This window comes from Candoia aspera, chromosome 3 (genome assembly GCF_035149785.1).
Source record: "Candoia aspera isolate rCanAsp1 chromosome 3, rCanAsp1.hap2, whole genome shotgun sequence".
Classification (NCBI taxonomy): domain Eukaryota; kingdom Metazoa; phylum Chordata; class Lepidosauria; order Squamata; family Boidae; genus Candoia; species Candoia aspera.
The window spans coordinates 7,926,919-8,071,097 of record NC_086155.1 but is presented as its reverse complement, the minus strand read 5'-3'; the positions used below and the strand labels follow the sequence as shown (position 1 = coordinate 8,071,097).

At 41.5% G+C, this 144,179-nt stretch overlaps 1 protein-coding gene across 1 annotated transcript; it reads left to right on the top strand.

Annotated features, from left to right (window-relative positions):
* The first annotated feature begins 25,520 nt into the window (after positions 1-25,520).
* On the top strand, positions 25,521-138,945 carry NTSR1 (neurotensin receptor 1). The gene is made up of 4 exons (XM_063296959.1): positions 25,521-26,333; positions 130,493-130,694; positions 134,857-134,947; positions 138,669-138,945. Exons 1-4 carry the CDS (start codon positions 25,638-25,640, stop codon positions 138,916-138,918), a joined length of 1,239 nt encoding a protein of 412 aa, XP_063153029.1. The 5' UTR covers positions 25,521-25,637; the 3' UTR covers positions 138,919-138,945.
* The last annotated feature ends 5,234 nt before the right edge of the window (positions 138,946-144,179 follow it).

Genomic DNA, 144,179 nt, shown 5'->3' with positions numbered 1-144,179 from the left:
CTCCTAGGGCAAAAGCTTCGTGGACACAGGGCTGTTTCTGGGTACAGTTTAAATGCTATTCGTGATCCAGGTTTGGTAGATTGGTTAAAAATCACCTTCTCCTCCTACATAAATTACAGGGAACCTCTTTTGTCTGTGCAGCAAGAAAATGAGAGAAAATCTTAGAGTAGCCAAACCTTTGTTCTGATACCTTGTTCCTAATCAGCCAATTCTTTTCTTCACACATGCTTTGGCTTTTCCATCAATTTGCTAAAACATGATTGATTGATTTACTTATTTATATTTAAATAAATTTATTTGTTTGTATTTAAATTATTTATTTATTTATTTATATTTAAAACACACTTTAGTCAGCGGTACCATTTTCTTTCAGATTTGGCAGGTGGCAGCATCAACCTGGGCTCAGAAGCTTAGCAGGTCAGACTCAGAATGTGGCTGGGAGACCACGAGGAAATTCCAGGGCTGTAGACCAGACCGGAAGTCAAAATAAGTATCTTGAAAGAAGGCAGTGGCAAACCACCATTTGCCTGTTCTGTCTGTCCATCAGCAGGATAATGCTCCAAAAACAGAACTGGACCAGATTTGAAGGGGGACAAAATAAAGGAAGGCTGAGTTCTTTACTTCTGAGTTCTAGGTTTTTTATTGTCTCTTTTGAATGGTGTGTAAATGTTGTTTATCTCTATATGTAGAGACAATACCCTGATCAAGGAACCACCAAGGAGGAAACCATACCCCCACCAACACTGGCAGGGCAAGCTACTCTATATACAGGTAGTCCTCACTTAACAGCCACAATTGGGACTGGAATTTCGGTTGCTAAGCAAAGTGGTCATTAAGCAAATCCGACCCAATTTTATGATTTTTTTGCAGTGGTCATTAAATGAATCACCATGGGCATTAAGTGAATCACACAGTTCCCCATTGGTTCTGCTTGCCAGAAGCCAACTGGAAAGGTCAAAAATGGCGATCATGTGACCGCAGGGACGCTGCAACAGTCATTAGTGTGAGGACCGGTTGTAAGTCAGTTTTTAGCACCATCATAATTCCAAACCATCACTAAACAAATGGTTGTTAAGCAAGGACTACCTGTAAACAGGCAGCAAACCCCATACGCACTCGTGGTGATGATGCTACTAGTTGGGTAATGTTGTATGAGGTCCTCGTTGGAGATTGTGGGTTCTCTCTGCATCAATGAGTCATTTAGATCCCCAAGGAAAACAGACAGATAAGGGGAAGGGTCTTCACGCATTGCTGTGCTGTCTCTCACCAGGCAGTTAAGTTAAATGAGTTTGTTTTTTAAGGGTCAAAGGAATTTCCTCTCTCACTCTCTCAGTCTCTTTCCCTTTCTCTCTTGAGAAGAGCATTTCCCCCTTTTTCATGATGTAGCTTAAACAGAAGCATGGCTTTTCTACAACATTTCCTAATAAATTGATATTTTAAGGCAAATGTCATAAACGTCTGGTAGCATTCATTTGTAGTTCGGTTAAGCTTATACTCTGCATCTAGGTGAAAAAGCATTTTGCTTTGTCGATGGGATGCTCTGCTATTTAATTACTTGATATTCTTTTAGCACTCTGCAGTTCTTCAGGAACATTTCTTTTAACAAGGGCTCCTGCTGAATTCAGACCTTCAGCGGTCTTCCCTTGGCATTTAACTGATGTGTAAGAAGCCAGAGAGATTGCAGTCTGCTCGAGATGCAGCTGTACAGTGGAAGACTGGACATAGCCTATTTAAAGAACAGCGGACAGCAGCACTCACATTTAAGAGGAAAGCAATGGACATTTTATTTATCAACCTCCCGCTGCCTACATCCATCCCCACCATCTTCCTTCATTTTATTGAAAGTTTTTGTGTGTGTGTTTGTGTCTTGGCTGGCTCAAATTGTCAGCTTGCCTTGAGGCCTGTCATTAGACAGAAGAAATGTTCTCCATTAGATCAAATACATCTAGACGGATTTGCAAAAGGAAAAGAGACACACTGATGACGTGGGCCTGTTTCCGCTGAAGATATTTATCTGTCTATCTGCCTGTCTGTCTGTCTATCTGTCCAGCTTCTCTTGGTTGTATTTTCATCATTCTCTTGACTTCTGTGTACAAATCCATTGTCAACAGTAGCAAAAGCTGGAAGCCTTGTTATTACTCACTCACTGGCAACAGCAAAGAGATTCAACCCTGATCTTAGTGTCCTAGCAAAGGGGTGTGCTGAAAAAAAAAAGTTGAGAATATCTTGGACTGTAAGAAGAGCACATAATTCACTGTTAGATGAAGTAAAACCACACTGCTCCACAAAAGCACTAATAGTGAAGCTAAAGTTTAAATATTTTCAACAAATAATGCAAAGGCAAAACCTCACTCTCAAAATCTCACAACACAAGGAGAGACTCAACCACGGTTTCAACTGGGAACTTACTAGCATCTTAGAGCAAGCCAAATCCAAAAATGCTAGAGAATTCTTGGAAGCTTGGCACTCAGACAAAGCAGCCATCAACAGACACATAGAGATAAAACACATTTACAGACCATTCAAAAGAGACAATACAAAGCTAAGAAGGAAAACCAAAACACATCCTCTTCATCAACCAACACCCAGATAAGCAGGGATTAACACCAGACAAACTATTTATTTATTTATTTATCAAATTTGTCACCGCCCATGTCCTCCGAATGGAGGGACTCTGGGTGGTTTACAGCATAAAACAATAACTCTATAATAAAATTCCAATATAAAATATAAACTAAAGCAATTTTTAAAACTACCAAATATAATAAAATCCCGATGGCTATGGTCTCATTCAGTCACTGTGTAGGAGGGGCACTTCAAGGCACTAGCCAGCCCCAAGTATGACTATTCTCCTCCCTGCCCCAAGCCCAATGGCAGAGCCAGGTCTTCAATTCCCTCCGGAAGGCAGAGGGAATTGAAGTGATGGGGCTAATCTCACCTCCGGGGGCAAGATGTTCCAAAGGGCAGGCGCCACTGCAGAGAGGGCCGGCCTCCTGGACCCCGCCAGATGGAATTCTCTTGCAGACGGGGTCTGCAACATGCCCTCTCTGCATGACCAGGTGGGACCAGCTGATGAAGCGGGGAAGAGGCGGTCCCTCAGGTAACCCGGTCCCATGCCGTGTAGGGCTTTATAGGTGTTAACCAACACCTTGAATTGGACCCGGAAGCAGACTGGTATCCAATGCAGCTCACATAGCAGAGCTGTTATGTGCGCCCTTCTAGGGGTGCCAAAAACAGCCTGCGCAGCCGCATTCTGAGCCAGCTGAAGCTTCCGGATACTCTTCAAGGGTAGCCCCATGTAGAGCGCATTGCAATAGTCTATATGGGAGATAACAATCATGCAGAAAACAATTCTCCAATTAAGGAACCACCAAGGAGAAAACCACACATCCCTCCAACACTGGCAGGGCAAGCTAATGGATATAAACAGGGAGGAAACCCCACACTCACTGACCCTGATGATGTCACCTAGTTGGGTAATGAATTGTCTGCAAGCAACAACCAAGCTCAGGGAGCACCAAGGACTCCACAGTTCAACCCTGAGCTACAGATGTTCTCTTCTATTGAAAGGCAAAGTCTTTGGAGAAGATCTGGATGCTTAGACAAATAACAACAAAAGCCAGCAGAAGATAGGGCAGCCTGATACTGTCACGGACGACACAAGCTTGAGCTTAAAGAATGTCGGAAGGGTTCACGACACCTTGCTCATACCATCACCTCTGAAATGTGTCTTCTCCTGATGGACACTTCCCACCAAAAACACTTCCTCCAATATTGCCTTCCCCTTGAGCAAGGTAAAAGATTAAAAGTTACAGAATGGAATGGCTTCATACAAAGAGGATGCCAGAAAATTGAAATAAGTCAGGAAACCCCAACTGTTTAGACAAAAGATTCCCTTCAAACTTATCAGAGACCTTGTAAGACAAAAGGCCACTCGCTCATAGAATTTAGCCAAGCCCATTCAGGTGAACAGCCGACCAGATCTCCATAACCAAACAACAAAAGATTCCTTCCAAGGTGAACAGTCCAGGCTAGTAGACAAGGCCACAGCCCAGCAGGGAACTCGGACAATCAGAAGGGAGACACAAACAGCAGGGGGCCTGGCCACAGAGCGCCCCCTCTTGGAGCTCCAGTAAACTGCACTTTTCTCAGAAGTTCCTAGAGGGCAGGAAGACTTTTCCATAACAACAGCCAAGTTCTCCTATATAAGGGGCTTGTAGGGGAAATACAAGTGTGGCCACCTCCAACCAGCAGACTCGGTACATGTTCTTGGAAAATATCTCTCTTCAAGAAATCACCTAAGAACTTTCATTCGCCCCTCGGAACGGACCTGGTAAGATTTCCTTCCAACAAGAATGCCAAGAAGCAGTTCATAAGACAGATAATCCTGGTACCATGATCAAGAAGAGCCAGAAATGACTGAAGAACAAAGATGTTGTCATCACTTACCCTAAAAGTCTTGGAAGCCAAACTTTTTTCTCCCTGAAGGTCTAAACCAGCCTTTCTCAACTTTTTTACCCTGGAGGAACCCTTGAAATACTTTTCAGGCCTCGGGGAACCCCTGCACATTCAGGCTCAAATACAAGACAGAAGTTACAAAATTATTATATTTGTTTCATGTGTAGGCCTGTATAGGTGCATTATCAGCGTTCCTAAACTAAAGATAAAGAATGAAACTTACCTCTTTAATGTGAAGTTGCCCGAATTTGAAATATTTTTTTAAATAAATCATGATCTCCCAGGGAACCCCTAGGGGTCCATGGAACCCTGGCTGAAAAACCCTGGGCTAAACTTTCTCATGTTCTGTTTAACACAGCAGAAACTGATTTAAGCAAGTTGGGACATCAGTGGGAAGAAAACACTTGATCAATGATAGTTTATTCTAGGTTCCTTAATTGGGAACACTTCTTCTCATTCTATTTTTTTTTCCTTTCTCTCCTATGTACACACACCAAACATTTTCTCTAGCATTTCTCAGGAAATATGAAAACCCTTTATTCCACAGTGAAAGCAGCTCATTTCTGGAAATTGCAAGATGCCCTCTGCAAGCTAATTTGAGCAAGACTTGTTTCAGAAAACATTTCTAAGAGCCACTACTTTTTGTGGGCTTTTTTTCTTTCTATGCCAAACCATTTATTACAACCCTGATGATGTTACAGATGCTTCTGCCTGTTGTTTATCAGCTGAAGTATTAAAATCATAGGCATCTTTGCCCCCCTTTCGATGGGGGGCCAAGGAGGGTGAGTCATCATGGTGGGAAATAGACGCCTGGAATTAAAATTCCTTTTTCTTCATAGCGATCCTATGATCCTGTTCAGAGCGTGCCCTTACAAAATAGAGATGGATTTAGCTGAATACAAGTCATTTCATAACATCTTTCAAAACATTGTTCAGCAAATGAAATGTTATTGACAATTTCCATGCAAATAAAGAGTTTCTCCCAGGAGATTTTATGATTTACCTGGCAGGTACAGCTGCTGAAAATCAAAAAGTGATAACAATCGATTGTGGGTTTACAGACTTTTTCTCTTGGTGAGCTTTAAAAGTTTGGAGAGGAATTTAAACACGGGGAAGACAAAGCCATACACCGTACATGTTGTTTAAAGAGAATGTGGCCTATTCTCTGCTTTTTAAAAAGCTACGGTTCTGGTTACAGGACCACAGGACATAATTTGGAATTTACTTAGGCATTTGGTTCAGATCTTGTATCCAGGAGAATTGGCCATGTCTTTTTTCCAATAGCCTCCAAGGTGTGAAAGAGAAGACTGTACTGCAGCACAGAACCCTTCTCCTTGTTTTCCCTACCAATTCTCATTTAATTTGCTGGAGGAAATTTGCTTTCAAAATTTCTTCCAATGGCCAAGAAAATGTAAATGCAATACTCGTGGTAGGAGGCAATCGAGAGGTGTGTAGGAATATCCTGTCTTTCACTGTCTCTCCAGCAGTCTGCAGTCTCAAGTGTTTGGAGAGACTGTGGGAGGCCAGGGAAGGAAGGGACGAGAACACAAGCAAAACAATCAAGAGATAAAAGACGTGTCAATTGGTTAGTTTATTGATTTATTTATTTTTGCCGTTCAATCCTGTCCGATCCTTGGCGACTGCCTGGACTAGTCCCTGCAGTTGTCTTGGCAGGGTTTTTCAGAAGTGGTTTGCCATTGCCTCCTTCCTAGGACTGAAAGACAGTGACTGGCCCAAGGTGCCTCAGCTGGCTTTGTGCCTAAGGGGGGACTAGAACTCATGGTCGCCCGGTTTCTAGCCCTGTGCCTTCAACACTATGCCAAACTGGCTCTCTGGTTGGTAGTTGGTAGTTTATGTCATAAACCACAACTCAGCCCAAGTGAAGAGCAATCTGGGAAGAAGCATTCCAAGTCATTCAAAGAGACTCTACCTTAATTCACTGTAAAAGAGGGTGGGAAATTCCTCTTACAGTTTCCAAAATCCTGAATCCTTGCTCACAGTTGCCTATACCTTAGTCATCTCCTATTTGGATTACTGCAATGCGCTCTACACGGGGCTGCCCTTGAAGACCATCCAGAAGCTTCAACTGGTCCAGAATGCACAGTACGTACAGTTTTGGGTGCCCCACAGTTCACCTGAACAACATCACTCCACTGGCTTCCAGTTGCTTTCTGGGTGCAATTCAAGGTGCTGGTTATCCCTTTAAAGTCTACATGACACAGAGCCTGCTCACTTGCAGGACCACCTCTCCCTGAGGGTATCTGCCCATCCAACTAGGTTAGATAAGGTGGGTGTGCTTCAAGTCTGTTGGAATTATCAGGGGTCAACTCAGCATTGTCTCATAAGCATAAAAGGGGTTTTTTTCTAGTAAGTGCACCTCGTGGGATGTCACATGGGTCACCTGATTTCCACTTCCTCCTCCTTCTTGGGTTTGGGGATTAACAACCTTTTTTTCTTCTTCATCTAACTACTGTGTGAAGACTGAATTCTTTTCTGAATGTAATTAAGCTTAATGTGCAAGTTTTGGTTCACGCTTCTACTCTGCAAGATTGTTGTTAGCTGCTTGGAGTTCTTTTATTAACCTTTAAAAACTCCATCAAAGTCCCCCCGCTTAAACGTTGCCACCTGATGGAACCTCAGAGGCATGCCTTCTCAGTGGCCATCTCAGTCTTTGGAACAGCCTCCCACTAGAGATCCAAGGGACCCCTCCCCTTTTAGCTTTCCGGAGGGCTGTGAAGACCTGGCTCTCCCTGCAAGCACTGGGCTAGGAGTAGGGGTTGAGCTGGGTGGATGTTGGGTCTGGTGCCTGGGAGGAAGGATGCTTTTGATTTCAGCCATGTTTTTATGGATTGTTGTAAGCTGCCTAGAATATCATTATATGAGATAGGCAGCCATATAATTCCTGTAAATAAAATAAACAAATAAATAAATAAATTTAACCCCCCCCCCAACTAGCATTAAAGACACTACTAAAATCTGTGTAGTTCTTGTTTACTTGATCTTGGAGTTTGACACACTTTCTCACTCTTCCATTAAATCCCAAGGGGTCATACTCCCCTGGGGCCTTTTTAGATGTGCTGCAAGGGAATTAGAGAGAGGGGAAAATGTGCTACAGAAAACGACAATATCAACATTAAACAGATCCATCACTTCCAGGGACAAAGTCAGCTCCAAATACCATCTGGGTCTGAAGTGGAAAGCAAGATGGAGAATCAAAATCAGGAGTTACCTGAACTGATGGGTTTTTTTTCATATCAGGAGTTGTTGGTGCCCATAAAAGCATGAACCTTAAAAAACAGGCAGAACTTCAATTGCACCATCACAGTCACATTCTTGACTTTTTTGACTACTGCCCGCAGACCCCCCTGCTAAGCAGGCAGCCAGTCATTGCCCTCAAGCAGGGCCCAGCCCAACTCAGCCCAATTTTTGAAGTTGTGAAGATTTTAAAAGGCAAACTGGGTACCCACCTTCAGTTTTGCAGAGGCTTACATTTATTTCTTATTTATTTACAGCTTCAGCTTCTATGACCACTGACTCACAGACAGTTCTGGGCAGCTTGCAAGGGTTAAAAGAACGGCAGAAGCAGTTGAAACTGAAATAAAAATGGCCATGCCAGGAGAAGAAGCAACAATTATTAGCAACTGGTGGGCTCACTTCACATCCTGACCCAGGAGCTGTGAAAAGAGAGAGGCCTTCAAAGATCTCTGGAAGAACAGTAGAATTGGGACTGTAAAAATCTCAAGGAGCATGCTGTCTCGGAGGGCAGATGTAATGACAGAGAAGGCATGTGTCAGGGCAGCCTTGCTCCAAGAAAGACACGGACTCACTTAGAGGGTCTAAGGATTTCCAGCTTTATTGGAACAGAATGTATGCAATGAAAAAGACGGGAATCCTTATGTGTTACCAGGGTGTCCTGTTTATACTCCGGTGGCGGACCTTGTCCTTCTCCACCCCCCATTGACCCTTGAGCCAGGCCCGGATGGGTGCTTGGGACTGTGATGCATCTGCTGATGGGCGATTCCGGCGATCTCCGGTGTTCTCCTTTGTTTACTCGCCTTCGTCCGGTGCAGGTGCGTCCCCTGGGGTAATGGGAAGGCATTCCCCCGATCTTTCAATGGGTGCCAAGTCTGGTCTGAGGGGCGTTTCTATTATGTTGGTGATTCCTTTATGGATATGGGTGCTTGAGGGATCTGTGAGTGATTAAGGGATTATGATTATCCCTTCCTCTTTCCTAATGTGCATGTTCCCCATTGTGATGCACTTATGCCTTGCAACAGGGAACATGACAGCATGCCTCTAGGATGCTACAAGATGACATTATTTAATAGATGGGACCCAAAGCATCCCAACCCTATCAGTTCTTATCAGATGGGCAGGCACAACTGGAGAAAGGCAGACCCACAAGTATCCAGCACCTATGCCAAGATGGATTTATAGATTATGACCAAACTTAAGCTCTACTTGGAAGCCCACTGGTAACCAGTACCACTCATGTAGCATTCATATCATCCCTTAAGAGCCACATCTGTCATGTTCATCGTTCCAATGGTTTGCATACATCGTAACGTTTCGCATGTCATGTTTCTGATCCGTGTCTATCATCCGCGGGGTGGGAAATTCCAGCCTTGCCAGGCTGTTATCTCTGTGCTGCTCTGAAGGAATGTGTGTTTGGGTTATGACATGTGCTCAAGGTTGCTTTCCCAGGCTGATGTGTGACGTTTACCAACACTTGGGAGGGGGTGGTTGTGATGCTGGGGTGAGGGGCGGGATCGGGTTAGAGGCAAGGGTTTTTAGTTTGTATTTGGCGCACTTTTGCCTATTCTCAGCTTTCTTCGTATATGCATACTATTCTTTCAATAAATCAGTTTTATTCAGAAACCGCTGGTGAGACTGAGTCTGTTGGGATAGGCAATCATTACAACATCCCTCTCAAACTGGCCCCTTCTTTTTTTTGAAAGTGGCTTCAGCATGCTCCATAAAGGCTGATGTAACCCTAGAGCCATTGGAAGTTGTGTGTCCCTGGTCTGCCTCATTGGCTCTTTCAAGACATCCAGGATATGCCTTCATGTTCCTGAGATGTCTGGTAGTCCAGCTATAGCTTTATAGCAGCCTCCAACTTTGCTTTATCTTTGCAACCAGACTAAGAAGTAAATAGGCTGGAGAGATTGTGAAGATTCTTAGAGGTCCAAATTCAGCAACAGCTAAGAGGGGGATGTAAAGCCAAGGCTTTCAGATCACCATTTGCATCATACTAGAGGCCCATGCATTTGGTAACTACCCTCTCCACACAACTCCCCAGCATGTGAAGGACTTATATGCACAACAGAGTTGTCTGCAGGGTATGAAAAAAAAACCTCATGGTGGTCATGATGGTGATCTTCCATTTTTCTTTGTGCAATGCACATAATGACATGTGCAATATACCCATAAACAGGTTCTCCATGTCTGTATGCCCATTCAGACATTGGTGAACATGTGCACCCTTTAATGCTTGTTGTTTATTCGTTCAGTCACTTCCAACTCATGACTTCATGGACCAGCCCACGCCAGAGCTTCCTGTTGGCCGTCGCCACCCCCAGCTCCCCCAAGGACGAGTCCGTCACCTCTAGAATATCATCCATCCACCTTGCCCTTGGTCGGCCCCTCTTCCCTTTGCCCTCCACTCTCCCTAGCATCAGCATCTTCTCCAGGGTGTCCTGTCTTCTCATTATATGACCAAAGTATTTCAGTTTTGCCTTTAATATCATTCCCTCGAGTGAGCAGTCTGGCTTTATTTCCTGGAGGATGGACTGGTTTGATCTTCTTGCAGTCCAAGGCACTCTCAGAATTTTCCTCCAACACCACAGTTCCAAAGCATCGATCTTCCTTCTCTCAGCCTTCCTTCTGGTCCAGCTCTTGCAGCCATATGTTACTACGGGGAACACCATTGCTTTAACTATGCGGACCTTTGTTGTCAGTGTGATGTCTCTGCTCTTAACTATTTTATCGAGATTGGTCATTGCTCTTCTCCCAAGGATTAAGTGTCTTCTGATTTCCTGACTGCAGTCAGCATCTGCAGTAATCTTCGCACCTAGAAATACAAAGTCTTTCACTGCTTCTACATTTTCTCCCTCTATTCGCCAGTTATCAATCAAGCTGTTGCCATAATCTTGGTTTTTTTGAGGTTTAGCTGCAAGCCAGCTTTTGCACTTTCTTCTTTCACCTTCATCATAAGGCTCCTCAGTTCCTCTTCGCTTTCAGCCTTCAAAGTGGTATCATCTGCATATCTGAGATTGTTAATGTTTCTTCCAGCGATTTTAACTCCAGCCTTGGATTCTTCAAGCCCAGCACATCTCACAATGTGTTCTGGATACAAGTTGAATAGGTAGGGTGACAGCTTACTATCAGAATATTCAGAAAAAAGGTACCCTGGTTGCAACATGCTTTCTTCACCTGCTCTTTCACTGGGGAGTGTGCATAGAACCCCACAACTCAGATACATCCTGAATATATTCAGAATTAAACTGTTAAAAAGGTGCATTTTAGAAGGATGGATTAAGATCATTTTTAATACACCAGAAATGTACGTCTCTTAAGAAGATAGCCCTCCAACATCAATCCAGCTAACTTTTTGAAATGGTATTAAAGAGAAGTGAAACACTGGCAGCTGGCCACTAAGTGGTGCTCTAGGCAATCTTCAGTCATATTTGTGATTCCCACAAATAAAACTGAAGTGAAGCAAAACATGACATTTTGAGAGAGGAAAATGAAATAGCATACAATAGGAAATATATTGGCTCTTGTGAATGATAAAATGCACCCCCACATCTGAATGCTTGGTTCAAACCTAGCTCATTCCTGGATCACCCCAAAATGACATCTTTCATTTCAAGCAGCGCAACATGTTGTGCTCATCTTCCTGGTCCACATTTGTACTTTACAAAGTATGTGCCCTTGCTAACCATGGGCTGATCTACAAAGCTAAGCAGGGTTAGCCCTGGTTGGTATTTGGATAGGTGATCATTTGGGAAGTCCAAGGCTGTTGTGTAGACTTGGAGGACCAAAAAAAAAATCCCAGAAGAAGACAATGGCAAACCACTTCTGTATCATCCCAAGAAAACCACGTTAACATGTCCATGAAGTCACATGGAGTTGAGTTTAACCCAAAGGACATTTTGCTTTATTCTTAGCTGGTAGCACTATCTGACTGATCTTCTCTGGGCTCAGAAGCTCATCAGGATTGAGCTTAGTTAGAACTTGGATGGGACACCATCAGGGAATCCCAGCTGTAGGCCAGGCTGGGAGGTTGAAAATTGGATCTATCAATCCACTTCCATATTGTTCCCTAGAAAACTACATGGATATGGACATGACCATGAAATTATGAACAGGATATTTCTCTTTAGCCGATATAGGAAATGTGAAAGGGGTTTTAAACTTTCAGCTTTGCCCTGATAGGAAGAAAAGGTATCTTTCTGTATGAATACATTTGCATTATCATGCAGGTGACAATGGGACACGTTAGGATCCTCAGTCCAGAAGCCACAGTCCCATGCTCATCTCCAAAACTTGGAGTGCAATGTCAGAACCCTCCAACTGCATTTTTCAATAGGACAGAAGAGAATTATTAAATACATCTGCGTCAAACATATGAATTGTATCTACATCAATTGAACTAAAACTGTAATTACAATTGCAAGTATGCAAATGGGAGGCGTTGTGTTGTTTCATTTGGGGAATGCTGTGTACTGTTTTTCTGGACATTCATAATCTTCTTATGTTTTTCATTGTTCATGACTTTTAATGGGTAAGCCGCCCAGATTCATTTGCAGTTAAGCATCCTCTAAATCTAAATAAATTAATTAAAGGAAAACGCATTTTTGTTTTGCCTTCCTATGCCTGAAGCGTTATAGTCAGTATGTTACTCAAGAGTCAAATGTGGCCTTCAGCCTGAAAGCTGGTGATGGAATTCTCCGTACAGCAGCCAAATTTAGGAAGGCTTGGAAATTTACTCACATTTATCTTCTATCAACACTTGAGGGGGGAAAAAAAGAGCAGAGGTTCCTGCCAGGGCAAATGGAACATTTCAAAATCTCCAACCATTTAGGAGCCAGGCAAGAGTTCCTAGATTGGTTTTAATAAAAATTCTTTACAATTAATCAGAGGATACAAACTGCTCAATCTTACAACCTGAATTAATGTTTTCACAGTTAGGGACATGTAAACTTGCCTACCCCTGAACAATCTGTTTTGTTTTTTTTCCCCTTTACTCTTCTCAATAGTCTTTGGTGTTTCAGCAAGAGAAGAACCTCATAGCATGGGAAGATCATAAAAAGGGAAGATCATAAAAAGAGTCATTCTAGATCAGATAAAAGTTCTTCCAGTCCAGGTGTTCAGTTCCCATGGCCAACCAGATGCTAGAGTGAAGCCCAGTATAGGACATCAGTGAATTAGCTCCTCCCACTCATGCTCCCCAACAGGGGTGTGGCAGAACATACTGCCGCTGCCACCAGAGATAATCTGTGCCCATCAAGATTAACAGCTATTGAAAATATTATCCCATTCCCTTTTTAAAACTCAGCCTTCTCAGTGGCGGCCCCAACCTCATGGAACACCATATTTCTGGAAGTGCAGGCGGTAATATGCTTTTCGGAAGCATATTAAATTGGTACTGTCCCAGTGAGGTTTTGGCTTTTAGTTCTGGGGAGGCAACCATCATAGATAACTGTTTGACTATTTTGAATCACCCAGAACCCATATGGATTGGGAATAGCTTATAAAGATTGATTGACTGAGTGATTAATAAGTAAAATTCATCCAACTTGGTAGCTAACTGTTCATCCTCCAGAAGCAAATTCCACATTTAACTATATACCAGTGGATCTCAAAGTGAGATCTGGGGACCCCTGGGGGTCCCCAAGACCCTTTCAGGGGATCTGAGAAGTCAAATAAATAAATATTTTGACATTTAGTTTCTAATACAGTACATATCGATAGATGTAGTCCACATAAACCAAAGCAATTTGGGGTCCTCAATCATTTTTAAGAATGTAAAAGGACGCTGAGACCAAAATGTTTGAGAACCACCCCTATATACTGTTTGAAGAAGTGTGTAGGTCCTTTACTCTGTCCTGAACCTTCCACAGTTAGGACCTGTGCAATGTGTCTCAAGGAAATCACTTTGTGCCACAAAGTTCAAGGTACTCTACCTGGCTCCACCACTTCTAAGTAGCTTGCTGGAAGTGCCAGAAGAGGCTTCTGCACATTTGCAATGGATGCAATGTGCAAATGCTCCATCTGGCTGCTGGAGGTACCATAGGAGGTAATCAGAACAATGCCAAGCAAAGCAATGCAGCTTCTTCAATGTCCTCCTTACAAATGGGGAGTTCATGCTGCTTTGCAAACCAGCAAGTGGGCTTCACCTGAAGCACTGTTGAAGCAAAGCATCCCTTCAGCCCTATAAAACTTTGCATTTGCACAAATTGTTAGACGTATTCTGGAACTATTAAACTACCTACTGAAAGACCTATGAGTAACCACCCCCCCATCCCATTTCTATTAATATTGCACTTGCTGCAAATACGTGTCTGTTTTATGAGGATGTGCGTGATTAAGTGCATAAATCAATGCTGTAAATAACTAAATGCAATACCCTGCAACCTCTTGAATTTTTCAGAGGTCCCTTAATGCACAGACAAGATGGAAACAAGAAGAAATAATGCTTGGCCAAGAATGCAATTACGACATTGGCTGTTTAAGTGGGCAGCCTGATGTTTAGGTGGTGTTCATCAGAAAGTAAGGCAGCTTCCGGAGTTAATTCAAACCCCAAGCTAGTAGATCTATACCAGCTCTGTTAACAGTTCACTTGCACAACTGTAGATCAGTTGAAGGTAACACATGCTTGAGAAATGCATCAAGAGTTTGCTTCTGGCTTATGGGCAGAACTTCGGAGGAAGAATAAGTGTCTGCCAGGAGTTACTTGATACCTTAAGGCTTCAGAATGCCTTAGTATTGCCCTGAAAGGGAGATTAAAAGTAGAGTTGCATTAACAGGGATAAAATGTTCCAGACTGCAGTGCATTTTAACATCCTCAAAGTAAATTTCATTGACGTATGGTACGCTTTTCCCTTAGGTGTCAAGTGAATCTCCATTTAAAATCCTGGTGATGTTAATCAGTCAGATTACTCTTCTTGGTGATATTTTCCTAAGATTCTGAGTCAAGGTAACATTTGATGCTTGCTTGTTTCATAAGCTCCACATGTTCCTGACTCATTTCATAAGCTCCAGATACACATAAGGTAAAAAGTCAAGTGGAGAACACAGGCCACTAACATTAGAAATAAATCTCACTAATTAAGGAGGTAAAAGGTACAGAGGTTAACAATAAGGTAGCTTTCATCAGCCAGAAGACTTCTGGTCTTTCTGGCAAAAATTCAAGAGTCTGGTAGCACCTTTTCCAAGTAACCAATTTTATTAAAAGGCATCCCTGTTCATGCTATCAGTGGCTTTCTGATTATTTATTCATTCATTCATTCATTCATTTGCCACCACAGACTAACACTGTTCTCCTCCTACAAAGTCTATTCTGGTCTTTCTGAATCAAAGATGCTATTTTTATTAGTTACCCTTTTTTTCCCCAGCATCAAAAGAAATCTTCCAGTGAGACCTGAAGATTTGGTGGCAATTCAGTCAAATTACCCCCTTGAACTGAATCTATAATTGAATCACTGAATCAGTACAGTGCATCAAACTGATTTAGTGATTCAATAGATTTTTTTTTCACATGCATGTACATACTTTTTATCAACCTTAAATCAACTTATGGAATTAAATTGACAATGCAAATAGGATTATGTATGATTTGTACTCCTCTAACACTGACATGTGAACGTAGGGAATGTTCAAGTGAAAGAGGAAGAATGAGGAACAATTTGAATCTTGGGATGTCTAAGCTTTTGGGGGGCAGGGTCATTGAGGCAATTATGAACTATCTTTAATAATATAATTCGGATAGTATCTTGCCACTGGGGTGAGCAAATCATCCCAAATCCAGGTTGAATTAGTTTGATTTGGAGAGCTGATTTTAGCTGAATTTGTGATTCAAGTTATCAAATCAAGGCAATTCAAATCATTGATTCAGTTTGATGAATGGTGTGTGTGCCAGCACAAAAGTCTATTGAATCACCAAATCTATTCACAGGCGCTCAGTTTGACTCAACACCGAACTGAAAATTCCATTCAAAGAGGTGATTCAACCGTCTAATTCCCTTTTTCAGCAGAATTTTCTTCACACAGCCTGCTAGCAACATGTATCAGTACTCTGATAAGGTCCAGATTAGACTGAGACAATGCATTATATGATGGGTTGTTCCTGAACATCATTCAAAAGCCTCAGTTTCTTCCAAATAAGGTAGTTTAAGGACTGGCTTGGTCTTGGCTCAGATTTGCACTTTCTGAATAGAACAATATATCATTTGGAGTACAACAAAGAGGAAGTTAGAAACTAAATATTTATTTATAAAGTTTTTAGGAGCTTCAAAACTCCTAAAAAGTGGGGGGGGGAGGTAACTTTAAATAACAAAATAGTGGCAATTTTGGCACTCAGCACAGAGATTCAAATTCTTTCTCACACTGTTAAAATAATTCAATGTATTTTGTGCTTATGGTTAATTTCTGATCAACAATATACTGAGCAGTAACCATACAACCTTGGTACCTCCATTGTCCACTTACTGGTATTATATTGCTGCATTATTTTTTCCTTTTAAATGTTTCTTTTCTTTTGTTCGTTCTCTTTTTCTTTTCCTTCTTCTAAAAAACAATGACTGTCCCGTCTCTTGGCTGTATTAATATCTATGCATTGCTCACTTGGCAGCCATATATATTTATTTTGTATTTATTTTATATTTTAACTGTTTTAATTATAATTGTTTTAACTGTTTTATGGTTTTATTGTTGTAAGCCGCCCAGAGTCACTTGTTGAGATGGGCAGCTATAGAAATCAAATAAAAAAATAAAAAAGAGAAACTGTTGCAACTTCTGCCATCCTATGTGTCAGAGAGGGGGAATTTAGGCCCTGTCAAACACTGCTCGGCCATGACTCTCAACAGCTCAAGCCATTATGACCAATATAAACTTTATGGCTTTACGAGGTAGTCCTGACAAGCACACCCAGCTCTATCTTTATTGTAAGGTTCCATTAACAGAATCTTGCAAGTCTGAAAGTACATATCTCCCCCCCCCCCTTTACAATCCAAGAGACTAGGGAGGGTTTCTTCTGAGGCATTTGCCACATCCACTTTCTTTCTGTGGGCTCAGCTGCCTCTTATCTCACCTTTGTCTAGTCTGAGGCTCTTCCTCCTGTCTCCCAAGGCCATTCCTACATCCCATTACAGGGAGTCATGGCTCACCTATTTCTGAAAAGCCACAAGTTTCAACCCACTTTCTTTATCTTAGTTTTCAGGAATCTAGAGGAATACCTTCTCCTAGATCTGGGTTTCTCATCTGGGGTTCCATGGCACCCTCGGGTTCTGCGAGAGGTCACTCGGGGTTCCCTGGGAGACCACAATTTATTTAAAAAATTATTTCAAATTCAGGCAACTTCACATGAAAGAGGTAAGTTTCGTTCTTTATTTTCAGTTTAAGAACACCATTAATGCATATAGACAGGCCTACGCATGAAACGAATAGAATAATTTTGTAACTTCCGGCCTCTATTTGAGCCTGAAGGTGCAGGGGTTCCCCGAGGCCTGAAAAATATTTCAAGCCTTCCTCCAGGGTCAAAAGGTTGAGAAAGGCTGTCCTAGATGGACCTGCTCTGTTATCAAGGTCATCCTCTGAGGATCTTTGGGTGACCTCACCATCATGGGTGATGGCTAGGGAGGGCATTTTTGCTTATGGCACTCTGATGATGATGATGATGATTTAATTTATGGTCAAAGATCGGAAATTCTGTATTGATAGTATACCCTCCTCAGAAAAAGCACTGTGGAATTCACGATCTCTTTTCAGGGTAGGGACACAGCTAAGAAGGGAAAGAATGAAAAGGCCCCTTCCTGTACTCTACAGAACTTGATGCAGACTTCCCTCATCCTCAATCTCTTTTCCTCTGTCATTCTTTCTCCTAAACCCAAAGATAAACGCATTATTATTACATTCCTTTTAATGTAAACATTAAGCCTCTTGACAGGAGGCTTCATCGCATGCATTAAATGTAATTTATACCTTTCCCCTAACTAATGATTTTAGAAGCATTTACAGGATGGGGATGGTTTAGGACAGAATAAATCTAGCTCATTTTACTGTCCACATTAGTTAAACAATACCCTGTGGTGTCCCTTTTAATTTTTTTTTGAAGTTCCACTTTAAAAAAGTCCAGATCTGTATGTCTTCGTAGTTTTCTTTAATTTATGGAGGTTTGGCATACCGATTTTAATGTACATCTCCCAAGCATAGCTTTTTACTTGGAACTTTCCCTGATAGCGCTTTTTCATTAATCTCCTCAAGGCAGGCGTTTTAAAGAGATTTTCCCTTGCTAGTGTCTGGGGTGTATCTGTGTGAATATCTGTGTGCTGTTTGTTTGCATACACACACAGACACTACCGCTCCCCCACCATACAGTGACCTCTCAATTTTATGAATTCCTAATCAGCAGACTTGGATGCAACAGAGAAAAAATTAGTTTGGATTTCAAGTACAGGTAGTCCTCACTTAATGACCATTCATTTAGTGACAGTTCAGACTTACAACAGTGCTGAAAAAACCGACTTACAACCAGTGCTCAAATTTATGACCGTTGCAGTGTCACCGCGGTCATGTGATCACGATTTGGGTGCTTGGCAACCGGTTCGCATTTATGACTGTTGCAGAATCCTGCAGTCACGTGATCACCATTTTTTACCTTCCCAGCCAGCTTCTGGCAAGCAAAATCAATGGGGAACCACGTGATTCATTTAACAACCACATGGTTCACTTAACAATGTGGTGATTTGCTTAATGACTGCCGCAAAAATGTCATAAAATCCGGTTGGAGTCACTTAATGACCAGTTCACTTAGCAATTGAAATTCCGGTCTCAGTTGCGGTTGTTAAGTGAGGACTACCTGTAATGGACAAAGTTTCAAAACAGTGGTGGTTTCAGAACAGTCCAGTGAACTGATATGATTTACAACATTTGCATCAATTGATGTCATTATGCAAATGACATCAATGACACCTATTTGAATTTAACAGAGATTTGTTTTTAACTGACATCCCGTCTGTTAAAAGAAAACTGCACAGACTTGTCCATGTAATCATGAGGAGTCAGAACTAACCTGAAGACTAACACTATACACCAAGCTCACCAAGGCTAAAGCTAAACAAGCTTATAGCTTGTTGAATAAATGCAACTGCTAATCTTTATCTGACCTGGTTAAACCAGTTGTGAGAATAGTGACCGCCCCCAGCTCTGCATTCCTTATGCTACAGCTCCCCACCCCTCAGTCTACATTCGCAAAATATATGGTCTAGCTTTACATAGAAAGATATGAGCCAATAATTGAACTGTTCCATCACTCCTTTGCATCATGCATTGATTTTACACCCTGTTTGCATAAACCCGCCAGGTCACCAAAACAAAACAAAAAGATTTTGTTTTAGCTGATAAAGGAAATCATCCATTAGTCAGCTCTTCATGTTCACTTTCATTCTTGTCTCTGAAAAATAGCAATGCTAATAAAACCCACTCTCTCCTCCCCGAAATTTCATAGTGCAAAGAATCTCTGCTGCTTCTAGTACCTTTTTCTTTCCAGCTTCTCTCCAAGCCTGGAGCAGAGTCAGAGAAAGGCAAAGGTCTGTGCTGAAAAGGAGCCAAGGGGAAGCCAAGTGTGATTGATTAATTAATTGGTTGTGATGCATCTTCGTTGCCAGTGTTGTTGAGACACATATACAGTACCCCATTATGGTGCCAATCTTCTGCCATTGGCTTCATCTCTGCACAGAATCTTCTGCCAAATCGTCTGACCAGTCATCCAAGTTGACTATTTACACACCTCCCGCTACCGTCTTTGATCTCAAACAGATGTGAAATGTGGCTTTTTATTGCATGCCGAGCATGGCTGCCAAGGGGATACCAGCTGTGGTCTTTTTGGCCATACTCTGATTTGTTCATCATTTCCTATCCCTCTACAACCACTGTAGCTATTTTTTGTTAGACTCTAAAACTGTAGGAAGGGATTTTTCAATTCATTTTGTAATCCCTGTACCGTATCAACTAAATTTAAGGAACCTGTTAAGTGAATAATCAGAAGTAAAATGGGGGGGGGGGTGAGGAGGAGGAGGAGGAGGAATAATTAATCACTCTTGTGATTGCTGCTGAAATGAGGCCATATAAGAAACAAGAAATAGAATTGGCTGTAGAATTCAGTGGGGAGCATTTTGTCTATGGATGGACACATCTGCTGAAAGAAAACAGATCAGAAGTTGCCTGCTGGCAGTGGTGGGGCCAAATCTGTTGGTTAGTAGAGCCATGGCAAAAATTGGCAGGTCCTCAACCTCCCTCTCTTCTCCTCTCCCAGTGGACTGTTGGAAGATAAGCAGATCACTGTAGCCCAAAGTCCAGACTGATCACCAGCAGAGGACCCAATGGCATGAAATTAGGTCAAGACTCACATCATTATCACTCCTGGTCTAGATGTCTCCAAGTAGATTATCTCTGCCTAATTTTGCTATTCTGTCCTAGATTATCTCAGCCTAGCCAGAGTTAGAAAAAAATAGAAAGTAGTAGTATTCAATTTGCAACTCACTTTTAGAACAACATTTCCAAAGAAGTGCACAAGGCAATGCTATTAAAATAAAGTGATGAATAAACATATGCAGATTAAACACAACACTTGGGACTGTAATTATTTTTAAAGTTATTTTTAAATTTAAAAACAGTTACTTGGCTGGAAGAATAAGAAGTCCAGCATTATTGATCACTTAGACTAGATAAGTATCTTTTGAAAAAGCATGCCATTGTTTGGCCTCAATTCTGAAAAAGCATTTTTGGCTGGTTGCTACTGAAGTGCTCTGTAATAGATGGCCATCCAGATTTGTAGGGAGAAGACCATTTTTATTAGAGAAAAAAATAGGTTGTTGGCCCAATTCCCAACATGTTTACTAAACTTGTTACAGAGAATAAGAGAAAGAAATTCTCTAAATGTAACTGTCTCCTGGAGATGGTGCAGGTCATATTGAGGGCTAATCACATTTGACTATGCTAAAAAGAAATTATTATGAATAGGCCCCTTTGCCTATTTATTTAATTGACTCTAAAACTACATGAGGTATTTGCTAAAGGGAACTGTGAACCACATTTTTGGTGGGATCATCAAGCAAATCATCTGAGGGTTTGGTTTTTTTAAAAAAAAACCATCACTGAAATAATATTTAGCTCCAGACAAATATTTTCAGAAACCCCCTTCCCTAAAATATTTGAGTTTCACAGAACTAAATTTGAAGTTAGACCAGGAGTTGCTCCATGGGCAAAATATATAAAAACATTTGCAGGAGAAACTGGAAAAATATCCAAGAAACAGGAATCACACACATGCCATTGTTGCTTACAAGATCTTCACTTCTTTGGATAGACCTTTGCTTAAAGAAGGTAAGATTTCATGTACACGAAGATCTAAAGGGCAAATAAACACATAGAAAATCCATTAAAAGGTAATTGCTTCCATGTTGTTTTCTTAATACAAATGGTTTGCCACTGCCTTCTACTACAATTTTGTTATCGTTACTGTTGCTTGATTGCTTTGGCCTACCACCTTGGGATTTTACATATATCAACCCAAGCTTCTCTTGCGAAATGGGTCTGCCTTTCCAAGGACAAGCTTGGGAGCAACTTCCCAGTTTGCAAATTCCAAAACAGGCTGTAGGGAATCCCACAACCTGCACTGGAAGTGACCAGCACAAGGTGTCCATCCAAGCCAGGAGGTTCCAATATAGGCTGGTGGCTGAGGGAATCCTGTCATTTGTGTTAGAAGTGTATTAGAAGCTCAAAACCCCACTCCCATCCCCTTTGTGGAAACCCAGTGCATCCAGACTAGGCGGCTTCAAGATTTCCTACAGGATTTATGAAGTTGCCCACACAGAGGTGTCCAGCATGAAGCCCACACCAGGAGCCTCCCAAGTTGGAGGGCTGCAGAATAGGCCACAGAGCATCCCACGGTCTGTACAGAGTAAACATTGTGGCAACAATAGAGAAGTGGTTTGCCATTGCCTTCTTCTGAAATATTTTTTTCACTTTCCTTGTCTAGCCTCCAACTGACAGATCCCAGTGGTCTCCCATCCAAGTCCTTGCCAAGCCTGACACTGCTTAGCTTCTGAGCCCATAAACTGGACCAGCTGTTGTCACCTGCCTAGCCATTTTGTTGTTTATTCGTTTAGTCGCTTCTGACTCTTCGTGACTTCATGGACCAGCCCACGCCAGAGCTTCCTGTCGGTCGTCAACGCCCCCAGCTCCCCCAGGGACAAATCCTCACCTCATCCATCCACCTTGCCCTTGGTCGGCCCCTCTTCCTTTTGCCCTCCACTCTCCCTAGCATCAGCATCTTCTCCAGGGTGTCCTGTCTTCTCATTATGTGGCCAAAGTATTTCAGTTTTGCCTTTAATATCATTCCCTCAAGTGAGCAGTCGGGCTTTATTTCCTGGAGGATGGACTGGTTTGATCTTCTTGCAGTCCAAGGCACTCAGCATTTTCCTCCAACACCACAGTTCAAAAGCATCGATCTTCCTTCTCTCAGCCTTCCTTATGGTCCAGCTCTCGCAGCCATATGTTACTATGGGGAACACCATTGCTTTAACTATGCGGACCTTTGTTGTCAGTGTGATGTCTCTGCTCTTAACTATTTTATCGAGATTTGTCATTGCTCTTCTCCCAAGGATTAAGCATCTTCTGATTTCCTGACTGCAGTCAGCATCTGCAGTAATCTTTGCACCTAGAAATACAAAGTCTTTCACTGCCTCCACATTTTCTCCCTCTATTTGCCAGTTATCAATCAAGCTGGTTGCCATAATCTTGGTTTTTTTGAGGTTTAGCTGCAAGCCAGCTTTTGCACTTTCTTCTTTCACCTTCATCATAAGGCTCCTCAGTTCCTCTTCGCTTTCAGCCATCAAAGTGGTATCATCTGCATATCTGAGATTGTTAATGTTTCTTCCAGTGATTTTAACTCCAGCCTTGGATTCCTCAAGCCCAGCATGTCGCATGATGTGTCCTGCGTACAAGTTGAATAGGTAGGGTGAGAGTATACAGCCCTGCCGTACTCCTTTCCCAATCTTAAACCAGTCCGTTGTTCCGTGGTCTGTTCTTACTGTTGCTACTTGGTCGTTATACAGATTCTTCAGGAGGCAGACAAGGTGACTTGGTATCCCCATACCACTAAGAACTTGCCACAATTTGTTATGGTTCACACAGTCCAAGGCTTTAGAATAGTCAATAAAACAGAAATAGATGTTTTTCTGAAACTCCCTGGCTTTTTCCATTATCCAGTGGATATTGGCAATTTGGTCCCTAGTTCCTCTGCCTTTTCTAAACCCAGCTTGTACATCTGGCAATTCTCGCTCCATGAGTTGCTGAAGTCTACCTTGCAGGATCTTGAGCATTACCTTACTGGCATGTGAAATGAGTGCCACTGTTCAATAGTTTGAACATTCTTTAGTGTTTCCCTTTTTTGGTATGGGGATATAAGTTGATTTTTTCCAATCTGATGGCCATTCTTGTGTTTTCCAAATTTGCTGGCATATAGCATGCATTACCTTGACAGCATCATCTTGCAAGATTTTGAACAGTTCAGCTGGGATGCCGTCATCTCCTGCTGCCTTGTTATTAGCAATGCTTCTTAAGGCCCGTTCAACCTCACTCTTCAGGATGTCTGGCTCTAGCTCACTGACCACACCGTCAAAGCTATCCCCGATATTGTTATCCTTCCTATACAGGTCTTCCGTATATTCTTGCCACCTTTTCTTGATCTCTTCTTCTTCTGTTAGGTCCTTGCCATCTTTGCTTTTGATCATACCCATTTTGGCCTGGAATTTACCTCCGATGTTTCTAATTTTCTGGAAGAGGTTTCTTGTCCTTCCTATTCTATTGTCTTCTTCCACTTCTGCGCATTGCTTGTTTAAAAATAATTCCTTATCTCTTCTGGCTAACCTCTGGAATTTTGCATTTAATTGGGCATGTCTCCCCCTATCACTGTCGCCTTTTGCTTTCCTTCTTTCTTGGGCTACTTCTAGTGTCTCAACAGACAGCCATTTTGCCTTCTTGGTTTTCTCTTTCTTTGGGATGTATTTTGTTGCCGCCTCTTGAACAATGTTGCGGACTTCTGTCCATAGTTCTTCTGGGACCCTATCTACTAAGTCCAGTCCCTTAAATCTGTTCTTCACCTCCACTGCATATTCCTTAGGAATATTAGTGAGCTCATATCTAGCTGATCTGTGGGTCTTCCCTAATCTCTTTAGTCTGATCCTAAATTGTGCAAGAGCCTAGCCATGCATATGTTATTTATTCAGTTTCCCTTCTTCAAGGTGATAAACACCCGTAAGTTTAATACAGCTTCTCAGCAGAAATACACCAATATTTTCACAACAGTTTCTCTCGAACTGTGACTGTGCCCCAACCATTTCCTAGCACATCTAAACCAAGGACCTCATGGAGGCTGTATCCCCATTTCCTTCTCCTGCCATCACCCCAGAACTGCTGTCAGGAGGCCTTCAACTGGATTTCCATTCAGGATTCTTGCAATCTGAAGTTTCCAAAGAACATGTGCTTCAGAAGCCCATGGAATCAAGCTTGACAAATATAGAGTTCCTTAATTTGGAATCCTAGATTACATCTCCAAAATCTGTTGCTGTGATTTGAGGAATATAGTGAGTAAAAGCACCCATTTGGGGTGGCTGCTCTTTAGGCAGGGCTGCTGAAATTAGGGGTGCAAATGTGCCCCACACAAGGGTGCCACATGAAGGGGGGCACCACTTGGAAGTATAACAAAATTCAAAAGCCATGCAGCATGGTTATATAGAAAGAGGCCGTCCAAGAAACAGGAGATACAATATTTTGAATATTTTAGAAAAAAGGTTTTTTTTTGTGGGGGTGCTAAGTAGAGTTCTGCACAAGGGTGCCTCATATGCCAGCACCAGCCTGTGTTTAGGTCTCTGTAATGCTGTTGGCTTTTATTATTTGATTTATATTGTGCAGTTATGTTTTCTAGGGAACAATGACTGCTGGGCAGCTTGGAAGTGTGATAAAGAAATAAATAGCAAGTTTATGGCAGGTGCAGCATTTCAACCAAGGACTTGTTGTTTCAAAATTCAGACTCTTCTTTGTGACACTAAACACTGGGATCACCCAGATGGTGAGTCTGTAAAATTAATCCACTGAGTTTCTAAAGGATGTTTCCATCCTCTAAAAGAGATGGGAGGCGCCAGACCTGTTATCTTTCTCTCTTCACATGCATACATGCACAAACATATATAGTACATATGTGACACTTTATGGAACCCATTTATCTAAACAGATGCCCATCCTAGCATATAAAGGAATGAATGTATTTATTTATTTATTATAAAAATTCAGGCTTGAGGACTTTGTGCACTGCTGTTAAGCGATGGGGGACCTAAACGAAAACTATGGACCCTCTTTAGGGAAGGATTATCTCTGTCCAGTTTGGAAACCGGATGGTTCTCTTTTAGGCTCCCTTACTCATCCTATGGAACGAGGAGGAGAGATTATTGACCTGTTAAGCCACATTAGCACAATTCCCATCTGGAGAGTGCCAGCACCTGAAGAATGTGCCACGCACAAAGAGCAAGAAGGGGGGAGTCAAGGGAAAGAAGGAAGCAGCATTTGCTGAGGGAAGATGAGTTCACCCTGACAAGCTGCCGCTTGCTGTTTCCTGGCCCTTGTCTCAGCATTACGGCTGCTTAAAACTGCTCGTCCCCTCCCTTGCACAGACAGGGAGAGGCTGGTCTGCAGGCTCCTCCTCCCCCTCACGTTAAAACGAGTCAAGTTTCCTCTTTGGGTGCATAGTGGGGGTTTTTTGCTTCACTCTGCCTGGTAGGAAAGTGCCAGTTGCATCTCCCACACCGTCTGTCTCCTGCCTGAAAGCAACCTTCCTTCCAGCGTGGGTACCAAAACAGCCACAGCATCTCTACTTGGGTGCAGCACTCAAGAGCCAAGCCATGCATCTCAACACAACTTCTTCCCTGTACCAGCTGGGATATCTTATGGGTGAGTTTCATCTGCTGTCCACCAATTATGTCCTGCCTACAGCTGAGAACCTCTCCAACAGTTCAGGATTGGGGTCCTGGCTGCACAATGAGGAGGATCTCGAGGTGAACACAGACATCTACTCCAGGATCATGGTCACCATCATCTACCTGGTACTCTTCCTGCTGGGGACCATTGGCAACTCCATCACTGCTTACACCCTATTGAGGAAGAAGTCCCTGCAGAATCTCCAAAGCACTGTGCACTATCACCTGGCCAGCTTGGCATTCTCCGATTTGCTCATCTTCCTCCTCTGCATGCCCATCGAACTGTACAACTTCATCTGGGTGCATCACCCCTGGGCTTTTGGCAACAACGTCTGCAAGAGCTATTACTTTCTGAGGGATGCTTGTACCTATGCTACAGCTCTCAATATCGCCAGCCTCAGCATTGAAAGGTACATGGCCATCTGCCACCCTTTCAAAGCCAAGAGCATCATGTCCAGAAGCCGGACCAAAAAATTCATCAGCTGCATCTGGCTCGCCTCCTTCTTGCTAGCCATCCCAATGATCTTAATCATGGGAGAGATCTATAAGGTACCCCAAGATCCCACCTCGCTGATCTGTACCCAGATTGTGGAAGATTCCACACTTAAGATTGCCATCCAGGTGAGTCTCTTTGCCTGCTTTGTTTTATCTTAGTGTGAGTAGCTTGTCTCAATTGCGCCTGGCTCTAGCTACATTTAATGCCTACAACTCAGAGATTAGTTAACAGCTTTAAAAAAGAGAGAGAAGAAAATACGAGCAGACAGTTGTTTTTCTATAAATCCATAAGCTTTTCCTTGTCAGGGCAGATGGCAGCAGATCTCTTAAGCACACACAGTGCCCTATGTTGTTTGACAGTTTGGAATCCATGCGTGCAGCTGTTCCCTAAAGATTTCAGCCAGCTCACTAAACTTTGCAAAACAACCCTCTTCCATTTGTGTAAAGATTGTTTCACACTATGCATTCCTTAGGGGAACATGGGGCATGGGGGAGATGAAAGGTATGGGCTCAGCAAACACGTATTTCTGAATGTGACAGTCATATGGGAACAGGAGCAAAGTGCAAAGTCTGGGTCTGACTGTTGTTCCGTGTGTACATGGTTTGCAAAACCAGCATTGCTGTTTTGTGGTGGAAGAAATGGGATGCAAGCAGGGCTGGACATTAGCTGCTTTGGTGAAATCAGAATTGTGAGCCACACAAAGCCAAACTGTGCAAACAGTGTGTACATTGCACAAAGCAACCAATTTGCATGATTTCTCTTATTTTGCATCACTCATTCGGTGAACTTTTACTTTACCACATCATTTCATCTGCTCCTTAAAAAAGCAGAAATTAGAAGGACAGGGAAACCTGATTTTCTCCAACAACTGAAAGCCTACTAAGAAGGAAAGAAAGAAAGAAAGAAAGAAAGAAAGAAAGAAAGAAAGAAAGAAAGAAAGAAAGAAAGGGAAGAAAATTTTGATTCATAAGAATTGATTGCTGACCCCAGTGCAAAACAATCAGGTCCATGCTTCTACTATTCATAAAACCAAGTCCACAGTGATGGGGTCCAGAAGACTTCAAAACATTTGCTGCTCCAAATTTAGAATCACACACTGCAGTTGCTTTTTGAAAAAAACCAAAGAGGATGAAGGGATTTTCATTTGCTAGTGCAGTATAGAGAAGTGTAAGCATTTTGCTTTATAGCCCTTTTGGCATGCAATTCATGACATTAAGAATTAGAAAGTGTTTCCACCATTTTTGGTGGAATTTTCCATGGAGTAATTTGGGAGATTCCCTCCCCTGAAAATTTGTTTCACTAGTCCACTTTGCTAATTCTTCAGCATATTTACTCATGAAAGAATCCAGCTGAACTTTGGATAAGTCATGCATGGAATTACATTGTTAATCTCCAATTTCCCTTTTCTTCCTTGCATTCACAGATATAGCAATTTCTGGAGGTTGCAAGACCTTCTTGTTTTGCCCTCCTCCCTAGAAAAGCTACTAAATAGGAAGAAAATGCTTCAGTGTGAGTGCAATGGTTTTGAAGTGATGCTGGACATCAGGTATCTATTTATTTATTGTTAAATATTTATAAATCTCCCCAATCCATAAAGGCTCTGGTGGGGTATGTCAGAACCAAAACTAATGCCTTGTAATAGCAGAAAATAAAATAATTAAGAATACTATAATCAGAGAGCCACCCACACATTCCATGAGCTATCTGCTTGCTAAAACAAAGTGGTTTTAAGGATCTGCTGGAGGGTCTAGTGTTAGAGGCAAGTATACTTCTGGGACAGATGTTCTTCAAGGTGGGAGCCTCTGTCGAAAAGGCTACCCTAAGAGAGGACTCTTGGCAAACCTACCCAAGATGGTCAGGCAGAATTATATTTGGCAAGGAAGACCCTGATATATCCTGGCACCATACTGCATAGAGCTTTATAGGTGAGCATTTTGAACCTAGGCTGGAAGGCAACCAGTGGCCAATGCACTGATCTCAAAAATTGTTAATCTACAAAAACGGGTTATCCCAACTAATAATCGGGTTGCTGCCTTTTCAACCAGCTGTAGCTTCTCAGGATTCTGCTAAAGTGCCCCCCCTCCTAGAGCTGGTAGCAAGAGTCCAAATGGGAGGGAATCAGGATATGAGTCACCATTGCAGAAAAGACCATAGGTGGTGATTGGTGCACCAGCCACAGCTTAGCCACTGTTTTCACCTGTTGCTCTAGCAGGAGCTATGAGTTCAGGAGGATTCCCATATCACAGACCAGCTCTTTCAGCAGAAATATGACCCTGGAAGGGCTGGGGTCAATGTTATTGAAAAGCCATGTTTTTTACTGACCCACAGCAACTCTGTTTTGGTATGGTTTAATCTAAGCTAGCCTCCAAACACCAGTTCAAGATCTCCACAGCACTGTTTCAAGATCTCCCCCACATCGCCATCTGTCTAAGCAGGTATTATTGCAGAAAGAACATGCAAACTTTCAGTGTTATAACCAGAGGTTCCAACCCTATTTAAGAGTTAGCAGAAGAGTGCTAGAAATCAAAGCTGTTATGGAAATTACAGGTGAAGAACTTTCATTCCCTTCACATTTGAATGTGATGCTACCTACTTGTGCATTTACAAACTGGACCATAAACAACTTAAAGTTGCAATGATATTCACCAATTAGATACAGATATTACACTCATAGGATGAGAAGCACCCTGAAAAGCAAGCCCTGATGGTCAAGGATCTGGGTTTGTTTAATTTGCAAAACAGAAGATTAAAGGGAGATACTGTAGGATACTGATCTACAAATATCTAGGGCAGTTGCCAGAACAGAGAGACATGCCTCTTGGGTCATATGGATGGCATTGCTTAATAGATGGGACCTGAAGCTTGTTGGATCCCATCTGGGGCAGGAGTGGGCAACCAGTTCCCTTAGAGTTACACCAACTCCTGGACAAGTTTCAACAGCCCTTTGCAAACCATCTATTCAATATTTAGCTTGTTAGGAGAAACAGGAGGGAAAGATGAAGGAGGGCAGTGAACGTCGAAAAGAGAAGAAGGGTCTGGCTTCAGCCCTGCTTATCACTCTGCACTTAGTTTTTATTAACATAATATCTCTGAGGTCTTAAACAGGTCTTTAATCTAGGATAATATTGAAGGTAATCTAGGATAAGATCGAAGGTAAACTAGGATAATATCGAATCCTAGAGTTGGAAGGGGCCATCAAGGCAACCACCTTCTCATTGAACGTATCCAAGCTGAAGCATCTCCAATGAAGTAGAATCATAGATTTGTCCTTGAGGAATGATCTTTGCGGGGGATCCAATAGCTACCTGCACTAAGAATCAGAAAGAAAGCGGAAGGTTAGCATTTACCCTTGACTAGGACAAACAATAGCAGCAGAGTTATTTCAGGAAATGTGTTGTTGACATGTTTCCTGCAGCAAAGTAGCTTTGGTGTGACCTTTCAATGAACCACTGAACCAGGAAGTCCCAGCATCCTTCTTTCAAATTCTCCAATGAGGTCCTCCCCCTACAAACAAATACGACCTCAGGGCATTTGGGGCAACTAAATTCTTTTTGAAAATGGCAGCACAAGTGCAGTCTAAATTAATTATCTGTCCAGTGATTAAGAGCATCAAAGGACTGCTCTTTTGATTCAAAACAGAGCCACCTCCCAAGGCTTGGCAAACGAACATGGCACTTATCGTAAAACAGTTCAGAGCAACAGAGCAACTATGAAATTATCAGATGGAAAATAAAGATAACAATAAGGCAGAGGAGAAAAAAAAAGTGGGGGGGGGAATTTGGCCAGTGAGGAATTTCAGGGGGGACGTTGTGTTGCAAAGGGATTAAATGAACTGAGTCTGGAGAGATACAAAAGGCAAAAGGGCATATGTTGAAGTGAAGTTGTTCCATATTTCTTTCAAATTCCTCGCTCTATAAAAATTAGAAAATGGAAAGTTAAAGTAAAATCTATTCTAACAATACTAGTTTTGTATGTACAGGAAGATCCCTCTCTCCTTCCCTCTCTTCTCATTCTCTTGTCCAGAAGAATTTATTTAGGCACTTCATATTCCATCAATATTCTGAAATAGTAAACCCCATAGATTTAGTGAATGAATCAACTGGCTAACAGGAGTCATGGGAAATGGCCTGAGGAACAGAGAGCGATGTGCTGTTAGAAGCATAAATAAGTTGACATGCTGATGAAGAAAGAACGTTGTAAAAAGGAAAAACAAGAAGAATAGAATGAACAGCTATAGGCCATTATTTATTTATTTATTAATCATGTTTATAAGGCCACCCATCTCACACAAAGCGACTCTGGGCAGCATACCACAATGAGATAAAACAGCAAAAAGATAAAAAGAATTGTTATAAAAAGATAAAAAGTCATTATTAAAATATAAACATTAGCAAAAATTCTAAAATGTAAAAACCCCACAGAGAGAGCAAGAATATAAATCACAGTGGAACCATCTAAGAATGTCTCTGGTTCCCTGGGCCCCCCAGGCCTGATGACATATCCAGGTCTTGAGGGACTTCCAGAACGATAGCAGGGAAGGATCGGGGGGGGGGGAGCCACAGCAGAGAAGGCCCACCTCCTGGGACCCACCAAATGCAAGTCCCTGGCCGATGGAACCCGTAACATGCCTTCCCTGCCAGATCTAACGGGATGGGCTCGTGTTGACTGGGGAGAGGCAGTTCCCCAGATATCCTGGTCCCATGCCATGAAGGCCTTTAAAGTTCAAAACCAGCACCTTGAGTTGGACCCAGAAGCAAGGTGGCAGCCAATGAAGCTCGCAAAGTAGAGGTGTAATATATACTTTTCTAGGAGCAGATATAACTGCCTGTGCCACCACAGATAATAGCTAATATGACCTGTGTCCCTTGTAGAATTGCATACCACAGAACACTCCCTCCCAGAATAGGTTTGTAGCTGGAGGGAATATATCCTCCCAAATAGTGAAATATTGCCACTAAATTTTAGAAAAATCACATTACTTGACAAAGAGTGTATGAGTTCATTTTAAGAACTAACAACTGCAAATGGGTCCAAAAATTTTACAGAGATTATTAAGATTTATATCCAGGGGAAGACGTAAAAGTTTAACCTATTTCATGTTTATGGGATATGAAAGTAGAATTTAAGAGTGGATTGTTTTGTTAAAGCGACAGGAGAGAAGTTGAGTTTAACTAAGACATACTAGCAAAGCTGTGCACCCTCTTCCCCTGTATATCATGCATGTGCTCTTACATCACCGAGTACACTTAAAAATGTAAGAGGGGAATATGACCAAATCAAATACTTGGAAATGCAGGTATCATACCAATATACCCATCAAAAGACCAGGATTGCTCAGATGCAAATATGGATTCACTACTATACGCAGATGGTAGAAAGATGATCAAAAGGAAGATAATAAATTCATATAGAGAAGAAATGAATAATACGTCAGATGGTCTCAATATAGCAAGAAAACTGTAGATGCAAATTTATACATGCACAGATGTACATGTAGTCTTAATGTGCTGATTTATATGTGTAGATTTATATTTAAAAGTAATGTGAGATACATTTCAGCTAGGAAGATTGAGCAAATGACCTGTGTGCTAACCAAAGGGCTCTTGTGGCTATCTCTGTATATTGATTACTTTTGGCTTTGATCAAGGGAATAGGATTAACAAGTGATCCTAACTAGGATTAATAAGTGATTCTAGATAAGCGTTGCAGGCGGAGAGCCGTGTTACCCTACATTGGGAAAAACCAGAGTCTGGTAACAGCTTTTCTGACTAACAGATTTTATTAAAAAGCATAAGCTTTCCCCAACACCTTCTGATGAACTGATTTGATTATGTGCCATCAAGTTGGTGTCATCTCTTAGTGACCATACAGATTTTCTCCAGGATGATCTGATCCTAACCTGGTCTGATGAATAAGATATTGTGATAGATAAGAAACAGTTATTTCTGATTCTTCATCTGGCCTTATATGCCTGGGATAACATTGTCTCCCCTCTCAAATAGCAATTTAAAAATGTGGGGCTTCTCCCTCGCCACCCCTTAGCTTTCCTTTGAGTTGTTCTTTCTATCAGTTGGAGAACATCAAGAGATGTCAAGTTAAACTAGCATCCTACTTTGTTTCTTCCCAACTCAAAATTACATTTCCTTGCTTACCATGTCAGATTCTCTCTCTAAGGCAATAGATCACTGTTTTATACATACATTAAGGGATTGGTTCGAAGAACACACAACCAAACAGGGGAAGAAGTACATTTTGAATGAGTTTCAGTTTTGCAAAATCTAGAATATTCGTCAGAATAGAAAGACTTACTACTGAATATTTCTCTGCTATTTTCCAAACAAAGCTCATCTGGCTGGGGGCGGAGGTTGTTGTTGTTGCTGCTGTTATTTTGTCATCATCATTAACTTTATAAGCCATAAAATGCATGGAAAATATAGCAACAAAGCATATTATGTTTTCAACTTCTGAATGTAATGGTTCCAAATCTGTGTCCTAGAGCATATTCATGTAGATTAAATTATTAAGGCTGTTGTGACCCTAAAATGTCTAATCAAGGTTAGTTGATCCCTGTAGCTATTCAGCCAAAAAAGCTTGCTTGCTTATTTATTTATTTATTTATTTAATAAGGTAAAGGTAAAGGTTTCCCTTGACGTAAAGTCCAGTCGTGTCCGACTCTAGGGGGCGGTGCTCATCTCCGTTTCTAAGCCTTAGAGCCAGCGTTGTCCGTAGACACTTCCGGGTCATGTGGCCAGCATGACTCACGGAACGCCGTTACCTTCCCGCCGAAGCGGTACCAATTAATCTACTCACATTTGCATGTTTTCGAACTGCTTGGTGTGCAGGAGCTGGGACGAGCAACGGGAGCTCACCCCGCCGCGCGGTTTCGAACCGCCGACCTTCCGATCGGCAGCTCAGCAGTTTAACCCGCAGCGCCACCGCGTCCCAATTTATTTAATAAATATATTAGAAAAAAGACTAAAACCAACAATTAAGAAGAACATGTTTTATAAGGTAATATACAGCTACCCAATGGGTAATAAAATTAATTATTAAATTCTCTTATCAAAACAAATATGCACATGTTTAACGTGAAAACGTTTACCCGTAAATCTACTTATATAGGTCACAATATTAACATATATAAGGAACCGGTAACAGATAGGACCAAACCAGATGTCATGAGTAAGGATGGCGAGCAGGGGGCTCTCACCCAGACTGTCAAGCGCATGCGTAGCACTGAGGAACTGTTCAGCCATTCAAAGAGACACAGATCGGGACCGCCTTAACCTTTGGGGTTTATATGGCTGGGTTTTCCCACGCTTTCTCAGTTTGTTAGGATTCTTGTTAAGTACTACTAATAAATATTAGAGACCAAGTCCTCGCCTCAGTGTGTTTCCTGGTAATCAGGACACCATATGAGTTAACGTACCCTCAAATTCCTTACATTGCAAACGAAGAACATCTGAAGTCTATCCTTTCTGATGCATTCTTTGGGATATCCAATAAACTTAAATCTTAATATTTTGATAGATTAATTTCAATCTCAAATCCAAAGCAGCAAACTTGCATCCACTGATGTACCATTATTTGATATTACGACTATTTATTCCATTGATCATAAATGCCAATAGTTTTAATGTTCAATATATTTTTAAGTTTCTAATATCAGTTTGATTTGATTTCAATATTGCCACTGTTTACTCCTGGGTAATACTGTTTTTCCCACTACAGTTGCCTTTTCACCAAACATGTTACAGAGCCCTTCTGACCAGGTTTCATTCTATTGCGTTATGATGGGTACATTAAGGGTGTCTTTTTATTAAGATTATTTGAATGGGACCATAAATTGCCTCCAGTTGTTTGACTGCAATTCAAATTCCAGAATTTCTAGTATGGCTGAAAGCTATGTTGTTGTTTATTCGTTCAGTCACTTCTGACTCTTCGTGACTTCATGGACCAGCCCACGCCAGAGCTTCCTGTCGGTCGTCAACACCCCCAGCTCCCCCAGGGAGGAATCCGTCACCTCTAGGATATCATCCATCCACCTTGCCCTTGGTCGGCCCCTCTTCCTTTTGCCCTCCACTCTCCCTAGCATCAGCATCCTCTCCAGGATGTCCTGTCTTCTCATTGTGTGGCCAAAGTATTTCAGTTTTGCCTTGAATATCATTCCCTCAAGCGAGCAGTCTGGCTTTATTTCCTGGAGGATGGACTGGTTGGATCTTCTTGCAGTCCAAGGCACTCTCAGAATTTTCCTCCAACACCACAGTTCAAAAGCATCGATCTTCCTTCGCTCAGCCTTCCTTATGGTCCAGCTCTCGCAGCCATATGTTACTACAGGGAACACCATTGCTTTAACTATGCGGACCTTTGTTGTCAGTGTGATGTCTCTGCTCTTAACTATTTTATCGAGATTGGTCATTGCTCTTCTCCCAAGGATTAAGCATCTTCTGATTTCCTGACTGCAGTCAGCATCTGCAGTAATCTTCACACCTAGAAATACAAAGTCTTTCACTGCCTCTACGTTTTCTCCCTCTATTCAAGACAGGTTTTTTTGTTGTTGTTTATTCATCTAGTCACTTCTGACTCTTCGTGACTTCATGGACCAGCCCACGCCAGAGCTTCCTGTTGGTCGTCAACACCCCCAGCTCCCCCAGGGACGAGTCTGTCATCTCTAGAATGTCATCCATCCACCTTGCCCTTGGTCGGCCCCTCTTCCTTTTGCCCTCCACTCTCCCTAGCATCAGCATCTTCTCCAGGCTGTCCTGTCTTCTCATTATGTGGCCAAAGTATTTCAGTTTTGCCTTTGTATCATTCCCTCAAGTGAGCAGTCTGGCTTTATTTCCTGGAGGATGGACTGGTTTGATATTCTTGCAGTCCAAGGCACTCTCAGGATTTTCCTCCAACACCACAGTTCCAAAGCATCTATCTTCCTTCTCTCAGCCTTCCTTATGGTCCAGCTCTCACAGCCATTTCTGAAGTTGCCGTACCAGTGTATCTGAAGGGTGCTAGGTTGAATGTTAGCTTTGTTTCCATGGCATACTTAACCAGGTCAAGGAATAGGTATAAGATAAATGGTATGTGGCTCAGCAGTAATATTTGTAAGAAGGATCTGGGTGTTCTGGTAGACCACAGATTAAGCATGAACCAACAATGTGCTGCCGTTGCCAAAAGATGCAGTCTTGGACTGCATCAACAGAGGTGTAATGCTGAAATTGTAGGAAGTGATAGCTCCACTTTAGGCTACACTGGTCAGATTACACCTGGAATATTATGTCCAGTTTTGGTCACCACAGTACATGAAGGTTGCTGAAGAACTGTAAAGACTGCACAGAAGGCAAAAAAAGATGGTGAGAGTCTTGGAGGCTAAATCCTATGAAGGCTAATGAAAATAACTTGGTAAGTTTAGCCTAAAAAAGAAAAGGTTAAGGGGAGACATGACAGCAGTCTTCCAAGACTTGAAGGTTTGTCACAGGAAAAGGGGTGTGGATTTATTCCCTATAATGCCTGAGGGTAGGACAAGAACCAATGGGTAGAAGATTCACAGAGGGAGATCCAACTCAAAATAAGGAGGAACTTCCTGACCATGACAGCTATTAAGCAGTGGAAAAGCCCACTTCCTAGAGTTATGGATGGTCTATCACTGAAGGTTTTCAAACAGAGGTTGGACACCCATTTGTCTGGGATGGTTTGAGAATTCTTGCCTTGGACAGCAGATAGAAGACCCCCAAAGTCCCTTTCACCCTTATGCTTCTAGGATCCTATGAATATACTGAACTTTAACCCAGTAATGCAAATTCGCCCTATCTATCTGCAGAGGAAATAAGAAGCACAATAGTGTTGACAAAGAAGCTTCTCCAGCCCTCCATCTCTATGTTCTTTTTGTTTCTGCATGCACACCAGGGGTAGGGATATCTACAGGGGCTCAAAAAAAGGCAAGATGGCAGCCACAACTGCACATTGAAACCCCATCACTTCCTTATATGTGCTGCAGACACCTGTGACTAGGGTGATAAAAAATGGGATTAAAGGTGTTGGGCAAATAAATTTCCCCTCCATCATTCTACCCTGGACTTTTAAGCATTTTCTCCCTCCAGATTTGGATGGTGGGGGGCGGGTGGAAATAACAGAAGGAAGCAACAGTCTCCTAGCCTTCTTAATGATATCAGGAAGCATTGGAAAATAGCCATTTCTGGATCTTCCTGGATCATGCACTGCAAGTGAGTCAGTAGCCCCCGTCAGCTGCAGCTTAGATGGGGAAAGGAGTTGGGGGGAGGGTGGATGGAAAAGAGAGGACAGCTCAAAACAGAGGAAACAATGCCATAAACTGATGGTTTTCCAAGTCAGAAGATAATGAAGCCAGCTGAACAAACAGGGAATTTTGTGAGGTAGTGGGAAGCACTTCATGGCAAGACTGGGGAAACTCCAAGTATTTTAGCCTTGGGAAAATGGACAGCTATAGGAAGAGAGATTCCAGATTATTTGACAGCAGAGCCAATTACTCATAGAGATGTTGTATATCTCTCACTGGATGTGTTTAATCAAAGGCTGGAAAATTCTGTTGGAGATCATTCAGTTCTGATTCCTGTATCAAACAGGAGGTCGGACTTGATGACCTCAGTAATCACATACTGGGATTTGAAATAGGAGGAGGGTCTGAGGAAGCAGAATATTTAGTCTTGGAAGAGAAGACTGAGTTGGGACATGAGAGCACATTCAAGTGCCTGAAAGGTCCAACAGAAGAAGATCAAGACCAGTTTCGAGTCATCACAGAGTGTAGAGCCCAGAATGACCATCTTATGTTATAGATTCCAACTGGATGTTATGAGAAACAATCCAAGCCGCTGGATATCACCTGTGGTATCTACAGGACCATCTTTCCCACCCAGATTTGGGCTGTCCCATGCAATCACAGGGGCTCCCATGACAGGTGAGGGGGCTTGAGGACCAACAACATGCCACCAACAACATGCTTTCTTGGTAGTAGTCCTCAACTTTTGGAACACCCTAACAGCAGGTAGTAGGAATGCCTCCAACCTCTATTATTCTGCAGGATGTACAAGTGCTAAGGAGGCCTTTCTAGGTTAATTAGATCAGTCTCATTCTGAATTAGTTTTTTCCTTTTGACTATTAATCACTTTGAGCCCTTTGCTGCAGTGGGAAGTCTATAACTGGGCAAGTGAATAAAGAAATATTGTGGCAGAAATGCTGGCAAATTAGTATTGCCCTTTAAATTATAGACTTGAATAATTTTCAAAATAAATCAATCCCCTCTCCCCCACAAAACAGAAAAAAAAAGCAGTTAAACCTGGTACTGCCCAGTCTGCATTATCATCCCACCACTGTGGTTAACACATCTCCCCAAATCATAAAATGTGACCCCCAAGCACAAATAATTGCTTTTCCATGGTCTAAAGGGATCCTTCCCACTCCATAGTAATAGGCTTGTACCATTTTCTACAATATATAGATAGATAGATGATAGATAGAACAATAGATAGAACCATAGAACGATAGATGGATAGATAGACAAGAGTAGATAGATATTAGATAGAATGATAGAATGATAGATAGAGATAGAGAACTGTAGAGAGATAGATGATAGATAGAACAATGGATGGATGGATGGATGGATGGATGGATGGATGGATGGATGGATGGATGGATGGATGGAGAACTGGAGAGAGAGAGAGAGATAGAAAGAGATAGATAGATAGATAGATAGATAGATAGATAGATAGATAGATGATAGAGAATGTAGAGATAGATAGATAGATAGATAGATAGATAGATAGATAGATAGATAGATAGATAGATAGATAGATAGATATAGATGGATGATAGATAGATGATAGAACAATAGATAGAACAATAGATAGATAGATAGAACAATGGATGGATGGATGGATGGATGGATGGAGAACTGGAGAAACAGAGAAAGAGAGAGAGAACTGGAGAGAGAGGGAGAGAGAGAGATGGATGATAGATAGATGATAGAGAATTGTAGAAATAGATAGATAGAAAGATATAGGTAGATGATAGATGAATGATAGATACTGTAGATAAATAGATAAATAGATACTGTAGATGGTTCAGTTTGGCTTAAGAATATGCATCATTACATTACCTCAAGGATCAGGGTGGGGTCAGCAGATTCAGGAGGATTATGGATGAGCGTGTTGCCAGAGGTTTCTATTCTCTTGAGCTCAGAATTCAAGTCTGGCCTACAGTGGTTCTGCACAGGGACTGAAGAGAGATTCCCTTCCTCTTAGCTACTGAGTTATATCCAGTGCCTCCTTTTACTTTGACCCACATTCTTGGATATTCTCCACTCTGCAGGGACATCAGACACACACCACTGCAGTCTCAGAGATAGCTGTGGGAGAAATGGCACATCAGGACCTTGTATGGGGGATGAATTGATTTGGGTTTGTTCAGATAGGTGAGAGCCAGTTTGGTTAAGGTGCTGGGCTAGAAACCAGGAGGCTGTGAGTTCTAGTCCCGCCTGAGGCACGAAAGCTGGCTGGGTGACCTTGGGCCAGTCCCTCTCTCTCAGCCCAAGAGCCAATCAGGCGTGGTATGAGAGTTCTAGTCCTGCCTTAGGCACGAAAGCTGGCTGGGTGACCTTGGGCCAGTCCCTTCTCTCAGCCCAAGAGCCAATCAGGCGTGGTATGAGAGTTCTAGTCCCTCCTTAGGCCTGAAAGCTGGCTGGGTGACCCTGGGCCAGTCCCTCTCTCTCAGCCCAACTCACCTCACAGGGTTGTTGTTGTGGGAAAAATAGGAGGAGGAAGGAGTATTACACCTTGAGTTATTTATAAAAATAATAAAGGCGGGATAGAAAATAAAATAAAAGATAGACAGATAGACAGGTAGATAGGTAGGTAGGTAGGTAGGTAGGTAGATATGCATACACGCATACATATGTACGTTTGAATGTTCTATTTGGGAGAAATAATAAACTGAAACCATTTCATTCATAAATATAGCCAGTTTGTTATGGTGGTCAAAGGCCAGAAGCTGGGAGACTGTGAGGTCTCATTCTTCTTTACTCATGAAGGCAGCTGGGTGACCTTGGGCCAGTCACTCTCTCTCAGTGGAATCCTTGGTTTTCTTGCAGACGTTTCATTGCCAGACTAGGCAACCCCTTCAGTGAGAGAATCTGGCACTGAAGATGTCGCCTCGTCTGGCAATGAAACGTCTGCAAGAAAACAACAAGGCTCAGAGGGCACCAAGGACTCCACAGTTCAACCCTGAGCTACAAATATTCGCTTCAGTTGGTACTCTCTCTCAGTGCTAGGAAGAAGGCCAGGGCAAACCATTTCTGAAAATGTTGCCTGCAAAGACTTGTCCAGCTAGTCACAAGGAGTTAAGACTGTCTCAAAGGTTTGTTGTTGTTTGTTGTTTATTTGTTCAGTCGCTTCCGACTCTTCGTGACTTCATGGACCAGCCCACACCAGAGCTTCCTGTCAGTCGTCAACACCCCCAGCTCCCCCAGGGACGAGTCCGTCACCTCTAGAATGTCACCCATCCATCTTGCCCTTGGTCGGCCCCTCTTCCTTTTGCCCTCCACTCTCCCTAGCATCAGCATCTTCTCCAGGGTGTCCTGCCTTCTCATGATGTGGCCAAAGTATTTCAGTTTTGCCTTTCATATCATTCCCTCAAGCGAGCAGTCTGGCTTTATTTCCTGGAGGATGGACTGGCTTGATCTTCTTGCAGTCCAAGGCACTCAGCATTTTCCTCCAACACCACAGTTCAAAAGCATCGATCTTCCTTCTCTCAGCCTTCCTTATGGTCCAGCTCTCGCAGCCATATGTTACTACGGGGAACACCATTGCTTTAACTATGCAGACCTTTGTTGTCAGTGTGATGTCTCTGCTCTTGACTATTTTATCGAGATTTGTCATTGCTCTTCTCCCAAGGATTAAGCGTCTTCTGATTTCCTGACTGCAGTCAGCATCTGCAGTAAGTCTCAAAGGTACCACTTCATTATTTTTATTTATATATATATATAAATAATATATACAGACAGACAGACAAACACACACACACACACATACATAGACACACACACACACACACAAACACACACACAGTTTCAGAAGATGGGCTTTGCATGGTTGTTTCTGTGACCCAGTTTGTAGAACTGGATGAGAGTTACTGCTTCTTTTTCTCTATCAGCTACATGGATAGCACCCACAGCATCTGCCCAGAGGGGTCAAAAATATCAAGGCATACAAAGGGCCACCAATTTTTACATCTCTCCATGCTGGAAAGAGTAGCACTTGTTGAACTGGACTGGTGCTGATAAATAAAGAGTTCATTTGGTTGTTTGGTTGTTTTAATTTCATGAGAATTTAATAACATTTAGAAATCTCATCCTTAACCAGGATAGGAAGCTCCTGAGATTTTAAAAATCCACAACCGAGAGAATGTCAAAATGATGGATTTCTCCATCCTTGATTAGCTATTTAATTCTGAGTGCAAGGTTAAAACCTAGAACAGCCTTATTCCTCCCAGAATGTAGGACTGAGACTGAGATTTGCTGGGACTGGAACTTCCAAAAGTTGGTTTGTTTTTATTAGAATTTATATTTTGGGTGAGATCTTGTGATTTTAGCTTCAGATCCTTTTATTTGATTGATTACACTGTGGATGTTTCCTTACAAACTACCGACTTCTAAGAGTCGACTGATTATGCTGGGCTGAATCTTGAGATGGTTCAGCTGGAAAATGATCACTCAACCCATATCTATATATCTGCACATTTCTATCCCAGCAGCAACTGCAAGGGAAAGGGGTCAAAATTAAGAAGATGGAGGGCAGAACCTCATAATGCAAGTCCCACCTCTTTGAAACAAGTGTGCAGTGTTGACACATTCTTCTTCACATTTACTGCTGAGGTGGCCAATTAGAGGCATCAAGTTTTCATGTGGCCTCCAAACTTCAACTGCTGAAAATGGGTGGTTATTTATTTATTTATTTATCATATTTTCCCACCGCCCACCTCGAAAACGACTCTGGGCGTTTTACAAACAGATTAAACCAGTAAGAATTAAATATCCATTAAAAAGTCACATTATAAAAATATACGTAAACGAATATAATAAAAACTCTAAAATCTAAAATCTAAAACCCAAGATGGCAAAATCACAGTCTTGTTAAAATTTCCCGGGGCTGCGGCACATTTTCAAGCAATTTTGCAGGGGAAAACACCAAAACTGTCATGTCAGCTCTAAAATAGCATTAACATAGTTGATAAAACAAAGGGGGGAGGGAATCCTAACATCTTCCCAGAAAACTAGAAAATAAAGGCAAAACTCTACATGTGCAACACAGCATTATTCTTCTACCTGCTATGGTCTTTCCATTGCCCCCAAATATGTTGCATATGCCTGGAAGCTACAGCTGGTTCAAAATGCAGCCATGCGAGCAGTCTTGGGTGCCCCAAGGATGGTGCATGTAACACCTTTGCTGCGGGAGCTGCATTGGGTGCCAGTTTGCTTCCAGGTCCAATTCAAGGTGTTGGTCATCACCTTTAAAGCCCTACATGGCATGGGTTTTAGATTTTAGAGTTTTTATTATATTTGTTTATGTATATTTTTATAATGTAACTTTTTAATTGATTTTTAATTCTTACAGTTTTAATCTGTTTGTAAACCGTCTCACCCCCATTGCACTGACCCATCCCACCTGGTCAAGCAGAGAAGGCATGTTACGGACCCCATCCATAAGAGACTGTTGATTGGCAGGGCCTTCTCTGCTGTGGCCCCCGCCCTGTGGAACACTTTTCTCCCAGAGGTGAGGCAGGCGCCCTCTCTCCCGGCCTTCCGGAAAGGGGTGAAGACCTGGCTCTGCCATCTCGCTTGGGGCGGGAGGAGGGGTAATCAATCCTGGGGGTTGTTAGCACCCTGAAGAGGCCCCCATGAATTACATGAATTTAATTAAGAACTTTTTAACATCTCTATCTTGGAATTTATATTTTTCTTTAAAAATATTGTTTCATTGTATTTTAATCTTTATTCCAGTTTCATTGTAAACTGCCCAGAGTCTCTCTTTGAGTGAGATGGGTGGTGACGAAATTTGAAATATTAATAAATAAATATACCTCAAGCTATTATGCGTTTATGATTAGGCTGACCATATTTCCTTGAGACAAAAATGGGACATTGGGATGGCAAAACGGGGCAGGGCTGGGTGACGTTCTGGATCGGCAGGCAGGAACTTCTTCAGTTTTCTCAGGCTGGGAATCTTCGGATTCCTTTGTTTGCGAGAGGCAAGGCTGGGCTGGAGAGTCTAGTGAACGGTTGTCCCCAACAAGCCGTTCCTCCTCTGGCTGTGCTTTTATGTTCTTTCCTTCCTGCCATTTCAAGGCAGGAGCCAATCGGCTGGCCCTTTGATCACCGCCTATCAGCTGATCTTGTTTTTTACTTTTTAGGTTTCCCGCCGGGTTGAGCTCTGCGGCTTTTTTCCCGCCATTTCTGCTGAGCTCCCCCTCCTTCCACTCAAAGTCAGACTGCCTTCTGACAGGTTCGCGGGAACTTGCAAATGTTTAAGTAAGGTTTTTAAGAAAACGGGACAAAATGGACCTTTATATTAAAACGACGGGACGGTCTGGAAATGTTAAAAAAACGGGACTGTCCCGTTCAAAACGGGACGTGTGGTCAGCCTGTTTATGATTGGACCTCAAAACTGGTCTTTTCCACTGGCTAATGATTCAGCTGAGCATTTTAAGCCTGGCCAGAATGTTGACAAACATCAGAAAAGGTAGGAGGCGAAGAAGGATTCAGGCACGCAGATCGGAATTCTTTATCTGGGTAGCATAAATCTTTCATTACAGGCCAGGCCATGTGATGCCATGGCAGAGAAGAAAGGCAGCCTGCCTTTATCAACATCCACAGCATTGCCCAGGAATAACTAATCTGCATCACTTTGCACAAGAAGCCAGTCTCAGGGCTGGATCAAAATTAAATCAGTCTCCTGCTCTTGCTGCTTTATATAATCATTTGACATACTCAGCTTTTCTGGTTCTTACATAATTGCACATAAGTATCCATTGACTGTGATGCATTTAGCTTTTTCACTAGGGCCATTAGGGACAGGGGGAAAAAGAGGGAAAAAATATTAGGGAAGCTGAAGCACTTTATTCCTCATGTTCCTTATTTCCAATTTCTCTGGGAGTTTGCAAATAAGCAGAAAGGCAGCAATAAATTCTTTGGGTCCTTTGTTGCAGAGGAAAGCAAATCTATTTGTTTGAATCTTTAAAAGCAATCATTTAAATGTGTGGTTTCATTCATCAAAGGCTGGGATAAAATCTCCAGATTCATAGAAGCTATTTTTTTTCTCATGATTTAGCCCAGCGTTTCTCAACCAGGGTTCCGTGGCACCCTGATGTTCCACGAGAGGCCACTAGGGGTTCCCTGGGAGATCACAATTTATTTAAAACAATATTTCAAATTCAGGCAACTTCACATTAAAGAGGTACGTTTCATTCTTTATTTTTAGTTTAAGAACACGGTTAATGCATATAGACAGGCCTACATATGAAACAAATATAATAATTTTGTGACTTCCAGCCTAGATTTGAGCCTGAATGTGCAGGGGGTTCCCCGAGGCCTGAAAAATATTTCAAGGGTTCCAGGGTCAAAAGGTTGAGAAAGGCTGGCATGGTGGTAAATTAAGAATTGGGTAACCACCTGCAGAGCAAACTGAAAGAGGGCTCAGTGTATGAGTTTCCCAAATTGTGAATTCAAATTTGCTGCCAAAGAAAGATGAATCCTGTGACCTGCAGATATTCTGCAAATTGATCAGATGCTGTTAGCTTGTTTTTGCTAGTTATGAGAAACAGTAGGAGCTGGATGGAGCTGGACAGAATACCGAATGGATAGATTTTCCTTCAGCTTGGAGATTTCACACTTTCAAGCACATCTTGAATTCTTAACAGGTAATAAGAGTAGGTATTTGCTTTAGGAAAAGGACAGCGTGGATGGATTCACAGGGTTTTGACCCACGTATGTGCTGTTTGTTGTCTGTGTGCATACTAAAGCTATCTTTGCAGTTTTGCTCTAAGAAACAAAAGGAGGATGAGATAAAAACCCTTTGTGAAGAGAAATGCCCCAAGACATTTCAGATACTTGACCTTCTCTTATTGAATAGTAGCTACACACTTGAGGTGATAAGGAGCCCACTTATAGCAATGTGAACATATTTATCAAAACATATTTATTTGTTTTATTTATATATTTTCTATCCTGCCTTTATTATTTTTATAAATAACTCAAGGCGGCGAACATACCTCATACTCCTTCCTCCTCCTATTTTCCCCACAACAACAACCCTGTGAGGTGAGCTGGGCTGAGAGAGAGGGACCGGCCCAAGGGCACCCAGCCAGCTTTCATGCACCAGGCGGGACTAGAACTCTCCGTCTCCGGGTTTCTAGCCCAGCACCTTAATCACTAGACCAAACCGGCCTATTGCCATTGTCCTGAAAAATCACACACAGCCTCCCCAAATGTGTGCCTCTTTCTCAACAGGTCTCAAGAAGAAAGTATTCTTTTTTTGGCATTTTTACATTCTGGTACATTTCAAGTTTGTGAGAACATAATTTCATTAAGAATGAAGCACAAGGTGGAAACTAGTGTTCTTGATCTAATGATCCTGATCAGGAAACTAAAGTTCTGGATCTATTGCAGTCCAAATTCTGGCTGCTGTTTGAAACAGAACAATCAAGTACTTTAACTGCTTAGCTTAGCTTGGTAGCTTCTAACATCTGAAGGGCACCAGCTTGAGGACAGCTGAACTAGAGATGTCCAAAGAGGAGACTTCCAAACCATCCATATTAGCTACCATGACCTCAACTGGTGACAGAGAATTCCATGGTTGAATTCCATGCTATGTGAACAAGTTCTTCCTGAATTTAGATCCTGTGGTTGACCCTGAGCTCCAATACTGTGAGAGAGGGAGGAAAATTCTCAATCTGCATTAGCTAGGTTATGCATGCTTTTAGAGATCTCGATCATATCTCCTCTTCCCATTCTTTGTTCAAAGCTCAAAAAGCACCAAATGATTTCACCCCAACCCTGTCTGTGGACAATTTAGAAGGGGTGACCGAAGTGAGTCAATGCTGTTATGATGGATCAAACAATCTTCTTTTGAAGAGCATTTCCTTGGAGTGCTGCATACAGGGTTTCCAAGACAGTTTTCAGCTTTTAGCATGTTTTGTTCCCAACAGTCTTTTCTGTGATTTCATGTGATTTCTAATTTGCCTCTACAGTAGCTGCTCTGTCGTTCCCTTAAAACACTGGCTTTTAAAAGGCCACATAAAGAAGAGGCTGAGGCAGACTGAGGACACCTTTTAAACATGTAACAAGCTGCTGGGATCAGCCTGGAGCATGATAATCTCAGGCCTTTCACTAAATATACAGTAGATCTCTTGGGATCTCTTTTTTGTTATTGTTGTTTGTTGGTTGGTTTCCTGTATTTTTTTTCCCCGTTTTTCAGGGCAATTTCCAAGATGCTTCACAAAATCACACCAACACAATGACAAGGTGAAAAAATCCAACCTAAACTAACTGCATATTAGTTTTAGTATTTGAAACCCACACATAAATCCCAGGGCATCTTTAACCTTTGAGGAGCTGTGACATAAGCATGCCAATCTTCTGAAGAACTCAAGAAATACATCTTCAAAAGGCAAAGCAAACAAAATGAGGTTTCATCTCTCATTTCAACTGGTGGGGCATTCTGCAGAGATGGGCTCACCCTTGAAAAAGCATTGTCTTATGATCCAGCCAGCTTGATGGGCTCACCCTTGAAAAAGCATTGTCTTATGATCCCGCCAGCTTGATGGGCTCACCCTTGAAAAAGCATTGTCTTATGATCCCGCCAGTTGATGGGCTCACCCTTGAAAAAGCATTGTCTTATGATCCAGCCAGCTTGATGGGCTCACCCTTGAAAAAGCATTGTCTTATGATCCAGCCAGCTTGATGGGCTCACCCTTGAAAAAGCATTGTCTTATGATCCCGCCAGCTTGATGGGCTCACCCTTGAAAAAGCATTGTCTTATGATCCCGCCAGCTTGATGGGCTCACCCTTGAAAAAGCATTGTCTTATGATCCAGCCAGCTTGATGGGCTCACCCTTGAAAAAGCATTGTCTTACGATCCAGCCAGTTGATGGGCTCACCCTTGAAAAAGCATTGTCTTACGATCCAGCCAGCTTGATGGGCTCACCCTTGAAAAAGCATTGTCTTACGATCCCGCCAGCTTGATGGGCTCACCCTTGAAAAAGCATTGTCTTACGATCCCGCCAGCTTGATGGGCTCACCCTTGAAAAAGCATTGTCTTATGATCCCGCCAGCTTGATGGGCTCACCCTTGAAAAAGCATTGTCTTATGATCCCGCCAGCTTGATGGGCTCACCCTTGAAAAAGCATTGTCTTATGATCCCGCCAGCTTGATGGGCTCACCCTTGAAAAAGCATTGTCTTATGATCCCGCCAGCTTGATGGGCTCACCCTTGAAAAAGCATTGTCTTATGATCCAGCCAGCTTGATGGGCTCACCCTTGAAAAAGCATTGTCTTATGATCCAGCCAGCTTGATGGGCTCACCCTTGAAAAAGCATTGTCTTATGATCCAGCCAGCATCCCAATCAGAAATCAAGGCTTCAGCTAAACCTTAATTAATCATCTATACTGATCACACAACCCTCTTCACAGGGAACTAGTGGGCTGTATTCTGGACCAGATGAAAGCTCTTAAACCATCTCTAATGGTAACCCCCAACAGAGAGCTTTGCAATAGTCTAGTCTGGAGGTATTCCATATCTGGTAACTGAAGTTTTAGTACACGTTTTTCTAGGTGCAGTTTTGTGGTTTCAACTAATTCAATCTTTAATTGATAGATTGCCTGGCCATTCTGACCAATGGTACTTAGAATTCTTCCTAAAATATAAGCACCCTGAAATCACTCTACAATCGATAAATTCCATGCCCACACTGTCAGGCCCCGTTACATCCAGATCCAACAGCAGAAGTAGGTTATTCATTCTTTTTAATTCTTTTTAATATATAATTTTTATTGGAGAATTTTTTTTACAGAGTTAAAAGCTACAAAGAAGTAAAACAGAAAATATGAAAAAGAAAAGAAATGTAAGAGGAAAAATAGAAAAGTCAGGAAACAAAGGGGGAAAAAGAAAAAATAAATATTTAAAGAAGTGACTTAACTCTATTTCCACCCTCCCAGATTACATAACATAATTCCTTTCTTACCATAGGGATTAAAAACATCCCTTTTTAATCAGTAAATCCAGAAATCATCAGTTTATTTTTATCCATTCTCAGCAAAAAGTCCATAAAGGGTTTCCAGTCCTTTATAAAAGTGATTATTGTTCCCTCCTTAATCAAACAAGTCAATTTAGTCATTTCTACAAGCTCTGCCATCTTCACAGTCCATTCCTCCATTATAGGTATTTCTGTATTCTTCCATCTTTGTGCTTATAATAACCTCGCTGCCGTTACTATAAATAAAACTGATCATCCGTGAGTCTTTTCTAATTTACTATCCGTAAGTCCTAGCAAGAAAAGTTCTGGTTTCATCTGAACATTAATTTTTAAAACTCTCTGCATCATCATATGTATTTGTGTCCAATGTGTTTTCACTTTTTCACAAGCCCACCATGCAGGGTAAAATGTCCCTTCTTGTTTTTCACATTTCTAACAGTGATTAGAAATTCCTTTATACATCTTAGCAATTTCTCTGATGTACCAATGGTACGTCATTTTATAAAAGTTCTATTTTAAATTGTAAGACATTGTGAATTTCAAAGCTTTTAACCACATTCTCTCCCGCTGATCCATTTTAATATTATAACCAAAACTCTCAGCCCATTTTATCATGCATTCTTTAACTTGCTCTTCTTCTGTTTTGAATCCCAACAAAAATTTATACATTTTAGCAATCACATGTTCATCATTTGTACATAACTTATTTTCAAATTTCGTTTTATGATATGGTATTCCTGGCACTTTTTAAATCTATATTAAATCAGAAGTAAGTTATTCATTCAATTAATGAGATGTTGCTGTATTTTTAGATAGTACTTGCAGATTGTATTTGCTTGTTTTAATTTCTATGTTCAGTTTGGGACCACAATAAATTGCTTGTTTGTTCGTTCCTTCCAGTTTTATCGGCATTCAATCTGCACCATGTCCTTTTGGCTGGCAGCACCAAGCCAACCCTAGCTGATTTGAAACAACAAATCCCTAAGAAGCAATGGCAAATCACTTCCACAGTGCTGCCAAGGAAACTGCATGGGTGTGTTCACCTGGTTGAGCTCAGTTTGAGGGCGTCTTCAATCTATGCTAAATGTGAAAGAGCTTCCAGATCACTTCTTATTGCTTTTAGGGAAGGTTGGTGATCGAGGAGGAGGAAGAAAGAAGGAGAGAGATCAGACTAGTTTGTATAAAATCTGCAAAGGGTGACTTAGAGATGAAGCATGTTCCCAGGTTTCTTGTCCATTCCCTGGTCTGTGGCCTAGCAACATATTACACTTCTTTACTCCAAGCTGTGCATTCCACACTGATTTTCATTTCACTTCTCCCAGTTCGCTGATGTGATCTTCTTTCCCTCTCCTTGGAAGATGCCCCAATATTATTTGTTTGCCCTGATACTGGACTCTTGGCTTACAAACCAGAGCTAGAGGTCCCTTTAGAAGGCAATGCATTTTCACTGTGTTGCACCTCTCCTGTTCTGGGCCATGTTGCATAATTGCCTTTAGTGTCAGAATGTTGGAAAAATCGGCCATGGTTCCTTTTCAAGCAAAAGAGAGTGTCATCGGTCAAAATGGACATATATTCTACATTCATGGAGTTTGCCAGAATCTTATCTCAGGCTTCTACTTTGCAGTGCAGGAACATTCTTGCCTTTTCATTCATTGCAATTGCAGAGAGTTTTGCCATTACTGTGCGCATAGATAAGATAAATCAATAAATTTGATGGGAGAAAATATATTTTAAGAGAGATTGATGTTTGGGTGAAATCTTCCTGGAGTGTGAGTCTCTCACCCTTACTTAGGGCAATGTGACTCTCCTTTTTAAAAAAAAATAGAATTTTACAATACATTAAAAGTATTAAAAAATGAAAAGAAAATAAGAATCTTGCGAGAAGGGACAAAGGAAAAATGAAAGGACATCAAGTTCTAGGACATTATTTGAAGGGACTAAAGATTAAGGTTGTTAAATGTAAAAGGAAGGAATATAAAGTTGGTTTCTTTGATCAAGGTTAAAATAGACATATTGTTATCTGTGGTAACAATGGACTTTTGCTGATCAGGACTGAAACAACAAGGCTTTAAGGATTTGGGAAGAAGAGATCATTGGTTGTATTAAAGAGAAGGTGATAAGTTACTAAAGTTGTTTATACTTGTGATGAAGAGGGAAGTCATTTCTTTATATATTTCTTTTCTTTTTCTTTACTATATTCTTATTTTTTCTTTCTTTTCTGTTTTTTTCTTTCTCTTTTTCTTTCTTTTCTGCACTTTCTACCTTTTCATTCTTTTTTTTTTTGGTTTGTATTAGTTTTTATCTTTGTAATTGTAATTTTTACTAAAATTACTATAAAAAACACAACTGGCAAGGTTGAGGGGGAAAATGTGGATAAGGTGGATGGGTGAGATTAAAGAGACTACATGTGTGTCTTCGGAAGAGCTAGGAGCTAGGAGATCAAAATAGCAAGCATTTACCTAGACCAGTGTTTTTCAATCTCAGCAACTTGAAGATGTCTGGACTTCAACTCCCAGAATTCCCCATGCTGAGGTTGAGAAACACTGACCTAGACAGTCAGCTGATGTCAGAGCTGACTGTGTGACATTAAGCCATTCAACTTTTCAACCTGATAGGAGAACTGTGTTAGTCGCTGGTGGCAAAAAATCAGGAGGGGTCTGGTGGTAACTTTTCCAACGAATGCATTTTATTAAAAGGCATAAACACTGTGACTTTGAGCTGCAGCTCACAAAAGCTTGTGCCTTTTAATAAAATATGTTAGTCACAAAAGGCACCACCGGACTCTTACATTTTTCAACGAACAGGGAAGATAAGTAGTGTTATCAACACGAGGGAGACCTGCCACTAAAGATTGTTGTGTGAAATGGTCCTTTATAGAATGCCAGCAGGCTATTCATTTAGCCCAGTGATTCTCAAACTTGGCAACTTTAAGGTGTGTGGATTTCAACTCCCAGAATTCCCCAGCCAGCATGAGAATCACTAGTTTAGCCAATCCTGCCTCTTTCAAGGATACTCCAGTCCTTCCTCTGAAACTTAATACTCCATCTTTCCTGAGCTTGATTTAAGGGTTTTATACTTGACTCAAGGCCTCTAACAAACTAACTTGATTTATAGGAACACTCAAGTTGCCTTGCAAGAAACCACAGAGACACACACATACTTGCACGCACACACACACACACACACACACACCGAAATCTTTTGGCATCTGACACCTCAACCCTATGGGTACCTGCCTCTCTCCTCCCACAGGATAGAACCAAAATGGCAGTTGTAACAAATTAAACAACTAGAAATGTGATCTCTTTGCCATTGGATGCAGCCTATCCTTCCACCAAATGTATCCTTCATGGTGCAGAACTGAGGAGGGATCAACTGGTCACCCTACTTTGCATCTCTGTTCTGCTCCTGTTAGGTACATAAAAATACATAGACTCTCCATGCAAATTATCCACAAGGTTGTCTCCCGTGGTTCTGGAAAGGTGTGTGTGTTTGTGTGTGTGTGTTTATATAGATAACCTATAAATAATGCAGACTCTTGGCATTAAATCCTCTGCCGTTTTCTCTCCTGCTTGTTCAAGTCTGTCTCTTCCTCTTTTTCCTGCCTTTCATCCTGTTAGGCAGTAAACTGTTTGGGATGCTTGCCAGTGTTTAATAAATAAACATCAACCTATATTTTTGCTAGCTGAACTGAGTGGCGGATGTGGTTGCTCTGATCTGGATGTCCAGATGGACTATAGGGAGTGTGCTGGGGGCAAAAAACATTGGAAATTACCCACAGTCATCTTCCTACAAAAGGCCCAGGCAGAGAACCACAGCTGAACCCTGAAGATGGATGGATGGATGGATGGATGGATGGATGGATGGATGGACGGATGGATGGATGGATGGATGGATGGACGGACAGACAGACAGACAATGTACATTCTTGCCTGTTCTTCATGTCTGACTCTTCCTAGTTTGGGCTGCCTTTTTTTTCTCTTTTTGGCAGTAAACTCTTTTGATGGTTACTCATGTTCAGTCCATGAACCTCAAGCTATCTTTTTCCTAGCCGAACTGAATGGCAGGAGTGCTAGCTCTGATCCGGATCTAGGGATGAACGAGAGGGAGTGTGCTGGGGGCAAATTAAACTGGAAATTAGTTTTTCCCAACATTTGCAATTTGTCCTTCAGTCAAGTCTTTCACTTATGACAAACTCAAACAACTAAACAATTGGGGGAGCAGATGATCCCTTCTTTGCAATTTTGAAGGCATATCAGGACTGCTTCCTTCAACCAGCACTGGGCCAGCAGATTGGGTCACCTCAGGACGACTGTTCAGGGTCTCCCACTTTGGGGAAATAAAGGATGCTGAGGTCAGGAGATGTTGCTTTTCAGGAACAGGGCAAATTCTGTAGCTCTGTCTCCTGCTGGAGATTAGATTAGCCCTCTCCCGAACTGCACAGAGGAAGATGCTGAAGACCAAGATGTTCCATAGAGAATTCCAGTTAGACTTGACTTTCTTTTTATTTTTTAGATACAAAATGGATTTAGGGAGCTTAATTTTGTTTTAATTGTTTTTCATTTTTTATTTTAATTTCTACTGTGGAGGTTTTCATTCAGCTTAGAGCATATCAACTGCTGGAAGTCTGCTCTGATTGCAGTGGAGGGAAATGGAATGGAATGAATGAATGATTAAATAAATACTTTTGCTGACAGAACAGCCCATGGTGGGGCTGCCTGTTCAAAAATGGGGATGTGGCTAATGAAAAGAACAACGCAAAACATCTCCCCCAACTTGCCAGAAAGCAAATTGATGGAGTTGTTCTTCCTATTCCTCCTCCTTCTTCCCTTCCTCTACTTCTACTTCTAATTCTAGATTTTGAAGACATTAAAGTTACGTTGGACAAAGATTTTGGTAGATGCTGAAAGATGTGTTTGTAAGCACGTTGGTGTACACAGATGCATCTTTGCCTCTCCCTTTAATAGAAAAATACAACTGGCACTAATACTCTCTCAACAGATTGCAGACAGCTTCATAAAACACAAGAGATTAGATTAACTGTTGTGACTTGCGAACAATGCATTTCCATCCCGTCTGCCTCCCACTTTCAGTCTTTTCACAAATCTAAATGAAATCCTTTCACAAACATCAGAATTCCTAGGGGCATTTCTCTGAGCAGGGCTTTCCACATTGGCTTCCAATATTACTCTTCATTAAGCAAAACTGCTCCACAGCACTCCCTTATCATGATTAAACAGCAATCAGCATCCTGAGCATTTATAAAAGCTGAATAAATGTTAACCAATTACAGTTGAAAGTGGCCAAAGGTTTAGGTTCCCTGGGTATTACTGAAAGAGGACATTGGATGGAGGACAAGAGCTAAAGCCCAAACAACTGTTGGAATTATCAGGGGTTATCAGCATTGTCTCATAAGCATAAAAGGGTTTTTTTTCTAGTAAATGCACCTCTATTGTGCTTGTGGGATGTCACATGGGTCACCTGATTTCCACTTCCTCCTTCTTCTTGGGTTTGGGGATTAACAATCTCCCTTTTACCTTTTGGCACACCTGCAAGCAGGAGGTGCTGCAGAACGCAGCTCTCGTCCTTTCATCTCACTTGCACGCAGACACTTCTATTTCCATAGAAAATGTCTACAAAGAACCAGTGATGATTAAGTACTTTCTGCTATGAAGCTACTTGTATCCAGATCTACTGAATAAATGTAAGCTACCCATTTTTTTCTTCATCTAACTACTGTGTGAAGACTGAATTCTTTTCTGAATGCAATTAAGCTTAATGTGCAAGTTTCTTTTTTTGGTTCACACTTCTACCTTGCAAGATTGTTGTTAGCTGCTTGGAGTTCTTTTATTAACCTTTAAAAACTCCATCAACAACCAAATCAGGGCATCTCCAGGGAAAAAAGTCAAAATGGCCTCCATAACCACATGGTCAAAGCCCTGTGACCCATTTTAAAAAATGGGGTTGCTTCAATTGTGTGGTTACACAAGCCACCTTGACTTTTTCAAACCCACCCCCCGGATACCCTGCACCAAGCCCCAGAAGTGACTTTTGCACACACACACACACACACCTCTCTTGACTGTTTTAACTCCCCCATGGAAACCTCTGCACTGAGTGCCAGAAGTGGAGCAGAGAAAAGGGGGAAAGATCAGCTAATCATAGAGATACAGGATTTTAGAGAATTTCTAAGAGAAGCCAGAACATTGCAGATTAAAACTGAAGCCACAGAGAATCCATTGAATGCATCCCAGTCAATGGCTGAACACCTTTACTGGGAGAAAGTTTATTTTAATGTTTAGTGGAAATGGCTTGCCTGTAATTTCCACACATCAGTTTTCACAGAGAACAAACCTGTTCTCTCTTCTCTGTAACAGGCCTCCAAATTGTTGGCTACCATTAATCTTCTCTGCTTTGACTAAAAGTATACTGAGCTCTACACAGGGCTCCCCACCCCCCCGCCATATCCGCTTAGTAGTCTGGTTTTGGAGGGGGATGTAAATCAGTAAAAATCCATTACTTGACTGTCCACTGTATCTGATTTGTATTCTAATCCACTGGGGTTTTTTTCAACAGAATTTTAATCTTAAAAATCCACTGACAATCTGCAGATGCAGAGCCAAATTGCACTTGCGTTATTAACTGTTTGATGCGGCTGAGGAATCCTCTGTTTTTACTTTTAATTTTTACCACATACAGTGTGGTCTCACAACAAAGCAGGCAGCTTCCCGGAGAGGTTTTTCCTTCAGGAGCACTTGCTGGGATACCCATATCATCCCCCACACATGGGCACAAGGCATCCGTGAAGAGATGATTAAGAGAACACATATCTGGAAAGTAATGCATCGCTCTGTCTTTCTTTCTTGGGGATAACGAGACCACCACATTATTTATTCATTTATTAAATAAATTCATATGGCCACCCAGCTCACACACACAGGGACTCTGGGTGGCTTACAAAATTAAAATCCACAATATAAAAACCCATCAATCCCCCACCCTCCGCGGTGGCTACAAACACAATCAGATCAGTCACTTGATCAGCTCTGTCCCAACCTGGGGTCCCAAGGCCCGCTGACAGACCCCCATCTTCAAGGGCTTTCAGAAAAAGTATCAAGGTGGGGGCCACTGTTATCTCTGGGGGAATGATATTCCATAGGGAGGGGGCCATCACAGAGAAGGCCCTTCTTCTCAGTCCCATTAGATGGATCTCCTTAATGGGAGGGACCCATAACATACTGCGCCTCACCACTCTGGTGGGCCAGGTAGATGTAACTGGGGAATGGCGGTCTTTCAGATAACCTGGCCCCAAGCCATGTAGGGCTTTAAAGGTGATAAGCAGCACTTTGAATTGGACCCGGAAGCAAACTGGCAACCAATGCAGCTCCCACAAAAGAGATGACACATGTGCAAATCTAGACTTGTGCAAAACTATGTGGGCCACTGCATTTTGAACCAACTGAAGCTTCCAGATACTCTTCAAGGGCAGCCCCATGTAGAGCACATTACAATAGTCCAAACGGGAGGTGACTAAGGCATGGGTGACTGTGAGAAGGGCACGTTGGTCCAGGAATTGGTGCAACTCATGCACAGCTCGCAGTTGTGCAAAGGCTGTAAATTACCAGTTGGCTGGTAATTTTCTTATTCATATCTCCTTCTCTTACTACAATTTTAAAGGAAAGAGGACAAAGTGAAGCCATTAGTGGACAGCTAGGACCACTGAATGGAGCAGAGCTTAACATGGTGGAGAAGCTGCACACAGAAAAAAGAATATTATCTAAAATAGCTTTAGAACGTTAAACAAATATAGGTTATTGATCTTACACACTTAGCCCATCCAAGCATAAAGAACACACTTAGACAAAGTAGGTTCAAAGAGTAAGTAAAGAGTCTTACTGATTTATTTGGTTTGGTTACATCCATCTTCGGTAGAAAAATGATGATCCTTGTTTCTTCTGTTCCCTAAACTTAATTTACCCTTAGCCCTCATTGCTGCTAAGGGCTGTATGGAGAAAAGGGGGAAAATCCTTCCCTAGGCCCATGCATGTGGCCAAGATGGAGTGAGCTGCAAAAGCATGCTTCCTCCTCAGACAGTGGAAAGAGGAAGAAGGAGAAAGAGGAAGAGAGGACTGTGGGAGGGGCAACAAACAGCTTCCTCCAGAAGCACATGAGGAATTTGCATCCTAAAATGAACTCATCCGTATGCTAATGAGGCATGCTGATTTGCTTATACCTCCAACAGAAAGAAGGGCACTGAGTGCTACTAAAATGCTTCTGATTTGATATAATCCAGAATCACAAGTTCCTTGGACATCAGTTGGTGCGAATGCAAGAAGTAGGTTGCTCTTTTGCTCATGTTCTAATTACAGGCTTTCCATAGTCAATAAGAACCACAGTCTATGGGGGCAGCGCTTGGAGAAAACAACACGGTGTAAAAAAAATTTTTCCCTCTTCCCTTCAGTGTCTTTCGCAATCAAGACAAGTAGCCTGCTGTTAGGCTTGCTCTTCCTACCAAAAATTATACATTTCTCAGAAATGCAGCTGTGAGAACTGACATGAGGCCTTATCCTACCAGGCAGTGCTTAGAACATTTTCTCTCCATCGCTGAGAAGCCAACACTTTGAACAAGTCATTTATCTGTTTTATGGTTGGGTCAACATTTCAGGACTGACAGGAAGCTCTGGCATGGGCTGGTCCATGAAGTCGCGAAGAGTCAGAAGCGACTGAATGAATAAACAACAACATTTCAGTCTTCGTAGTGATGCTGTTGAAGGGTTGGTTTGTTACATGTTTGTTTTTCTTTAAGTAAAGTAAGACCCCAAGCACTGAAATTGATATACATAAAGGGGTGGCTTAGATTGCCCAACCTATAGTCTGCCTGACCTGTAATCAACTTGTGGAATTCAGTTCCACAAGACTTAGTAACAGCAACTAATTTAGATGGCTCTAAAAAGAAACTGAACAGGTTCGTGGAGGACAAGTCTGTCAAAACTTATCTTCTTGAAGACTTAATGTTACCTCTGGGGTTGAGGCAGCATGTCTTGAATTACCCATTGCAGGGAGACAACAGCAGGAAGTGGGCTGTCTCCGCCACCCGCTTGCAAGTGTCTTGGAGGCATCTGGATGGCCACTGGAAAAATCAAAATGCACACGAAAATGGGCCTTGCCCTGGTCTTACCTTGTTTATGCCATGGGTATAAGGAAAGACAATCATTGTATGAAGCAGGGTATGGACATGGGAGAAGCTAGGCTGGCTTGCAAGAATAGAAAAATATTAGAGAGGTATAATGAACGGTTTCGGGATTAGATCTAGCTATATTTTCTCTTCTTCTTCTTATCTCATGTTTAATTTCCTGGGCTTGATATTTTTTACTCCCCGCTTACATTTGCTTAAGGTTTCTTACCTGGAAAGGCAGTAGCATGATAGATAAGTATGAATGGATGGATGTAAGAAAATTGTTCAGCCCAGGGCTTCTCTCCCTCCCTCCCTCCCTCCCTCCCTCCTTCTTTCTTTCCCTCCCTCCCTTTCCCTTTCTTTCCTTTCCTTTCCTTTCCTTTCCTTTCCTTCCCTTTCCCTCCCTTTCCTTTCCTTTCTCCTTTCCTTCCCTTTCCCTCCCTTTCCTTTCCTTTCCTTTCCTTTCCTTTCCTTTCCCTCCCTTCCCTTTCTTCTTTCCATGAATTCTAACTACTGCAAATCCCAGGGAACCTTGTAGGGGTCCTGTGGAGACACCAGAGGAGATATGATGAGAATGTTTAGGCACTTCTTTCCAAGTTTTCTGATTCTTTTTAAGGCATGCATTTCACTTGTTTGGTTGTTTTATTTCATAGTGTGAAGTTTCCAGTGCTTTCCTTTGATTTAATGGCTCTTTCCTGTGTCACCTTTTATTTCATTTTTCATGTAGTTAAGGATCATCAAACATTGTTCACTTGCTAAACTTGGCATTTACCCTTTGACTGGGATATGTCTAAATAGAAAGGTGACTGGTAGCCCAGATCATCCAAATAATATATTTCATTTAAATGCAGTCTAGGCACAACAAGCGTCTCCAACTCGCTCTATCCCCAATTCAAAATCCTTTGCAGATCTGTCCTCAGAGATCCGAATGCTCAGAGCTCAGCCTGCAAGAAAGGACTGAGAAATTTATTGAGGTGGTCTGAACAAGCAATTGTTATGGTTTACACAGCAAGTAACTTGAAACTCCCAATGGTAAGAGGAGGAAGTATGCCACCTTTCATAAATATAGAGGGGATGTTATATTTATGAAAGATGGCCTGTTTCCTCCTCTCACCATTGTCTAACTTGGTTGTAAATTTCATCTATTATGCTGCAAAGCAAACAAGGGCAAGTCAATCACTCAGACTGTAGAGGAGTGTCAACTAAAATAAAAACAGTGCACCAATTATGATATAGGCTTTACCTACAGATAATGGCCCAACTTTCCTAAAAATTTAGTGCTGTCCTGATCAAAACAAACAAAGGTTTTAGGCATAGTTAACGTGCTATTTCTTTCTCATTCTAAAAAACAGGAAGACTGTTTTTCCTAAATAAGGCTCCAGAAGCAGGAAGGAATCAGGGCAAGCTCTCTCTCTCCTTGGACCAACACAAAGCAGGTCATGTTACTTTCCAAGTTGACTACTCCAGCCACAAAGTTGTTGGAGCTGTCCTTGCAGTTTTGCCTGGCCAATACAGCACAGGAAAGTATGTTTAAAAAGATGAAGATTTCTGGTTCTGTGCAGGATGGTGACATTAGAATTTGAAGGTAGCAGGCAGGCAGGCAGGCAGGAAGGTGTCCACAGGATATGGTCAAAATGTCTAAATCGTGGCCACAATGGTGTTTAAAATCACAACGTGGACACTGAAGGAAGGAAGGAAGGAAGGAAGGAAGGAAGGAAGGAAGGAAGGAAGGAAGGAAGGAAGGAAGGAAGGAAGGTAGGAAGGAAGGAAGGAAGGAAGGACGGACAGGGCAAATATCCTTAACCTGGACATTTAGATTCCTTTAATGTTATTCAGAACAGACTGATCCTGCCTGACTGCAATCTGATGTTCTTCTCCCTCTGCTTCTTTTGATATATTCTCAGTCCTCAGCCTTATTTGCACGTGGAAGTCTGATTGGTCTTGGTAACACACTCATTTCACTTCTGAGTAACTGCAGAGTTGTGATGTTAGAGGTAGCTTGTTGGCAGCATAAAAAAAAACCATGTAATTTGCCTTTGCCTATAAGATTAGGTGGCAACAGGATTGCTGATCTCTGAGACAAAGTGCAACATACTGAAAATCACCCAAAACACAAACTATGTTTGTACACTTATGAACGCAGAAGAAGGCACCCTTGTTGAGCACTGTCAAAGCAGTGCTTAGTGCCTTTCTTGTGAGCAAGATGGGAATTGTGTTCTTATCGACAAGCTTTCCATCAACGGCAGCAGACCATGAATTCCAACACTCCTGTTTCATCATCCCCATTTGCCCATTTAGTTGCAGAGAAAACACATTCAGCTGCCTTATGTACTTTCCCATTTTGGAGTTATAAATATAGAACTCATTTGGATGTTAAACAAGCTGTCGTGGAAAAGAATCCCGCTCAGTTCAAGGTGGCATGGAAAGTATTAAGTACTTTACAGTTCAGCCAGAGTGACTTTATTCCTTTTTATGGGCACGAGGTGACTGTCTCTGGTGAAATGCCGTGAATTGTTGGAATGTCTGGCTGGCATTGATTAAAAGCTTTGTGGTCCCCTTGCATCTTGCCATTTATTTAATGTTTGGGAAATGGAATTCAGTATTAACTCAATAATTTTGATGCAAAATTATCAGAGACACATGTAGATTTTGCCCGATGTCTGTCTCTTAACTTTTTCAGGCAGTGAGACAAAATGTTCTTTTGTTTTGCTAACATCCTTCAATTTCATGAGGAAAAAAAATGCTTTTGTTCATTTGGATGTGGAAATGAAATCTTGGGCAAAATGATCACAAGCAAGCTTTTGGGATTCTTGCTCAACTTTGAGGTGACCGAGGGGTATGTGCAAGTTTCCAGTTTTTCATGGTACAAATGTGTTCTCAGGCTGTAGCCTCCAGTGTTTCCAAAATTTAATTAAAAATTTAAAATAAGATAAGATCAAATGAAATAAGATCAAAATAAGATGAAGAAACACCTTCTTGGAGGCTTCAGAATGATAAACTACATAGCAGTTTGTGACTTAAGTATCCTTGACTACTTTGCATTGGAGAGAGTTGGAAGTGGCCTCAGAGGACATCCAGTTCACACCCCTGCTCAGCACGGTATCTGCTAAAGCATTTTGGGCAAATGGATATTCAGTCTCTATTTGAAGACCTCCAGTGAAGGTCCAGTCCACATATCATTTCACGTAGCAGCCTATGTCACTAATTGACAGCAATTACCATCAGGACATTCTTCTTAACATCTAACCTGAATCTTATTTCTTGTAGTTTCAAAACATTGGTTCTCGTCCTACCCTCTGGGGCTATAGAAAAAAAGTCCAGTCTCTCTTCTATGTGACAACCATGCAGATGTGAAAGCTACTATCATCTCTCTCCTTCGTTGTCTCCTCTGCAGCTAAACATACCCAGATCCTTTAACCTTCCTGACTGGACTTGGTTTTCAAACCTGCCACCATTTTAATAGCCTCTGAATTCACTGCAATTTGTCACTGTCCTTTTTTTACTGTGATGTTTAGAGATGGATCAATATTCCAGGAAGATCCAGACCAATATGGAATAGAATGGGACTGTGATCTGGACTGTATATTTATACATACCGGTGCAAATGTAGAACCAATCAATAGAAATACAATAATAAGGATATTATATTATATTATCTAGCCAGGCAGTAGTTTAACTGTTTGTAATCTTTCTGGAACATATCTTGAGTTCTGAGAGCATGCCATGATATCCTCACAAAATGTCTGCCAAAAGAACTATGCTGAACCTCAACATACCCATTTATCACCAAGTAAAATGGTGAGGTTGCTACTTGCCAGACACTTTGTCACTGATGAGGACTCTTGCTTTGTTTTTTGGTTATTTATTTATAACTGGCCTTACTCCTTAACTGGAGCACTGAACACAACTGTCATTAAATAATCCATTATTACATTACTCCAGAAAACTTTGTCTTTGCAGGTTCGTGTCTTTTTTTTTAATAGTAATTTTATTGAAAGTTACAATTGCAAAGATAAAAACTAATACAAACTAAAAGAAAAAATAAAAATAAAAAATAAAAGGTGCAGAAAAGAAAAAGAAAAATATAAAAATAAGAATATAAATAAGAATAAGGAAAGGAAAGGAAAGGAAAGGAAAGGAAAGGAAAGGAAAGGAAAGGAAAGGAAAATATAAAGAAATGATTTCCCCATAAATCACAATAGGTATAAACAATTTTAGTAACTTCTCACCTTCTCTTAAAATACAATAAATGATCTCTTCTTCCCATATCCCATCTCTTATCTATAAACAAATCCTTAAAGTCTCGTCGTTCAGTCCTGATCAGAAAAAGTCCATTAAGGGTTACCACAGATAACAAAACTATTTTAACCGTGATCAAATAAACCAACTTTATATTCTTTCCTTTTACTTTTAACAATCTTGATATTTAGTCCCTACAAATAATGTCTTAGAACTTGATTTTTTTTCATTTTTCCTTTGTCCCTTCTCACAAAATTCTTCAAAGCTTTAACAAGCCTTCTTTGTAAATCCAACACAGGAAAATTATTCAGGTCCCTCTCTTGGTTTGTTATTTGTATATCCCTTTTAATTATTCAAACATCAGCTGGTTTCTTTTGTATGTCCAGTGTAACATCTTTTCCCATGTCATTCTTGTAGCCTGTTATTTTTAAAACCACTTTCAGATCAGTCTCAATCTTGTCAGGTAAAACTTGTTTCTCTTCCATAACATCTTTTAAACACAGTCTATCTATAGAGTCAGACACTCTTAAAATTAACTTCTGGGTCCATTGTTCAAAAATATCCTTCAGTATGTCCAATGTTAAAATATTTTGCTTCATTCTGTATTAGTAAGTCAAACTTAAGTGTTCTTCTCCTTTAATTGTAATCTTTAGTTCCTTCTGATTCCCTTTACTGTCCAGCCTTCAAATTCTCAATATATCACTTTTTTTAAAAAAAAAATTCAAAACAAAAACATTTCCCCATGGGAAGGATCCTTATTGTTAATTCAAAAATCTTATTTCAAATCCATCTGGACCCTTAGTCCATTTGTAACTTTCCAAAATCAAAGTTCTAATCACCCTTTTGCTCTAAAACCTCCAGAGACAGCGGTCTTATGGTCTCCTCAAGAGAAGCAACTGTATGGAGCACTTGTGGGCACTTTTAAGACCTTTCTTTGCCTGGAGAGGAATTACGAAGATTTGGTCTACTCACCAGTTCTTCATTCCACTGTGGTCATCAGCTCCTCTTTTAGTGAAGCCGTCTTCAGTTCGCCGTTTCTTTCCCAGAAGTCCCATCTTTGCAGTTTCATTTCTAAACAAAGTGATTACCTGCAATGCACTTCCCATCTTCTTGTTCCAACTAGGCCTATAAATTTATGTTGGGCCCAGTTCTTTCATTAAAATGGTGTGAGAGGTTGGTGTTTGGCTTTTAGCACGCCACTTCCATTTCTTTAATATTTTTCAATTCAAAGAATATTTAAAGCAAACATTTTAGTCAGGTGGGACAGGGACCAGGGAAGATGACCACCTCTCTGCTAAAGGCTGATGAGAAACTTTTCTCCCTTCATTTGGTTCTCTGTCTTTCCATGAATTCAGGATCAAAGAGAATACTTTGAAGCAGAGGAATCTCTTCTGGCCACCTGTCAAATAAAGGATTGTCCTCTATCAAGTTGGGCATACAGCCACTTTAAAAAGTGGAAGCAAACTGATTTATTGACTCTACTTCTTGACCAGATTTATTATTTTTTTTTAATGAAATCTTCTTTGCTGATGGTAGGTTTCCTGTACATTTCAAAAGGGTTGTGTGTGGTGGTGGGGGTGTTTATTTTGTTTTGTTTTTTGCAGTCTGAAAGAAAAGGGGCAGGCATCTATAGCTCGCCATCCATTCAGCTTTTCCACAGTATGTATCCCTTCAAAAATGGATAGCCTAAGCACAGAACACTCTAGCTAACATGCTAGCAGAAGGCTAAGCAAAAGGCTAAGAGAAGTGTAGGTTGAGACAATTAGCAACCGACTCAACAGCTTTTGTGAAGCCTCTCTTCTTTTCTAAAAGCAACATCCATTCTGAATCTCTGTTGGTCTGCAGAACATCACGCTGAGCAGGTCTTGGCGAGGCTGAGCCTCAGACACAAACTTTGGTCCGTTCCCAGCATTGTTGTTAAGGCTTGAAAAACTCCAGCAGTGTCCCTGTTCCCCAGCAATCTAACCTTACCATGAAAAAATTGCTTAGCAATGGCTAGCTCTGCTTTGAAAATGCAGTACCAGATTATCGGTGGAGCCACAAGGACCATCTGTGTGACTTGAAATGACTTGGCCCTCCCTGTCTTTCTTCTCTTCTGATTGCTCTCCTTGTCTTCAGATTTTCTCCTCTCCGAGAAGTTCTTTATTTGCTGAATATTGAGGGGGAGGGAAATGAACTAGGTTTTCTGGCTGTATTAAATAGATTAATTTTCCTGGGGGGTGTTATTTCTTTCTTTGTTTACTTATTGGTTTTCCTTTCGAGAGCCAGCATAATACATGGATAAAGATCTTAGATTAGGAAAAAGCAACCCAGTTCAGCTCCAAAGAAACGCCTAAAATTTCACTCGGTCACTTTGGGCTGCTCATCAGTTGAGCTTACTTGATCCAATAACCCATTTACAACACTAACAAGTTTTACAGAATTAAGCCAATTGTCTGTACACGGATGTGACACTGAGCCATAATCTAGCTAGAGTGGATTCACACAGTGCACTGGGCTAAAATGCAAGTTGGCTAGTTTGCTGTTGAGTGTGTCGTATGAACACAGCCATGATCTCTCAGCTCATAAGGCTGTTTTTAGGGGTGGGGGGGTGGGGGAAAGGTGAATATCTTAGAGCAGCCTTTCTCAAACTTTTGTCCCTGGAGGAGCCCTTGAAATATTTTTCAGGCCTCAGGGATCCCCTGCACATTCAGGCTCAAATCTAAGCCAGAAGTTGCAAAATTATTATACAATATTTGTTTCCTGGGTAGGCCTATATATATGCATTAACGGTATTCCTAAATTAAAAATAAAGAATGAAACTTACCTCTTTAATGTGAAGTTGCCCGAATTTGAAATAATTTTTTAAATCGTGATTTCCCAGGGAACCCCCTAGGGACCTCTCATGAAACCCTAGGGTGCCATGGAACCCTGGTTGAGAAACCCTGTCCTAGAGGGAAGATTTGTGATTCCTAAGACTTTCCATTCAGACATTTAAGACCCACGGGCATATTATGGATCATCTTTGAGGTTAACCTCTCCCACTCAATACTTTGGAGGCCTAGGAAGAGGATGATATGAGACCCTTGTTCCTGTAAAAAGGGCCTGAAGTGGGAAGTGTTATGCAAATTACCACCCTTAGTCTACCACGGATAGGCTTTATTGTGTGGTTATGGCCTCCACTTTGACTTTCTTTATCTCCCCCTCCCCATAATGTCCCTGACCTAGTGAGGAGAGGACAATTTAATCGTCAAAACATCTCAGGTTGGCCAATATTTTCCTGCAAGCAATGTTAACATCTAGCATCTCATCCCCACTTCCTTCACAGATCAGTTTTATCACAGAAATAAATGTGATTAGAATTCAGCACATTTGTTGGTGTCTTATCTCAATATTTATAAAGCTGAGATGCAACTATCCATCCTACGTCTTTCAGATTAACTGATAGTGTTCCCACAACAAATTTAACCTGGTTCTTACATTAACCTGTTGCATGGATTTGACAATATATTGTACAATACACTCCAAATGCTCTGGCTTCAAACAGTATATCAACACATACACGCAGACACACACACACAGACACACAGAAATCCTAACTGAATTAACCCTAAGCTCAGCATGTGGCACAAATGTCACTGCTAAGTTTCTAACTAACCTGGTTAAGGTGTTGTGTGAACCCAGGCAATACATATAGTCAACTTCTCTGCAATCTCTGTGTCCTTTTTCTAGCCACTCAACAAATCACATATTTTTCAGTTTGTGCAGCAATACATTGCTCAGTGTCTTCTTTAAAAAAAATTGTCATGTACTTGTATCGATTTATCCTGCATGTTATTAAGCTTCGTTTCCTTCAGCAGCTTGCTTTGGGATTTTTCCTATCAGGATGTATAGGCAATATCAAAGTTTCAGACTGATGGAAAGCCATGGCTCCTCCCACATTGAAGTCTGCCGAAAAACACCACCAAGAGAAATTTGAAAGAAATTCTCAAGCTCCCTGGGAGTAAGGCAGAAAAACAGAAGCCCCTTCTGCAGTGGAAGAGAACATCAGGAAAAATTGCAAGGCCAATTTCAGGACAATGCTTCCCATAGTCTAAAATCCTCCCATGTTCCAAAGCAAACTTCTGCACTTTACATCACCTGCATGCTGTTTCTCTGCCAACCACCACCCCCACGTGACTTTGGACTCATTTCATCATTAACTATCTAAAATGCCAAACCGTTTCATCCCTCTTTGCTCATTATCACATCATAAGCATCAAATATTTCCGCTGAACCCAAACTTCATAACATTCTTTGTTTCAACATCTGTAATTCTTCCCAAAGAATCTACAAAGGGATTTAGGCTACAGTGACCATACTTCCCTTATTATAAAGGCCAGTCCTTTATTTCAGAAAGCTGTCCTTTAGAGTTATTTATTTTTCAAAAACTCACTTTTCTCCTCTATTTTGGTTGTTTGACTTTTACTACACAAATGGTACCACTGAATGCACAATCTTTCACAGTCATGTGAAAAATATGGAAATTGAATCGTCTTTTAAAATAAATTTACATATACTGTTTGATTTTAGAAATTTTTATTAGAATATGTATTCTTGGTTTTGATCCTGAGTTTTCCTTTGTAAAGCAAAGTTATAAACATAAACTTTTTTTTTTTAATCCTTACGAACCTCTTTCAGATTTGCCCCTTTTTTCAGGTTCATCCTTTATTTTTTCCAAGAAAATATGGGTTACCATCACTAAGTCCCACCTTGGTGGTAAATAACTTGCAAAGACCAAGGTTGTAAGGATGGATTGGGAAAGACTTAGCACAAAGGTAGCCAGATGGACTCAAGCTTAACATGAGAATGTATCTCTTAAATTTTCAAGGTTTATCTGAACGATACAGGCAACTATATCTTGTTCATTATTCAGGATGCCATGGTTCAGTATGCTTGGAGAGATCAGGTTGGGAGATGCTGCTTAATCTAATTTAAGCTGCTTACATTGTGTTGTTACCCAGTTACAAGCAGGCAATTTTCAGTGGGGAAATTCAAACCTTGCTTTCTTCTATCCTGGTACATTGATTTTTTTTTCCTTAATAGCCTGTAGCAAAAACAGAAAGTAAATGAGCAGAAACAGATCTCTCCCCCATTCCTTTTGGGTTCTATGTTTTGTTCTTTTCATAGTCACCATTTATTTAAAACTCCACATTTGACGCACAGGGAAGGTGAAGAAAACAAGGTCTATCTGGAATGACATCAATAACATGGAAAATGCACCATTCTAAGAGGTGATGGCCTTTGTCTGCAATTGCCTAATGTTCAGAGGCTTAGATATACTTGAAATAATGGGTGTTGGGGAAGAATAAGTTATGAACAGGTGATTTATTTCATTTTGTTTTAAAAACAAGATATCAGGGGTTGTGGTTGTTTTAAATGGTGTTCCTTTTCCCCCCATCTTTTCAGGGAACTGAATTTCAGTGAACTGACTGCAAACCAATGAATAAAGAGATGTGTCAGATTCTGTCATCTTGCTTAAAGCAGAAATTTGCAAGATCACAAGAAAATAGCTGAGCTCATAAATAATACCAAAAAAACTTACAGGTTTTTTTTTAAAATATTGGTGGACTGCTTCCATGAAGAAGGCAGGGAGCAGCAGGCTAAGGAAAGAGGCAGTTTTAGTATAGAATTAGACTGAACAAAAGAGGATAAATATTTACTGGTAGGGCAGAGGAATAGGGGGTAGGGGGAGTTTTCTAGCATGAGGCACAGTCAACTGAGTGATTAAGTGATTGCAATAATGTATGTAGTTCAATTTTGGTCATCAAAGTGGTATAAATATAGCCGAAGAGTGACGGCAAATCACAACAAGAAAATAGCTTTCAAAATATGGCCATGACACATGATTTAGAGATATTTCTTTCTCTGCAATACCAAATCTTCAGCCTGATCAAAAAGATTTCATCAGAAGCTATGTTTGACCTGGCTACTGAAATAAAAACCAATAATAGTGAAAATAATGTGGTGGTGGTGGTGGTGGTGGTAATGGTACACTTCTATGGGTAGAGTACTGTTTCAGTCTGGCATCATTTAGTATAGAATTGTCAAGAATGAGTCTAGCCAGATTAATGTTGACTCACCTTTCTGGCTGAATATCCTCCTTAGTAGATAGTGGGAATGCTTAAGTTATAGCATATCCTGAATTCAGCAAAGTATTTGACAAAGCATATGTAATATTCTAGTAACATATGGCTGCGAGAGCTGGACCATAAGGAAGGCTGAGAGAAGGAAGATCGATGCTTTGGAACTGTGGTGTTGGAGGAAAATTCTGAGAGTGCCTTGGACTGCAGGAAGATCAAACCAGTCCATCCTCCAGGAAATCAAGCCAGACTGCTCACTTGAGGGAATGATATTAAAGACAAAACTGAAATACTTTGGCCACATAATGAGAAGATAGGCCACCCTGGAGAAGATGCTGATGCTAGGGAGAGTGGAGGGCAAAAGGAAGAGGGGCCGACCAAGGGCAAGGTGGATGGATGATATTCTAGAGGTGACAGACTTATCCCTGGGGGAGCTGGGGGTGTTGACGACCAACAGGAAGGTCTGGCGTGGGCTGGTCATGGAGAGTCGGAAGCGACTAAACGAATAAACAACAACAATCTAATATTCAGATGAGCAAACTTGTTAAGTATGATTGGATGGCATGACAACTAAATGGATACTTAGCTAACTCACAAATCATGCTCAAAAGATGTTAATCAACAGGTTCCTCATCAGCTGGAAGGAGGAATCAAGAGTTTCATTCTTGTGATAACTTTGATGAAGAGATGAAGGGAATGTTTATCAAGTTGGTAGATGACACACAATTGGATAGGGTAGCTAATACCACAGAAAACGAAAACAAACATGGGGAGAAAATAACAATGAAATGTAATATATAAGTGCAAAGTTCTTCACTTACAAATGAAGTGTGCAGATACAGAATGAGGAATACCTGGCTTGGTAATAGTACATTTGTAAAAGATCTTCAGCAGTATAACATGGCTACAAAAGTAGCAAATGCAATTTTAGGAAGCTCCAAAAGAGGTATAGACGCCAAATCACAGAAGCTATTGTCCCATCTCAAGTATTGTGTCCAGTTCTGGAGACCACATTTTAAGGAAGAGGAATTTAAGGAGTTTAAGGTGCAGTTACCAGATGTTAGTGAAAAAGCTCACCCTTGATTGAGAAGATCTAATTATAAGCCAGCCTTGAATATTCCATTCTTGGGTGATGTGATTGAGAAAGACTTAAGGTCCAGGGGCACCTAGAAAGAACTAATTCTGTAGACCTATTTCAGTTTGGGTGCAATCCAGGATAAGATATGAAGATAGCTTTGGTCACCTTGGTAGATACTGGAAACTTTGATGCAGGAAGTGTGACATAGCTATTTTCCTTGAATCTTGCAGTGGAATTCTATACCATTGACCATGGTTTCTCTCTGGGCCATCTGGCAAGATTGACTCTTGAAGGAACTGTTTTGCAGGGTTTTCAATTCCTTCCTAATGGTGGCTCTGAAGGACCACTGTTCGACCTATTGTGTCCTACAAGGCTGGATCTTGTCCCCAGTGCCGTCTAACCACTCTATGAAATCACCGGGGGAGGTCATTCAGTGCTTTGCAGATTACCCTTTTCATATCATCGTTTTTGTTGTTGCTGTTGGTTCACAGTTTGGGCGTGGTCCTTGACTAGGGCTCCATTTGTTGCCATAGAGAGGAGCCTGTCTGCACCATTATAACTAGTATGCCAATTGCAACCCCTTTTGAGCTAGCTGGAGTTAGCAATGTTTGTTCAAGTTTTGGTTACAGCCTGTCCCAACTATTGCAATGTGCTTTATATGGGGTGACCCTTGAAAAGTGTCCAGAAATTGCAGTGGGTGAAAAATGCAGCAGCTAAGTATGGTATGTCATGATCATTGGGAAATGGATGACAAACTTGGAAGCTGCATAGGAATGTCATAATGGCCTCAAGGTTCATCTTAGTCCTGCATTTTGCACTCCCAGTGGTTGATCAGATATTTACCTGCTTTATACAAGATGAAGCTGTTAGTCCATATAACTCAAGAGTACTGATGGAAATTAGAGCAGAACTCTTTCCTGCCTTGTGAATGTTTTTAATTGCAGATGCTGTTATATAATGTCTGTAATTCACTGGGGAATGGAAACAGACTTCGGCAATCACTTTGCTATCCCCTTTACTTTTCCTTTAATTAAAATGTTATCATTTAATCCATTCGGGCTGGAAGTGGGGAAAAAGGAAGAGAGAAAAGAGCTTCTTTGAGGACAGCCAAACATGGTAATAGAAGAGTTATTTGGAATAATGGCAGAGAAAATGAGAAACATTAATCAAGCTGTCTTTCTTGGAACAATGAGCTTTGTATATGTGGGATGTTAAATGACCACCAAAAAATTACTAGCCCTGATGACAGTCGACAATAGAAGAATATCTATTGTGACCTCAGCTCAAAGTCCAAATCCATAGCCTTATATAGATCACGCTCAAGTGAATCATAGAATCAAAAAGAGGCATTTAGTTCAACTCCCTTCTTGGTATAAGAATCCAAACTAAAGCATCCCAGCATCCCTCAGAAAAACTCAACTCAACTCAAATTTCTGTTGAGCTGTGGTATCTACAACTGGACGCAGAGCATGAGGTAGAATCAGACCCCATCAGTCACAACATGAGTAGTCCTGCATCATAGGTTAATGTGGGAGAGCTCTCACAAGCATACAAATCTACCAAAACAGAGGGAAGAAGGTGGTTAGGGTGGTGACCTCCATTCCTGAGAAGGTTAGGTGGTTAAGATCAAAACATTTAGCTTTTTCACTGCTCTTCTTGTAATAAATATGCTTTTATATGTTACATTTTACCAAGATCAAAGATGACAGGAGCAACTGGAAGTCTTGCCATTTAACTTCCAATCTAGCAGGAGTAACCCACCCCTTATTTAGAAAACAGGCCAGTTTTTCCTTTTGTGTATGCCAGCCCAGAACAAATGCTGTGAAGAACAACATATAACACGTCTTAGCTATGGCAAAATTGTGTTGCTGCTGCTGGTGCTACTTCTCTCTGTTTAACTGTGGGAGATGAAATGATAGAAGTTATGGAAGGACCACAAGCCATTGAAGAAATGATAAACAGCAGTTCAAGTATAGAAGGAAATTGTTTGTTTGAATCAGGGGAGTAGCTTTATTTAGCATAGTGGTCCCTTCATATCCCACTTACCAGCTGGCAAAACATCTGGATGACAGTAGTAGAACCACAGAACAGGTCTAGACCAATATGCGATTTGATCTAGAAAAACTAAGGTTTTCCTTAGGTTTTGAAGTGACTAACTCTGAATGGGAAGGTACATGCCCAGGCTGTTGAGAGTATTGCCTCTCAAATTAGCAACCTTACAGGAGACTAATCAAATCCACTGAAAGACTCTGGTATCCATTTTGACAATATCTTGTCCAAGGGACATGCTCATTAGCCAACAAGCAATACCAAAAGGGCTTGTAAGAATTGCTGGGTCAAAATGTTCTTTACAATTTCTACTCCTTCTACAGTTGCATTCTATAAATACACACAGACATACACAACAGCCAGCCAAGCTAACCTTTTTTTACAGTCTTATCCAAGACTATTATCACAACATTGTCCTTGGGACTATAGGTGTCAAAGCTTCGTACCAGGCACAAATAGATAGAAAATTCCTCTCCGTTTCCCATTCCTAAGCAGACACAAGAAGGTTAAGTAGTCAGCTTTACGGCAAAGAATTAGGAAGCCATACATATAGACAACTTTCTCTGGATGGCTTCCTATGGGGTTCTTGTCTTTATAGTTTCAACTGTTATGACGGAGTAGAGCAATCCATCCATGGAAGTCCATCAGTGGAGGTTATCCATGGAGTCTTTTCCTACCATGAATGCTGCAGTTGAGTTGAAGAGAAGTCAAACATGGTGTGGTTTGAGAAGACATTGGAGACAGAGACCAGGTCCCTTTGGAACCTTGATACTTCCTCCAAATCGAACCAGAGATGGCATGGTAAAATTCCTATCACTGGAAGCAATGGGAAAAGAGAAGGAGAAATTGGCTCTGTCCTTCTCTGTTGACTCTCCCCACCTAAGCTTAAGAAATAACGGACCTTCATTACAGTGTTGGAAGAAATTAAGATTCGCTCCCTGCCCTCCATGTTGTCTCCCCCCAGAACGCTGCCTCCCTGCAATATTGCCTTCTCCTTGAGCCAGGTAAAGGGTTAAAGGTTACAAAATAGAATGAGTCTTATGCAAAAAGGAGATGCCAGAGAGTAATATGTAAAAGGAAGCCCAACTGTAGGATTCCCTTCCGATTCAGTCAGAAACTTTGGAACACAAAAGGCCGCTCATTCACAGACTTTAGCAGAGCCCATTCAGGTAAAGGTTCTTCCCCAGCCAAACAGATCTCCATAATCCAATCACAAAAGGTCCCTTCCAAGGTGAACATTCCAAGCTAGGAGACAAAACCACAGCCCCCCCAGGGAACCCAGACAACCAGGTCAGCAGGGGACCAAACCACAGAGCGCCCCCTCTCTGAAATCAAGGAAACTACACTTTTCTCAAATTCCTAGCGGGTGGGAACACCTTTGCATAGCAATAGCCTAGCTCTCCTATATAAAGGGCTTGTGGGGGAAATACTGGTGTGGCCACCCTCCAACCAGCATACTGCGTAGATACTCTTGGGAAATAAACCTTCAACCCAGCAACTGCCTGTGTCTTTTCATTCCCGCCTCGGGACGAACCCTGGTAAGAATTCCTTCTAACAACATATTCCCAGCAGCCCACTTGTAGGTTTGCCTCAGCCACAGAGCCACTGCAGCCACCAGTGCATTGGTATTTCTGCTGCAGTCATGTTTCATTTTGACTTCTACTTCTCCTGTCCTCCTGTGATTCTGCAGTAGGAAACTGGAGCTGGCAACGTGTTCTGTGCTCCTTTAATTATTTCATAGCCCTTTTTATTAGAAAGCTTGGAGGAGACAAAAGCTGTGGATTCCCTGGGAGCTATGACTAGATCAATAGTACAAGAACATACCCAGCTGCAGACAAGTGAAGGTATGGAAAGAAGATGGTGATAACAAGAGAGTAGAAATTACAGCAGGCCGAAAGCAGAGCAAAAACCAAGTTCCTTTCCATTTTCTGGAAAGAAAATGCCTAACATCTGAGTTCAGCTGCAACGTCAACCTCAAGACCAAAGGGATTAAAAGGATGCCTTGTTTACTTAGTAGGATCTACGGGCGTGTAAAAATCCAGTCTACTTTAATGTCCACATTAATATTCCACTCCAACAGGATATCTTAGGGATTAAAAACATCAGTGGAGAAATTCATAACAACATCTGTTTATAACATCTCTGAAAATGCATTACTCTGAGGTGTTAGTTTTCCCGATTGAAATAACTTTTGATGTCAATGAGGGGGGGGAAAGGATTTTAAAAAGAGCAAAGTAAACTGCTTTCTTTCTCAACCATTTCAGTTTCTCCAATGATGCAGTCTTCTGTAATGTGGATTTCCTTAAACTATTTTTTTTTTTTTAAAAAATGAGCCACTTAAGGCAATTTTCAGTACTTCTCCTTCATTCCCAGTTTTTTCCTTGCTTGGTTCCTTCCCCTCCTCCTCTTTTTTTTCCCCCCTCACGTACTTTTGAGCAGAGAAAAGGCACTGAATAAAGCCTGTTTATTGTTTGCATTTCCATCCCCAAAAGACTGCAAGGGGAAAAAGGCAAAGAAAGAAAGTGTGGAGTCCTTGCTGCTCTCTGAGCTTGGTCATTGCTTGCAGACGTTTCACTGCCAGGCTAGGGCAACATCTTCAGTGCAAGGGAGGGTGGGGTTTGCTCCCTGTTTATCTACAGTAGCTTGCCCTGCCTGTGCTGGTGGGCGTGTTGTTCTCTCCTTGGTACTTCCTTGATTACCGCTTGATTGTTCATCTGGTGTTAATCCTGGTGTTTGTCTTCGTTTATCTGAGTGTTGATTGCTGGGCAAGGAGGTGTTCTGGTCTTCTTGTTTCCTTGTTAGCTTTTCTACTGTCTCTTTTGAATGGTATGTAAGTGTGGTTTACCTCTATGTGCCTATGGATGGCTGACTTGTCTGAGCGCCAGGCTTCCAGGAATTCCCTAGCGTTTTTGGATTCCGCTTGGTCTAGGGTGCTCAGAGTTTCCCAGTTGAGAGGCGATATGATAGCAGCCTTGGAACATCTGAGTGGCTGTTGGTGTTCGTGGGTGGGCTCTGCTAGTCCTCTGCCTGTCTGTCCTACACAGCGGCTGTGACAGTCCTTACACCGTATGTTGTAGATGACTCCTGTTCTTTCTTCTTGGGCTGCTGGGTCTTTTGGGTTACTTAAGATGTTTTGGAGGAATTTAGTTGGTTTGGGTGCTACGGTGATGCCGTGTGGTTGATTCTCAGATGTGTGGACTTCAACTCCCAGAATTCCCCGGCCAGCCAGAGGCCAAAGCTACCCCATGAAGGGATAGATTCTCTGTCACTACAGGCTTTCAAAGACAGGTTGAATGGTCACCTATCAGAGATGCTCTAGGGCAGTGTTTCTCAGCCTGCGCCACTTTCAGTTTTGAAATTCACATACAGCTTCGTAAAGGTAAATTCATTTTTTTTTCTTGGAGTTCTTAGCACACAAGTGAACACATACTTGCAGTTTCAAAGAATTGCAGCTCATCAGTCTCAGGGATGTGAAGGAAGAAACTCTTCACAGTTTACATCTTTTCAACAGCTAATCCAAGAAGCCAAAAAGGGAAGACACATGGCAGACATCTAGAGTGATTCATCTATCTCACTAGGCAGCATCCTTCAAACATTTTTGGCATGGCAGGAGAAAGTTAATCCATGCTCTTGAAAGCCCTGGTCTTAAGCAATACTAATCTCTCTGCCTAGGGCAATACATGAAAAATGAAGATCTATCTGGAACCTGTGGAAAGAATACATCACAAAGGGTAGCACTTTCCTTGGGGTCTACCTTCCAGAAAGCAGTATTTCCTCTGTTTGGCTGCTCAGTCAGTTTTAAAAATCATAAAACCCCAACAGAAAAATTGTGCATCCAAAGAAAACTTGTACTGAGCGATGCCCATACCCAGGGCTTTGCAATAAACAGGCCTCCTTCTATATCAGTGTTTCTCAACCTCAGCGACTTTAAGACATGTGGACTTCAATTTCCAGAATTCTCCAGCCAGCCATGCTGGCTGAGAAATTCTGGGAGTTGAAGTCCATATGTCTTAAAGTCACTAAGGTTGAGAAACACTTCTATATCATTCACCAGGAGAAGAAAAGGGGAAGATTATCCCATTACTTTCGAAGGCTGTTTGTGCCTATGAAATTATTTCCTTGTCTTTATTATTAGCATATGGAATTGGCATAGTATTAGCATATGGAAAATGGGAAGATGTAAGTCCTGAATTTGGACAAAAGGAACCCTGTCAGAATTGGTTTCTGACTTTGGCAATGGAACTGGCAAAGAAAGAGACACTGTGCCCCCAAAGAACATCCTAAAAAAAAAATGTAATTGGGTTACCGTAAGAAACAGCTGGAGTTGCATCTGTCTCCTTGGCTGCTCCTGTATCTTTCTGTCATTGTTTGTGGAATGCTGTTTAGCATCTTCTTTTCTGGCCAGGGCCTTCTTTGTGAAATTGTCTTTTCTCTACGGTACGTGCGGCCCTAACACTGCTATATTTTCAATGTTATTTATTCTATGGGGTTCATACCCTCCACTGGGAACTGAACTCATGGATCTTAGCACTTTAGATGACTATGCTGGCTGGGGAATTCTGGGAGTTGAAGTCCACACATCTTAAAGTTGCCAAGTTTGAAAAACCATGGTTTATACAGTCCACCTTTCCTTAAGCTCTCAGAGCAGAGAGATACAGAATTGCTCAGCAATCTTCAGCAATTCATCCTATTATTGGTTTGTTGTCTGTCTTTCCAAGTTGTACCACCTATTGCAACAAAAGGTATTAATCCAATTTGTGTTGCTAGCTGCTAGATGCAGGTAGCCCTCGACTTACAACCATTAATTTAATGACAGTCCGAAGTTACAACAATCTCAGAATGGGTGCTTTGCAGCCTGTAAAGCACTTTCAAGCATCGCAAAACATCACACCAACCCCCATGGTCACATGATTGCATTTTGCGTGCCTGGCAACCAGCTCGCATTTACAATTGGTTGCTGAGTCCCACAGTCACATGATCACATTTTGCAGTGTTTTTTGCCATTTTCTGGCAAAAAACACCCAACTGGATTTGCTTAACGACCATGGTGATTTGCGTAACGACCCATGATTCACTTAATGACCGCTGTAAAAATGGTAAAATTGGGTCCAGTCATGTGGTGACTTGACTTACAATGGAAATTCTGGTTGCAAGTCAAGGACTACCTGTATATTATTGCAAATCATTGGGAAACTAAAGTACATTTTTTCTTGGATGGATGTTAATTAAAAGTATGAAAAACTGCATTGACGAAAGAAAAAACCTCATAAAACCAAAGAATCAACATGCTTTAATGAAATATTGTTTTATCCAAATTTGGTCTCCATTTTACTTATATTATTTCTTGGTTACCTTTATTCTTACAAACAGAACATGTCTTTTTGGGCAGAACTGTCAAACATAATTTTTTAAAATCATTGTGTTTTATTTGTGTGTATGTGGGTGTATGTGCATCTTTCTCCGTTCTTCCTCTTGTTTTTACTTTTATTGCTAACGTGTTGATACAGGCTTCCATTACATCAATATTTAAAAATGTGAAAGGCAGTTTTGAAAAGCGGACAGAACGTGGCCAGCTTGACCTCTGACATGATATAAAACCATTTAGATAAATCCTCTCCACTCATGGATATCAGAATCTTCAGAGGAGACCTTTCTATAGAAGCGTGTCCCTGGCTCATATCAAAGTTTGATCTACTCTAGCATTCTCTTTCAATAATCACTAGCCAGTTTCCCTCCTCTGCGTCTGGCTTTAGGTACTTAAGGTACAGTAGGAACCGGGCTTAGGGTTAGAACCAATGCTGAATCATTCTAAAGATGTCAATCTTCACATTAGCAGAAGATGGCACCATCAGTTCTAGGGGCACCATATACCCACTGCCCCTGCTTTGGAGATATTACAATGGATATTGCCCCGTGATATCAACATCTTCGTCTTTTGATTTTCCGGATTTCAAATTTCTGTTTTTGGCTGGCTAGCACTCCTAGTTATAGATGACCAAGTCCTGCTGATTTACTTCTTACAGGGGCCAGGCATTTCATGATGCATAAAGCAGTCTTCACATTCATCTGCTGAGGAAAGCATGCCTCACTGCCATGTGGATGAACATTTTATTTTTATGTTCTATGTTTATCAGAAAGATCCCCAAATGTGTTGAAAATAAGCATGAAATGTACTTCCAAAGCTATCCACATAAATCAAGTTAGAGCAAGGGACTACTTTTAATGCCAGTCTTTCTGTCTCCCGCTCTCTAGCCTTTAGTTTGTTTTGTGTGCTCGAAAAGCAAGTCAGAAGATGAGCTGAAAAAGAGTTAGTAAATAATCTTGAGTGAAATCTGGAGGTCTTGTCATGAAAAGTAAATGGATTATTTTACAACTGCGTAAAGCAAACCAGCAACCTACACTTATATTGCTCTGCCCTGCTGCAAAACACTTATGTTCTGGGTGTCACAGCTAACAAAAGGAGGCCATTTATCATCCTACCTGTCTCAGCTCAGCATTGCATTGAAAGCAGAACTGAAGAGAAGCTTGCATAAATGAGGGTGTCCACAAAGGAAGTCAAACTCTGCAAGATGGCAGGGTCAGCGCTGTGATCAAGGCCTCACCCCTTTTGCTCATCCATGCACAAGCACATACAAAAAGAACAGGGATTCGATCATGACACCATTCCCACTATCTTGAAGATTTTGACCCCCCTCCTCTGCAGAAGTCCTGACTTTTATAAGTTTAAAGTTCCCTGGTAAAGAGGAATTATGATGTACCCAACTTTCCAAGCCATGCCAGGCTGAAAGCAATGATTAGCAATGTTGTTATTGGCTTATGCTAGGCAAGTGTAGAATTTATGCATTCCATTTTGCACCTACTCCAGAGATTTTTCTCGGTTCCAAGCTTGCTCTTCCTCCCTCGCCCATCAGTCTGCTGCAGATTTATTTTCATTGCTTAGTGGACTTAAGAAAATGCAATGCGTAAAGGCGGTGCTGGAGGTAGAAGTGTTTGGCTTAAGCTGTTGCAAACAAGTATAATGTAAGGCCTTCTGCACTAACTGATAGTTGTATTTTTTACCTTCAAATCCAGAGCACTGCAGAGCCCAACAACGTAAGTTCCCTTGAGGATGCTAAACAAGCAAGCAGAGGTCTTTTTAGGTGGAGCCACCCATGTTTCCAGGTGGTACCATCCATTCTGATCCATATGACAAGAAAGACAAAAGGTTATTTATAGCATACCCCCCACTTGGGCCCAGTCCAACCTCAATCAAAAGTAAGAAGTAAAAACCAATAACTGGTAAAATGACATGAAAGCAATGAAATCAATAGGCACCACCATGGATTTATAGTTACAAAAATAACCCATACAATTATAACATCCTAAACCTATTAACCTGATACTTCTGACATGCAATTGGCCAACCAGATTAACAACAGAACATCCCTAACCTCTTGCTTTGTTAACTGCCATTCTCAACATCTCACATTCTTCCACGCTGTGATGACAGCATGATGGGAAATCCAGCTTAGCAAAGCTATCTAGAGAAAGAATGGCTGGGTTCCGATAAACTTGTAACCAAGGCCAGGTTGCAGCCACTGTATTATGCAAACAATGAAAACTCTGTCTGTACTAGGATAGCAGAAGGTCAGTTTTAATCCAAAACAGGTCAAGGACTGATTTGGATTCAACTATCCTTCCCCAGTCAGTCACATTGCACAATGGCAGAAGAGAGGTTAACAAAAGAGTAACTTATTTTATTTTATTTTATTTATTTATCATATTTTTATCACCACCCTTCTCCCCCACACGGGAGATGTGGGGTAATTATATCTCCCACCTCCTGCACAAAGACAGAGGCCAAGAACAGTTCTGCAAAATGAGGCTTGTCTAGGAATCCTGTCCCTTTGGTTTTTTAAAATGTCCATTCATGCAGATGCCCAGGAGAATGAAACAAGTACTGGATCATAGAAACATTGGGCTGGAAGTGGCCTTGGAGGTCTTCTAGTCTGATCCCTGCCAAGGCAGGAAACAGGGTGGGCAAAACTTAAGTCTCCTCTCAGTCTGTCTGTGGTGGCTCAGATCTTCTCTGAACCACCATGACTTTAACTGTCCTCCATTAGAAGAAGAGGAGATGAATAAGAAACCGTTGGAACCAGGAGAAGGCTTCACAAACTTGACCAGAGATCAGTTCCTTCCATCTCCTGAGATTAGCCCATAATCCTTAAACCACTTATGTGGTAGGAAACAAATACTGAAGGTCAAGGTTGAGTCCTGGGAGAAAAGGCTTACTTGGGAATTGGAAATTTCTCCTGTGGAGACCATGTTCCACTAAGGTCCATGAAATTCAGCTTAGTTTAGATGGAGCCTCTGTTGTCTTTATGTAAGAATATTGGCAGAAACATTTTGGCACAATAGTTGTGTTTGCACAATATGTTTAATTACTTCAGTGAAATAGCTAGTGACTGCCTATATAACATACAAAGCTAAGTTAGTTTTAACCTTGGCTAATTTTTGTGGCTTAGTGTACAGGTAGTCCTCACTTAACAACCACAATTGTTGTGACCAGAATTTCAGTTGCTAAGCAAAGCAGTCATTAAGCGAATCTGACCTGATTTTATTACCTTTTTTGCAGCGACCATTAAGAGAATCACTGTAGGTGTTAAGCAAACCACATGGTCATTAAGTGAATCACATGGTTCCCCATTGATTTTGCTTGCCAGAGACTGGCCAGGAAGGTAAAAAATGGCAATCACATGACCATGGGACACTACGACGGTCATAAATGCAAACTGGTTGCCAAGAGCCCAAATCATGATCACATGACCGTAGGGACACTGTGACAGTCATAAGTGTGAGAACCAGTTGTAAGTCATTTTTTTCAGATTTGTAAATCTGAACCATCACTAAATGAATGGTTGTTAAGTGAGGACTACCTGTATTGTGTGAATCCAGTCAGTTTGGCTGTTTTAACGAATTGTGTGTGAACCTTGACAATGGGTTATCTCAGTAACTAGATAAAATGTGTTGTCTGAATACAGCTAATTGAAAGGGCTTAAGGGAGAAAAGTACCATATAAGCTGGCAGAGCAGAGATGGTGGAGGCCAAAGTGGCTGTGACAAAGAACATTTGGAAAGAGGAAAGAATGGGAAAAGGCTCCCGCTCATAAAAATCTGCTTGGCCATTACGAAAAACTGGTTGCTTCTCATCTAGCAGAGCTCTACTTATGTTAACACATAATTATCAGCATATTTATTCATTCATTCAGTTTTGGCCTGTCGCAATCTGTCACTTCTTGACAGGTTTCCATCACTAATTTGCAAAGAAACATCCACAGCACTATCAATCAGAGGAAATGATCGAAACTGAAACTTACAAAATAGCATCAAAACTAGAAAAATGTACTAGAAAAATATGAGAAAAGAAAATCAAAGTATAATTTCTAATGTAAGAGCAAACAAAAGCAACAAGAAATAAGCAGATGGTGGCATTCAGGCAGCGAAAGCTCTCCTGAGCAACTCTGTTTTTAAAAGTTTCCTAAAACCTCATACTCAAGTTTCATGGAAGATCATAGAACCATAAGGTTGGAAGGAACCTTGGAGAGCATTCCGAAGTATCAGTGCTGTGACAGAGAAACAAAGGCTGCAGACCTCAGTCCCCCTTACCTCCCTAAAGTGGGGAGTTCTTCAACAGGTCAAAAGCTGGTGGAGAAGTCAGTCCTGGAGGTACTTTGGCTTCAAGTCACATACTGTAGAACTTTCAAGGTCAAACCAGCACAATGAATTCCACATGGTCACTAACAGGAAGAGATAGTGTTCTTTGCCGTGCTTCTTGTCCGGATTACCTCAAACCTTGCAAGCCTGAAAGTACCCCTCCCATCCCTTACTTTTACTCCCCTGAAAACTAGGGAGGGTCCCTTCTGAGACTCTTTCTCCACCCCTCCTCCTTTGGACTCAAATTTCCTTCATCAGACCATTGTCTAGGCTGCAGCTCTTCTTCCTGTCTCCCAAGGACATTCCCACATACCATTAAAACTCCTGTTGGAGTGAACTCACCACCAACCCAGCTGCTGCCTTCTGAACTAATTGAAGCTTCCAAATAGTCTTTAAAGGCCACCCCACGTACAGAGCATTGGAGGCCTGGTGAGCGCTGATGAGGGCATGTCGTAATGTTTGTTACAAGAAGATTAAAGATTTTTTAAAAACCATTTTGTTGACATAATCAATCATGAGTAGGAAGTACAGCCATTTTGTGGTGCATCAGCTTTGCCCTAAATATGGTTCCCAATCAGAGCACCCTGTTTAAAGTCAATCTCTCCCTCTCTCTCTACTGTATGGTTTCAATAAACATTCAAATTCTGCAGCTAGTAAGCACCCACCAGACTGATAGCTCCCTCCTTCTATTTTGAGGACACAGTTTGGTTCCAGTTGAGGTGGTACTGGCTAGCTCTGTTCATTATTAAAGGAAGTAATAACATCGCATTTGTGTGCTGGTGAAGTCTAAAACAGATTGACTTCAGTGCTTTTAAAGGCATGGAAGTGTGTTTATAAACATTCAACTGCTCGAGAAAAAGTTCCAATTTCATTTCAATCTGTAGAACTATTTGAGGTTCCTTGATGGAGGTCAGAAATAGCTCCCAAACCATCAGAGCTTCATGCCTGAAAAGTACAGGAATCTGATGGTGTCAGTCAAAACCTGCTTATATTAACATCCCTCTGAAAGTCATTACTACATCTCAGCACAAGCTCTAATAAGTAGTTTCTTCTCCTTCAGGACTGAAATTGAAATGCTGCAATTACTGAAATATCTATTAGCTGGAACAATTATTGTTATTAATATGTATGAGAGCTAGCAGTTGAAAGGGGCTTCTCTTTTATTTATTTTTTTACTGTCAAAAAAAAGTAAAAAAAAAAAAGCCTTAGAGTTTAGTCTGCACATGGACACACAGATTTTCTTTGATTCAATCACAGGAAAACACACGCATTTCTTAACATTTTAGGGCCTCATATATTGAGGACTATACCCCACCAAAACAAATTTTAATCCATGATCCTGAATCACGTTGGGAAAGATGGTTCTAACCAGCAATAAGGATTCATGGTTCCCCTGGATCTGGTGAGGATTGAACCTAAGACCTTTCAGATACAAAACATATATGCTAGTGTTGAATTAAGGTAAAGGTAAAGGTTTCCCTTGACATTAAGTCCAGTCGTGTCTGACTCTAGGGGGCGGTGCTCATCTCCGTTCCAAAGCCGAAGAGCCGGCGTTTGTCCGTAGACACTTCCATGGTCATGTGGCTGGCATGACTAAAGGGAACGCCATTACCTGCCCGCCGAAGCGGTACCTATTAATCTACTCACATTGGCATGTTTTCGAACTGCTAGGTTGGCAGGAGCTGGGACTAGCAACAGGAGCTCACCCCGTCACGTGGATTCGAACCACCGACCTTCTGATCGGCAAGCTCAGCAGCTCAGTGGTTTAACCCACAGTGCCACCGCATCCCTTAGTGTTGAATTAGTTTCCAGCATATTACAAAGGGGGAATTTAAATCTGCAATTATTCTACAGGTAGATCTCGCTTAACAACTGCCCTGTTTAGTGACCATTTGAAGTTACGACAACGCTGAAAAAGTAACTTTACGGCTGGCCCGTGCACGTATGATTGTCACAGTGTTCCGTGGTCACATGATCATCATTCGGGCACTTCACAACTTGCTTCCAACAAGCAGAGTCAGTCAAGAAGCCGGCAGTAAAATCTCAAGGCACAGTCACGTGATGTCTCGCTTAACGACTGTGGCGGAAGTGAGGTCGTAAGTTCACCACGGTCACGTGATGTGTTGCTTAACAACTGCATTGCTTAGCAACAGAGTTGCCGGATCCAGTTGTGCTCCTTAAGCGAGGACTACTTGTACTCACTGTCAGCTGCACATTTCCGAGAATATTGAAGACAAATCTATAAAAATTGTGTCTGTCTCTGTTCCAAGTTAAGAAAAATCAGTTTCCAAACTGTTGCAAGCAGAAAAGGAAATTAGCTTTGCTTGTCACAGTTCCACACTGCAAACGCATTGATGACGGTGGTTCATCCACTGTTTGTTTGTGGCACTTAGGATCACTAGAGAATATTTTGTTCATTCCATCCCATTTACTCAGTTACAGGGGGAAAGCAATGAACAAAGCCTTTATTTATTTACCCACCTGCTTAATCTGTTTAATGAAAAAAATCAATTGCAGAGCAATCGAAATGAGTCCACTTGGAGTATTGCAAAGTGCCTCAGCATCGGAAGAAACGAAACTCCAGCAGTGAAATTAATTAGATTGGAAAATTATCCAATAACATGAAATTTCAGAAAGTCATCTGTCAAGGAAATCAGGCAGGGAGTATTTCATTAGAAAGTCAATTTGTGTTCTATTGAGACAGATGTTACCAAGGTACAGATGCTACTGACTGGTGGGACAACATTTTAATGTATTTCCTGTTAGGAACTTGAATTGATTTCTCTCTGGTTTTTGATGGAGTCCTTGGAAGGTCAATATGAAATGTAATTGCCTTAAAATACATATGGTTGCATTGTGACGGCATGATATTTGGTCTGCATGCTACTAGAAATTATGGAAACCTCCCTTTGCAGCAAATGTCCAATGCAGTGTTTTTCAAACTTGGCAACTTGAAGACGTGTGGACTTCAACTCCTAGAATCCCCCAGCCAGCCTGGGGAATTATCCTGTCTTTTCTATATATAACTCAAGGTGGCGAACATACCTAATACTCCTTCCTCCTCCTATTTTCCCCACAACAACAACCCTGTGAGGTGGGTTGGGCTGAGAGAGAGAGACTGGCCCAAGGTCACCCAGCCGGCTTTTGTGCCTAAGGTGGGACTAGAACTCTCATGCCACGCCTGATTGGCTCTTGGGCTGAGAGAGAGGGACTGGCCCAAAGTCACCCAGCCGGCTTTCAGGCCTAAGGCGGGACTAGAATTCTCATACCACGCCTGATTGGCTCTTGGGCTGAGAGAGAGGGACTGGCCCAAGGTCACCCAGCCGGCTTTCAGGCCTAAGGCGGGACTAGAACTCATGGACTCCTGGTTTCTGCCTGGAGCCTTAACCACTAGACCAAACTGGCTCTGTGATAGCCATTTGCAATATGGAAGGAATAAGGATGGATGCTGCTTCATTAGTGCTTAGCGGTGCAACAGTAGGAGGTAAGAAGGTACATAAGCTCATAAGTAAGATGAAGATGCCCCAAGTCAAGCCTGACTCCAGGTGACTGCATCCATGTTAGGGTTTTTTGGCAGCATTGCAGAAATAATTTGCTACTGATGCCTTCAAGGATGTTTTTTCAAACTTCCAGCCCTGGAATTCTCAGCTAGTCCCTCAGCCAAGCACAAACCAGGGCCGATTATGATTAGTGCAGGATTGGCCAAATGATGACACCTCTTATGGCAAGTTCATGAGTGTATATCATCCCTGTTAGTTTTCATAGTCTCAGATGCCTACTGTTATGACTCCATAAATAACCTTCATTAAGCCAAATGCTTAATTTGACTTTAAGAGTGCAAGACAGTAAAAAACAATTTATTGGATGGGTGTAGAGAATAAAGAAGAGGATTCATCATCCGCATACCCCACAGCCAAGCTTTAATCAGAGAAGATCAATTTGGAACAGTATATCTCCTCTGCTAATCCTTGGATGGGGATATTACGGGCAAGACTAAGTTTGTTAATATTGGGTAATTAAAATGGTGAAATCTCAGTTGAGCCTTCCCTGTGGAAGATGCGTCTGAGACAATTACGTTTAATCACCTGCTGGAACATGGATGTGTTTTTTTTACAGGTAGTCCTCATTTAGCAACCACAATTGGGACTGGCAACTTGGTCATTAAGCAAAGCAGTCACTAAGTGAAACTGCAACTGTGCTTATGATCTTACTTCAGCTTTCCTTTGCTTTACAGACCTGTGAAGGCTGTAAATGTGAGCATTGGTCATAAAATTACTTTTTCATCACTGTTGTAACTGCAGACAGTTGCTAAACAAGGCAGTCACTAAATGAGGACTGCCTGTATGTCATTTATACGACAACCCAATCATAGATTCTGCGTGGCTTACCTCTAAAATGGAACAGCATTCCCCCAAAGATTGGAATATCTCCAACCCTAATGATGCTTCAAAGGGCACTAAAAATCTGGCTATTCTCCCAGGTCTTGGGGCAGAGTAAGCCCTTGAAAGATTTTTTATTTATTTGTTTTAAAGTTGTTTCGTACATTTTTCCTGAGCACATATCATCTATTTCTCTTTTTTATTGTTCTCTCTTTTTATTACCTAAAGTACTCAGAGTTGGTTGGAGTTGGGCATTCTTTAAATCTATTAAATAAATAAACAATCCACAATAAAAACCACAAATCATAAAAAAGGATAATAAAAACATAACAGCGCCAAGACAGAAGCCACTGCCTCTGGGCTGATCATCTAGTCTTCAGCTATTCTACAAAAAAAGAATTGGGCTGACTTCTTCCCTAAAGATTAGAATAGAAGGAATTGAAATGTCAGGCAATTAAAATCTGGGGTCTTTTAAAAAGACCCTGCAACAGAGTATCAGACCAGTCCTACTGAATCCGAAGGCCCCAGATTTATGCTTTATGTTTCATTAGAGACTTTTCCTAAATTGCTGACGTTCGAGCATGGTTTCTCGAGCAGGGAGGAAGGAAGAGCGTTGTTGTTTTTCAAGAGGGGAAGATAACTCAGTTTCCCATGTGCAGAGCTCATCCCGGAATGGGTAGATGTTTCCCCACACTGGCTGTGGAATTCTGGGAGTTGAAGTCCACATATTTCAAAGTTGCTGAGATTGAGAAACACTGATCTAACTTGTTTCCCAACCTAGGCAACTCCCAGAATTCTCAGCAATAGCCACGCTGGCAGAGGAATTCTGGGAGTTGAAGTACATACACCAGGATGGGAAACTCTGAACCCATCCAACTTGTGTCAAAAACATGAGGATTGAGCCTCTTAGCTATCTAGGTATTGAGGCTAGGGACAGAAGACAAATCCATCACAGATTTCTTTTTGGGTGAAATGGTGTGATTGGTTAAGGTTTGCAGTCCCTAACAGACCACTGTGTGTGGCTGGTAAAGCTGTATCTAGACCAGTCTTGGGAGTTGTGTGCTTCAGTGTGTCCAGCAGTAATTCCTAGCCACTCCCTCCTCATGCTCAAATAGTCATGTTATGTTAGAATGCTTTTTGACATCTAGCATCCCCCAGAACCACAAGAATTATGCCTGGAATCTAATTTAATAAAACATTAAAAGATTTTAAAAACATTTCTTTTGTATAGTCCAGGGTTTCTCAACCAGGGTTCCATGAGAGGTCACTAGGGGGTCCCTGGGAGATCACAATTTATTTAAAAAATTATTTCAAATTTGGGCAACTTCACATGAAAGAGGTAAGCTTCATTCTTTATTTTTAGTTTAAGGACACTGTTTGTGCATAGGTACAGGCCTACCCATGAAACAAATATCATAATTTTGTAACTTCTGGCCTTTCTTTGAGCCTGAATGGGCAGGGGTTCCCCGAGGCCTGAAAAATATTTCAAGGGTTCCTCCAGGGTCAGAAGGTTGAGAAAGGCTGGTATAGTCCTTTGTAAAGCTAGTTTAAGGGTGAATTCTTTTGCAGAAATTTATCGTTATTTATGTGATGATTACTTTCAGTGCTATGAATCAAACAAGTTACTGACATGCCATCTTTTAGTGGCAATGATTATTCTATTAATTCCTTGATGTTGTGTTTTATTATTTTGTACTGTGCCTGCTTCTAAGTGTATGAGAAAAAATTACTACTACTTGTGGTACACAAATCACAGCCCCCCTAAAATGATCAACGTATGTGCGTGACACCACCACCCACCTACCCCGCAATAAATAAACCAAATGTTTTTATTTAATCACTGTATCATACGACTTTTCCAACTCTGCATTACAGCAACTGCAGCTGTGTAAAATAAACTGGGGAGTGAAGCCCAAAGTGAGTTTTGACTGTGCTCTTATTTTGCTTGTGCAAATCTGAACAAGTTTATTTTTAAAAAATGGGACCCCCCCCCCAAAAAAGGTACTTATGTCCTCAGGGAGTCCCAACCCACAGAATCCCTGGTATATACACTTGACTCACAGGTGTGTTCACAGAGTATATAAACCTGTAAGAAAAATATGGATATACATTAATTCCTTCCTCGTATTCAGTACTGAAGACTTAAAGCCTTTTTTGTACAAAAGCAGATCCAAATGGGCTATTGCTCCACCAATCTGGCATAAATCTTGGGTAAATGATCAGGGAATTCTGTGCAAAAGCACAGGTCTTTAAGACTCTAAGAAGCAATTAAATCCAAACTCCTCAATTCCCTAATTGCAAGCAATTATGCTGTAACCGTTCTAGTCCTGTAACAAACAGCACACATATTTGACTTTCCAGTCCATTCACAACACTCCATTGCCTATTCTTGTCAGCCTTTTGAGGTAGCCCAGGCAGGAAACCAAACCCATGAGTACTTGCTACCTTTCTTATAAAGTTGGAGTAACAGAATCTTGCAAGTCTGAAAACCCTTCCCCATTTCCCTGCCTTCATTTCTCAGAGAACTAGGGATGGTCCCTTCTGAGACACTGTCTCCGCCACCATCCCTCCCTTGGACTCATACTTCTCTTATCTGACCCTTGTCTTGGCTGTGGCTCTTCCTCCTGTCTCTCAAGATTATTCTCACAACCCATTGCAATTCCAGACCTATAGTCTTTCTGGCTGGGAACTGTCTTGGATAGCTAAGGAAGAAAAGCTAATTCTTCTTCTGTATCAGCCTGATCTGATACACAGGACTTGATAAGGAGCCCATTTAATCACCTCTTAATAAAAATGGAAGCTTTGTCTCCTCTTGTGCATATGAGATTCCCAAAGATAGAAGATCCAGCTATCAGTTTTAGGATTTAAAAAAAAAAAGTTTTCTTTTTTCCCCCCAGAGCTTTCTGTATTTCCTAATGTGGGAGGTTGGCAGGGGAGAGGAGTTGTCAAATGCCTATTGGAACAATAATCCTTGGCTCCCTTTTACCTGTTTTTGGAGCAGATTCTTCCCCAGTTTTAGAACTAGCATTTCTTCTTCTTCTCAGGTAGTAATTGCTCAAGTTTCCAAATCAGTTTCATGCAGATTTATGCAAACCAAAGAGGCCTGTTTGGAGTGAGATTTGAAAGAGAAAACCAATACTACTGGACAAATGGAGAAATGGGGGGGGGGGTTTGCCTCCCAGTTAATACAACTCTGCTGTGGCTTTAATTTCCTTCACGGATTAGTGGAGCTAAACCTATATGAAACTGCTTGATACCTTAACCATTCTTTTGAAAGAAAAAGAAGGTATGGCACGTGTGCAACCAAGAATGAACAGACTGAGGGAATACTGGAGCGACACATGGAAGGAGAATAATCAACTCCTAGACAGCAAATGGATGTCTGTAATATCCCACATGGAGAGATTCAATTATTGTTACTGGAGATTGAAGGGAAGTACAAATAGGTTATCTCTCCTCAACTTTCTTAAAACCGTTGGCTTCAATTAAGTAGAGAAGCAAGCTTCCTAGATTCCAGAGGCTAAAAGAAAAGTCCCTATTCTTCAATCAAGGTGCAAAATATGGGGACCCAACCTTCTGATGCTGTCTGATAAAGTGTACGCTTATTATTCACAGAGAGCCAGTTTGGTGTAGAAACCAGGCGACCATGAGTTCTAGTCCTGCTTTAGGTACAAAGCCAGTTGGGTGACCTTGGGCCAGTCCCTCTCTCTCAGCCCTAGGAGGAAGAAGGCAAGGGCAAGCCACTTCCGAAAAACCTTGCCAGGAAAATAAATAAATAAATAAATATTCCCTTCTCGCCCCTATGGGTGGCATGTGTCTTCCTCGACCTCGGGTCCTTTACCAGAGGCCTGGGAGTTTGAAGGTTCTGTACAGCGTCTTAGCTGTTCCTAGCATTGCACTCTTCTGGACAGAGAGCTCAGATGTTGCTCCTGGGATCTGTTGGAGCCACTCCCCCAGCTTGGGAGTCACAGCCCCGAGTGCTCCTACCACCACTGGGACCACTTTGGCCTTTACTTTTTATATCCTCTCTAGTTCTTCCTTCAGGCCCTGGGACTTCTCCAGCTTTTCCTCCAGCTACTCCTTCTTCCTGATGTTGCTGTCACTTGCGCCGCTACATCTTTCACCACCACTTTCTTCTGGTCCTTGTCTACAACCATGATGTCTGCTTGATTTTCTGTGAGAGAAAGAGAGAGAGAGAGAATCATTGAGGTCAGAGAGTGATGGGCAAAATGTTGGATATCAAGGCTGCATAAGCCCAATTCTTGAGAGTGTTTCATTGTCAAGAAAATATGTCCAGCACATTTCTCTACAACCCAACCACATGGACTGGAGTTCCAAGTTCTAATGACAGCAATTCCTGATATCTTATGAGTGTGTCCAGAGAAAAAAAGTCATTTTTTAACCCATCCATAAATTGATCTTCTGCTCCACCACCCACACTCAGCTGTCTTACCCTGTAAGGTTGAGTTCATTTAAAATTAAACTTCATGGACTTAACCCCAGGACAATTCAGGAGGCTGATAGTGACCACGCAAAATATCTTGGAGGATGCAGGCCAGCTTCCCATGTCATAGGATGCCCAGCTATGTGCTGCACCAGAGTTGAACAACCACAAGTCCCTGTGTTGTTCCAAACTTGGGAGCATCTCTTAAAGTACTTCCACAAACTGCCATTGCATAATTAGGCTCAGTTACTGTATCCATTTAATTTCATTAAATGCTAATTACAAGAACTTCATTTTTTTTAATCCTAGCCCCATCCCTTTCTTTATCCTAGCCAAGAACACTCCAAGGTTTTTGCTTTGTTTTGCTTTGGGTTTTTTTTTGGAGGGGGGAATGTTGCTAAGAGCAAACACTCCAAAAGAAAAAAAAAGGGCATCCCAGTTTTAGAACAAAGCTATTTCCTTCCTGTCTCATCTCTGCCTCCATTTTAGCCCATACATCTTTGCACAAAGGTCTAAAGCTATCAGTGCTTCCAACTCAGCAGATACTGCTTCAACTGTGCTAGTTCCTACCTGTAGTTTCCCATACTTGCCGAATAGGCTATCTGGCACCATCTCTGTGTGTACTGATTTAGAGAGTACATAATAAAGTATCTTCTCTCTCTGGGCACAGACTACTTGTATGCTCAGAAAATCTATCTCAAATGTGGCAGTTTACCTACCTATTATGTTCCATTTGGCTTCCAATCACTATCCGCTCCGTTGGAAAATAATTTCCCTTTTGATGGCATGTATTGTATTTTCATGGCTGAAATATGAGCATTTAGGGAGGGATGTAGGATACCTGTGTGAAGGCTGCCTTTTCTGGGTTGAAAGTATAAATGCCCGTTTTGAAGTCAGTTTTTAAGAAAAATGAAAAGAAGAAAAGAACAAACAGCAGTTCTCAAACTGATGAGATTTTTGTTAACATTTTAATGTCATTTCTGTTGTATTATTCTGTTCCTTTCACTTATATGTGGAGACTTCCCATGATCAGTCACTGGATGATTTGCAGTGAACAAATCATAAGAACATAAGCTGTAACCTGCTGGATTGGACCCCTGGCCCACTGAGTCCAGCTGTCCTGTTCTCTAAGTCAGTGTTTCTCAACCTTGGCAACTTTAAGATGTGTGGACTTCAACTCCCAGAATTCCCAAGCCAGCATGCTGGCTGCAGAATTCTGGGAGTTGAAGTCCACACATCTTAAGGTTGCTGAGGTTGAGAACTGCTGCTCTGGCCCACCAACTATCCAAGGAAGCCCACTTGTCTCCCAGCAGATGGCCTTCAAAGGCTGTCCCCTGCCATCAAGGCTGATAGCCATGGATCCCCAAGACTTTCATGAATTGGTCCAACTCTCTTTTGAAGCTAGCCAAGCCGGTAGCCAGCACCACATCTCGTGATAGCAAATTCTAAAGTTGAATTATTCATTGTAGGGGGGACAGTCCTTTTGTCTCTTCTGATTCTTCTAGGATTCAACCTCATTGGGTGACCTCTGGTTCTGTTATTTCTGGAAGGGGGCAATAGCTTCTCCTTGTCCAGCTGATCATTTTCTACATCTCTGCCATGTCCCCTCTCATTCACCACCTTTCTGACCACAACAGCAGCAGTTTCCTAAACCCCTTTAGAGACTAGTCTATATTCTGAGAAATTTGCTTTATTTTTTTACTTTTCTTCCTCATAATTATCTCTCACTTTTCTTCAAAGCCACTTAGGGCAGTAAATCCATATGGAAAAATTATGCTGCATCTCCATTTCTACAGGCACACATTTAATTTGCTGAAAGAGGACTTATTTTCAAAAATGTCTTTCAATTTCACTACTGTTGGGGAAATTCTCATTGATGGAGCACAATGTTCTTGTAGTTACAGACTTGCATAATTGGCAGGGGGTTGGACTAGAAGACCTCCAAGGTCCCTTCCAACCCTACAATTCTATGTGCATCAGGAAATAATGCAGTCAAAATACCCTCGGTCACCCCGAACAATAGAATCAGCTCAAAAATACCATCAGGAGCCAGGGTCCCTGGGGAGGGGGCAAAGTCAAGATGGCAGCCACAGCTATGTCATCAAAGCCCATCTGTTTCATGGCAGGTTAAAAAGAGGTGGGCTTTGATGACATGATTGTGGCTGTCCTCTTGAATGTTTTGACCCCCTGATCAACGACGTTTGAAAGAAATTCTCAAGCACTCACTGAATAAGGTAGAAAAGCTGGATTATTTTTCAACGGTGGAGAAAACTGTTGATCAACTGCCAGGCAGATTTCAACACAGAGTTGTTGGGTACTACATATCACAGCTCATAGATCTTATATCTCCAGCACTTCAGTGAAACAGGAAAGGTTCTTGAGTTCATTCCCAGAAGGAGAACCAAGAATAGTCAAGTATATCTGAGCATCCACACCATGCATTTAATCTCAGTAAACCTTGGGCAAGCTTTCCAGATGCAAGAGATTAAGTGCTTCTTTGCCTTAGTCCATAGTAATAATAACAGCAAATTAAATTTATATGCCGCCCAACTCCCAGCAACTGTGGGCAGTTTACAAGTAGTTGAAACAATAAACAACAAAACAAACAACCAAAATAAAGAGTAAAGACAGCAAAAATGACAAAACTGGGTGGGAACAAAGAAAACAACTCGGACAATTTAAGGGAGCTTCAGTCACCCCAACCAAAGGCCCGGGCAAACATCCAGATCTTCAGGGCCCTTTGAAACACCAGTAAGTGGGGGCCATTCAAATCTTGAATCTCATTCGCTAAGCTTCATTTTGGTAATTTGTTTATTTATTTATTTATTGAAGAGATTTATATGGCCACCCAACTCACTCACAGTGACTCCCGACAGCTTACAAGAATAAAACCCCCAATACAAAACCCACCACACCCCCACACCCCTGGCAGCAACAATACATTCAAACGAACCACTTGATGGGCTCCGCATCAATGTGGGGTCCCCAGGCCCGCTGGCAAAACCACGTCTTCAGGGCCTTTTGGAAGAGTGTTAAGGTGGGGGCCAATCTTATCTCTGCAGGAATGATGTTCCACAGGGAGGGAGCCACCACGGAGAAGGCCCCTCTTCTCAGTCCCACTAGATAGACCTCCTTAATGGGGGGTAGCCATAACATACCGCGCTTCCCCAATCTGGTGGGTCAGATAGATATAACTGGGAAAAGGCAGTCCTTCAAATAACCTGTCCCCAATTAATTTAATTTTTAAATTAATTTAATTTTAAATTAATTTTAAATTAATTTAGCCAACATTTACCAGGAAATATTTAACTTCTTTATTTTTCAAAAGTTTGTTGATTTGTTGATACAACTACAGCCTTCCTCAACCAGGAATCTCTAAACTGCTGGAGTTTAGAGATCCCCAAACTCGTAGGTAGCTGATGGCTGAGCTCGTGAGGGTCTCCAATGTTTTAGTCAAAATATTGGGACAGCATCCAGTTTGCTGCTCCAATATGCAATGCAGAATCCCGAAATGAAAACATGAAAATCAATTATTTCCCATGGGCTTCTTAGAGAGACTAACCCGGTGTCTGATTTCTCATTACGGTGACAAATATAGACAGACTTCTTGCCTCTCAAAGTGTTCTCTCTCTCATTATATTTGACTGAATCTCTAAACAGATTCAAGGAGGCTTTTTTCCTTCTGAGAAGCAGATAATCTGCTGTACTTTGATTGCCATCTTGTATACAAGTGTTTCATCTTGCTTTCCCTGTACAAGATCTCAGTTAAAAATGAGACATGGCTGTCTTCCGTGTTACACTTCCTCTATCACCATACTGGCAACTTCAGTTGCCTGGCCAGGAAAAATAGCCCGTGATCTGGAATTATTTCCTTCATCTTTGAACACCAGTGAACGCTCTGCAGGGAATAGAAAATGGCTTAGTGAGTCAGAACCTGAGAAAGACACACTGTTTTTCAGACAGCTATTACTGTGCATGTAAAGGACCTTTGCCATGAGGTCTATCAAATGCAGGTTTGGGTAATTCATTCCCAGCCAATCTATGGTGTGGCAAATGTCAACAGGAATAAGGTCCAACTAGTGTTTGTCTTCCCCAGAAAATATCTGATTCACTTTTGAAAATGTATAAGATGTCAAGGGGGCTTCATTCATAATCTCACCAATTGACGTGGTCAGTCCAGGACAAGGTTTCTCAACCAGGGTTCCATGACAGGTCCCTAGGGGGTTCCCTGGGAGATCACGATTTATTTAAAAAATTATTTCAAATTCGGGCAACTTCGCATTAAAGAGGAAAGTTTCGTTCTTTGTTTTCAGTTTAAGAACACCGTTAATGCATGTAGACAGGCCTACCCATGAAACGAATATAATAATTTTGCAACCTCTGGCCTCTCTTCGAGCCTGAATGGGCAGGGGTTCCCCGAGGCCTGGAAAATATTTCAAGGGTTCCTCCAGGGTCAAAAGGTTGAGAGAGGCTGGTCTAGGAAGTGCTGTAAAGGAGAAAGCACCTCTGAAAATGTATGGGGGCAAGTCCCGTCCCCTTCAAAGGCATCCACAGGGAGTCAAAAAAGTCAAGATGGTGGCCAGAACCATGTGATCAAAGCCCTGTTTCTTTGTTATATGCTTCACGTTTATTTATTTATAATATAGAAATATATAATTATTTAAATTGATTGGCCACCCAACTCCAGAGGACTCTGGTTGGCACACAAAACTAAAAAAGACATAAACACAGCTAAAGATATTAAATCAACAGGCAATCCAGACTAAAATGCTCGAATAACAAAATCCACAGAACAAAACAGGGACCATTAAACAAATAATAAACATCAAGCCCAGGCCTGGGACCAGAGCCAGGTTTTCAAAGCTTTCCAGAACCCTAGGAGGGAGGGCTCCATCCTTATCTCTGGGGGGATGCTGCTCCATGCATGACACAAGGGGTGGAGATTTGATCCCATAGTCATGGCCTCCATCTTGACTTGTTAGACCCGCCTTCCAGAAAAGAGCCTGGTCCTCCATGCATATTTTCAAAATCTCTTTGGCTCCTCAGTAAACCAGAAAACGTATATGTCCAATTACGTTTATTTTAAATCCAGACATCAATCATCCCTAGTGAAATCCACTCTGCAGGTGAGCGAAAAAAATGATTTATATTTAATCCACATATTCCTAAAGATCAGTTTTTTCTATATCAACTTTATGTGATGATATAGATCATGATCTATATCATTATAGAATTGTCTGTGTGTATGTGTGCAGAGGGGTGTGTGTGTGTGTGTGTGTGTATAACTGCTCTTTTAGACCTACACATTTTCCTTAAGAATTATGCATTTGGGATCTGCTAGCTTAAACAAATTCTCCATTTGCCGACACCTGTTCCAACTGCAGAAGGAGCAGGGCCTGCTGAGAGTTTGGAAGATGCATCTTGATTGAAGATATCATCATGCAACAGTCTTGAGTATTGCTAAAAGCATATATTAGAATGAATGTGCAGGGCAAAAATTGGGAAGCAGAGACGTTACAATATCGAGGAGGCCAGCTTGCCTCATAGGACCCTGGGGAAGGCCAGCTTTGATTTATTCACCCAAAAAAGGAACCATTAGCACATGCAATACGTCTTCCGTTTTTGTCATTAACAGTGCAACGCCTGCTTCAAGTGGCTTCACTGAAATCTCCAAGAACTTCATCAAATGCCATACCTCCAGATACATCTACATAAAATACTTATTCATATAACAGGCCGCATTGTATCATCCTCTCCCTCCCCAATGTATGGTTGCCATAACTGTAAACAACATTCTGTTCACACATCCTCCTCTTCCTGATTTTTCATCAGAAAGCTTAAAACTATGTGTGCGGCACCACCTATCACAACAGAAGTCACGCGCATTGCTTTTCAACCCTACTGCTTAAGTTTTGAGGTCATGTATTATATTTCTAAAAATCGTACGTCACCATCCTTCCAATCTGGATCGCAGGAGTGGTTTATAATAAGAATGCAGATGAATGAGCACTGAACATTTTAAACTTTAAAAAAAGTGTACAGGTAGTCCTCGACTTACAACCACAATTGGGACTGGAATTCCCATCGTAAGTTGTTGCAGTTGTAAGTCGAGTCACCACGTGGCCAGACCCAATTTTACAACCATTTTTATGGCAGTCATTAAGTGAATCATGGTTTGTTAAGTGAATCCCTGCAGTCCTTAAGCGAATCCAGCTTATCCAATGGGCAGTTTTTGCTGCAAAATGGCAAAAAATGTCGCAAAACGTAATCACGTGACCACAGGATGCTGCAACCAGGCGTAAATGTGAGACGGTTGCCATGCACCCAAAGTATCATCATGTGGCTGGAGGGGGGTGACTTTTGCGACATTCAAAAGTGCTTTACAAGCCATAAAGCACCCATTCCAACACCGTTGTAACTTTGGACTGTCATTAAACAAATGGTCGTAAGTCGAGGACTACCTATTAAACAGAGCAAGAGCAAGAACAAACTTAAGTGCCAGGAGAGAGAGATGCTTTGCTTCACCTGGCAATGAAGCTCACTAGAAGGGATTCAGTATTCTATTCTTATAATACTCTGGTGAAGTATCTGCAACTTTAGGAGCCCCAGGTCTTGTAGAAGGAACTTTCCATGGGCAGTTCCAGCAGTGGTAGTGGCCTTCGTTCGATATTTCCTGTCTATGCCCTTCCTGCGGAAAGCATCATTCCAGGGAGCTGCCAACCTGTCCAGCACCAGCTAACTCTCTTGCTGTCCGTGGGCATAATAGAAAGACCAGACCAGATTGGCAGGGTTATTGTAAGGTATAACAATGACTCCAGTCAACTTCTGTATGTGAAATGGACAGGAGCACCAGCTTCTCCATACTTTGGACAACAGCATGTCATGTGCCAGCCTGTCACTGGGACCTCTTTCTGGGCTACTGTAACCCCCTCTTTCTCGGGGGAAACTCAGTGGTATGGAGAGCAAGAACTCTGGGATCTAAAGTTACTACAGTATAGGGAATATACTGCAGGAAATTTCCTGAACCCCAGGAAATCAGGTGTTCCTGTGCCTGCCCCACTTTCATCAGTCCTTCTGCAATGTGAACATTTTGATTTTTCAAAAGAGGAGAAAGAAGACATCCTTGGTTGCCCAAGAAAAGCAACCACATCTGACAAAATGACAAGCAGAACAGCAGTTTCTTTGTTTTGACAGGCACATCATTCGTCATTTGTTGCAGAAAGTCAACCCACCATCACCACCACCCCTCTTTTGGGAGCAACCTTTAAGAACCACCCGCTGTCAAGCATCTCTTCCTGACCCTTAGCTAAACCACTATTTTATTGAAAGGGAAAAGAAAGATGAGGAATGGCAGACAGATTGCTAGGTCTAGAGTTTCCAAATGTCAGGAGCACCGAGTAGCTCACATCAGCATTCATTCAAACATCAAGAGAAAGGAACAAGCACAGGGAAACAGCATCAACAGTGATTGATGATTGGCAACAACCCTGTGGCAATGCCAGCCCAGCCTGGAACATGAAGTGATTTTGAAAAGGGAAGGATAGAGAGAGAAGCATAATTGAATGCTAAATTCATTCATCATTGTGGAAACTGATTTGGAGATATCAGCAGATGAATGCTTCTTTCAGACTAGGAAGGCCCACAGAGTTTGGCTTCTGCAGTTCTTTTTAACCCCTTTAGAATAACTCTGCTTTGGGTCATGTGACCAGGAGGGAGAAGGGAAGAGAAAGTAGCGTGGAGTCATCAGCAACACCTGAGCCACTGCCCGACAGCTTCTCCTGTAGATAGGGATCCACTGGAGGAATCTTTGGGGAATCTTTTTTCTCTGAGGTCCTTCACCAGATCCAACCCATGTTGGAACCTGATCTTTCTTTTGCCGTCTTCTCTCTCCCTGACAAATTTGGTCCCATTCTATTCTACTTTTGGAGAGTTGTCCTGCTTATTGACAGACATGGACAGACCCCCAGACCTCTTTACATAATTTCTTTGCAACCTTCCATTGGGTTGGAAAGCATATAAATGAAACCAAATTGCATAGTTAGGCATCAGATTGTATGCCTATCTCCCAAAGTGGCAGTTGCAGGTTTATAACTACATGTTCCTCACTCTAAAATCCAGTAGATATAATCTGAGACCGAATTTCCCCAACCTGCTGTTGGGATTGCAACTCCCAGAATTGTCCATCAGTGTGATATTCTGCAACAGAACATGCCAGTGTTCTCCACTGACTGGTATTCAGAGACATAATGCCTCTGGTACTGAAATACTATATAATAGTATCATAAATAATAGCCGTTGATAGCCTTCTGCTCCACAAATTTATCGAAATCCACTTTGACACCATCTAAATTGATGGCCATCATCATGGCAAGTAATAGCAACCTTCATCGTAAGAGGTGACTATTTGAAGTAGGTCTTCCTTTCTTCTGATCTCAACCTTTTCAATCTTCATTAGACAATCCTATATTCCAGTACAGTGAAAGACCTCTCGTCTTGTTTTTCCACAGAAGGCATACACTGAAATATTTCTACTTAGCCACCTTTTCCTCCTTAATAGTTCCAAATCTTCTATGCAACCTTTAGAGGAATTCTTTAAATTCCCTTGCAGTTCTGGTTGCCTTTTCCTATAATTTCTTCAGTTCTATAATTTTCAAGTGTATTGTGTAGAATATTGCACAGTAATTTACTGGCACTTCCACACCATCTCTGCTTCAATTGTCTGATCCCTTGAAAGCAGTCTGAAGGCAGTCTGTGAGTATCATCAAACCTGGGTCAATGCTGAAACGCTGAGAAGGACCATAAATCACTTGCCTGCCTCAAACTGACTACAGTAAGAAAAATCCCCTGATCCTCCATTCTGTGCAAATGGGGAGTAAAAGAATTTGTTCGTTATACACCTGTTGCCAATAGCATTATTTCAGATGGTGTGCATTTGTCCAGTTGTATATTAAGAAATACTGGAAGTCAGTGGGATGAAGTCAAGTTGGAAAGATCTGGTTTCTAAGACCATGGTCTGTGTTATCTAGATGATGGATAACTGGCACAAGATAGACCAAAGTGATTCTAGTAAACATATGTTTGGTTGATGCTTGCTAAGTTTTAACAGAAAGGTTGTAAATATATGGTGGGCATGGACAGAAAAACTCTGAAATAAGGACCTCAGAGAAACACTTGTATGCTGTAAGAAATAGAGGTTATACAAATGGAGTCTCTTAAACCACTGAAAGAAAAATCAGAAGGATAAAGTTCATGACCTTTTTGCCTATACATTGATGCTCAAAATATGGAAAATAAATCAAATGAACTTGAGCTCTTAACACAGAAAGTCAAACATAATTTAAAAGATATAACAGAGAGCTGGCTAGACTTTTTTAGTGAGATGGGCAGTGTATAAATTGATGATGATGATGATGATGATGATGATGACGACAGTGATGATGCCCACGAATGGAATATAGCAGCTGAAGAACACAATTTGATCAAAAAGAAACCATAGAAAAGGTGGAGGAGTTGTGCTGTATGTTAAAAAAATGTCCCTCCGAAATGCACGTTCTTGGCAATGCAGTAGAGAGTATTAGGGTTGAAATAAGGAGCCTACCAGCACTTTTTCAGACTAAAATATTTTAATAGAATTTGTTAGTCCAAAATGGTGCTACCAGATCCTTTTGATTTATAGCTACCATAAACTAACATGGCTCTCCTCCTATGAAGTCTATGAGTTAAATGAGCGAATAAAATACTGCTGTTGATGTCTCCCATAACTCACCCACCCAAGAAGCAGATGTTGAGGTCACCTTCCAAAAGCAGACTACAGACTTGTAAAAGAGGCATGGAGTCGTAATGATGGAAGGCTTAAATTACTTGCTCATCTGTTGGTAACCTATTTTGCCCAAATAAGTGCTACCCCAAAATCCCTCTCTCACCTTGCTCACAAGGTAATCTTCAGAGGGTGAAAGAAAGTACAAGATGATCAGCTATCCTTGATTTGATATTGATCATTAAGGAGAGCTGGGTAAGTTGAAGTAGCATGAACGTAGGGAGAAAGTCATGATGGAATCCTTGATTTTAAGGGAAAGTTAAAGGTAGTCAGAGACATACCTTGGACTTCAAAACACGCTGATTTTACTAAACTCAAACTAATGTTAAGTAGGAACTTGGCAGGAGAAACTAATGGGTAAAGGAGCTCAATAGGAATGGGAGTTCCTAAAGAAGGAGATGCTAAAATGGCAAAGGGTTCCAGTGAAGAAAATAATAGAGGACAGTAGACGAAGCCAATGTGGCTTGACAAAAGCTCAGTGAAGATCTGAACACAGCAGGAAAAAAGGGATACATATTGGAAATGAAAAGAGAACCAAGTCACAAAAGAAGAATGCAGATAGGTAGCACAGAACTTTAGAGATGGGATCAGGAAACTGAAAGCTGGGAATGAGATATTAGCGAAGGACGTGAATAGCAGAAAGGGATTCTGTAGATATATTCCAAATAGAAAAAAAAAGAATTATAGTATATCAGCTATTCTGTGAAGATGACAAAATTCTCAGAGGTAATGAAGAAAAAGCTACTCAATTCCTATTCTAATCTCCACAAAAAAAACCTTCAATTCACCAGGACATTGTGAAGAGAAAGATGAAAGGGCAGGATGGAAGCTTGAGACCAGCAGAAGCACAGTAGGGAATACCTCTGTACAGGTAGTCCTCATTTAACAACCACTCGTTCAGTGACCGTTCAAAGTTATGACAACACCGAACAAGTGGTACTTACAACCCCATGGTCATGTGATCACGATTTGTGACCTTCCCTCCTGGCTTCCAACAAGTCAAGTCAATTGGGGAAACTGGCAAGAAATTATAAGGCATGGTCACATGAGGTCCTCACTTAACGATTGTGCAGTCCTTGCTTAATGATGGCAACTGTAACTGCCATTGCTAAGCAGCGCAGTCATGTGGTTTTTTCTTACAACTGCATTGCTTAACGATGGAGTTTTTTATCCCAATTAATGTCATTAAGAAAGACTACCTGTACTTTGAATCTTTTTAAATCTCTACAGCCAGGTGAACCGCACCTAGGATACTGGAAGGACTAGCTGTCCTCTGAAGCAAGAGGACACCAACAGCTGATTCTGGCATGGACTTATTTATGAGAGTGACTTGTGACTGAGGGTGGACTGAAGCTTCAGGAAAGCGGTTGTCCCTTTGCTAGAAACCCCATCCTTGAGTTTTAAAGGGACAAGCAAAATAAAACGATCTTAACGTCTTCTGAGGACCTCTGTACCTATGTCTTGAGTGGTCACCCCTTGCACCTTGGGGTGGGAAGAGAGATTCCATACCACAACTGTGATTTAGAAAGACCATTTCTGTTGATGCAACCTAAAATTGCATTTGCTTTTCTGCAGCCACATCACACTGCAGGCTCATACACACTTTGCAGTCAAGTACCATTCTGAAATCTTTGTCACAACCCCTATTACTGAGCTAGGTGTCCCATTTCCTTCTACCTGTGCATTTGGGTTTTGAAGAACTTTGCACTTGTTGCTATTAAATTGCATTCCGTGCTTTCAGCCCAGTTCTCTAATTTCTCAAGAGACTTTTAAATTTCATTTCTGTCTTCTGAGGTATTAACTATCTTACCCATTTCTGGGCCCTCTCCAGGATTTCAAACCAGATCCTTTCTTTTCCTATAAAGACCAGGCATTAAATCAGGGAGAAGGGATCTTTTGTTGATCCCTTCTCCCTGATCAAGGCATTTTTAGGAAAAGCATATCTCCATCCAGCTGTTGCAGCCATGAAAACTGCTTGTTCTCCTGTGTTTTATGTGGTTTTAATGTTGTGTTTGTTTTAGTGCATCAGTGCATACTTATTGCAGCATGATAGTCGGCTGGGGACACTTTCTGTCTGACCTTTGAATGAAACACTATTAGATGAAACCAATAAATGAAATACTTCATGATCAGGTACATTTATTGCCTGCAAACATAAGGAATTTCACCACATAGCTGGAAAACAAATTTGAGAGTGAATTGGAAAACAGCGGCTCAGGTAGCAGAAGTGTGTAGCGTAGGAAGGGAGGGAGGGAGGGAGGGAGGGAGGGAGGGAGGAAGGAAGGAAGGAAGGAAGGAAGGAAGGAAGGAAGGAGGGAGGGAGGGAGGGAGGGAGGGAGGGAAAGAGAGGGAAGGGGAGGGAAGGAGGGAGGAAGGGAGGAAGGTAAGCTTGATCTGACCTGGTTATTACTTGGATGAGAGACCACTGTGAAATTACCAGGCGGAAGGATAGACTGGGAAGTTGGGAAAACTATACTAGACGGGCAGTGAGACTATATGTCCATAGTCTGGCAAGAAAACCACATGGATGTGTGCATGTCATCTCCTAGACTTCAGCGTGACAGTTTAAAGACAGTTTTAATGGGGATTCTGGTTTTATTAATACTCCTGGGTTGTCTTTGAGATGTCCTTTGACAAAGGGGAATATCAATCTGTCTCTTCCAGACCACTAAGTCTTATGAAGAGGGATACTAATATAGCAAATTTGTGAGGTGGTAGGAGATTTAGTTTCTGGTAATAGAAAAATACAAATTGTAATTCAGCTTTGCAGGGCCAAAAACTGCACAGAAGGTTTAGGTTTAGGCTGACTAAAAAGCATATTTTTTAATAAAATAACAAATTCACAATATCTTAGTTGCTTTTTAATAAAAACTGCGAGACTGTGGTTTGGAGTTCCCAGATGAGAGACAGAGGGTGCTGAATCCCTCCTCCCCACAGCAATCTGTGCAAAGTAGTCACTTTCTAGATCACACACAACATTGCAGGAGGCAGAGTTAGAAAAATCTGGGTCAATGCTACTATGAATCACTTCAAGTCAAGAAAGTGTGATCAAGGCCTAGTTTAAGGTGAAGAGTTCAAGTATGTGTAACAAGTTCAGGAAATTTAGGACAATTTGTTATCAAAGTGGTAGCAGAAGTTGGAGTTACCTGTGGCTCAATATAAGAGTGGATTTCAAGGAGCACAGTCCAGACAGCTATAAAAATGACAACTGAATGAGCTGAGATAAGGCTTTTATCCCAGAAACTCCTACTCTGAACCCAGGTGCAACAAGTGTAGCTAAATTTGAATTGCACTAGTTACTCAGGAGAAACAGCCAAGCGGATCAGTATTCCCTAGATGTTCTTCCTGTCAATCTAGCATCTTTCTCTGCTTTCTGTTACACATAGTCCTCATTTAATTGACCACAATTGGGACTGGAATTTTGGTTGCCAAGCAAAGCAGTCATTAAGTGAATCCAACCTGATTTTATGATCTTTTTTGCAGTGGTTGTTAAGCAAATCACCATGGGCATTAAGTGAACCACGTGATTGTTAAGCGAATCTCACAGTTCCCCATTGATTTTGCTTGTCAGAAGCCAATCGGGAAGGTTGAAAATGGTGATCACATGACCCCGAGATGCTACAACAGTTATGTTTGCCAAGCACCCAAATTGTGATCACATGACTGGGGGGAACGCTGTGATGGTCGTAAGTGTGAGGACTGGTCACAAGTTGGTTTTTTCAGCACCGTCGTAACCCTAACTCTAACCATCACTAAACAAATGGTTAAGTGAGAACTACCTATACTCATCTCAGAAGCAATGGTGCTCTCGAGGATCTTTGAAGGTTTGCCTCCATCCGTATCCAGACTCTGGTGAACTCACCCATCTTGGCTGCGTTGCTTCTCTCTCCTAACCCATAGGTTAGGCTACCACATACGAGTTCCAAAAATCTGAACAACTACTACATGGTGGACAGCAGAGTTTTCTGTTTCTCTTTGCAGCCATCTAGTAGTAACACATGGAATGTTTTGGCTGGCTTCTAAGGAGTCTTCCTGGGGTGGGATGATCTGGGCAGGAAGGAAGTGGACAAGGCAAACAGCCATGTTCTGATGCAAGCTTCCAACTTTTTCTCTTGGTGGCTACCACTGCCAATCAAGCCAGTTTGGAGCAACCGGCTGCCATGACTTGCTTGTAAATCAGCTCCAAATCCCACATGTGGGTATATATCAATGAGAAAGAAAGGAGGAAACAGAGAAAGTTGGGTACAGGGGAGAGAGAATGGTGTGTGGCCACAGGGAGAGGGCATGTAGATTTAGTGAGTATACATCTAAGATAAGTCTTTGGTGTTGTAGTTTTTTTATTTTTGAGGTGTAATTAGTTGTAAAAATAAATCACTACTCATCACCATCCTCCTTTCTTTCCTCATGTTCTTCTCCCATAAAGTCACTGATCTCCTCCCTTACAGTATTGGTCACCCAAGTAGAAGCCACAGCTGTCATGAGTAAGGATGGCCAGCAGGGGGCTCCCATCCAGACTGTCAAGCGCATGCGTAGCACTGAGGAATTGGGTCAGCCATTCAAAGAGACACCGATCGGGACCGCCTTAACCTTTGGGGTTTATATGGCTGGGTTTTTCCCACGCTTCTTCAGTTTGTTAGGATTCCTGTTAGGTACTAGCAATAAACATTAGAGACCAGTTCCTTGTCTCAGCGTGTTTCCTGGCTGTTAGGACAACAGCTTCCACAACCAAGACCTCACAGATGAGTCCTTGCTCTTTCAGATAGTTAGACTGTTAGTCTCTTTATCCTGATTCAGTTCCCACTGTTCCTAAGAAAAGGACTTGGTGCTGGAGCCATGCTATTAGACCAAAGCTAGCCGAGATATTTCTCCACATGAAATTCCCAGTGAATATGCATAGGCTGCTGCTTCAGGCACATTACATGAAGACCTAACTCTCTGGAGGATGCTGTAATGCTGGGAAAGGTAGAAGGAAAGAGAGGAGGATAACCAGCATCAAGGTGGATGGACTCAGTTACATTGGCAATTACAGTGGATTTGAAAGAAGGTTGGACAAATTTATGGAGAACCAAGCTATCACTGGGTACTTCATCTTGATGGTTATGTACTATCTCCAGAATAACAGGTAGCTATTTAAACAGCAGCTGCTAGGAAGCAGCCATAGATGATGGCTGATCACCATGCCTATGAGTTTTCTGAATACCTTTGGTTGGTCACTGTATGACCACAATACTAAGGTAGGTCCAGCAAGACTTTTCTTATATTATTGAATGCTGCCCAGACTTATGAAATAGGGGTGACATAAATATTAAGTTAATAAAAGTAAATAAATATTCTTATCATGCCTGTTCCTTCACTGATGGAGACAAGGAGGAGGACTCAAGTGTACTTCTTAGTTTGCTGTTGACTGTCTCTACTAAGCATTTGGGACCCAAACTAAGCTTCCCAATGTCCAAACGTGTTAGGGAAGAGTGGTGTTGACCCCCTGTTTTAAATTCCTGCCTTAGATGTTCTGCTGGGCCAAAAAGACAAAAGAGACATTAGTCTGGTCACATTTAACATTTGACCTCATCATGCAAGGATACCAGAGCAATCCCACCATAACACCTGTTATAGCTTCTTAAAATGTGTCCCCTTTTGACACCCTTCAAAAATGTCCAATTCAGATCACACTTTATACCTACCAGTGGAATTATTTATGAATGGCCAGAGAGCACTTTAGACAGGGAGTTGTGACTCATGCAGGGAAATCGGGTTAAATGGTCTCGCAATCTGCATTGACATACATATTTAGAGAGTTCAGCTGGCATTCTGTCAAGCTAATTTCTCAGGCTTCATTGGGCTGCAGATCTCAGCAGTAGCAGGAGGCCTTCTGGAGCTTTGTGTCCATCCCGTAGTCACCTATGGTATCTCTCCAACAAGCCATTATTCAAACTACCAGTTAGGGAGGGGAGACCTATTTTTCAGCCAAGGCTCACAGCAGCCCTTTCAGTCAGTATTAAATTTAATTCTGTCCATGATAGCCAGGATTAACTGATGACAAGCCAACCATTTACAGCCTCATCAGGCCATCCATAGAACAGACCTCCAATGTAATTTTCCTGTAATCTACATGCAGATCAAAGTTTATGACGATTGAGATTTATAGCCCCCTTTTGGGCTGCACGCTGGTAATTTATAAGAAGACGTCAAAAACAGCACCAGCTAAATGTTTTCCATCTGTAATAAAGTAGCAAGAATGGTATTTTTAAAAAAAATGTAAATGTGAAAAATAAAAGACAGTGAAATAGACATTTGTTTCATAAAGTGAAGAAAAGCCAATTGGCTGTAGCTAATTATCTACATAATGAGTAGTAAATACATGGATTCCTTAGGCACAGGATGTGGTCCTGGCTACTACTGTATATTGGTTGGCTTTAAAAGATTAGGAAGAGACCCTTAACAAAGCATCTTCAATTCTGGTAGCCTCCACATCTGTTAAGACTGCAGTTGATAGAATGCCCCATGGGATTCTGGGAGTTTTAATCCTAACACTTCCTGAAATCCCCAAATCATTTTCCTCAATAAATTAATGAACAAGTGTAATGTTTTTGATTCATTTGTTTAACTGGGTTCTCTTGATCTAGTTTTAGGACTTGTGTTAAAACAGATCACATTTTAGGTCATACTTATGCAGAAATATTGATAATTCAAAATTGCTCAAAAACGTTTAAGCACCACTCTATATGCATACACAGTGTGTGTGGGTATGTGTATATATATAGAGAGATTCTTAGATATAGAGAAATAGCCTTCTTCCTAGAGCTGAGAGACGAGGACTGGCCCAAAGTCACCCAGCTGGCAGGACTAGAACCCTCAGTTTCCCAGTTTCTAGCATGGTGCTGTTACCATGCTAGAAACAGACTCCAGGTAGCCAATGTTGTTTATTCGTTTAGTCGCTTCTGACTCTTCGTGACTTCATGGACCAGCCCACGCCAGAGCTTCCTGTCGGTCGTCAACACCCCCAGCTCCCCCAGGGACGAGTCCGTCACCTCTAGAATATCATCCATCCACCTTGCCCTTGGTCGGCCCCTCTTCCCTTTGCCCTCCACTCTCCCTAGCATCAGCATCTTCTCCAGGGTGTCCTGTCTTCTCATTAAGTGGCCAAAGTATTTCAGTTTTGCCTTTCATATCATTCCCTCAAGTGAGCAGTCTGGCTTTATTTCCTGGAGGATGGACTGGTTTGATCTTCTTGCAGTCCAAGGCACTCTCAGAATTTTCCTCCAACACCACAGTTCAAAAGCATCGATCTTCCTTCTCTCAGCCTTCCTTATGGTCCAGCTCTCGCAGCCATATGTTACTACAGGGAACACCATTGCTTTAACTATGCGGACCTTTGTTGTCAGTGTGATGTCTCTGCTCTTAACTATTTTATCGAGATTTGTCATTGCTCTTCTCCCAAGGATTAAGTGTCTTCTGATTTCCTGACTGCAGTCAGCATCTGCAGTAATCTTCGCACCTAGAAATACAAAGTCTTTCACCGCTTCTACATTTTCTCCCTCTATTTGCCAGTTATCAATCAAGCTGGTTGCCATAATCTTGGGGTTTTTTTAGGTTTAGCTGCAAACCAGCTTTTGCACTTCCTTCTTTCACCTTCATCATAAGGCTCCTCAGTTCCTCTTCGCTTTCAGCCATCAAAGTGGTATCATCTGCATATCTGAGATTGTTCATGTTTCTTCCAGCAATTTTAACTCCAGCCTTGGATTCCTCAAGGCCAGCATGTTGCATGATGTGTTCTGCGTACAAGTTGAATAGGTAGGGTGAGAGTATACAGCCCTGCCGTACTCCTTTCCCAATCTTAAACCAGTCCGTTGTTCCGTGGTCTGTTCTTACTGTTGCTACTTGGTCGTTATACAGATTCTTCAAGAGGCAGACAAGATGACTTGGTATCCCCATACCACTAAGAACTTGCCACAATTTGTTATGGTCCACACAGTCAAAGGCTTTAGAATAGTCAATAAAACAGAAATAGATGTTTTTCTGAAACTCCCTGGCTTTTTCCATTATCCAGCGGATGTTGGCAATTTGGTCTCTAGTTCCTCTGCCTTTTCTAAACCCAGCTTGTACATCTGGCAATTCTCGCTCCATGGATTGCTGAAGTCTACCTTGCAGGATCTTGAGCGTTACCTTACTGGCATGTGAAATGAGTGCCACTGTTCGATAGTTTGAACATTCTTTAGTGTTTCCCTTTTTCGGTATGGGGATATAAGTTGATTTTTTCCAGATCTTACATTCCAGGTTCCAGTGGTGTGTTGGTCCTTAGAACATCAGATTCGCCGTTCACCACCAGCACCGTCGGCCGCTAGCCGTCCTTTCGGCTTTGAGCTAGCTGCATCATCACGTCTGGGGCTAGTTGAACTCATCCTCTGTTCCTCCCCAGTAGCATTTTCACCATCTTCCGACCTGGGGGTCTCATCTTCCGATGGTATACCAACATATCTCTGGTTGTACTGATCCATTTAGTTTTCATGGCAAGAATACTGGGGTGGGTTGCCATTACCTTCCCCAGGGATCGCATTTAGTCTGACCTCTCTGTCATGACCTTCCCATCTCGGGTGGCCCTTCATGGTTTAGCTCATGGCATCACTGAGGTGCTCAAGCTCCAGCACCACGACAAGGTAATGATCCTTTGCTGAAGCAGGTAGCCAATACCAGAATACAATTAAATACAAAATAAGGAACACACATGTCATGGTTACAGCTTCAAGCTTTAGCAGACAGCAACAATCTTTTCAAGCGCAGGTGGCCTTGCATGATCTCCATCAATAGTCTACCCATGTGCCATCACCCTTTTTTTTAAGGGTGTAATCTTGTGAGTCAATAATCCCACAAGTTTGCAGGTGAGAATACCAACATCCTGTGAAGTTTGGCAATCTTTAAATATTGTGTTTATTTGGTGTTTTTTGTTTATGAGTTTGTTTTTTAAATATGATTTGGGGGGTGTAGGTGCTCTGACTGGCCTCTGGCCTTTAGACTGGACCAGACAGATTCTAATTCAAGAATAATTGTGTGGACGAAATCAAATTTTGCCAACTTCATTAAGGCTTTCCTAGATCAGAAATTGGAGGAATGGGAGAGCAAGCATGCAGAGAATGTAAACAAGCATCTGTTAGCAATGAACACTGAGGGCAAGAGATAAGCAGAAATCCAAGTCTCACCTTTTGAGAGCACGAAGGAATATTTATACCAACTGGGTATAAATTCTGAATGACTTTTCCCACTGTCAACAATCTCATGTAGTTACCATCCTGGAATATAATAAAAATAGAGTATTTGGCCACATTCCTCTTTGTCTCAGTGGGAGTCTGACTCTTTCAAGACAGAGCCAACAATATAGATGTTGTTATTTTAAATTTATTAGCTACCCAACTCCAATGGTTCACAGTTCATATGAATCCATAAGATGGTAATGAAGCTCTTCAATATGACACCTTGGCAACAAGATTGCTTCTCATCTGTTCCCTACCTAGGCAAAGTCAAAACTGTTCATAAGACCCCTGTCCATTTCTTATGGTTTTCTGGATTATGTGATCTTCCTCTTACCACTGCAGATATGGATACATACATTGGAAATCCTGTCCGTGGGGTGTTGCCCCATTATTTTCTTTTAACAATTTTCTCCGTTTGTGAATGGTTCTTTCAAAGCCTCAAACTGTGGTCTCATCATGGATAAGCAGTTCTGTTTTTCATTCCTATTTTGATGTTGGTTGATGATGATGGTTGCCAAATTGTTACCAGGATGCATGCAGAATACTGGTCCAAGGCTGATGAATGACTGAGTCAGTATTATCAACACAAAATTATTATTATTTATTAAATTTATACGCTGCCTGACTCCCAGCAATTCTATAATTGTCACATAGCAGCTGGGTTCACCCAATACACTCAGAAAGCTCACTTAAAGATCTAGCAATGCCATTCACACAACATGCAAAGTTTAGATCATGTTGGCTTTGTTCATTTGAAGGGGGCAGGGGCTGGCTTGTGCTGCAAGTCCCACCCACTGGGTTAATTTGCCATTCAGTGTATTGTGCAAACTCAAAAGAGGGTTAATTCAATAACCAAACTACATGTGTTGGGTGAAGACAGCTCTCATGTGCTTGTTCCCAACATGGAACCACGTCTTAATGGACCATTAGCAGCCCATGTTACAAGAAGTGGAAATAAACTTCCAGTGAGTGGTGATGTGCTATAATGTAACAAAAGAATGGGTAGCTAATGGTGTCACACAGTGGCTGTCATTGGTTTATCTGCTGCAGTTCAGTCCATTTTGGGCCCATCAGCTGAGGTTATGAAGCAGTGGGGTTTTGAAAGTACATTCCAAACATCTAGTCAACCTTGACTGTTCACAAGAAGCTATTTAGGGTCAGAACTAGCTAGTACTTTGATTTGCACTAGAAAATCCCAGGATTATCAGCTGGGCAGCAAAGATAGAAGACATTCTGGAAAAGGCAATGATAAGCCATTTCTGTATTGTAGCTAAGAAAACTATAGGGATGTGTCCCAACACCTGGGAACCGACTTTGATTTGGAATGTGAAATGAGCTGAGCCGTTTCAGAACCTTTCAATGGAAAAGCGTTGGCCATAAACCATGCAGACAATGCACAGGACTAGTTACAGAAGGAGTGTGATGACATGACATGAGAGATGAGTTTTTCTCTGGACCTTTCTGGTTTCAGCTGAATCACATTAATTTAATCAACTACTCTTAGCATCAAACTGCTTGGAGTTAATTAAATGAACATTTCAGTGGAAGCCCACAGGGTCTGCAGTATGAGATTAGTGGCATCTGAATTACAGCCACATGAAATGAAAGATTGCCCCTTTTAATAAGAGAATATTTACTGCACAAGGACAAATGCAGTTTCCTTGATTTGTATGGCTCGTGGCACCAAGCAAATGAAGGAAATGAGAAGTTTTGTTATAAAATGAAAGTCTCTCTTTCATGATTGGAATATGAACTGCTTAGAGTTACGTGTGCCTCTGGTCCCCCATGCAGATAGAACAGGCACGGGTCTCTAGAATGGAAGGCTGAACAGTGGACTTTAGTAACCATTATTACCCATTGATCTTCCAGCTATTTCTGTCTCTAGACCTGGCCTTCAACCCGCCTTGGTTCACTTTATCTTCTTTTTCAAGAAGGCCAATTACTGGATTTCAATTAGAAGAGGAAATAACCCAGCCGCTGCACTGCACAGGCCAGGTGGGGCCTCCCTTCCCAATCTGCCACTTAAGATGAGGGCCTTGCCTTAGCTCTTGATTGACTTGGTGCTGTTTTCTGCCCATCCTGCTTTAGCTCTTTCAAACCAAGCTATTGTTGAAGTCTACACATCTTAAAGTTGCCAGGTTTGGAAAAACACTAATCTAAGAGTTTGCTAATCTGAGGTCATTTCCTTCTGTTGTTTTTCCCAGGCACACATCCATGGAGCACATGCTCTGGGGTCTCTCCTCCTGGTAGGATGTAGTTAGCTAGGTGCTAAGCTTTGCTTATCTCGGTCATGCATTTCCTGTAAATAGATCTCCTTTCTGTGATAGTTCTAAAACCTTCCCCACTAATCCTTGCTCAGGTTAGATTCCTGCTGTCAGAAACGCTCACAAGCAAACAGAGGACACTTTACCGTCCAACAACAGTCTTCCCATCCTGCGGCTTCCTACAGGAAGAATGGAGTATTTTTATTTCCTTCTTCTTTTTCCTTCATCATGAGAACAGGAAAGATGCAGGCTTTCTATTTAAGCATATCACTTGCCTCGTGAACCGTGCTTGTTCTTTTCCATCTGTCTCTAGGTACTCTTAACAGATGTTTATGGTCGAAAAAGACCAACAATGTTTATTAAGGAATTACATGCTTCTCTCTCTAGATACTCTTAATGGGCTTGGGTCTGTTCACAAGCATATGTTCTGCTAAGTAGATGGCTATTTCAATTTTTTGCCTCAAAATTTTCCCAACCAAATGAGTTAACCTGTTGGGAAACTGTTATGAGTACTGACTGCCAATGGCTCTACAAGGATTCAGGCTGATGTCTTTCCAGCCCTACCTGCAATGCTAAGGGATAAGCTAACAATGTATGTGGCCCATCATCAAGGTACCCAGAAGCACCCAACAAGATCTGATGGGTCTCCTATCTACCTGACTATGCTACAGATCATTCCTCAGCACACCCATTGTTCTTCCTCATATCTTTCAGCTCTCATAATGGGCCGATTAATCCTTCTCTGTAACGTTTAATGAATGCCCATTCTAACTGAATCAAACTGCTCTACATAGGCACAAGAGAAATTGACAGACCTATGGGAAGTTTGCAGAAGTACACTTTACACTTTGCACAAAATAATTAGAGAATTGCACACTTGATACTTGAATATTTATTGAAAAAAAACTTTTAAAAAATTAAGGGCAAAGAGAATGGAAAAATGGACTGGCTATAGAATGGAGGTGTTCCTTTATGCCACATTTATATCACTTGTTTACTGCATCGCAATTCTTCTTTCCACAATCAATATTAGGCTGTGTCCCACTTCAAAGGTTACATATATAATTCATAACTGACCTTTTTACACAATTGTTGGTTCAGTGGTGTGAAACATTTGGTTCCTTCGACTGTTTGGCGCCTTGTTAGTAAAGTGTCGCTTCCTTTGTTTTGCAAGAACTCCTGTTGAATGCTGACATACCAGAATCAGAAAGGAATGTGCAAGTTCAGAATCCAATTCCACCTTTCACGGCTGAATGACAGCCCTGACTATATAATCATGTTTGAAGGAGGCAGTTAAACACAAGACAAGCCAGTTTTTTCTATAAATGTTAGATCATATGGAGGAAAGTTGGTGTGTAGGACCATGTATTGTGGGGCAGGTAAGAATGGGGGCCCAACTCTTACACTTACTGCTATATATCAACCATTACATTTGTCACTGCAGGGGATGTGAGCTGAGCAGGGGGAAAGAAACATATTGAACTCTGGTGAATGCGACTCCAGGAAGCAAAATCGTCACATAAAAGGCTGTAGCAATCTTTGAAAGGGTGCTTTGCTCTTTCAAAGATTCAACGACGTGTCCCCCCATCTCAAAAGTGCTTTGTACAGCTACATGCCCTCTCAAAGTGAAGCGAAATGCCATGCTACCTAACTTGTTCTGGTATATTAGTGCTGTACTGGAGAATTCCAGCACTGGGCAGGGGTTGGATTAGATGTTCGCCAAGCTCCATTCCAACTCAACGTTCCATGATTTCTGTCTTCTGAGGTCTCCTCCAACAATTCAGTGGCCAGAAGCCTATTTTGAGACTTCCACTTGCTTTCAGAAGGCAACCAAGAGAGACTTTTTACCATGTGCAATGAATGTAGAAAAATCCTTCCTGCTGGTGGAAGTGCTAGTTGTGGCTTTGAGGCAACACAAATCCCCTTGTTAAGGAGAATTGTGTTGCCTTTGTAGCTGGGCATGGAGAATCGACCTGACTCTGTGGCATAAAGAGTTTCATCCAAAAGCCAAGCCACCTGCCACAAAACCTGGCCAATAAATTGATTAATGCAAGACAACAGGGAAGACTGGTTCACACAAGGCTAGGTTAGGTTAACCACAATTTTTTATCTTCATACAAAATACATAACCAAGTCCATTAAAGACCTACCAGCCTCATTTGCATGCTGAAGAAAGCTTACTTAGATATTGCCATGGTTAGATTTTTTTCATGGTTTAGTATGTTGGGGTGGTTAAGTGATAATCCAGTCTAATGTGCAAAGCCAGAAATGGGCTATTTTGATTGTCTGCACACACTGTCCTGTTTCAGGTTTCAGACTCACACAGAGTTGCTAGGTGAGAATAGCAAATTACTCAAGCTGAGCAGACAACGGCAGACAAGGGAAGGACCAGAAATCAAAACAGAGTCTCTGGGAAAGAAAGCTTGCTTAGGTACAGTAGCTTCACTTTCAACAGGAACACACAGAAGAGAAGTCAAAATCCAGTCCAAAGTCCAGAGAGCCAAGTCAGGTTTGTCAGCCAGTCTGAAGGTCAGAGTTTCAAGGTTCACAAGCAGAATTCTCAGGAGATCAGATGGTAGTTTCCAACAGAGGAACATGGGTCAGGTCTGCCTCTTAAATCAGACTGCAACCAGCAAACTTTAATTAGGCCAGTTACTCCCTTGCCTGACAAGGAGCCTCACTGAGCATCTTTGTTCTGCTCTCCACACTACTTGTAGAGTCTAAGGGCTTGGAGGCCATGCCTCATCATCTGACTGCTCCAACTGTTCTGACAGTTCCTGTGTTTGAGCAGCCTCAGATGATTTCTGGTTGGTGTCTCCTGAGGATGACACACCACAGGTTCAGCTGGAACAACATCTTCAGAGTCAGAGTCCTGGGCCATGACACACCTTGTCACGCTCAAATGAATCAACTATATTATCACTTAATATTATCTCCTGGTTTACATAATTTACTAAGGCAACAGTTGGGTTTCCCATAATATATTAGACCACAGCTCCTCAACACTTAGTCTAGTTTATTTATTATTTATTTTATTTTTATTCCACCTTTATTATTTTTATAAATAACTCAAGGTGGGGAACATACCTAATACTCCTTCCTCCTCCTATTTTCCCCACAACAACAACCCTGTGAGGTGAGTTGAGCTGAGAGAGAGTGACTGGCCCAAGGTCACCCAGCCAGCTTTTGTGCCTAAGGTGGGACTAGAACTCCATGGTCTCCCAGTTTCTAGCCCAGCACCTTAACCACTAGACCAAACTGGCTCTATGAGTTCTATAAGTCCAGCCATAAATTAATCAGCTTCTTAGATGCAGGAAAGGAGAAGGAAGAGCTTTTTGCTATATTGGAAAGAGCAGATGGAAGAAAGAAAAGGATGAGGTTCCTTGAATGAAAGAAGTAAAAGAGTGAAGAAGACCCCAAATGAGGCCAAAAATAAAAGACTAGGATTGGTTGGTGATTGCAGCCAGCTGAGCCTATGGCTGAAACCAGAAATGATAGGACTAAAGAGCTGCTTGTCAATGTGAGGCACTGACGAAGGCAGATGAGAAACCAAGCCTTGAGGAGTCATCACTATTTGGAGTTCAGACTCCCTTGAACCTCAAACTTGATTCTAACCACTTGGCAAATGAGCATGATCTGCCTTGGTGCTTGGCTTTGAGTATCATCAACAACATGCCCCATCAAGGTGGGACTGATTCAGCTTGACTAATCACTAGGCTTCAAGACAGGTAGCTTCTGTATGCCTTTAGAAGACCATGAATGTCTGAAAGAAGTGGCCAGAATAAACCAGTGCACCTAGGTCTGACTACAGAGGCAAAATATATTATATCTGTGTTTATATCTTTGTTGGAGAAGGTTGGAAGTCATTTTCTTTGTATCTCTCTCTAATTATTTCTGAACTTTTTTGGTTTGTCTTTTTTCTTTTAGTTCTTTCTTCAGTCTTTCCTATACTTTGTGTTTTATCTGTATTTTGAAACTAATGAAGTTCTCTTTTTTAAAAAAAGGAAATTTGCAGACAGGGTAACAGGCAACAATTCCGACTGACTGATTATGTGCATCAAGTTGCCAATTCTCCATAAACTGATTTTCTCCAGGATGATGGCTCTTTATATCAAGACAGTATAATGCAAGTTAGACACAACAGAAAAGATTCACTAACATCACAAGACTTGCCACACTGCAATGAATGAAGAAGGCTGCTGCGTTCTCACCAACTGACACCTCCAAGTAGTCTTCAAAGGTAGCCCCACATAGAATATGTTGCAGTAATCCAGTGGAGAGTCAGTTTGGTGTAGTGGTTAAGGCACCGGGCTAAAAACCAGGAGACCGTGAGTTCTAGTCCAGCCTTAGTCACAAAGCCAGCTGGGCGACCTTGGGCCAGTCCCTCTCTCTCAGCCCTAGGAAGAAGAAGGCCAGGGCAGACCTCTTCTGAAGTCTTGCCAAGTGTGCGAAGGGCCCCGTTTCATGGTTGTGCTAACACCAATGGTTCTTAAGATCTCTTGGCTAGATTTGTATTTAATTTTTTGTATCGTTTTTATTGTCTGATTGTTTTTATTATTGATTGTAAGCCTCCCAGAGTCACTGGTCTGAGATGGGCAGCTATATAAATTGAATAAATAAATAAATAAATAAATAAATCGGGGACTGGTCCAGGCAGTTGCCAGGAGTCAAAAACTGACTTGAAGACGTAAATACTAATCCAGTCTCAAGGCAGTGAGGCATGGGTTACTGTCACCAGAGCAGCAGACATTTTTAAATGTAATTGGGGGTGGGCTGTGGGTGCTGACTTCGTTGCAATCACCCTAGCAGTTGCCGGTGCTCTGCTACCAGTAGTTGCTCTAAACGCTCTGAAGGCACCTCCACATCACCATTGTTCCCATTCCCCACTGTAAAATGCAACATCTGCACTTGGAAGGAGACAAAAGGAGGGTAGGACCAGTGTCCTCAATGCCCCTGGAAGCGATGCAATAGTTTCTTCTATTCTTCTGACTCCCTTCAGCCCCTTATTTTCATCAGATTATTTGCACTTCCTGTCTTCTTGCTGGTTTTCAACCACATCTTCTAACTAACATATTCTCAGTGAATGGATGGAATCCTCTCCCCTCCATCTCATGTTATTACTTAGAGAGCAAACATTATTTGGGGTAAATACAGTAACTAACCAGGTGACAGGATCTGGGCAACTTTGGATTGGCTTGGCAGCTAAGCAGGAACAAGTTTAGTTAGAAGTGCGATGGAAGATCATCAAGGAATGCTAGAGTTGCAGGCTAGATTGGGACATTTAAAAACTTCCCAGAAGACAATGGTAAGCCACTTCTGTAGTGTGACAGAGGACCTGCTGGATGTGTCAGTGTAGTCACTAGGAACTGAGCTCAACTTGTAGGTTTCTCACATGCAGCAGCCCTTAGCTAACCATGGTCAATGTAAAAAAAAACCTCATCTGTTCAGTCCTCATGGGTTGTGAATCTGAGTTTACCAGAAAATCTCAGGACTAGAGACTAAACTGGGAAGTCAAAAAAAGATCTCAGGAGAAAGCAGTGTCAAGTTATTCCTGTACTGCTGCCAAGAAAAGCACATAGCCTTGTTGTCACCAACAATTTTTCTTGACCACCATTTAGAGATAGGTAAGTGGTTAAGATGCCAGGCTTGCTGATCGGAAGGTTGCAAGTTCAGTGGTTCGAGACCTGAGCGCCACGTGACGGAGTGAGCTCCAGCACTCGCCCCAGCTCTTGCCAACCTAGCAATTGGAAAGCATGCAAATGAGAGTAGATAAATAGGCATCGCTTTGGCGGGAAGGTAACAGCATTCTGTGCCTGTCATGCTGGCCACATGACCACGGAAGTGTCTTCGGACAAACGCCAGCTCTTCGACCATGAAACGGAGATGAGCACCGCCCCCTAGAGTCGGACACAACTGTGCAGGGGAAACATTTACCTTTTCTTTAATCTTTCAGGCATGAAATTCCATCCTGTACTCTTATATGGTAGCTTGGGAACCACCACCACCACTATTATCTCACTATTTAAAGGTAAAAATATTCCAGTAAATTCATCCCTCCCCCAAAAGTCCTTGTGCCAGAAGGTAGAAATCTTACAAGTTCCTTCCCTTCCAGACAAGATCTGATATGAAAACACTGAAAATCTTGCCAGGTGTGGTGATCTTGCTGAGATTTTTAGCAGCTTTTTGAAGAATTTACATATATTTTCATTTTGATTTAATTGGAGAGAGGGAATCTGTCAGCACCATCTAGGCTTCATAGCTACTTTTTGGACTTTGCAGAACTTATCTCTTCCTAACAAGTATCCTGTTGACTCAGCAATCTGTTAATATCATTGGAATTTAGCTCTGTTAAGGTTTGCCTGAATGCTACCTAAATTATTTAGGATTTTAAAGAACAGGCATGTTAAAAATTGCTATTCATTTTTAATCAGGAAGCCAAGGTTCATTCTAACTCTGGGGGAAATTAATCATGGAATTATGTTCTGCATTCCCTCCAAAATATTTTGAATCTTCAAGAAGAGCATTTTAAAGGAGTATGCCCTCTGATCAGGAAAGCTAAGATATCTCAGGAAATCTAGTAAAATCAAATGCTGACCCAAAAGGTGGGCTGTGGGAACACAGTATTGTTCAGTTTTTTAAGGCGGGGCGGGAATATATGTAAGCTCTCATAGATAACAGCTTTCATGAAGTGGGAGGAAAGGGTATGTTTCTGGTCTGCAGAAGAAAAAAGTTAGTGGCAGAGGTTCCCTGCTCACAAAAATAAAGGCTGTCTTGTTTCTTGGCCTTGGAGTTTCAGGTGAACGCGGGTCGCCAGGGAAGCAATGAAACTTTACAGGTTGGTTATTTTATAAAGACTGGAAATTACTTGGGTCCTGAAGAAGTAATTGCATCTCACAAGTGCTTGCAGCCAAGCGACTGAATTGCTTCTTAGCTCCAGTGAACCCCAGCACACTAGCAGGATGAAAATCAGCTAGTAGCACAGTTTGTCTTGCTTGCTGGCAGCAAAAAAAAAGGGAGGAGGAAGATTTAGTACTCCCAACACTGGTGAGTAGTCAAGCTGGGATTCAGCCTGTTGATTGCCACACACATCTACTAAATGTTTCAGCAGACAGTTTGGCCACAAAGGCAGCCATTCCAAAACATCAAACTGCTGAGGCTCTGCCATATCCCATAGCTGAAAGTGTTGCACAGGCCTCTCTTCGTTGATTGCCAATCTCAAACTCTTTGCTCACTCCTCCAGACAAGGAGCTGCCTAGTCTTTTAAGACAAAGGGCTGGAGTAGCAGACAAAGATGCTATTTGGTGGATCAACAACAGTTTCAATGGGGATGTCTGCAAGCCCCACCCCTTTTGCACATGGAACAACCTTACATGCATGTTCAAAAGGCTTGCAGCGTGATCCTCTATCATCCAGGCACCACTGGATGCCTGGTCTATACAGCTGGCTTGGTTGGACTTTTGAATGAAAATCAAAACATGCAATTGAGTCAATAGCTGATAGTAATGTTCCTTGGAGGCACAAGAATAATTAAATGCACACTGCAAAAAAATTGCATCTCCCCTTCAGTCGCAGACCTGAATGGAAGAGTGAAAATAGCCATGGAAAGAAAGGGTCAAGTTTTTCAGATCCTTGATTTGGGGACGGAATGGATGGGCTGATTTGGTTGGGTGAGTTCTTGAACGGAAGAGGCTGAATCAGATAGTGCTGGCACCGTGGCCCTAAAATCAAGACACAAATATATGATCTTGTTCCCCTTGGCGGTGAAATACTTTTTCTGGTTTTCGGTTCAGCTGAGTAATGTGCCCCGTATAATATTGATTATTATCTAGTTAATGTGTTCTGTTTTTCATTTATGGTTGTTTATAACCTGAAGGTCGGCCATTTAGGGAAAACCTTTCAGTGTGGCCTTAGTGATTTGGCAAAAAAAACCCTTTTAAAATGTTTCACTACTAACAACCCATATTTAATGGTTTGGGAGATATGCATTAAACAGGCCCAATATTATAAATGTTTCCAGAAGGTCTCAAGGCCATCCATCAGCAGCAGCATCTCTCCTGTGAAGCTACAGTTCATCTCATAGTTCTGTCATGACCATAAGCAATTCTGGGACCATATAACATCTCTAAAGACCTTAGTTAATTCTTTTCCATCACGAGAAAATGCTATCCATCTATCACCATGTTTTCTAAGAAAAGGCCCATGATGTATCTTAAAGCTTACAGAATATGCAGGAGTAAAAAGTTGTCAATAAGACTTAGGCTGCCCAAAGAGCTAAAAAAAATGAAAAGAAATACTGTGAAGTTTTAATAAAATAACATATTACAGGTGTCAAGACATTAACAGTACTTTATTGAATATACTGCAAAATATTAGAGTGATTTATTTAATATAGTTATGTACTGTCTTTCTGGGCAGTCTGTTTCTAGAATTCATGGGTACTATTCAGGCCAAGCCCTCTTGAAATTAATAGTATTTAAGGCTGCCTTCATATCTCACTGTTATTGTCTCACTGGTTTCAATGGCACTCTCATGACTAATTTGGCTGAATGCTATTTCTTCATAAACAATAATACCAATCTTGAAATGCAGCATTAAACAGAAAATGAGAAAAGTGAAATAACAATAAAATCCCAGATGATTTGGTAGATAGCAGTTTAAATTAAAGGTGCTTTTTGCTCTTAAGATATGAGGAAGGAGGGAGGGAGGGAGGGAGGGAGGAAGGAAAGCTAGTACCCTAGAAGACAAAAATAAAAATCAAAGCAACCTTGAACAGTTGGAGAAATGAGCTGCAGGTAACGGTATTAAATTCATAGAGAGTACAAAATTCTTTACTTAGTAAACACCGATTAAAATCACAGACATGGAATGCAGTGTATCTGAGTTGGTAATGGTACTTACGGAAAAGATCTTGGAATAGTAGATGAGTGTAGACTAAATATAAGCCAGCAGGGTAGTGGGGCTACAAAGAAGGAAAATGCAACTGTTGGCTGCATCAATAGAAATAGAATCTCCAAATTACGGGAAGTAGTGACGTTGTGTCCGGTTACAAGCAGTCCATTTTAAGAGCGTTCAGAAATTAGAACCGGTTCAGAGAAAGTAATCTGGGGACAAGAGGCTAAACCATGTGAAGAGAGGTTGAGGGAGCTGGGTAGGTGTAGTCCTGAGAAAATAGGGCAAAGTGGATTAGGTTGATACTCTTTAAATACTTGAGCAGATGCCACATAGAAGACAGCTATTATTCCAGAGTGTGGGACATGGAATAACAGGTTCAAATGACAGAAGGGCAGATTCTGACTGAATGGCAGAAAAAGACATTCCTAACAGTAAGAGCAGGTCAACAATGGACCCAATGATCCAGCAGGGAATTACCCTTCAGAGGATGTGTTCAAGCGGCTGTCACTCTTCCAACTGAAAGTCCTGCCGCCTTATTGCATTCATAAAAACAAGCCTGTCCGGCCCAGCCCAAGAACGACGAAGAGTCAGCCCATTCAAACTTCAGCTCTTTATTTGCTCACACCGTCCAGACAGAATCTTGACAGACTAGGCTGACCATACGCCCCGTTTTGAATGGGACGGTCCTGTTTTTTTAACATTTCCCGACCGTCTCGTCGTTTTAATATAAATGTCAATTTTGTCCCGTTTTTTAAAAACGTTGGAGCCGTTATTGGGAAAAGCAGGAAAAAATTGAAATTGAAATTGGAAAGGAGGCTGACTTACCCATTGGCAGTAGTTCTCAATCTGGCGGAAACCTAGAGCGGGAACGGCAGGAACAGCTGATTGGCGGTGAGAAGAGGAAGAGTCGCTGCTGGCAATCAGCACAGTGGAAGACGGTCGGAAAAGTGCGCCAAGTAGGAAAGAAGCCGATTGGCTCTCAGGCCAAAATGGCGAGAAGAAAATAAAATAAAAGGGTGCGCCAGAGAGGAACAGGTTGTCGGGGACAACCATTCACTAGACTCCTCCGTTCCTGTCCTCCTGTCCCAGCTCACTGCCACCCTCAGCCCTCCTGCACTTCTCCAGCCTGTTGCTGCCTCCATTCCTGTCCTCCTGTCCCAGCTCGCCACCGCCCTCAACACTCCTGCAACCTCTCCGCCCAACGCCACCCCTGCACAAGCCTCTCCGGACCCAACCATTGCCACACCTCTCCCTCCTGCACCTTCCCAGCTTACTGTCGATAACGTTTTTTAATCGTCTTTTTTGTGAATATGGAATATTACATAAGTTTAACCCCGTCCCGTTTTGCCATCCCAATGTCCCGTTTTTGTCTCAAGGAAATATGGTCAGCCTATGTCAGACTGAAGCTACTCTACCTAACCAAAGGGGAGATAACCTGGCAAGGCTCTAGGGCGGGGCTATCCTGGACCCCTTAGTCTTCCCACCATTGCCCCCCAGACTGGGCCTCCACTTATCTCCTCCACCTCCTTGGAATGTGCTCACTCCTTCCTGAGAACCAGCGGCACTGCCGAAATCCACCACATCGCCTCAGACCCAACAGTGCTTGTTCCCCTTCACCTATGGTTCAACTAAAGCAGTGTGAGAAGAGGGACATATAGTAGAGCCAGCAAGTCAAATGCAGCTTGCTAACCACATCTTATGGTCTTCCAGATGCTTGACGAATTCTCCTTCCTGTTTTACTATTTTAAAGGCTTGTTGTAAGCCATGGCTAGCCTGCTATAGATGACTGGTTGTCTGTTTTGGGTCTGGTGCATGCTGCATGTAAATTAGCAACCCTTGATTTGCAGTTATGGTATGAGGTGGAATCGTCTGGCCATGTTTGAAGTGTTACCAGCCTAAGCAAAGTCAGCTGTAAGCTCTCTAAGTAGTCATGAGTAAGCGTTTTGCTCATTTTTTCATGTTTCATAAGATACCGCCCCCCCCCCCCAAATCACAATTTTGGGAAATCAGTTGGAAAGAACTTTGGAAAAAAATGTAAGTATGGGAGAAGGCAGTTAACATTGTATGAGTGTGTATGTGTGTCTTCAAGTCATTGTTGACTCCTGGTAACTGCCTGAACTAGTCCCTGCAGTTTTCTTGGCAAGGTTTTTCAGAAACCTTGCCTGCTTCCTAGGGCTGAGAGAGAATGACTGGCCCAAGGTCCCCCAGTTGGCTTTGTGCCTAAGGTGGGACTAGAACTCACAGTCTCCCGGTTCCTAGCCCAGTGCCTTAACCACTACACCAAACTGGCTCTTAAGTTTTGAGTACTTATCTCTCAAAAGCCCAGCGCTGAAACTCTGGGGCTGTAGCTCAGTGGCAGAGCCCCTAGTCTGCATAGTGAAGGTCACAGGGTCAACTCCTGGCATCTTCCAAAGGCTGGGAAAATCCTACACAAAGCCCAGAGTAGGGCTACCAGCAAGGCCAAATCCAATAAGCTTGATAGACCAACAGTCCAAGGGGCTGTTCCATACTACTGAGTTGAAGTGCTTCCCTTGCATCCTTGTCAGCAGAAAATGCTCTACCCTGTTTCCACTGCCCCTGTTCCCAGATCCTGCATTCAACTAGGCAATGGATGTAATGGTATGTGGGAATGACCTTGGGAGACCGGAGGGAGAGCCGCAGACTGGACTACCGGCATGTGAAACTTTTCTCAGCCCACAGAAGGAGAGGGTGTGAAAAACATCTCAGAGGGGACCTTCTCTAGTTTTCTGGAGAGTAAAAGGAAAGGGGAAGGGGAATCCTTTCAGTCTTGCAAGATTTGTTAATGCAGCCTTACAACAAAGAGAGTTGGTACTCATGATTTGTGCCTCCTGTTTGGACTACCTCAAAGGGCTAACAATGGATGACAGAACCTCAGTGATTTTACCCACCTTGAGGCTGCCATTGGATGGTGTTGGCTTAAAGTCTGTAACACTAGTGTAAGGATGATTTATTCTCATTCATGGGCTGGGACAAGAGTCAGACAACCTCATGGAGACAAAACAAGTTTCCCAGCACATGTGAGTGCATTGCTTAGGTGCAAGTGGTGGAAGGCCCTGACTCAGAAGATAGCAATGTTCAGGAGCATCCACAGGGAAGAGTCAGTAAACTCAAGATACTGTATGCAGCTGTGCAATCAAGCTTATCACTTTTTTAGGTGTGGCACACATCCGTCTCTGTCAATGTCCTATATTTCAACCAGTTTCACGGAGCTGAGTTCAGGTTGCCACACTTTTTTCTACAAGGCATCTGATCTTTAAAAGTTACAGTACCTAAGAGCAGATACATCAAAGCCCCCTCCTCGCTGTAGTTACTCCATTTGGCTGGTCCAGGTGGGTGAGAATATGGGGCATAATATATCTATATCCATGGATTTCTTAAGAAATGGGATACAAAGAAATTGGGATCAAAAGCCCATTTCCAAATTCCAAAAACCAAAAGTAGGTGGAAGTGGTGTTCACAGATTCATATGCCCTGTTGCAAGAAATCCTTAGAAACCTATTTGTGAGTTGAACATTTGTGTTTTTTTAGCAGAGCAGGGCAATTTGGGGTACGTAGTACACCAAGACAGAATTGCAGGAGCAAAGATGAAACAGAGACATTTTGTTAGAGGGATTTGAATGGGTAGAGTCTGTTGATATTTACACTTATTGGTTGTCTTTGTTACACGCCAAAACCAGTCCCCAAATACTTTATCAGTTACTGCACTCAACCTTTAAGAAATGTTAGCTGCCATTCTCTGAAAGCATTGTGTAAAATGGATTTTAGAAACTGTTTAATCTATGTCCCAAGGTTATTGAATGAAGGTTAATTATATTTAAATTAGTTTCAGACCAGTTTAAAAGACCAGCACAGATGTATGAGTCAACTAACCAAAATGCAAGAGATCTTGATTGTATTTGAAGCCAGTGTAACTTCTATTAGAGTTAACCCTAAGTTAATTTCATCCCTTTTGGGTTTATGACCCCCACCCCCTGCCCAAAATATGCATTGGATTTTAGAAAGACTAGACTTTTATAAGCACTGTGCTAATCTGATTAATGCTCATCTTCCAGGACACAAAGTAATTATTAGCTCACTGACTCCTGAAGCCTGTCATTAAACCTTTAACAAAACAAGCATCTTTTTTTTTTGACAAGATGGAATAAATCTGAGTTATAGGAGGCCCAGATTAGTATAATAAAAAAGAAGGATGAACCAGCAGCTGTGACTCAGAAATTATTGATGTTGTAAAGTTCTGCCTTACACCATAGATGCCAAGAGGTACCCTGCTGGCTATTTAGATGACAACTTTATTTCAGTTAACAAAGGAACTGCAAACTTCAATGAAATGGGTTAAAGCCAAGTGATCGTAAACTTTGAAGAGAGAGGAATCAGACCCATCCTGCAACTCACTTTCCCTACCTGAAGCATTCCTGTCCCTCTGCAATTTTTGTCAAATATTTCTCTTATTAGAGGAAGTAGTGATGCATGCAGAAGGTCTTTTGAAAGACAGGTATAGATTTGTGGAGTCCTTGGTGCGCTCTGGGTTTGGTTGTTTGCTCACAGAAAGCACCAAGGACTCCACAGTGTTGGAAGTCCTGGCAAATCCAGCATGCCTCATTTGCATGTGAATTAGCATGCAAACTGAGTTGTCCCACAATGCAACTCTGAGGAAGCAGTTTGCTGCTGCTCCCACTTCCTCTTTCTCTTCCTTCTTCTCTACCGGAAGCAAGCACAGGATGTGTGCTGCTCTCCTCCATTCTGGGCACCAAGTGGTGGGCCTGGAATTCCCCTTTCTTCCATGCAGCTCTTGGCAGCTGTAGGGCTGACAGTTTAGGGCAAACTAAGTATTTAGACAGGAAAGAAGCACAAAGGAACTTCATCTTTTCCACCAGGATGGATGTAGCAGAAGCAACAATAAAGTCAGTAAAAATTCTTTTACTTATCTTAACCTAATCTGTCTAAGCATGTAATTCTTTATGCTTGGGAGGGCTGTGTGTGTAAGATCCATAACCTGTATTTCTCTGACATGCTCACTGAAGCTATCTAAGATAATTTTCTTTTTCTGTGCCAGCTTCTCAGCTGTGTTACAAGCTCTGCTCTATTTCAATGGTTCCAGCAGGCCACTAAATTGGCTTCACATAGTTCATCCCTGAGCTACATATATTCTCTTCTGTTGGAGGTACAGATTCTCCAGAAATACCCATCTCACCACATTTAGGCTAGACTTGCCTAATGGAGAAAACCAGCAGCCCAGATTATGGTTATTCAGTAACTGCAGTTCAGCTGTAGTTGCGAAATCTGTCAACATAAACTTGTAGTAGGATTAAAATCTGGGGCAAATTCAGAGTGGCTGCCAAGTGCCCCATAAAAAAGCGTTTTGGGGGGTTTTTTTCCATTGTAATAAGCAGCAGTACTTTCCTCTCAATCATGTGCTACCTACACAAAGGAGTCCACAGGTAGCCATAATATCAAAGTGTCAAAACATGCATTGTGGTGTCATAATGCAAGATCTGCTCTTTTGTACTTTTGCACAGGTATGTAAGGGGCAGAATTTGTAGAGAAATGCTGCTCTGTTCTGCCCTTGGGAGGCCCCACATTATTTCTGCAGTAACAATACCCCATTGAAAAAAAATGTATTTAAGCAAAGTGCTTCATAAATGATTGGTTTGGGGCATTCAAACTCTCTCTAAATAGTCTTATTTATGGACATAATAATACTGACCTATTGACTTTGCAGTGAAGTTTTAAGGTTTGCTGAAATGAAGTATGCATGAATAGCCTTGAACAGACAGTATTAAAATGTCCAGTATTGTTATTACAGAGGCATGCTACTCGATTCATAAAACGCCCTAATCATTTCTAGGTACAATCCTACAAGAAGCCATCCCAAAACATCCCATGGAGAGCATAACTCCAGATAGATTCCTGTAGAGGATATCCTGCACATGGGAGGGAGGAGGAGTGAGTAAGAGTCATCAGGTTGAGTGAAGCTTACTTCCAAGTCGACACATCAGATCATTCTGTGGCTGTGTTCACACCACATATTTAACTAGGTTATTCAATTATCTAATTTTCTGGGATGGAACAAGATATTGAAGCATAAGCTAGCTGAACTGGCTGGGTCTAAGAAAAAAAGGTCTATCATTGAACAAGCTTACATTGTTCTAATACATCTGGTAGATCATTCCCAGACTTGATTAAGTATATTGAGAAAGAATTCTGCTAGTCTCATCCAATAAAATCAATGTACAGCCTAGAGGTTTATAACTGGGGAGCCTATGAGCTTCCCTATCTATGTGGTCACTAAGAGTTGACACTGATTTGATGACAACTAATGAATCAATGAGCTTTCATATCTATCTGTCTGTCTGTCTGTCTAGTCTCTAAGAGTTGACACCAAGTTGATGGCACATAATCAATCAACCAATCAATGAGCTTTTCTAGGCCTGCAAGTACTCTATCAAGAATTACTTACTTTGTATTTCTTTTCCTCCCTCCCCTACATTTGGAAAATAGACAAAAAGTACCTAAATATATTTTTAAACGTTACAGTCCTATGAAGCTTTTGTACTTGTCAAACTTCAACTGATATTTTCTCCTCCTGAGGAGAAGGAACACTGTTAAGCCAAGAACTCTCAAGCTGTAGTCTGTCATCTTCCAGACAAACAAAATGCAGAGTTTTGACATTTCTGTCAATCTCCCAGCTTTGACAGTGTATTCCTTTACAGATGGAGAGGAACACCTGTGCTGCATTCCTCTTCTGCAGTCAGAGCTGTTGCTGCTGTTGCTAAGTTCTGAAGAATAATTTATGAAGTATTTGATGGGATGGGTTCTTTGCAAGAGCAGTAAGTAGGTTGGCTTATGGCAGTGTTTGGACAGTGCAGGTGGCAAAGATTGCCATTTCTTTGGACAGGTGACTCAGTTCCATGGGTAGCAGCATGTAAGTTCTGGTGAGCTCAGTCAACTGGGAAGCAAATCATCTTCTAAGTCCTTCCACCTATCACAAAAGCCTAAGAGGCTGTCTTTCCTGGTTTCTAACCACTGAAGAACCACTGAAAAAAATCTGTGGTGGTCAAATGGGAGCTGGCCCTATCACAGAGTTAGGGGCTTGCCCTCTCCCAATTCTTTTTATTTCTTTTTAGTAAAAGATGAAACATTTATACAATCTAAAGAGAAACCAGAGTTTGAGTGGTTGGAGAGCTTCTGCCCAGTCAGATAGCAGCTTACAAATTAGTAAAAAATGAAACGGGGAAGGGGAAGGGAAAGGAAAATACAATATGCTGGACAAGCACAAAGTGTAGATGATCTGTTAGAAATGAAGCACTCTCTGCTAGAATCTCCAAAAAAGATACTGGAGAAGTTTCAAACTGTTACAGATCACAAGAATATTATAAAGAAAAAATTGAATCTTCCCAAACATAGTCTGAAGAATGAAGCAATGTTGAAATTCCACCCAATTCCCTAACCTGTACAGAAGTATGAAGAACATGAGGCTTGGGATCAGTGCCAATTCCTGGCTATCTATTTCTATGGAACGAGAAGATCCTGAAGACCAAGTTTCTCTACATTTTCTTCAGCTTCTCGAGGGATTCCAGCCATCCATCAGAGGCTTTAGGGAGATGGAAACATCATTTTTTAGCGAGTCCCTTTCCATGAACTTTTTTGAATTCTACCCTTTGTTTTAAAATACGAGTTTTTTTTGTTTTGTTTTTTTCTGTCTCCAGGAGAGGTAGGGTCTAGGGAAACTGACTCTCTATATATATGACAAAGCCTTCTCTCACTCTTAGGGATGTGCACTGTGCATCTGAATCTGCAGACTGCAAATTAGCATGTCAGCTACTTTCACAACAGCCCCATGTCGAGATCTTTCTGGGACTTTGCTCAATAGTTAATCCTTCAGTAAGTAGTTGAAACACACCATTGACCAATAATCTGAACTACTAGATGGCTGCAAAGATCTGGGAAACTAACTCTGCCATTTGTTAATCATCTGAGTTTCTGCAACCTGGATATGTTAGACTAGTTTAGCTCCAGGTTATTTAGGAGTAAGCACTATGCTCCCCAGGTTAATTGTCTAGGTCAGTGGGTTTACGCAACATGCTAATCCCCACTCCACATCCAGTTAATTTAAGGTACCCTAGATGCTTGTGAAGAAATTATTTACTTTTGCCTACATAACTCCTGAACAAGATTAGAATGCAATCAAGAAGGCAAGAAGAATAGCAACTTTAAGGGTGATCAATAGGATGTAAGTTCAGGGCAGGATTTCTCAACCTTTTCCTTTAGAAGGTTCATTACTTCACTTCCATAAATCTATGGGTTGGCAATCTTGAGTCTCCTGTCATCATGTGTGTAAGACCCCTCTAAATGATGTCTACAGGGCCTCCAACCTTGGTAAAGAAATTTAAGAAATACATCAGAAATGCCTGAAATTTCATGAGGTCACCAAATCCAATTAGATTTGAGGTCTTCTCCAATCCACAACCTGAGATTTGGGGTGACAGGATCAAACTTGTGAAATCTGAGTCATTTTAAAGCGTTTTGTTGTTATAAGTTTATCTTGACGCCTGTACACCTGCACTGATGTGTCTGTGAAATCTCCAGAAGTCTTACCTTGAATTGAAATTAACTTTACTTTCTCATTTTAAAAGAAACAGAAGTAGGCATGCCATAGAACATGAGTTTCTAGCATCAACTTTATTTCCAAGAATGCTTCTTAGCTCCCAGACATGCTTAGAATTTGTCATAGGAAGCACCCCATGAGAATAATGGGGAGTAGGAACAGTTCACCAATTTCTCTTTTGGTAAATGAGCATTGTAAAACTGGCCCATTCTACCTTGGCAGTGTTTTGTGGCAGATCCCACGAGACAATCTCAAAGATACATCTGTGGCCAAAAGATTTCTCCATCCCTGGCTTCAACAAAACTATGTTGCCTGATATAAATAATTCCCTGTACAGCTAAAATATATTTGTTTATTTATGTATTTCTGAGATTCAGAAGCTCACAACTCCACAATGATTCTGGGCAGCTTATGTCAAGTAAAAACAGGAAAGAAAACAAGAAAAAAAACAACAAGAAAATGTTATGCATCTGGAGAAACCCATGCTAACAAAAACATCACCTACAAAGTATCCCCCAAAGTCAGGGAGAACAGCCAAGTTTTAAAGGCCTTCCAGAGCATAATCAGGGTGGGGACAACACAGATCTCTTTCCAGGGGGCAGGCACCACAACAGACAGACAGGTGCCACATTCAGTTAACATTCAGTTCTGATCATCTTATGAATTTGTCTGCAGTGGCAATAGGAATTGTACCCGCTATGCTATAGAAGCAAGCCTACTGAGATACTCAATTTTACTGTGGGTTTATTCCCATCCAAGAAATTCTTAAACAGTGTGGCAAGGAGTTATATAGACCAAAATCTCAAAGTTTTAAAAAGGGAGCATAGGTAGAAAAACTGTGTTGCTCCACCGTGCTACTACCACTGAGATCCTTCTGGATCAGAAGAAGAGAGCCAACTCCTCCTCCAAGTTCAGAGTTCCCACTGATGGTAACTTGGCTAAGGAAATGATCATTCTGAAACTAGCAACACTTACATTTTGGTAGTAAGGTAACCATGAAGAACATAGGTCTACGGCATGCTAACATTGCCTCTATTACAAAACCAGAATTATACCTTCAGAAGTAGTATCGTGTCTTCTATGTTTATTGGGGAAATAGATAAACATAAAATATTACTACCACCACCACTTCAAAATGATACTTGTGTTTTTACATTAAGATTTGACTTCATACTGATGTTAGCTCCTCAGAAGTTCTCTTCCTGTCTTTTCAACGTCTTAGACATGGAGTTGATGGTGGGATTATGTTCCATCTCTCATTTTCTCAGAGAACCTGTTGATTATGAATAATAAAACCTTACTTATCAATAGCATTGCATAACATTGTCTACATGTGTCTTTATTTTCTTTTGTTTTCTATGAAGAAGTTATCTTCTTTCCTTTTTATGCTGAGTTTATTTTCCCCCCTCTCTGGTTTCTGAGATATGTTCCTGAGTTATGGATCCTGGTGACTTTTTTCTGACACCAATAGCTCTTACCAGGATGAAGCTAACACCATCAGGCATCTTGGAGCCACAAGCTTTGAACGGGCTGACATTCATGTCCACAGCAGATGTCAACAGAGTTGGGACCTTATAATGTTCTGGACCTCCAGTAGCTGGTCAATGATGCCCATGTGGGATACTGGACAGCAAGGGGAAAAAACTTTTTCACCAGCCTTTCAACTTCACTAGAGTTTTATTGTGGTATTTATTGATTTTGTTATTATGCTTCATTGTAGTGTTTCTGCGAGTTAATTATAGTGTTTTATTGTTTCTTTTTTTAGTGCTTAATGCAGGGAGTGTTGGCAATGTTTTGGGACTCCAGCAGCTGCCCAAAGAAGCTCACTTCACTTTCAACACAAGGCAGCAAGTGGAAAAGATTGTTTTTCCCCCTAGAAATTTTCAAATCCATCACTTTATTGTAGGGTGTTATTGTACAGTTTTATGGTGACATTAATTATGTTGCAAGGTTTTACTGTAAAGTTTTAGTGACTTAATGATCATCCTTTTTTGTAGCCTATTTATTTATTTATTTACATTTATTTATGTGTTCAATGCAGTGAGTTCTGACAAGGTTTTGGGGCTCCAGAATCTGCTTGTGATGGGCACATTTTAACAGTGGACAGCAAACAGAAAAGACTTTTTTCATTTCCCTGTGACTTCAGAGACACATTCATCTAGGATCCTGAGAAACCACACTGAAGTGGTTAGCCACTGTTTTCTTCTGAGTTTCGTTTGACTTCTTAGTCTACCCTATAGTCTAGAAATATCTTAGCGGTCTCTCATCCAAGTTCTACTACATTCCAATCCTGCTTAGCTTTTTAAGATCAGCCAAGGTATAATAGTGTTTTATCCTACCTTGTGAATAAAATACTTTGTACTTTCTTAATTCATTCATAAGCTGTCGCGTCGCGCGACCAGTCCTTCGCCCTTCGGCCTATGGGATTCCCTGGGGGGGAATGAGCCAACGATGCCCTCGCAAGGGTGAGGTCGAAAAGACAACGGCAGGCACAGGATTCTTTTGTGGCGAGAGACGCTACACCTCAGGAGATTGCTGGTACTGCCCCCTGGTGCCACACCCCCACCTCCTTTTATTCAGCAGTTCTATCAGGGCGGGGGAGTGAGTACAAAGAGAATAGGGAAATACAAGTCATGCCCTTATAAGGGAATATACAGCATTCTGAGGCTACGTGAGAGACGTGCAATCTAGCTGTGCAGTAATGGAGTCAGGTTCGTCACAATAAGCCATGCCAGAAATATTTCAATTGAGGTACAGCCCAAGAAATCACTCAATCCAACAATGATGAATCATAGAATTAGGGTTGGAAGGACAACAAAAATAATCTAGTGCTGGGATTCTAGGCATTCTTATGGAAAGAACATCTGTCTTCCAGACCCTGTGGCATCACCTTTTGATATATAGCACTGTTACTTGAAAGAGTGGATCCCACCAATGCCAAAATCTCTAGCCCCTTCTCTCCCATTTGGATGCTAACGAGATTTCTCTATTCCTTCTCTTACTTTCCCATCCAGGTCAATGTTTTCATCTCCTTCATTTTCCCAATGGCTGTTATCTCTATTCTGAACACCATCATAGCCAACCAACTCATTATCATGTTCAAGCAAGCGGCACAAGAAAACCAAGTGTGCACAATTGGAGGACAGCAAACCATGTTTAGCATGTCCATGGAACCTGGACGTGTTCAAACCCTGAAGCACGGAGTTCGAGTTCTGCGTATGTACCCCTCTGATTTTAAGCAATGTTCATACATCTGATATCCAGTTTATCTGTTTGGCTGAGGTCTTACACCCTGTGGCTCGGAAATGATGTATGCATTTTCTACTACATCGTAAAATTCACAGAGCTGTAGATTCATTTTAAAAAAGACTAGAATCCAACCATGTATTAATCTATTAATGAAATTATGTTAAGATGTGTAAAAGAAACAGTTGGTAACATAATTTTCAGTGGGGCCTGCATAGTAGTGTCCAGATAATGTATCCAAGGACATAAAAGTCTTCTTGCTGTCCCTTGACCTAACATTCTCCCCATCTGCAAATTTATTCAAGGTACCACCAATGGCATTTCTTCCTCTGTCTATAAAGCTTTGGTAGCAGAGATTGCATGGAATATCACAAATTAACACAAAGGCACTACTAATTGATTACTCATTTACTGAGACATGGCTACTTGGGTGGATGGATGAATAAAATATAAGATTGTGCCTAATTATGTCAGCGACTATAAATAAGCACATAATCTTCTTCTAAGCCATCCAGTTCTGTCTACTGAAGAAAGAACACATGAAAGGCATAACAACAAATGTAAATCCAAGATTAGGTTGAATAATATCATTTCAACGTTTCTCTATCCTGATCCAACACTTCAGCAACTGTTATAAATTTTAGTTTGTTTTACAGGGAATGATTGGTTTTTCTACCCATGAAAATCATAATACATTATTGCAATTATATAATATATGTTATTATTGTTATTTATGTTATTTATTTATTTTATATCCTGCCTTCATAATTTTTATAAATAACTCAAGGCGGTGAACTCAAGGCGGTAATACTCCTTCCTCCTTTTTAATCTTCAGTTGAACTGTCCGTACTGATACTTTTTCTGTTCATCATGAAACCATCTTAATTTTTGCATGCAGAATTCAAACACCAGTCTAAAGACCAAACCTCTATGATGTAGGGCAGGGTTTCCCAACCAGGGTTCCATGGCACCCTAGGGCTCTGTGAGAGGTCCCTAGGAGTTCCCTGGGAGATCACGATTTATTAAAAAAAATATTTCAAATGTGGGCAACTTCATATTAAAGAGGTACTTTTCGTTCTTTATGTTTAGTTTAAGAACACCGTTAATGCATATAGACAGGCCTACCCATGAAACGAATGTAATAATTTTGTAACTTCTGGCCTATATTTGAGCCTGAATGTGCAGGGATTCCCTGAAAAATATTTCAAGGGTTCCTCCAGGGTCAAAATGTTGAGAAAGGCTGCTCTATGATGTAGGGCTACCAGAACTGTGTTGTAAAATTCCAGGTGACCACCAGATGGGAGCAGAGAGTTAGATTTTTGTATCTCTTTTCTGTCATTGAGTGGCCATTTCAATGGCTGTAACCCAGACCTGTAAACCTTAAGGATGTAGTGTGAACATGACCCAAACGTAATTCTTTTTTAAAACAAGGCTAAGGCCTTTCACTGAAATTCAGTACTGAGAATATTGACAATGTGCGAGAACTAACAAAGCTGGTTCAAATTCAAACAGAAAGATGGATTTTTCATGGCAATGTGCCATTTGGAGTTCAGTAATTTCAATCAGTAGCTGCTACTTTGGCAAATTTCACACTTCAACAGCTATAGCAAAACAAGTCCTCCAGCTTCTATTCCAAGTGAAAATAAGGGGGTTAGTGCCAAATACCAACAATACTTGCCAACAGAAAAGAATTACAGGTGGCAGCATCTCATAAAGAATTGAACAGGGTCTGACACGGATGGGAATCCACCAGAAAATCCTAGGATTCTGGAGTAGAGTGGGAAATAAAAAACACACAAACATCCCAGGGAGTAGCAAATTACAAGGGTGAAATATCATCAGTATGACGATTATACTCATTCATATGCACACACAGAAGTCTTGCACTTCAATGTAGAAATGTTCAAGTATGAACTCCATTCACAAAAAAATTATGTGTGGGCTAAGAATTCTGGAGGTGAAGTCCACACATCTCAAAGTAGTCGAAGTTGGGAACTGGGGTAGACCAAAAGCATCTCAGCACTGATAGCAAAAGTGAGTTTTGAAATGGAGACTCTGCAATTTGAAGTCACAAAGCCAAACCGTCTTTCTCTGCTGCCAGTTCATTTTGGATTGTTTCTGCATTGGCTTTATTAAAAAAGATCAGAAGAGATGCCAAAATAGAGATTTGGGGTGTGCTTGAGCACCCAAGCAGTCTGGTCCACTGCAAAAGTCTTCCAAACACCTCACTGCCTCGGAATGATACAGTTGCTCCTGACATATTGACAATTTAAAAGATTAGATGATGAAATGGATTTGTTCACCCACTGAAAATAAGATTGGTTTCAGCTGAATTTCACAACCCAGGCTTCAAAGGGCCAGCACAATCTTCTGATTGTGTTATGTTTTCTCCCTGGCATGGACTGAACTGATGAGCAGGTAGCCTTCTGTCATAAAATGATACCAGTGTAGGAAAAGCAATTATGCTGATAAGAATGAAAGTCAGATTGAATTATTGCCATATAGACACTGCAGATTGGGTAAATAAGGAACAGCTAACTCCATTATTCCTTTACTAGCAGACTTGGCTGCTGGATGCCAGTTAGAAAGAAGCCAAAGGAGGATCACTCAGAAATTTTATTTTATTTTATTTAAATTCATTGGCCACCCAAGGCCAGTGGACTTGAGTGAGGTATCAGGATATTCAGGTGAATCTCCATGTTTGCAGTATAAACATTGCTTAGGGAGAAACTGTAAGGGGATAACCCACCCTTAGCACCAAACAGAAAGGGCCAGGAGCAACAAACCCTGAAAAAACTAGGAAGACTTATTATTTCAAAATGTTAACAAAAGCACCAAAACCCTCCAAGTTCCCCTAGCTACCTTGTTGCCATTCCCCTGTTGCATTCAAAAGCCCTTGTGAATTGTGAAGATGGAATGTGTGTGTGCCAGCAATTTCCAAATGTGTGCTTTTTCCAATAATGCAACCACGGTTGAATATTGCTATGGCAGCTGGATGGAAGGAGAGCGGAGATAAGTTTGAAACAATGCCAAAAGGAAGAAAAAAGCTCCAGAAAAAGAATAGGGAAGAACAGTGCGTAAGGGAAAAGGAGACAGCTTAATGATTAAGCCCGGGAGCTGGGAGGCAGGATGAAGCAAGAGTTCCTACCATTGGAAAAATGGACCACCTACAAAATCTGCTGACTTGCAACAATTCAAAGAAAAACACCAACAATCCTGTTGTTTTCAGTAATCTGAAGACTGAAGTAGTACAGAACTACGAGGAGAAGCTTCCCAGCCACAAAGCTGATATTCTACTACTGCATTTAAAAGATCCTATGAACTATGAAGATGATAAGACAGTGTGTCAATTATTTTGTGCTAACAGGCACTTTCCACAATGGTCTTAATTATGGTTGTATGGATTGGGGATTGGGGAGAGATGGATGCTGAACCTCTACAGTAGTGTTTCTCAACCTTGGCAACTTTAAGATTTGTGAACTTCAACTCCCAGAATTCCCCAGCTAGCAGGAAGTCCATGCATCTTACAGTTGCTAAGGTTGAGCAACACTGCTCTACAGGATGGAGAGACGAGGTGTCATGGCTGGCTGGGCCTAGGAGACAGTTGAGGCCCAACTCAGCCTTTCTCCACTGAGAAAGCAGACTACTCATAAGGCTGCAGTCATTCAGAGGAAAATACTTCATTGTTGCCATTTCCAATAAATCAGAGCAGAATCAGAATAAACATATCAGCTCTCAACACAAATGTCTTTCTGAGATATATCAGATCAGAGCTGATTCCAAGTGGAAGTGTCCACAGTGACACTTGTAGGAAAAAAGATGGATTCTGAGAAATTTCTACTGGGAATAGAAAATTCATCCCAGAGAAGCTGGTTGGTTTCCTTAAGGTCTATCTGAATGGAGCAAGATTTAAATCCTTTTTATCCAAAATTATTCTTCAAATATCTACATCCCTTTCTTTGGAGTGAATACTTCTCTTGTTGAATAAGAGCTCTTGATTTTAAAATGGTGCAGACTTCACCCCTCCTTCCACCAGAACTTAAGCTGTAGCAACAAGGGCAGACCAGAAGATGATTGAAAAGTGCTGTTGTGTGCAGATCACCAACCTAATGCATATTTCTCTCCTTTACAGGTGCTGTTGTGATTGCCTTTGTGGTGTGCTGGCTTCCATACCATGTGCGGCGACTTATGTATTGCTATGTGTCAGAAAACCAGTGGTCAGAGTGAGTAATCTGATTCTTATCATTATTTTAAGTTGACCCACAGGCTAATACTCCAGTCTTCTCTCCCAAGACATCTTGGGATGTCTTCTGTGGATTCCTCATCTGCTACTGGGTCACAATGCCATGAGCAAAAGAGCACAATCCCAATTCGTGAGTACCCTCTTGACTCAGATACACAGTAGTTGGCCTTTTAAAGTTCTGGTGCAATCTGGAGATCTATCTCTTGATCAGGCATTTGGTTAAGCTGCTATTCCTTCCGGACTGGTTCAGTATTGTCCCGTATCATCTGTTTAAAGCTGTTTGCGGTTTTGAGAATGTCATTTTTTTAGCGCTGCCTATTGAATTATTTCTATCTTCCCTATTCTTAACCTGCTGGAAACTGTTTTGAATTCCACCCAACTTTTACCATTTCCATTCCACATGGTGAACATTTCTGAAGAACCACCATGTTGGGAGAGACAGGGATATCTGTAAGAACAGTAAAAAAACAAAGAAGTCCAGATGGTCATCACAGCCATGCAATCAAAGTCCTACACTTTTTGTACTTCCATCTTTGGTACAAAAGGGTGGGGCTCCAGTCTTGCAGTTGTGACCACCATCTTGACTGTTTTGACCCCCCTCTCACGAACCTGCCTGGGGAAAATGATGGATTTGATGATATCCCTTTGGAATATCATGCCCCAGGAGTTGAGACAGGTTTCCTCGCTCCTGGCCTTCCCAAAGAAATTGAAGACCTGGTTCTGCCGCCTTGCGTGGGATGAGGAGGGTAACGGCTCCACCTAGGGGTGGTTGGTGCCATAGCACCCTCTACTGATTGGGATTCCATCTTCTCTTGGATTTTATATTTATCATCTTAATGTTTTTAAAGTGTGACTGAAACTGAAATAAAAACAACTTTTATTGTTGTTTTTATTGTAAACCGCCCAGAGTCCCCCATCCGGAGAGATAGGCAGTAGTATAAATTTAATAAATAAATAAAATAAATCAGTTTAGGACTGAAGGAGCTGATGGGGAGACCTTCTTGGAATATGTATGTATGTATGTATATGTATAAATTTTATTAAAAGTTTTACAAAGAACATAAAAAGTAACACCTCTTGGAATCTGTCTTCTGAGGCAATGTTCCTCAACCATGCTGGCTGGGGAATTCTGGGAGTTGAAGTCCACACACCTTAAAGTTGCCAAGGTTGAGGAACCCTGTTCTAAGGGAATAAGCAAGGGGTTTGTTTTTTTTTTCACTTTTTGTTAAAAGAATAACTCCTTTTAAAAATAAAACCTAATAACATGAGTATCTGTAGCCATTTTCATGCCTAATTTACTTCCCTCCAGATTCTGCCTTAAAAAAAAGATAAGGTACAAAGAGATGATTTGGTGCTATCCAATCAGCTGTCAATCTTTTAGTGGACATCGGAAGCATTGTATGGCTGTGGGGGCTGCCATGTCTGCTCTCAGGTCAAGCTTCACCTGTCCCATGGTCTTCTTTAACTACTAGCAACTTGTTAAGATCTCAGATCAGGACCTCATTCCTAGCTGAACCCTCCTGCTTGAGGAATCTGCGAAACCCTCAGTTGCCCGGCAAGTTCTATTCTTCCTCCAGGCCACGCTACTCTGGCTTTTCCAGCTCAGGCAGTACATCTCCCAGAACAGAGGAAATGCAAGTTTTCTATTCCAGAAGATTTATTTCCAGAAAACTGCCAGTCTGTAGAAAGCAAGGAAGATGACCTTGATGGAAATATGAAAAAAAAAATTCCTTAGACAAAAGAAGCTGGAACATCTTTTAAGGCCAGGGCAAGGAGGTAACATTCAGAAGCGGCTTAGGGAGACACCTCCCTAATTCATGGGGGTATAAGAAGGAAGGGAGGTAAATCACAGACTTGCAAGATTCTGCTGTTATAGCCAATCTCAATAATAGTAGCTTTAGACTTCCTGTGCAACTGATTTCCTGGTCTGGTCTACCTAGTGGGGCTGACCTAGTCCGTTCATGGGACTGTCAGAACAGTGCTGTCTGGAAGAAGAACACAACTTTCCACATTTCCCTGGGGCATTGCAGCAACAGGACAGTTTGCAGATACTTGCAGGAGATAACAGGGATTTAACAAGATCCACTTGCAGGAGATAACAGGGATTTAACAAGATCCACTTGGGGTGATGGCAGGGATTTAACAAGATCCACTTGGGGGTGATGGCAGGGATTTAACAAGATCCACTCGCAGGAGATAACAGGGATTTAACAAGATCCACTTGCAGGAGATAACAGGGATTTAACGAGATCCACTTGCGGGAGATAACAGGGATTTAACAAGATCCACTTGCAGGTGATGGCAGGGATTTAACAAGATCCACTTGCGGGAGATAACAGGGATTTAACGAGATCCACTTGGGGGTGATGGGAGGGATTTGGCAAGATCCACTTGGGGGTGATGGGAGGGATTTAACAAGATCCACTTGCGGGAGATAACAGGGATTTAACAAGATCCACTTGCAGGAGATAACAGGGATTTAACGAGATCCACTTGCGGGAGATAACAGGGATTTAACGAGATCCACTTGTGGGAGATAACAGGGATTTAACGAGATCCACTTGTGGGAGATAACAGGGATTTAACGAGATCCACTTGCGAGGGATAACAGGGATTTAACGAGATCCACTTGCGGGAGATAACAGGGACTTAACGAGATCCACTTGCGGGAGGTAACAGGGATTTAACAAGATCCACTTGCGGGAGATAACAGGGATTTAACAAGATCCACTTGGGGGTGATAACTGGGAGTGAACCTCAAACTTTCTCTGCACAAAGTATGTGCTTTAGTGGGTGAATGCCTTCAAGTCAGTGTTGACTCCTAACGACTGCCTGGACTAGTCCCAGGCAAGATGGCAAGATTTCAGAAGTGGTTTGCCATTGCCTGCTTCCCAGGGCTGAGAGAAAGTGACTGGCCCAAGGTCCCCCAGCTGGCTTTGTGCCTAAGGCGGGACCAGAATTCAGTCTCCTGTTTCTAGCCTGATGCCTTAACCACTACGCCAAAATTGGCTCATGTGCTTTCTACTAGTTAGGAATTATCTAACCAGATAGATCTACATGGGGATGGCTGCTATAGACTACTCCTCCCACGCTTGGACTGTTTTTAGATTCTTTCGCCACTTGGGCTTTTTATCTTTACTCTTAGTTATATTATTTATTATTGTAATTTTATCCTGTATATTTTATGATGGTTGTTTTAACTGATCATTGTAAACCGCCCAGAGTCCCCCGATGGGAGGAGATGGGCAGGGACAAATTGGATAAATAAATAAATAAATCAGTATGCCCCAAGAACAGAGCTACTGACTCCTACAAACTCAGCCATACTATGGATCCATAGCTATCAAAACATTGCACAGGTATTATTCTCAGTGCAAGTTCCTCTCCTATGGAACATCCTGCTCCCTGAGGTGGGGTTGACCCCGCTTCTGTGGAGCTGTGGGTCCCAGTATTGACTGTATCGTATTGCATTGTTATTATTCTATTGTATTGTTTTTCTATTATTACTGTGATTATCTTCAATATCTTTCCATTGCCTAGAGTCCAAGTAAATAAATGAGCTAAGCTTCATCTAAATCACTAAAAATAAAATAAACTGTAGCTATACAATTCAAACGTATGGCTAGTATTTCTTGCAGCTCTCCCTTCCTGGTTGAACTGGGCTCAATTTAGAATATCTTCCTCTTTTTCTCTCCTCCCAGCTTCCTTTATGACTTCTACCACTATTTCTACATGCTGACAAACATCCTCTTCTATGTTAGTTCAGCTATTAACCCAGTCCTATATAACTTGGTCTCCACCAACTTCCGCCAGATCTTCCTTTCAACCCTTATTTCCATGTGCCTGCCGTGGAGAAAGAAGAAGAAACGAACCAAGTTCAACAGAAAATCCAACAGCATCTCTAGTAATCACACTTTTTCTAGCCAGGTCACCAGAGAAACTACATATTGAGACTTCGGCATTCCCAAGAAAGAAAGAAAGGAAACAATGCCCCAGCTCAAGACAGGAAACAGAGCTTGTGAAAGAGGGCTGTCCTGCTTTTAGACATGACCTCCAAATTCACCACCGCATGAACATTTTTAGCTGATTGTTGTCCGTTGGAATGAATAGGTGTGCATTCCACAGGTTAACACCGAGGTGATGTTACTGCATTGGCCTCTAGCTGTTGTGAGTCATGTCTCCATGTTTTGTAATTTTGATCCAGCATAGAAGTTGCCTGTGATGTTCTCCAGGAAGCTTTTCACAACTATGGAGTCAATGTCGGCCAAGCTTGAATGCCTCTTATTCTGTACTTAATCTGTTTCTCAGTTTAAAAGTGCCATCAGCAAGAAGATTAAGATCACTTATCCTGGTTACCTTGAAATTATTAACTGATAGGGAGGAGGCTAGGAAAGAACAGGATCGTTCTTTTTTTGTTTTTATTTATTTATTGTTTTTTAGGGTGTGGGAAAGGCTATATTCCATAAGTCTTTATAGAAAGGGGAATGTAAATTTCAGTAAAGGGCATGCAATACTCAGGGAATGAGGTTATTACTGTATTTTTGGAATTAGAGCTGCATTCAAATTTCATATCCTGTGTAGGAAAATCAGTTTGGACACACACACCCCACCTTTTTTCAAAAGGAGAAATGCTTTGGTAAATCCATGATGTCATTATGGATGTAGCTTTGAAGAACAACACTTCAGTTTACCTTCTTTCTTTTTATTTATTTCATTTTCTGCACCAGGGCTTCATTTCTTGATCAAAGCTTCCAGAGATATAATATACAATGCATAAAATAGGAATTGCATAGGGGAAGGGAGCTTTGAATGTTTGCTAGAATAGAAAGGTGAAGTATAGAATGAGTTAATTAATTGCTTAATTAATGGACAAGCATCTAGATGTCTGCTATAGAGAGAGAGTATTTCCCCCCATAATATCAACATTAGCTTAGGGAGGATAGATGGAGTTAATCTTAATTAATGATAAATGCTTCTACTACAGCTGATATCAGAGCAAGCCTTGTTTGGTGACAACAATATTCTAGGTCCTCCACAGAATGGAGTATTATGTTAAGGACCTAAGCCATCAAAACAAAATTCATGGGAAACAAGTTAAAATGCAATTTATAGTAAGGCCAACATCACTGACACAAGTGAGCAGTTCAGTTAGGTTTGCAAAATTGAAATTGATAAAGCAAGGGGATATCCAGAGAACCAGGAAGATTCAAGAGCACAGGTCCCCATACCGTGATAAGGGCTGGACAGTGGAACCCAAAGGATCTTTCATTTACATAGAAAACTGTTCAAAAGTAAATATGTATATACTGCAGTGAATTGTGAGGCATGCCCCCTGCTCACATAGCTATTAGTAATTATGAAGCTGCATGGATCTCTCGAGCCATCTATGTTTCAAGAACTACTATGCCACATGGTCCACACTTTCAAATACTAATCTCTCCAGGTTCTGGAGATGTTCTACAACTTCACCCTCGTCTGCTGCTTTTCTCATAAGGCTGTTGAGTTGACCTTCCTGTGTTACATATTTGAACTTTGGGACCTTATACAGTAATGAAATGTTCAGGAGAATACACAACACACAGGGAGTTTCTGTTAACTTACAAAAGCTTTAATAATTACAATTGCTTAAGCATTACACACACACACACACTCACTTATTCCACTACAAAATTGATCAGGTAATACATAGGGCTTGGGGAAGACAGGGACACTTCAAGACCACTCAAGAGGCTTTATAGCTGAATAGGGATTTGAAGCCAGTTTCCCTTGGGTCTAAGGCCAATGAAATCTTGATCTCATATCAATACATACTGCAGATATCCTAAAAGATGGTTCTGCTCTTACATACACAGAACTTAGAGACACCTCTCAATAGTTGAGCATGAATATTTTGCTAAGCCATAATGTGATTCATTTGGTATGGCAGGACATGTGATGCTAGCAGTTGAACCATGCTGAATGTATGGCTTAATGCAGTGTGCAACTCTAGTAGATGTGGCTTATTTAATAAGGCATGGCTTACTGCTCTATGTCAAGCCATCCTTGTAACTCTTTGGCATGCCAGTTGGTCTTCAGCAACATGTAGCAAGCATTGCTGAAGAATGGGAAGAGAATTATCACTCTTTCTGTCTCCATTCTAAACATTACTGACAATGCCCCTGCAAAGCAGGGAAGCATAAGAGAAAAGCTCATCTGCTTTAAGAACTTAGACAAAGTCTACTACACCTGATAATTCAGTTCTGCTGAAATCAAAGAGCTGCTGTTACATACAGGATCAGAATTTCTCCAACTGTGGTAGCAGAAAGTGGGAAAATAACAAGTTTGGATAATCATAATAGTTACGATACTACAGGGCGACAGTATCATTTTAGACTACCTGGGGAGATCTCCAGTACAAAACATTACAAGCTCTTAGCTAGCAACTGAGAAATTCTTTATTTCAGACTGTGGGTGGCCTGCTACCCAATCAAGCCATCCTAAGCAAGCTGAACAAATGCACAGATGCCATAAAAAGAAATGAGTTTGTTTCATAAAGGATCAAAGCCAGCTTCCTTCCCCAGGAAATGTTGCCTTATAGCAAGCCAAAGACAGCAGGAAAAAGAATCCAGAGCATGGATAATTTCATTCAAATAAAATGTTAAAAAATAGAATCCAAGTTGGACAATCCAAAAGCTTGCTCCATATTTTGTGACATTTGATGAGAAAGGGGGCAGCATTAGATGCATGGACCTAGTGGCTCCAATCCAGAATCCTGAACTTTGCAAGCAAAATGCAGTTAAATAAAGCCAGAAGATTAAGGAGAGTGACTCATACATGCAATATATGTGCCTGAGTGTGTGACAGTGTACACATTCAAAGGTACAAACAGACTGAGTAAGATCTGGTAGTTACAGGGGATTGTGAGATACACAGTATTACCATTTTTTTACAATGCATGAAATGTAAAACTAGAATAGCCACATGGATCCATAACTAAAAGTCCAAAATCCTCAACTGAGTAATACTTTTATTAAAAGAAATCAAAATGGTACAAAAGAGTGTGGGAAAGTCTGGGTTCTCCAAAATTCTTTGACAGGCGAAGTGGCACATGAAGTAAGAGAGGAGAAAAGAAGCAGAAAAGTTCAAAAATTAGACCAAGTCTTATAGTATCTAACTGGAGACTTTGGACTGAATGCAAGAATTGCTTGGAAGCATTGTAGGAAACAAGTTACATGTAGCATTCTAGGACCGGAAAATTATAGTCCAATGAGATCTTATTGACAAACAATTCGTAGCAGTACACCAAAAGATCAATAGCATCTTGCAAAGTGTAACACAATATATGAAGCATAGAGAGTGTACTTGTGAATTTTCAGTGAGCCTAATGAAATTATAGAAGGTGACATAAATAATAATAATTTAAAAAATGTGCAAAGATGCTAGTGGTAACTGTCCATTTGGCTCTAGAATTCAGAGAATGTAGATCTCCATCAAATTAACACATACCATCTCTGACCAGAAAATCCCATGATCTCCTCCCAACAGTGTCCATCTATCGTGCTGGTTGGGGAATTCTGAGTGCTAAAGTCCACCCGTCTTAAAGTTGCCAAGGTTGAGAAACACTGCTCTGTACAATTGAGGTCCTGCTAAAGAAAGAGTTCTCTGCTCTGTAAGGTTTTCTCACATTCCAAATAAATAGGAAGGAGTTACTGAGGTCCAACACTTTGTTCAGTGCTGAAATCAAAAGCATCCTTGATAGATGATGTCCAAGTTCCACTTGAAGGTATCCAATGAAGAGGAGCCCATCACCTCTCTGGATCACTGGTTCCACTGTTCTTGTGAGGAAGCTTTTTCTAACATACTAATATCTGCACACCAATTTAAATCCACAAATAGAATGCCACTTGATGCTTTGGCATTCAGTGTGGCCACAAAACCACCAGAGATTCAAAGGATGTGGTCCAGCATGTACAACTGAGTTCTTCTTAGTAAAGGTAAAGGTTTCCCTTGACGTAAAGTCCAGTCGTGTCCAACTCTAGGGGGCGGTGCTCATCTCCGTTTCAAAGCCTTGGAGCCGGCGTTGTCCATAGGACACTTCCGGGTCATGTGGCCAGCATGACTCACGGAACGCTGTTACCTTCCCGCCGAAGCGGTACCAATTAATCTACTCACATTTGCATGTTTTCGAACTGCTTGGTGTGCAGAAGCTGGGACGAGCAACGGGAGCTCACCCCGCCGCGCGGTTTCGAACCGCCGACCTTCCGATCGACAGCTCAGCGGTTTAACCCGCAGCGCGTCCCCCAATGTTCTTCTTAGATAACATTAAATGAAAACTTTTCATTCAGCTCAAATACCCAAAGACATAAATGACAAAAAGAAATGGCATGGTGCAAGAAGATTGGTGTGACAAGACTGAGTTTAACATGACCTCTTCTAATTCTATTATTCTATTATTTCAGATAAACCTTAAGGTACTTCCTGTTACAACATCTGTAAGATGCATTTTTATTTGGGGTGGGGGGCAGGGGAGCCACAATTCAAAGGACTTGAAGAAAGGGATGGATTAGAGCCATCAATGGATCCATCAACTGATGTTTCAAAAATGAATGTAAAGTTTCTCAACTTCCTGTGCAAGCATGTGAAATCATATCCTGAAAATGTGTACTGCTTCTGATAATTTTCTTCTCTGCACCAGAGATGTTGGAGTTTAGGGGGAGTCTGTGTTCATGTTTTTAAGGAGCATAAGACAAATGTATTGTCTGCACCCTACGGCATGATTGACTTCAATTGACTTCAATCCACGTGTCTTTTATTTTCTACACAGGGACAAACATTTTTTTTTCATAACCAGGGATTCATTCAAGTTTCATGACTTGAGGAAAGGTCTTCATACACAATCATTCTGAACTGTGTTCCAACGTTTTCCTGACCATGGCATATTATATAGTTATGCAATTATAAAGTTCAAAAAGGACAAGGGCCATGATTTATACTGCTCTTCCATATTGCTGTCCTCAAATAATTCTGCCATAAAGTTTCTGGGATCTGTGGAAGAGTAGGATCATTAGAACAACATTTCTTTAAAAAAAATTGTTTTAATTTAAATCTCAAAGTTATGGTCTTAACAGAAACTATCCCTTAAGATGCTGCCTAAGGAAGAACATTAGGAAGGGCATACAAAAATCAGTTAGGAAAATGTTGAAGAATTAGTTAAGGGGCTATTCATGAGTAAT

What these genes read in the sequence shown, in the direction of transcription:
- NTSR1 (XM_063296959.1), top strand. Translation starts at nt 25,638, where the DNA reads ATGCATCTCAACACAACTTCTTCCCTGTACCAGCTGGGATATCTTATG. An exon ending in GCACGGAGTTCGAGTTCTGC is followed by an intron (nt 130,695 to 134,856) that starts GTATGTACCCCT and finishes TCTCCTTTACAG; the next exon opens with GTGCTGTTGTGATTGCCTTT. An exon ending in TCAGAAAACCAGTGGTCAGA is followed by an intron (nt 134,948 to 138,668) that starts GTGAGTAATCTG and finishes CTCTCCTCCCAG; the next exon opens with CTTCCTTTATGACTTCTACC.